General features: G+C 35.0%; 15 protein-coding genes, 3 non-coding genes and 1 pseudogene across 21 annotated transcripts in view; 7 read left to right on the top strand and 12 right to left on the bottom strand.

The window, feature by feature from the left end:
- Window positions 1–2,566: 2,566 nt before the first annotated feature.
- Window positions 2,567–27,699, bottom strand: LOC145562178 (uncharacterized). 2 transcript variants are annotated; one of them, XM_081622367.1, is made up of 36 exons: window positions 27,120–27,699; window positions 26,933–27,020; window positions 23,650–25,856; window positions 21,440–21,554; window positions 20,312–21,172; window positions 18,734–19,001; window positions 18,094–18,596; window positions 17,802–17,931; window positions 17,570–17,694; window positions 16,222–16,874; window positions 15,995–16,112; window positions 15,783–15,899; window positions 15,604–15,698; window positions 14,616–14,752; window positions 13,740–13,795; window positions 13,420–13,633; window positions 10,873–11,280; window positions 10,534–10,805; window positions 10,313–10,398; window positions 10,121–10,207; window positions 9,743–10,004; window positions 9,214–9,642; window positions 9,013–9,109; window positions 8,421–8,743; window positions 7,846–7,974; window positions 7,496–7,663; window positions 7,219–7,344; window positions 7,040–7,129; window positions 6,826–6,932; window positions 6,591–6,739; window positions 5,418–5,500; window positions 5,256–5,351; window positions 5,020–5,142; window positions 4,669–4,752; window positions 3,997–4,140; window positions 2,567–3,596 (listed from the first exon to the last, which is right to left on the bottom strand). In XM_081622367.1, exons 1-36 carry the CDS (start codon window positions 27,407–27,409, stop codon window positions 3,249–3,251), a joined length of 9,588 nt encoding a protein of 3,195 aa, XP_081478493.1. In that variant the 5' UTR covers window positions 27,410–27,699; the 3' UTR covers window positions 2,567–3,248. The 2 variants fall into 2 exon arrangements, 1 of the variants encoding a protein (XP_081478493.1); XR_014094292.1 differs by lacking the exons at window positions 2,567–3,596; window positions 3,997–4,140; window positions 4,669–4,752; ... (1 more) ...; window positions 5,256–5,351; window positions 5,418–5,500 and having other exon boundaries at window positions 6,713–6,739; window positions 7,040–7,118.
- Window positions 27,700–30,384: 2,685 nt separating this feature from the next.
- On the top strand, window positions 30,385–31,710 carry LOC145563447 (protein JINGUBANG pseudogene; annotated as a pseudogene).
- Window positions 31,711–33,880: 2,170 nt separating this feature from the next.
- Window positions 33,881–40,687, top strand: LOC145562177 (extra-large guanine nucleotide-binding protein 1-like). Its single transcript, XM_081622366.1, has 9 exons — window positions 33,881–34,064; window positions 34,205–35,730; window positions 35,828–35,965; window positions 36,049–36,153; window positions 36,238–36,420; window positions 37,592–37,769; window positions 37,952–38,196; window positions 39,222–39,382; window positions 39,826–40,687. The coding sequence occupies exons 2-9, from the start codon at window positions 34,402–34,404 to the stop codon at window positions 40,424–40,426; spliced, it is 2,940 nt and encodes a 979-aa protein (XP_081478492.1). The 5' UTR covers window positions 33,881–34,064; window positions 34,205–34,401; the 3' UTR covers window positions 40,427–40,687.
- Window positions 40,688–40,998: 311 nt separating this feature from the next.
- LOC145563446 (protein root UVB sensitive 4-like) lies at window positions 40,999–45,723 on the bottom strand. Of its 2 annotated transcripts, none has more exons than XM_081623898.1 (10): window positions 45,122–45,723; window positions 44,812–44,958; window positions 44,359–44,505; window positions 43,629–43,691; window positions 43,469–43,545; window positions 42,886–42,991; window positions 42,363–42,462; window positions 42,117–42,286; window positions 41,897–41,962; window positions 40,999–41,501 (listed from the first exon to the last, which is right to left on the bottom strand). In XM_081623898.1, the coding sequence occupies exons 1-10, from the start codon at window positions 45,590–45,592 to the stop codon at window positions 41,253–41,255; spliced, it is 1,596 nt and encodes a 531-aa protein (XP_081480024.1). In that variant the 5' UTR covers window positions 45,593–45,723; the 3' UTR covers window positions 40,999–41,252. The 2 variants fall into 2 exon arrangements, with proteins under 2 accessions (XP_081480024.1, XP_081480025.1); XM_081623899.1 differs by having other exon boundaries at window positions 42,117–42,268; window positions 45,122–45,722.
- A 3,310-nt stretch (window positions 45,724–49,033) lies between these two features.
- On the top strand, window positions 49,034–50,373 carry LOC145564748 (B3 domain-containing protein REM16-like). The gene is made up of 4 exons (XM_081624961.1): window positions 49,034–49,150; window positions 49,240–49,690; window positions 49,837–49,988; window positions 50,089–50,373. The coding sequence occupies exons 1-4, from the start codon at window positions 49,034–49,036 to the stop codon at window positions 50,371–50,373; spliced, it is 1,005 nt and encodes a 334-aa protein (XP_081481087.1).
- Window positions 50,374–51,004: 631 nt separating this feature from the next.
- On the bottom strand, window positions 51,005–54,874 carry LOC145562176 (putative membrane protein At3g27390). The gene is made up of 10 exons (XM_081622365.1): window positions 54,679–54,874; window positions 54,446–54,554; window positions 53,901–54,102; window positions 53,682–53,812; window positions 52,849–53,137; window positions 52,577–52,685; window positions 52,167–52,303; window positions 51,819–52,011; window positions 51,450–51,693; window positions 51,005–51,336 (listed from the first exon to the last, which is right to left on the bottom strand). Exons 1-10 carry the CDS (start codon window positions 54,770–54,772, stop codon window positions 51,219–51,221), a joined length of 1,626 nt encoding a protein of 541 aa, XP_081478491.1. The 5' UTR covers window positions 54,773–54,874; the 3' UTR covers window positions 51,005–51,218.
- Window positions 54,875–55,441: 567 nt separating this feature from the next.
- On the bottom strand, window positions 55,442–60,044 carry LOC145562175 (uncharacterized). The gene is made up of 3 exons (XM_081622364.1): window positions 59,779–60,044; window positions 56,833–57,102; window positions 55,442–55,688 (listed from the first exon to the last, which is right to left on the bottom strand). Exons 1-3 carry the CDS (start codon window positions 59,990–59,992, stop codon window positions 55,633–55,635), a joined length of 540 nt encoding a protein of 179 aa, XP_081478490.1. The 5' UTR covers window positions 59,993–60,044; the 3' UTR covers window positions 55,442–55,632.
- Window positions 60,045–62,431: 2,387 nt separating this feature from the next.
- Window positions 62,432–68,995, bottom strand: LOC145564747 (B3 domain-containing protein LOC_Os12g40080-like). Its single transcript, XM_081624960.1, has 8 exons — window positions 68,909–68,995; window positions 67,440–67,779; window positions 67,182–67,345; window positions 66,753–67,095; window positions 66,476–66,663; window positions 66,156–66,377; window positions 62,806–63,264; window positions 62,432–62,713 (listed from the first exon to the last, which is right to left on the bottom strand). Exons 1-8 carry the CDS (start codon window positions 68,993–68,995, stop codon window positions 62,432–62,434), a joined length of 2,085 nt encoding a protein of 694 aa, XP_081481086.1.
- Window positions 68,996–69,469: 474 nt separating this feature from the next.
- On the bottom strand, window positions 69,470–69,552 carry TRNAL-UAA (transfer RNA leucine (anticodon UAA)). Its single transcript has one exon. It is a non-coding gene; the product is annotated as a tRNA-Leu (tRNA).
- Window positions 69,553–70,441: 889 nt separating this feature from the next.
- On the top strand, window positions 70,442–71,236 carry LOC145564745 (F-box protein At5g07610-like). The gene has a single exon (XM_081624959.1). The coding sequence runs from the start codon at window positions 70,442–70,444 to the stop codon at window positions 71,234–71,236; it is 795 nt and encodes a 264-aa protein (XP_081481085.1).
- A 675-nt stretch (window positions 71,237–71,911) lies between these two features.
- Window positions 71,912–72,928, bottom strand: LOC145564744 (B3 domain-containing transcription factor VRN1-like). Its single transcript, XM_081624958.1, has 4 exons — window positions 72,622–72,928; window positions 72,335–72,510; window positions 72,134–72,226; window positions 71,912–72,079 (listed from the first exon to the last, which is right to left on the bottom strand). Exons 1-4 carry the CDS (start codon window positions 72,926–72,928, stop codon window positions 71,912–71,914), a joined length of 744 nt encoding a protein of 247 aa, XP_081481084.1.
- Window positions 72,929–77,684: 4,756 nt separating this feature from the next.
- On the bottom strand, window positions 77,685–77,767 carry TRNAL-UAA (transfer RNA leucine (anticodon UAA)). The gene has a single exon. It is a non-coding gene; the product is annotated as a tRNA-Leu (tRNA).
- Window positions 77,768–79,984: 2,217 nt separating this feature from the next.
- LOC145562174 (ras-related protein Rab11D-like) lies at window positions 79,985–82,617 on the top strand. The gene is made up of 2 exons (XM_081622363.1): window positions 79,985–80,396; window positions 81,904–82,617. The coding sequence occupies exons 1-2, from the start codon at window positions 80,173–80,175 to the stop codon at window positions 82,346–82,348; spliced, it is 669 nt and encodes a 222-aa protein (XP_081478489.1). The 5' UTR covers window positions 79,985–80,172; the 3' UTR covers window positions 82,349–82,617.
- A 1,219-nt stretch (window positions 82,618–83,836) lies between these two features.
- LOC145562172 (uncharacterized) lies at window positions 83,837–91,634 on the bottom strand. Its single transcript, XM_081622362.1, has 15 exons — window positions 91,346–91,634; window positions 91,077–91,165; window positions 89,628–89,694; window positions 89,390–89,502; window positions 89,050–89,116; window positions 88,657–88,705; window positions 88,373–88,458; window positions 88,009–88,274; window positions 87,841–87,896; window positions 86,568–86,653; window positions 86,065–86,157; window positions 85,676–85,991; window positions 84,998–85,515; window positions 84,359–84,593; window positions 83,837–84,271 (listed from the first exon to the last, which is right to left on the bottom strand). Exons 1-15 carry the CDS (start codon window positions 91,538–91,540, stop codon window positions 84,015–84,017), a joined length of 2,493 nt encoding a protein of 830 aa, XP_081478488.1. The 5' UTR covers window positions 91,541–91,634; the 3' UTR covers window positions 83,837–84,014.
- Window positions 91,635–93,435: 1,801 nt separating this feature from the next.
- On the top strand, window positions 93,436–97,164 carry LOC145563445 (peroxidase 17-like). Its single transcript, XM_081623897.1, has 4 exons — window positions 93,436–93,571; window positions 94,160–94,373; window positions 94,576–94,767; window positions 96,376–97,164. The coding sequence occupies exons 2-4, from the start codon at window positions 94,179–94,181 to the stop codon at window positions 96,985–96,987; spliced, it is 999 nt and encodes a 332-aa protein (XP_081480023.1). The 5' UTR covers window positions 93,436–93,571; window positions 94,160–94,178; the 3' UTR covers window positions 96,988–97,164.
- A 3,652-nt stretch (window positions 97,165–100,816) lies between these two features.
- On the top strand, window positions 100,817–100,889 carry TRNAE-CUC (transfer RNA glutamic acid (anticodon CUC)). The gene has a single exon. It is a non-coding gene; the product is annotated as a tRNA-Glu (tRNA).
- A 3,571-nt stretch (window positions 100,890–104,460) lies between these two features.
- LOC145563444 (serine/threonine-protein kinase SAPK2-like) lies at window positions 104,461–107,413 on the bottom strand. Of its 2 annotated transcripts, XM_081623896.1 has the most exons (10): window positions 107,291–107,413; window positions 107,034–107,173; window positions 106,768–106,842; window positions 106,278–106,379; window positions 105,959–106,012; window positions 105,727–105,819; window positions 105,553–105,645; window positions 105,318–105,422; window positions 105,105–105,203; window positions 104,461–105,006 (listed from the first exon to the last, which is right to left on the bottom strand). In XM_081623896.1, the coding sequence occupies exons 2-10, from the start codon at window positions 107,151–107,153 to the stop codon at window positions 104,707–104,709; spliced, it is 1,041 nt and encodes a 346-aa protein (XP_081480022.1). In that variant the 5' UTR covers window positions 107,154–107,173; window positions 107,291–107,413; the 3' UTR covers window positions 104,461–104,706. The 2 variants fall into 2 exon arrangements, with proteins under 2 accessions (XP_081480022.1, XP_081480021.1); XM_081623895.1 differs by having other exon boundaries at window positions 107,034–107,411.
- A 1,460-nt stretch (window positions 107,414–108,873) lies between these two features.
- LOC145564743 (uncharacterized) lies at window positions 108,874–112,676 on the bottom strand. Its single transcript, XM_081624957.1, has 4 exons — window positions 112,561–112,676; window positions 111,280–111,412; window positions 110,323–110,418; window positions 108,874–109,242 (listed from the first exon to the last, which is right to left on the bottom strand). Exons 1-4 carry the CDS (start codon window positions 112,674–112,676, stop codon window positions 108,874–108,876), a joined length of 714 nt encoding a protein of 237 aa, XP_081481083.1.
- Window positions 112,677–119,355: 6,679 nt separating this feature from the next.
- The window catches only part of LOC145563443 (lanC-like protein GCL1), a 6,879-nt gene continuing 4,919 nt past the window's right edge, over window positions 119,356–121,315 (bottom strand). Inside the window, exons 4-5 of the mRNA XM_081623894.1 lie at window positions 120,329–120,799; window positions 119,356–120,049 (exon numbers count right to left, since the gene is read on the bottom strand). Coding sequence (XP_081480020.1) covers window positions 119,705–120,049; window positions 120,329–120,799 — 816 coding nt within the window. The 3' untranslated portion in view covers window positions 119,356–119,704. The remainder of the gene's footprint in view (window positions 120,050–120,328; window positions 120,800–121,315) is intronic.

Raw genomic sequence — 121,315 nt, 5'->3', positions numbered from 1 at the left:
AACTATTGTGTATTTCACATGTTTTTCAGATAATATTTTGCTATTGAATGATGCTAGTTTTGTTAACTCAAAAAAAAAAAAATGATGCTAGTTTGCATGTTCATCAAACTTCTCAACAATCCTAAAAAGGGTAAAGGGATTTAAAGCCCAGATTTGGATATTTGTTAAGAGGGCTAAATTTGTCTTTCCACTTGCTAAAGGGCCAAGATTGGCTGCTACTTGGTGACAGCTGACTCATTGTCTTTTAGAGAAAGTGACACCATCAAGAATTCAAGATTGTTTAAAACAAGTAACATTTCTGTTGCCAATACATGTTAACATATAATAATATAGATTAAAAAGAAATAGTACATCAAAATTAGTAAGTTTTGCTCTATTTCCTGCCAAAAGGAAATCTGAGTAGAAAATTTACTATGATGAATTACACAATAGTAACTATGTACAAATTATCAGAACTACTCTGAACAATTGAATACAGAACCTCTGAAAGTTAGCACCAGCAGGCGCAGCTGAAAATGAAAATCAGGGACAAGTAAAGTTATCTCCAAGGTCAACCCACATCTGATCCTGAGTCATGGATGCAGGTGTAGTTGAACCATTCAAGCTGAGCAAGGAATGCAAAGTATTCTTCACCTTGTTCACGCATTTTCGTCGTTGGATTCGAGCAAGAATGACATCTCTGTCTAATGGTTTCGGCGATCTGAGGTAGAGTTGGGTTGATACAGGTGGTTTCTTTTCAGCTTCATTAGCCTCATCCCTCTCTTCATAAAACTTCAAGTTTTGAGTTTCTGATTCCATCAAAGGCTGCTCCTTAACAGACATCCTAAAACTCTAGCTTTGTATGTAAATTTTTCAGAGCTTTAATATTGAAGATGAGATAAAATCATACAATGTTGTAAGGGTTCTTAAGATATTTTGTTGAGGAGAAATGTATATTGTTATATATGGTAAAGTATGTAATAACAAGGTGCCTGTGGTTTTGTCTGCAACCGTGGGTGAGAGGTTATAAAAATCTGGGGGTATTTTAATGTTTGTTTAAAGATTTTGAGGCGGTTTTAGAAAGTGAAAGGTAGCTGGTTTTGCAAAAAATGAGGAAGCAAGGTGTACCATCAATCACTTGCCACAACGCCAATCTCACTTCCATCTTTTGTCAAACTTTATCCAAAAAGTGAGAAGATGATTTGCAATTGGTGAATTGGATAAGCATGAAAAGTATTTTTCCTTGTTTGGTGTGGGTTAAAATTTAAATGTCCTTTCTAACTTTTCACCTTATGTGTGTTAAATGTTAGATATTTTAAATAAAAAAAAAAAAATAAAAAAAAAAAAAAAAAAAAAAAAAAAAATTGTACAATGTAAGTGTAAATAAATTAAAAATACATATTGAGATTAATCTAACAAAAATTCAATGTAGAGTTTGTAAATTCGGTCAATAATCGATTATTATCAATTATTTTAATAGAGAGATGTAAGGACAAATAATATAGACGGGATTTGAGTGCAGGTCTTGAGTACCATTCTTAAAACTTTAACCTAGTAAGGTAGTTGATCGTCCTCAACATTAACATCATTATGAAACGAAAATATTTTTTACTGTTGACTCTTTATCTTTTTCCCATTAATACTTGCACCTCTATGAATCGTGATACTCCGTAATGGTATTGGGACAAGGGGTGAGAAGGGTTCAATCCCCATCCTAATCCCCAAACAATCTTTATCAAACAAGAGATTTATTTTGTTTTGGGATTTTTGATCCTTACAATTTTTATTGTTGGGATAAGCAATTCAAGTCCTACATGAAAAGAATAAGGAATAGAAGTCTTCCTTATATCTAACCAAAAAAAATAAAAAAATTTCTTATAAGTGATAGCACACTCTATTAGTATGAGACATTTTAGATAGGTGCTTGAAAACTAATTTGTGTGAGTTAGACTTAAAGCGGACTATAATACTAAAATGGAGTGAAGCTAGTTGATCGAGGTCCAACACTTATACTAGTATTTTTTCACATCAGATCACATATTTTTTACCCTAATATGAAATATGACACTCCATTCATTTCATATTGTTCCTCTCATTTAGAATCTAACTGTGATATGAAATTGATCTAAAATGGGATGAACAATTGGGAGTAGAACAAATGTTACTATTTTACAGAGTAATTGTTATTGAATTTGAAAATTGTATATTTTCATTATCAACATTTTATACTCCGTATTATAGTATATTATTGTAAATTTTTTTTTTTTTTTTGGAACACATTAGTAAGTTGTTTTCTTCACACAAATATTGCCATGATGTACCATGCCTAATAATTTTGAAATTATGGTACTAGAAGTCTAGAATCAAGGATCGTTTGCACTTTGCAGTTAATAAAACCTTGGGACAAATCATTCTGAAATCTGAATTCGCACAAACATAAGCCTTTGTAATAAAATTTGAGGAGTTTTTTCATTTTTTTTTTTTCCGAGGAGAAGAAAAAGGATTTTATTAATGAAAGATAGCCAAACGGCACTTATAAACAATTTCTAGGAAATCTAAAATTTCAACACAAGTACAAGTCCTTATAACTAGTTACATCGCAGATTCAAATTATTCAATCAACGATCGCTTTAATAAAAAACTTCATTCGAAGCAATACCATCTGTGAGTTAGCACTAATTCAGCTTGAAATCCACGGATGAGTAGTTGTTTGGGTAAAAAAACTCATATGACCTTCTGGAGACGATGAAACCCTAAATCTTCAATCTTTAGCACGCGAACAAACAAAAAAATAAGGCTAATTGAATAAACACCATCATAAAGATGGGATCCATTTATGAAAAGCAATTAAAAAGTTTTTTAGGGCTTACAACCGGTAAAAACACCAATGAAAGCCCCTCCAAAAATTTACAATTGAGATCAGAAGAAAAGGGATAAAAGAGAAAAACAAAAAAAAATCTAGTAATGGCGGCTAGAATAGCCCTCCCAAGGGAAAACCCTAGAGGGAACCAAAAAACCTTCTCAAGGAGAAAACCTAGAAAGAATTCCTATACTAAATTTGAGGAAAATTGAATCAGACTAGACTAAATACTGAAAAGAGAAATTTGTATGAAAATGTTAAAGGGTCAATATCCCTCTATATTATTTAATTTTTGTAATGGACTAATTCATTTACATGCTTCTCATGGGAACAAAACTGATGTACGTACATTGTACAAAATATCCTGAACCCCTGCACTATCTCCAAATGAAACTTACAAGTTTATCAATCATTTAGAGTTGTTAGTGCTATCAAGGAAACTCAATAAAAAACCACTTACGATCCTTCTTGCGACAGGATTTGGTATACAGCGACACAATCGTCCATCAATATAAGCCACCAAAGCTGATAAGACAAACTTCCCAATTCCCCATCTCCAAATAAACTTCCCCTTGGGTTCCTTAGAGGTGGCAATGTCACCAGAAGATGAGTCACTCTCTTTGCGACTATGAACCCATTTTCTCTTCAACTTAAGTTTTCCCATGGCTTGGTCTGTTTGCTTTCTCAGCATTCGGATGGCAAAACTCACAAACAGATGCTCACACAGAGTCAGAACAGTTGGCCCGATTCTCCATTCCTGCATTGGCATAATATTATTTTCGTTCAAACATTGTTCTATAATAAATTTATACTAGTATTTAAGAAGTTCCAGGAACCAATCTTGTAAAACATTTATATCAAGAATGAGTTGAGGTTTTGCACATACTCTGCTTCTCCCAACATAACCGGAAAAAAAATAAAATAAATAACAATAATATAAAAATAAAAAATAAAAAAATTCTTGAGTTAAGAGTTAATACAAAGTTGCACATGAACTGCAACTGTCCCCAGGGAATGGCAAAATTTAAGGAATCAAGGATTTCTTGGGGAAACAGGAAAAATTAATACCATAATCAGGTTTCATATGTCAATTATCATTCAACTTTTGCATCTTTCTAAGTAAGAAAACTCAAGTTAAGAGTTACAGTGACACTTACATTCTCTCCTCGAAGGTGCCTAAGAGGGCGGGACCTGGTTGAAAAGTTTCCCTTTAACAAGGACTTGCTAGCAAGGAAGTCCTTCACCCTTTCCATGATCTCATCAATTAGTGAACTGTTTGGGGGTAGATTTTTAAGAATAACCTGCCAAGAATAATGCATAGATCTCAAAATGCTATATCACCAGAAGAAACATTTAGCTGAACCAAATAACCTGCAACACCTAAATATCCTGAACTAAACTTATGAACTGTATAGGGATAGTCAAGTCCAGTTAATATTTTTAACTGATACACAATGAACAGGACATATCATACATCCATTTGTTCTATTTGCATTTTCAAGCTAAAATCACTAGGAGTGGGACTACAGAAATGACAACCAACATATAACCCAGCACGCACTCCACGAGTAGGGGGGGTGTACACCGGTCCAGATCCGGACCGGACCGGCCCTGACCTGTCTAGTCAAATGTTTCAAGATCATTGATATAGATAAATATTTCACTGAACTCAAGTATCCAGTGTTAAAGCAATTCAAGATACATAGACTTTGTATATAACACCTAGCTAATACTAGTATATACATCCCCTCAGTTGTTCCTCTCATATTATGATAAGCTGTCAAAATCCATTCAGCTATATGCCACCAAATATAACTAAACAGAAGTACCTGATCATCGATGACTCTAACCCTCAAATAGTCCTGCTTATATATTGTATCCAACATAGCCTGCAGATATCCTTCAACATATAACTGCATAACAAGAGCTAATGTCAGTGGCCTATGGAAGAAACAAGCTTTGATTTAGGAAAAATAGCATGGTCTTCATGTCCATTCCAATGCAAGCAGAACTAGAATTTAAACAAGATTCTAGATCTTCTTACACCTCATTTGATACTCTATTGATATATGATTTGGTATGGATTATGGTACAGTGGGTCACATTTACACTATAACAGGCCTGATAAAGAGGCTATGGATTATTTTTGTCATCAAAATTTTCTGCAGACTGAGATTTACCTCATCAATCCCAGGACTTCTATCAAGCTTGATTCTTCTATCAGGGCCTCCTTCCAAGAACGCTGTTCCCAATAACGATGGTTCCATGGCTAATCTCAGTATTCCATGATGAAAACCTGTCACCTATGTAAGATGAGGAAACAAATCAGGTAGTATAAGTTGGTTCTATATAGCTTAGCCAAATAAAGGATGAATTAAAGTGGCAACTGCAGTATGCAAAAGCTTAGGCTAAATACCATGCCATTAAAACCACTGCTTTCTGCACCCTTGAGTACAGAGTCTGATACTTCAGTCACTGCAGCAAAAAGTATATTGGATCCTGCATTTCTCAACTACAAAACACTGTATGATGAGAAACTGCACAGGTCATAGTGAAAGGTGGTAGACAGAAGACTTACAGTTTTGCTAAGATCACCAAAATACCGCTTTGTTCCGTAAAATCCTTTATCTTCAATGCACTTTTTGATTAACTTAAACGTCCCTGCTCAAAAACTAATAAATCAGCAAAATATCATTGGGAGGAGCCGGGGGTGTGAGGATATAAAGTTCATAATTCTTACCCTGGATGAAAATGTCAAATTCAGCATAGTACTCCATCACTCAATAAATATTATACTCATGTTTTTTTACACTTTTTTTAGTTAACTTATGAGTTTACACAAAAATTTTGGGTTAAATCATCAACATGCCCATAATTTACATCCCTCCAGTCCCATCTTAAACTCTTTTATCAGAAAAGACTGGAGTATAAAGTTAGGCTTCTTAATAAGTTAACCAAAATCACATGTAAAGTTATATGGAGTATACAGGATGGAAGGAGTCCACACACACTCTCACACACTCACACATGCCTTCTATTGAAATAAGTAAAATATAGCAAGGGGAAAATTCAGTGAAAAGACTCACAAGAGGAATGCCTTAGACTTGCAATTATGATTAGTTTGGCTTCATAAAAATAAAAAAAGGAAAACAGTACGTTGTTTTAGATACCTTAGAGGGATGATTCAAGGCAAAAGGATAGATGAAGACATTGATCATTTTTGCTATTGCATGAGCATATTTACGGTTTTGGGTGACAATAATATCATTTGAACTAAAGGAAAATACAATTTCGGTCAAAATACTAATTTACTCCAAGGATTTAGAGTCAGTCAATAAGGTAAAGTTCAGATGCAAGGCTTGTTTTGTGAATCAAATAGGAAACAGGAAAAAAAATACAGTGAAAGTCATTAGAGATGAATGTGACCATTATATACAGCAAAATATTCACCAATGTCAAAAGGAGGCAACCAGAAACTCGAGAGAAAGGATGTAAGATAAATTTGAGGGGGTTCGAGTTTTAAAGAAGTAGATAACACCTACCCCCACCCCACCTTTTTAATATATTCACTTAAGGTTATTGTGTATACTGTTCATCTAATGCTTAGTGTGTGTGCCTTGAATAATGATTGGTCCATTACATAAGAATCTAGTTAGTACCAATATACCATGTAATGGTCTCAGCAAGAGTAGCAGTACATCTACAAGTCAAAAAATTGAAGACGGGGAAAAGGTTGGCTATAATATCTTACCTACAGTGAGGCCTCGAACATTAAACAAGTTGCTGGAAGGATCAAAGAATACATCCAGAGAGGAGGATGCCAAATCATCAAAGACTGATGCGAAAGCTGGTGGGAGCAGTGGGCTTCCCTTTGCAATATAGATAGCCCGCATGCCATACCTAAAAGCCATCATTTTATACAAGAATAAGCAACTAAAAACGAGAAGAGATGCAGAAGAAGGATGCAGCAAAACAGGCACACTTACCATGAATAATGTTGTGCACATCTTAAGAGTAGCTCACGAGTTGTAACTAAAGCATGAGTAACAAAGATACCATTGAGTTCTACCTCGAGATTCTTAATGGCCGGGATCTATTTAGATCACAAAATTAGTTAATGATCATGAAAGATTAAGATAATAAATGAACAAAGTACAATAAAAGAACCAATAAGCTCGTGATGAAATCACACTCGTTTACCTTAATGACACTATGCAGCAGAGACCTCAGTGCCTCTTGTCCTGAGCTGTAATTTGAATATGAATCCTCTGGGAGAAAGCTTGCCGTGATCTCAACAACATAGAATAAGTAAGTTCCAGATTCAAATAGAAGCTATAATTAAGATCATTTATTCGGAAAGGCCAAGAGACCCTACTGACCTTTATTGGGTGGATCTCAAAATGATCAAAGTAATACTGTTGACTTTGAGTATTTGAGCTGAGAGATGTTCTCCAAAATGGAACAACTTTCATCAATGTCTCCTCGTCAAGATTTAGATCAATTGGCTGTTATTAAAGGAGTAATTAGATCTATACTCATCAGATTGCATGCATAGATAAATAAAATATAAGCAGAAGTATAATAAGGTCTACTACATGCTAACGACATTAAAGCAATAACAGAGTAGCAAGCAAAACAAAGAGTGCCTATCCTTACCTGCAGAATAATAGATGAGTATTTGACATCTCGAATACTTGAGGTAGTAGGAAATAAGACAAAGGCAACAAAGAGAATAGGGTCATCAGTGACATTGTTGGATGTCAGATGTCTTCTGAGCATGGCCGCAAATGGAGCCCCAACCCATTTTTCATCTAAATGCATTGACTGCAACAAACAGATGATAAAAATTATGTAAAACATCACTGAAAAATATAAAAGCAATCCGCAATTCATCTTTCACATACTAAAGAGTCCTAGGAGGTCAGGAATCAGCAGTTAAGGGAAAGATTGAAAGAATGAGCTATCAAGTACAGCAACATCAAAGAAGGGAGAAAATATGAACTAACCTGTACCCTTATCTGATTGTATTTCCGTTGATCAATGATGATGGAATCAAAACTAATGTTCTCTACTCTCCCGATAATAATTGGTGTGTAATTTGATAGATCATAAGGATCCACATCCTCCGGTTGGTCCTAAAATTGAATTGAAATATATATTGCAGAGATAATGAATTAGAAATTGGTATCAATCTATTAAAGAACCATCCAATAGTGCATAATTTTTGTGAGCAAACTAATATATCCACTACAAGTAACAAAATTAACCAGGGACATAATTATGTGATAGCATACAGTATGTCCACAGTTCTAAAGATCACACAAGATGACAAGACACACTGGGACTTCCACAAAAGACATTTGATAAAATGTTCTTTATATCTTTGTTTTGAGAGACCTCGTGATGATCAACAAATTGAAATTTTTTTGACTTGAATTAAAAAGTATCAGCAAAGACGATGGCAGTGTCAAAATGTTAAAAAGTGTAGATAACTATATCCTCACCTTATGAAAAACTATATCTCAGCACTAAGCATCAAAAACAAGATATTACATAAACCATGTTGCATTCTTGGACTCACCTGCTTGCAGGGTTCAAGTAAGTGTATGGCAAAATAAGAGATTCTCAACTGAATCTTCTTGCAAGACTGATACTTATTATCAGCTTTGCGTCTGCCAGGTGAGTGGGAAATTCGCAGAACACGAGTAGGACCATCAACATAAACTTCATAACCCACGTTGCCCACATCAGTACCATCCATCTGAGCAGGATTTGTTCTCCTTCTGTCAGAACTTCTGGTATCCCCAGTTAGATGAGACACCAGATCACTCTGCCTCTGAGCCCGAAAAAAGGATTTCCATGAGCGCAGTTTATCTAAGCTGATTTCACGTATCATATGAGTACCTAAGAAACCACAGGGAGCCAAGAAATATCATAAAATTTAAAATAATCCAATGCGACATTTTTAACTAAATTCCAGGGGCAGAACTTTTTACTCAAATAATTAAGAAGTAAAAGGAATGCTTCTCACATAGTACAAATAAGTTATAGCACACCAGGAAGCTATCTTATTATTTAGCAAGAGGTTCAAAATTTGCTCTGCCCCCTCCAACACTTATGCTCAAGTTCTTCCATTGCCAGTTATAATTTCAATCAAGAGGGGTGGAAATTACCATTAACTTTGACCATGAGCTTGTGTGGTTGAGTCAAGTCATCCCAGACATAACTTACACTGGCCCCAGAAGCAAGAGTTTCTGGCTGAAATGTATCCTGGACACTGACATCAATTAGAGGAGTGCACATAAGAGGTAAATGACACAAGTTTCTTTGCAAATTGTTGTACTATATACTATTTAAACTAGGTGGGAAAAAACCTTCTGATAATAAGTAATAGAAGCATCATGAAGGTTATTTTCAATTCGATAGGGCAGACCAGTATCTGGTGGTCTATAGAAATGCAAAACAAAGGTGGGACCCTCCTCAACTACATGAACAGCTGCATACTCCCAAGTAATGCCATCTTCATTTGGGACAAGATCCAACTGATGCACAGGCGATGCAGCATGTCCTCTGAATTTTAGGAAAAAACATCCAAGTGAAGCCACACAAATTGGACCTGACCATCCCCACACAGCTTCATTTGGACTAAACTGCACAAAAACTGATGTGTCGTCGTCTGAAACCTTGTGCTTTTGCAGAAGCTTGTTGAAAAAGGAGATATCCTGCTTATCACGAGATTTAACTGTGAAGAAAAATGCTGTTTTCTGCTTACTGTTGATAATTAATGTCTCCCCAAAGTCATCCTTCAATCAAAGTAAAATGAAATCAGTGATAAAAAGTTTCACCCCATAATGGAATTAGAAATTTTATATTAGAAAATCTGCAAATTAATCAAGAGTAAACCTCTAAGAAACATTGTCGGACAAAAATCTGATCATCTGATTCATTGGATATTATATATCGAGGAACAACAGAGACCATTCGTGCCGGTACATCTAATGTACTCGTTAATGGCCCCAAAGAGATCCCCAACTTGACCAAATATTTGATCCCAGATCCTTGAAGCTTGGTAAATCTTATCTCTGCAAAGCCTGAAAGGGCATCCAAATCCAAGATTGACTTGGACAATTCTTCATTCAACAATTCCATACACAGCTTACTTGATCTGACAAGCAGAAATACAAACATGTCAGAGTTCTTTTTTCTCATTATCCAAAAATTCTCTTTGAGAAGAGCGAGGGATAGAGAAAATAGACTTATCAATGATCAGGAAATTATTACTTCATGAACCAAGATCTGGGTAATTTTGGAGGCAAAAGAGTCCCAAATTGAGGAGGAGTTGTAATCGCATGCCTCTCAGCATCATCCCTGCATACAGTAAGAAATAACTTTTTCAAGTTTTACATGAAGGGAGCACAATAGAATTACAACAGCTTGGTAGCGTTTATATCATAGTTAAGATATAGTGAGCACCTAGATAATGGTTTCAGATGTGGCACAGCACAGAACAGAAGAAAATCAGTGTCATTTCTCAATGTGTACTGTGTAAAGACAATGGCCTGCATCACAAACACTTTTCATCTGTTTATCTGACCACAAATTGAGATAAACTAATACTTATTCAGCTAAACATTTATTCTATAACTTATAATCAGATTCTAACACCTGCAACAAAGTTCTTGTAGCGTCATTACCTCAAGCACGCCCCTATTCCCACGAGCCAATCTTAAACAAGCAAAGAAAGTTCCACCACAAAATTCCAGATCAATGTCTAGAAATTGAATACCATCATTCTTCTTATTCAACTTTTTGAGCCATTGACTGCAGTTCACAGGCTTACAGCTACAGCTAAACATAGCTAATGTAATGTTGAAGAATATAACAGCAGGATTGGCAAACAGATTAGCAGTAGACTGGGATTGAATAGTTGCCCGGTTAATGTTCTTTAATCCATCGATTGCAGTTTCTGCACAGGGAAGAATGGGATTAGGAAACATACATACAAAACACATTCACTCAATAAATAACTGTACCTGTCTCAGTTAGAAGTACATCAATCTCTGTCTCAAGTAAATTAGATACTCTCACTGTTGGAAGAAGAAAAATCTCCTTTTGCTCCTGCAAAGCAATTGATGATGTCTTACTTTGGCGACGACCATTAGGCTGCATAATAGCTACATTTCTGGCAATTCTCTGAACCAAGAAATGCATTTGAGCCAAATGAGTATCTCGAGATCTCACTAAACAGCTAGCAGTGCTAAAGGAATACTTCCAAGATTCAGCAGAGAAAGCTTTTCGAACTTGGTAACTTAATTTATCAATGACGCCTGATAGACGAACGGCCTTTTCTCCTTTAAGGTTTTCAGACCATTCAACTGTATAAGATTTCCATAACCCGTTTTCCTCCTTCATCTCGGGTCGAAATGAAAAGACAAAGTTACCTGCATATCACAGATGAATGTTGTAAATATTGTTACCAAAGAATGACAGCCCAAACACAGGATATAACTCGGGTCCAATTTTTTGACAGAGGTATGAACATAAGGATTGGAGATTCATCATTATTTCACATACATTACTCAAGTATTATGGCACCATTAACACGTTTTTCAATAAATAAAATGATTTCCAGAGAACAGCTGCCATCTGAATCCTTGTAAATGTTTCAGTGCCTGGCCCATATCCCTCGCCCGAAACCAGAGCTTAAAGAAAATTCTATCACACTGGCAAGTATTTTGAAACAGTAGATGATATAACAAAGTATTACATGTGTCACAATTGTAAATATTAACATTTTTAGCACCTTAATACTAAGCAGTTCTCATGTGTACTTTCTTCCAGGCTCTAAGACTGAGAAAAAAGTAACAAATATTTTCTTTCCTTTTTCACCCTTAAGTATCCTGAAACTTGACTTTCTTACAGAGCACATCAAACCTCCTGCTCCTACTGCAGCCATGATCTCCAGTTTCTATGCATTAGTATTTATTTGGAAGACAATATCCAATATTCCAATCATATGATCAATGAGATAAATTTAATTCTTACTGACATCAACAAGAGAATGTGATGCAATAAATCAAAAACTCATCAAAACTTAAACAAGTAAAAAAAAAAAAAAAAAACCAAACAAACAAACAACAAGGTGCCACAATGCCAATATCATTACTCATACAAGATAAGACTTTTAACATTTTCCAACTCAATCAAGGCAGGCAACTCTACTGTCAAAACAAAGTGATCAAGTCTCTCTATTACAAGGTGCGCTACACCGCTACATGTCTCCATTAGGAACTAGCATTTAAAATGTCATGCAAGTATCTTTGACAAAGCTATAAACTGCATCTTGACGGCCTGATGCAAATACTTCAATGTCAGACATATGCCCAAACTACTATTCTGGTTCACAAAATATCATTAAGTTCTACTTTAGTTCCAATGGCATCCTTTAAAGTTTACACATATCTCTCCAGAATTGCTAGTGTGTATCCGTGTATGATAAATGGAAAGGGAAACCGTAAAGTACATGCACAGTAAAAAGTAAAAGGGAGGACCCGCTTTATCATTTCTCATCTTAGGAAGAGAAATAACTGAAAGACACGAGCTGGTTGCAACAATTTTTGTGCACATTACAGCATTCAAGTTAACAGCCTCGCAAAATTTCTGGCACACCAAGAAGCTTATCAAGAACAAATGAAAGACAAAGCAAAGCAAAGCAGCAAAAAAAAAAAAAAAGATGAAAAAGGGGGGAGGATGCACATTTGCTGAATAAGAATCGTGAAACCATTGTCACCTAATTCACTCGTATGAGATTCTGTATAGGTTGCAACTCACTACCTAATTTGTTAACTTGGGATAAAATTTTATAATTCACTACTAGTGTACCAAAAAGAAACTGCAAAAGCCAATCGTGTTGTTTGTGAAAAACTTCGTTTAAAAGAATATGCACTAAAGTAGGGTAAACTAGAGACAACCAAGAAATTCAGTTACAAGAACAAAGGAAAACCTGTCAATTTTTTTTTTTTTTTTAAATAACAGAAATTTTGTCAATTACTCCCTCTGTCCCCTTTTGTTGCCCCATATGACTCATAAAGCTCTCACATAAAGTGGGCCCATGCCCCATGGTGCAAAGAAAGGGGGGCAGAGGGAATACTATCTAATAAACTAGTGCGAATTACTACCTAATGATCTAAATCGTGTTTACTATTACTAACTAAGTGTACTTTCCTGTGACTTTAACCTACAAATGACCCTTATAGATGTTATGCATTAAGAGATATTAAATTTAATTTCCATTTTTTATTTTTAATCAAATATCTTTGCTATCTATCTATTATAAGCTCTAAATGCGTTGACATCTATTATGACATCATTTGTATGCTAAATTCGCCAGAAAGTACACTTAGGTAGCAATAGTAAATATGATAAAGTTAATTAAGATAATAATTCGCAAAAACACAATTTAAAGGTAGTAATTTACAAGGAGGCAAGTTTGCTAGGTAGTAATTGACAAATTATTCAAGAACATAATATATCAAATTTAGGACTAGTAAGAGGCAAATTAAGACGTAGGAAAAGCATACCAACACCCAAAGACAACAGTGCCTTCTTTGGCCCACCAGATAAACTAATAGCATCAAATGCTGCCATGCAATCATCAACAGTGTCCCCCTCTTTGAGCACCACTGATGCAGATTCAGCTTCCACTGATTCAGGCCTTTGGATGCGCAACTCCACTGGAAATCCAGTATTGTTATGAATTCTTAGTAAAGGGGACACATTAAGTGATAAACCTTCCTGTAAATGGCCAACGCAGTCATATGCACGATGAGTTACAGAACTGGATATATGATTGCATTTGCAACCTCTATTTACATTTAACTGAGCCAATACAGTCTTATACCTCAGCATTCTTTGAAACATCAAAAACAATGAACGGCCCCGGACAGGTTCGTGAATCTGCGCAGATCAAAGGCAAGCATATTAAGAAATTATGAACTATACTAACATAACAAAAGGAAATAATTATGCTGGAATCATGATCGTTCATGATTACACTATAGAAGTTAGTAGACTTTTGTTAATGACAATATCATATGTTTATAGGTTTATCCATAGTTCCATCCTGATCAAAGCATGCCCCTTTATCATAATGCTTTTCCAATGGATAGATCTTGGGTCCACAACAGTGTCTTATACTAACTTAACTATGTACTAGTTGAGCCAAAAAGTGTGATGTTCTGAACATAACTGTTGGTTTTAAAGTTCTAATATTTTATAGGTAGTTAGGTCATTTGCCTGTTTGTTCTCTCATGTTCAGAGGAAGAGAATGAGAAATGTATCAGTCCAAGTTGTGGCTAAGTTTGACAATAGTCATAACACTGAATTTGTTTAGTTGGGAAAACACTTCTCTTGTGAATAGAGTCGGGAAATGCTCTGTTTTACACAAAGGTAAAACAATTTCATTTGCCATTCGACCACCAAATCAACAAGATGATGAGTGTGAATTTATTCCATATTTGAGCCTATAAAAGAAAAAAATTGCCACTTCATATCTATCTATCCCCACACCATCTTAATTCAATCAAGCCAAAAAATTGTAACTACACGAAAGTGGATTAGAAAATCGTAGTGTTGGAATTGACACTCCTGTAAAAGAAGTGTGTTTCTGTTCGACTCATTTAAGTAAAGCGGCTAGGACTCAGGCAACCTTATACATGAAGCAATTATCACATTAGCATAACAAGCCATAACTACTAGTTAAAGTCAAACAATTTACCTTGTGATGTAATACGTGTTCTCCAAGCAAAAATCTGAGTTCTGGAAAGCGGTACATGAACTGAAGTAGTTGAAGATATTCCAGGATTTTCAAGCAAAATTGTTGCATAGGATGACTCGGGAGGCTCCTCTAGGTGCCTTTAATGAAAATGAAATTCGTAAATTCATTTGCAAGACAATGCAATTTTTTTTACAGAATAAGGAAAATAATTATACACTAATAGAGGCAGAAATTTTTGTCGTTGAACGAAGCCTAGAATCACTTTCTTGCAGGAACAGACTAGCAGAATAAATCAGCAAATTCAGTCATGGATCAGAATTATTCAAGTAGGGTACCAAAAACTAACCATGATAACTCTTTTAATTTATGCACAGGTAGAAAAGTACAAGTACAGACAAAACAGGAGGACGACAAAGACCAATGAGAGTACAGAATGGATATCGAGTTAAAGAACATCAGAACGAACAAGATGCTGCATTGAAGATTGTCTGAGATGTGGAGGATGGGGCTTGAGGAATGTCCGAAGGTGGACTAGAGCCTAGAGGGAAAGACACAGACTGCCAGACAGGCTCATGGTAATATAAACTGGATTTCTCCGGAACGCATATATTCTCAAAATTTTCCTTTTAAGAATCCTTGAACAACAGAATTCAAGCTTACGCAGGAAATTTCCAAAAGTTTGGACAAGAAGTCAAGAACCATCTATACTTACACAAAAACTTTCCTACAGACTGGAAGACTGCCCCCTCTTTGTATATTGATCCAAGGAAAATACTTTCAGTGACTTGTGTCTTACTCCAAAAGCAACAACATAATATCAAAATTTTGGTAAGATGTGTATAAAATTCAATGAAATCTCCTTATTGGAAGACATTTGAGTAACAGAAATATATTCCCAAAAAAAATAAAAAGTAAAAAGTAAAACAAAACCAAACAAAAAAATCAAAAAGAATATATATAATGGGGAAAGAATCAGACACGGAGGCACCTCAAGGAAATGAAAGCTGACTGTCTCCTGCCAACTCTTGCAGATTGGTTATTGTGAAAATGGCAAAGAAGGTCCAGATCCAATTGATTTTCCACCTGCAAACATTATGCAACTAATAAAAACTTATCGACGTGCACACATATTCTCATTTCCATTCTAAGAACCTAAGTAGAGAAAACCTTGCAGCAGTTGACCAATATAGCAGAATTTCTAACAGCGAATGGGCCAGCCAAATCCAGTTTTCCAACCACGTACAGTAGCATGTCCAACAAAACCTCCGTTAATGAAAAATCCAGCTGCAATTGCAAGAGAATTGATAAATGAGATATAAACATAATGAGCTATAGACTGTGAGCACTCATTTCATCATTTGTATGTTCATCTTCCTAACCTCCTGCATTCTAAAATAAAGGCGAGAGAGCATCCCGTGATTTGATATTTCTGTAACATCTGAAGGGGTAGTTAATCGCCAGTAGATACACATTTCAATTGGCTGAACAAACTCTCTCCTGCAATTTGGGAAAATGTAAAAGGTAAGTGCTTGATTAAAGACTGAAGACAAAACCATAAGCTTCTTTCCCAAAGAATATTTTAATAGATAAATAAATAACCCCTCACCAAATGACTCTATACACATCAAAATAGTAAAGCATGGCAGTTAATGTGCTCATCACCCTAGTTTTCTGGGGAAGTATCTGAAAAACAAGTTCAGTGCCATCTATAGACCCTTGAAGAAGAGGTAATTTGTCCCTGGGATCTGACAGTTCATGCACAATGATTAAGGAGATTTTCTCAATTGTCAAACTTATGCAAGGTGCCATTCCATCTTTTTCAGAAATATCTTGGCCATCCAATAATGCAAGGCCATGTGCTTCATGTGGACAGGTTTCAGTCATCCTCAAATCAGGAACCACAGGAAGGCCATTAAAAATTTTGAACTTGAATGGATTTCCAGGCTTTTTCACAAACTCTATAGCACCATGAACAAAAGCCGCACCACAATCATTCTTCTTGTTAACAAGATAGAATGTATTTTTGCACATGTGATTTAAAGGTTCTAGGTCAGCATCATCCTCATAATTCTCATGCTTACAAGGAGCAATCTTCCAAAGTGAACATGCACTATCATCATTGCTGGAGATGTCAACAAACCCAGATGATTGCAAGTAATTTAGACGCAAAGGAACCCCTGAATCACTCTTAGCATACAGTGACGTCAATGAAAACCAAGATGTTGAAAAATTCCACATGCTTCGCTTCTGCCACTTAACCTGATTACATGAGAGAAGCGGGGGGGAAAGAAGGTCAAATTCAAGAGCTACATCTAAGAATCCAATATTAATCCAATTTTAATAATTTGAAAAAATAAAAAATAAAACAGGGTTTCATATTTTGTCCACATTCTAGTCTCCAGTATGGCCCTCTATTACTCATTTATAAGAAAGCAAAAATCTGCAAAATTTGAGCATCCAGTTCCTCTTTAGCCATTTCTTTAGTGTACTCTCCACAAGTCAAACCATCATTTTTGAGAAACTCCGAAAAGGATGAAGCCAAATACGATAATTCTCCACAAGCACTTTAGGTAGTTGTTTGCTTAGCTTCATGACAGAAAAAATAGTTTCTTTCTATCAGTGACACTTATGAATTACCTTTATATAGTTAGGCCACATGCAGATGATGTGCAACAGTCTCTAATTAATAAGAAAAGAGTACAGTGAAGGAAGTACTATATAAAACAGCCAAGTCATAGTAGCCAAAATTATACATATCTGAGATGATAAAAGAGCAGTTACAAACTTAAAATAAGATCTTTACAGCAGCTGTGTCCTACTTGTATCAGACTTCTAAAGTGACATGATAGTCCAGCAGAAGATTTAGGAATGTTCGAATCATAAAAGTTGAACAAAAAAATAAAACAAACCAGAATTCAATGACCCAAAGCAGTTCATAGTATTGACATTCTTACCCTGAAAAGAGCCCTTTTCCCAGAAAGAGAATAGTGAACTGCACCGCCTAATTTATATTTGTTTTCCATATTTTCAACAGTTATGTACAAATGCTGATGGACATCTTGGATCGCGACAATAGCACCTAAACATATTACAACAGCACGCTTAATCCAAACATCCTGAAATAGCCAGCCGATTTGTTAACCATTAAACAAGAAGTGTTACCGCTTGTATAGTTGGATTAATTACCATCAGGCAGTGCAGCTTCCAAATCTATTTCAGGTTCCTGGTAGCTTGCTGTCCAACTCCTTTCTTCCACATCAGTGGTAGCACCGTTTCCAGAAATCTCAGACAAGGACTCAACAGTAGTCAGAAGCATCTGTGCAGTTAATCAAGTCAATTGGCAGGCATATATACATTTATAATATAATTAATAAAGAAGCCAATAACAACCAAAAAGGAAGCCCAAACATAAATTATAGCAAATTACTCATTACAATCAAATTTCACAATGAAACTGGCAAAAAGATATGGATCTCACCTGTATCTCAGAGAGAGAAATCGTCAGATTTAAACCTGTAACATAACCTTTGCCAATCCATCCTTGAGTTGAACAATTTGGACCACTGTTATCCCCTGAGATAGGTTTCTCAGCTGATATAGAAGTAGCCAATCGCTCCAAGATATGATTTCCATATCTTTCACTTGATTGGACAACTTGAGATGCAGAGTCATTAGCAAAAGAGCTTTTCATAGAAGCAAGTGGACTTGAGAAACTTGTGTCTTTAGACAACAAAGATGTCTCCTCCCCATCTGGAACCGACACAGTAGAATCTTCATGATTGAACCATGATGAATCACGGCTTAGTCCAACAGAAGAAAAATGTGGCATTTGAATGTTTTTTACTGATTTCCCCACACCCTCATCAAGGATCAGAGAAAGGATACCCAAATGAGAAATATTAAACAAGAACTTCTTCTTTAGATTCTCTGACCATAGTTTCAAGTTCAAATCAACTCGTCCTATGAATTCCTTGACCACTCCTGGATGAAAACATCAAAAATCACTGCATAAATTTCTGAATTATAACTCTTTTATACCCCCACCCCCCATCCCAAAATAAAAATAAAAAAAGCACAAGGAGAAGGGAAACAAGACTATATAGGAATAAATAACATACTAGTTTCATCAGTCACTAGAAGTACAAGTGATAATTGTGACACCTTAATACTATATGCTTTCAAGAGTTCCAGCTTGACAAAAGAACTTCTTGTTTGAGCAGAGTCCTCAATATGCTCTTTACCCAAATCATTTGAGCCCCCTTCAGCTGTCTCCGAGGATTTTCTTTGCAGGTAATGCTTAATAAGATTCCTAATAAATTGAAGATATGAAGTTACACAGCGCGCAAACCCCGCCAAAACCTTAGTTTCAATGAAGATATGACCACCCTGTTAAAAACTCTTAAATGTCATTCCCATCAGAGATTCTAAATTAAAGCACAAAATAAATTAAAGACAATTGCAACAAAATTGATGAAAGAAATTTCTAAGCAATTTCATACTTTATTTCAGACAATGGAAAAAACAACTAGGCAGAAAGCCAGAAGCTGATGAAAATTACGGAATGGGTATCTTTAGAAACTTCTACATTGATTCAAGGTTACCTAGGTTGTGGTTGCTGAAATCTGCAAAGCTTCTGCATCAACATATCAAGGACGGGTAAAACAAATAATATCACTCTCTAGTTTGGAGGCATCCTCGCACATAAAGAGTCATATGATTGTCCAAACCAAAATTCCCAACCATCACATGACATTTAGAGTATTACTAAAATTGTATTGTACTTTTTGTTACTATGTTTGGCCAGTTTGATAATGGTTATGCAGGTTAAAGACTTTGATGGTGATGTGTAGCAGCCTAGCAGGAGATAAGCAACCCCTTTAAACATAGAAAATGATTTTCCCAGATCTATTATTCTGAAATAGAAGAATGTACAACAAACAAGGCACTCAGCACTAACACTATGACACTATGTTTGGATAGCAATAGTGAAGGAGGGAAGTGGAATCCATTTCCAATATGTCCATATTAGAATACAATAATAAAATAAAGACAAATCACATAAGTTCGCAATTTACTATTACACAAGTCAGAGAATATACATTTGGTATTAATTAGAAATTTAGAAATAGAATATGGGGGTATCTATGATCCTGAAATATAGTCAAGGGATCAAACTATATAACCAGTATGGGATCTATGGGTGGAAAAATTGTGGTTTAATGCTAAGGTCCTTGCAATACACCATCTTCCCCCCCCCCCCCCCCCTCTCTCTCTCTCTCTCTCTCTCATTCGTAAAAAAAACACAGAAATCAAGAAGCTAATATCTTAATTGAATCTTTTTAAAGCTACTCAATGCTGCCTCTGAGTGTGAAACTCACTAGTTAAAAAGAAGAGGCTCAGTTCTGCTTAGAATATGACAAAACCCTTAATACAGATCTCCTAACAGGAAAAAAAGAGGAGTGTGCTCCTCACTTGTGAATTCATGAAAGTAGTACCAAACAAAGTAGGAGAATAGGAAAATTAGGTCAACGGCTTTAGGACAGACCCATTTGAATGGTTTAGAAAAAGTATAAATCTAAAGCATTGTTGAACTAGAATACTAGATAGGCGAGCCATTACACTCATCATATATCAAAAAAGCATACGTCAAATAAGATGAGGAAAAAATATGTTTATTGCAATTACAAGATTCAGACCTGGATTCCAAAGACAATACTCTGAAAGTCTCCTCCAACAGATAGTGATAAATACAGCTTATCCTCCGGGTGAGCCCTAAAAATTCCATTCTTAATTGAGCATGCCGCAATGAAAACCTTTTCTACAGTGATGTTTATTACCAGCATATAACTTGGCATTGATGCTGATACATTAGACTCAGAACCTTCATCCAGAATTTGCTTCGAATTCAAATTATCAATATTCAAGAGAGAACTAAGTACGCCTTTGGGATTGCTAGTAGATGCTTCACTACCAGCTTCTCTCCGTACTCCTGAACCATTCACAGATTCCAACAACAGATTAAATGTACAACTAGAAAGGGAAACTTCATGCATGCAATCAGCAGAATGTATAACTGCATTCTTGACTTCAGATTTATTACTATTGTCAGCTTTTCCAGTCTGACTTTTGTAACTAAACATAATAGCTTGTAATTCATGGAACCTTGCATTTGCCTTAACCTTGGCTTCCCCAACAGAGGCTTCCAGACATGTCTTCTGAATGGAAAGCCAAATTCCACAATCAGACAAGTCTGCCAAGCCCAGGTTTTGAATATTGTTAGCATCAATGAGCATGGAAATGTGTCTTCTGTCAATTCCATTTCGGCAGTTATGAAGGATAATATCAAATGGGGAAAGTTCAAAACTGGCTTTAATAAAACAGCAAACACTTTCAAAGATCGAAGCTGCCTCCTTGTTATCTCCAATCTGCATTCGCTCATTTATAAGTTCTGTCTGCGGAGATTGATTTTCAAACATTAACAAATGATTTTGGACTGCATGCAAACCAGAGCAACCAAGGGAGGATGTTGATTCTGCAGAAAATAACCTTTCAACAACCTGCCAAAATTTGGGAAAATCTCTACAGATCCATAATACAGAAAACAAAATTAAAAATTTCCACTTTAGTGTCCATGTGAATAGAATACAAAACACAAATCAAGAAGTGAACAATACTAAATTACTACGTCCATAATTATCTCATCTAAGCCAAACCTGTGGTAAAAGAAGTCTACATAGATAAAGAGAATTATAACACTATCATATCCAATTGACCACTAAGGCTCTAAAACATATCTATAACCAGGCAGTAAATAAAGGGCTTACCTGCAAAATCACAGAGAGCTCATCCATATATAGAGAACCAGTCACTCCCGACATGGCACCATGTAAGGACAACGAAGATGCAATATTAGATTTCGCAAATGAGTACAGATGATCCCTGAAAAATATGCATCATACATTAGAATAACAGGAGAAAAAAGAAAAGGAAAAAAAAAAAAAAGCACAAAAACATTATATGGAAAAGTGAGACAATCATAGAGCAGAGGAGGGGAGGGGGCAGATGAAGTTACCAAGGATGTAGAGATTTCGTAAGCTAATTTACCTTCAATTTAAAAGCAACTATGCATCCAAACTCAGGTATAACAGCATTATGTTCTTAAGACTAATTAAGATCAAAATAATTATTAATGTCAACTGTGAACATGCAGAAATAGGCAAATAGCTAAGACAAGCCAAAATAAAAAAGTAAACCTCCACGTGTGTAAACTGAAACACAATACATTCTGGTTCATGAAATGGGTCAGAGAACATCTACATTATAACTTTCCTTCTGACAAAAATTAAATAAGTTCATTAAACTGTTAGAATTAAATTGCAACAAGAGGACAAGGTGACCTCATAAAGAAGCAATAACATAGTACAACTATTACTACTATAGAAATCCCTACATTGATTTTTGTTATAACTTTCCTTCTGACAAAAATTAAATAAGTTCATTAAACTGTTAGAATTAAATTGCAACAAGAGGACAAGGTGACCTCATAAAGAAGCAATAACATAGTACAACTATTACTACTATAGAAATCCCTACATTGATTTTTGTTCTTCCCAAGTGGAATCTTAGCACTATTCATAAGTAGAGAGAATCTTCTAAATTGTTTTCAATATATAAAACATAATATAGTCATTTTTGGACTTATTTGATTCGTCTCAATGAATAGTTTATTAATATTCAATAGTTATATGTTTTACTAATATGCAACTATAGTTATTTATGGTCAAAGTAATGCATTAGCAAACGTGTACAGTCAAAATGGAAAGAACACTTAGGATCGGAAGGAGTAGTTGCTAATTAGCCAGGTTCTCTTGTAAATCCGTATTGTACAGCTTTGGAAAGCCACAACCACCTTAGTCCATAAATATGCTACCAAAGTTACTTCATCCCACCACAAGTCATGGGGAGCAGCAATACCATCAAAGATGTGGCCATTCCTCTCAAAAAAATACTCCCTAGAATAGGCATCACAGCATTTCTCCAAAGCAACTTCTTCTCCCCACCAAACCTTTCAAACCAAATCTGAAGCAGATCTTTTATCTTCGAAGGACATACCCAAGCCTGCATAAATAGTCTTCTCCAAATATGACAAGCAGAATCACAGAGAAGGAAATGTACTCGTCCTTAGTTCCTTAATCTTCACCAGGAGGTATGAGAAAATGAATTCTTAACAGATTTCAGATTGCTGACTCTTAACATGAAATAATCTGAAAATCCCATCCTTTAAAAAAAATTAAAAAAAAAAAAAAAAAAAAAAAAAAAAAAAAAAAAAAACCTACTCCAAGATTAACAAATAATCATATCATTAACAAACTCTTCTATCAAAATTCTAAAATTATTACTATTCAAAACCCACATCATGTGAATTTCATAAAGTCATTATTAAATTACTTTTATGGCTTTATGCCCACAACACCAGACTACAGCTAATTACGGTCATATGATAGTAGAAAGATTAGCATAGCAAGTACAGAGTATAAAAAATCAATCCAAATTGTTGGTTAAAGAAAATAGTATTGATACGCTCGTTAACTTGCAGGAAATTATATTCTATTCTTTGCTTCTGAATACACAGAACATTGAGTAACAACATCCTAGAGGCAGTACTTAGCAGCACAAAAGAAGAAATACTAACTACAAAATCTATCATGTAATCTGCTTATCTCATCAAACCTTTCAATGTTCCCTCACAGTTTCACTTAAAGAAACCCTTCAAACCTGTATTGTTATATCAGGAAGCTACTTTTATTTCTTAAGATTGTTAGGAGTTAGGATGTGTAAAAATACAATATTTGACATGCAACATCCAAGACACAGACTTCAAAATCTAGTTTAGACGAAAGGAAGGTGATCCTTTCTTCAGCAAATAGTGACAGCATATGCTGCTTAAATATAATAGTACCACCCAGAGATAAGAAATTTATGCAGGTTAAGGCATGGAAAAATTGAAAGAATAGCAGAGATGAAAAACCCCAACCTCAATGATGATAATTTAACAGACAGTGGCTTCAATACTAGGACTTGCATCTGATGATTATCCATCAAATCCTCAAAGTATAAACTTAAACCACCGAGTCTTAATAATGAGAAGTGTGTAATCTGTCCTTTTGAAGCATACTTAATGTTGAATGATCCAGAAAACCCCTCTACCACATGTTCCTCCAACTTGAAGAATTCTGATTCAAAGTTATCTGGTCTTTGATGTTCCTCACTTGGTACAACCCCAAACTTTACAGTTGGCCAAATAGAAAATTCAATTTTGTGGACATCTATTGTTAGATTAACCCCTTTTCGAACATGTGTAGCATTTGGCTGTGAATCACTACTTGAAAGATCCTCATCTCTCATAGATAACTGGAAACAAGGACCAGCAATGACAGCTCTCACTTCTAGATGTTTGTCAGGAAGCAATTTCAGGATACCCGCATTCATTGCCTTTAAACTGTATTTCAACCCCCCAGAAGATTGATTTTCCTGTGATTCCTCAGAAATCCTCAAGGAATGCAATGGAATCACAACACTCTCAAAACCATCATCCTGATGGAAAGCATGCTGCAACTGCTTTCTGAATGTAGCAAATGATAATATTGATGCATATCCTAATGTGATATTTAGCTTCCCTGCCATCAAATTACATTTCGAGAACCCAGAATCTGGGCTTTTGCCTGGATACACCAAAAATGTGTGAATGGTGCAAAAGGCCCATGGATTTTTGTCATAATCACCCTTGCATTCTTCAAATATTAACTGCATTCTTTTCCAAATCAGCTCCATCTCCCCCGACATTTGCTCCAGAATAGGAATATCTTCGTGACCAGTCTTCCCTTCTTCTGAATGGCAACATGTTAGAGCAGGTTCTCCCCTAACAATGGTTTCTGAACCATCAAGTCTCTCTTTCAATTGCCCTCTAAAAACACCACCGGCATTTTTTGGCTTAGTTTTGTTTTCTGATTCATGGAAAACAGGTGTAGAAGTAACCTCAAGGAATCCCAGAGTGAAGGAAATATTTTGCTCAGAAATGCTCTCTTCAAAAATAAAGAGAAATCTTTTTATCAACAAAATGAACGGAGATGCCTCAGTGTAAGAAGTTACTTTCTTCAATTTTGAATTTTGATGAGCAGGAGGATAGCTAGGCTCTTCAAAAGAAACCATAGCCAATATCTTCCCAAGTCTGAGATGGAAGCAACACCTTGGATCAGCAACTACAGATCTCATACTAAGTTGACCGGTTTTGGGTGATTTCTTATGCAGACGAAAAACAGACACGATGATTCCAAGTATTTTCACCATTGAGTCCCATATGAAAGCCAGTGGCAAGATGATAATCCAGAAGCTATTGTGACGGCCAGTCATAGATGCCACAACAGTATCTTCAGCATAAGATTCTTTTAAGGCTGCTCTAAAACGAGCAACTCGCCTTGCACTAGCTATGGCCTCAGCTGGAAGTTCCTTCTCAATTATTTGTGATATTATTTTCCATTGTTGCTCAGCTAGCCGGGGAAAGCTTCCTCCATTTGGCATCTGCACCCCATGTTCAGAGTATCCAACTAATAACAGAAAATAGAGATATTCCTTGACAAGGCGTAGCCAAAGTACTGCAATTAGAACCACACTATAAAATATACATCCAGGAGGTGGCAAAGAATGACGAAATTTCCACCTGGCTATACCCCAAAGAAGTCTTCCACTTCTAACATGTTTACATTCTATGTTAAGTAAGTTGTTAAATGCACATGTCATTTGAAGTTGGGTCGGAGAAAATGAAAAGTTCAATTCTGGAACAGAAAGAACAGAGTTTACAAGACAAAGATCTTTCATTCCAATGCCAAAATAAGGATTTACACAAGAGAGGATATAGCTACTATGATCTTTCTTCTCAGCTCCTATTTCCAGCTTAGAGGCTTCTAGAGTAATAGAAGTCTCCCTCAATGGTAAAAAAAATAAACTAATAAACCCACCCAAAAGACACCCCAGATCCTTATGTAAAGATTGTGCATTAAGATCACTTGAATAGCATACCCATGAAAATGTGTCATCTGAAACAGGATATTCAACCCGAATCCGTGCATCATGAAGATGTAAACAGCAATGCATCAATAACAGATTTGTTATGGAATCCTTAAGCTTGCTTTTTGAAGAAGCAGTCATCATCATGTTCTCAATATTGTCATGCAACATGCTCCCCTGCGATTTGCCTTGGATTAGCCCAGCAAAAAGATGTAGAACTCCAACTCCATACCAATTGAGGACAAAAGAAAAAGAAGGGAAAAAGAATATCTAATAATTTAACTACTAACACTAAGAGGCAAAATATAATAAACAGTGTACCATGCTCTTAAAGTCTTAAATTAACATGGTACATTTGGCTCTTTAAGAGTCAAAACAGTTATACTTGTATATAGCTAGCACAAGTGGGTGAGGATATGAGACCCACAAGGCCACAACTACAAGAAAATATATATGGACAACTCAAGTGTGAGGTGGAGTGCTAAGATTTAAGGTGTGCATACGCGAGTTATCCTGTATGGAAAGTAATGAGAGAACATAACCAACTTGTAAGTCACTAAATCCAAGGACTAAGGGCCTGTTCTGATTCACCGAAAATAACTGAACAGATTGGAGCTGAGCTAAGCTTAAATGAATTGTTTATGAGAGAAGGAAATTAGGAATTGAACTGAATTGATTGGAACTGAATTGAACTGATTGGAGCTGAATTGAACAAGCCCTAAATCCTCCTATGGGGAGTTCTTAATAGGCTCTATGATTAAACAATAAACCTAAGCCCATTTCCAATATTCATTTAAAATTGACGATGCTGATATTCAATCTCAATCTAAATAACCAAATTCTCTTATTTGATTCATCATCACTTAAAACAGATCATGGCCACGAATACAATAGCCACATAGAATTAATATCATAACTTCCCACATTCTTGAACTTTTTTGAACACTTAACTAGCTTAACTTACTGATCATTAATTCAGTGTGTACTATCAATGCACTAATACTCTCCCAATTTCAATACTAATGCAACAACTAAAACCTCTTGAAAACTTTTGCTTAACCTTAAACAACAGTTACTATAAAATGGATGGAACAGGTTTTATGCTAATTAAATAACGTTCGCTTATCGATTCAATACATTAACCAAACCAACGAAATTCATCTCAAGAAAAGCACAACAATAATAAAACATCCGTCGCAACATCAAGCTAACCAAATGTGAAAAAATCTAAATACAGAAATTTAAAAACTTACAGTACGATCAATTTCAGCAAGAATCTTCTTCTTCCTCTCCTTTAGATAATCATCAACTGATTGTTCCACTCTTTTAATAACTCGTTTCCTTCATAAATCAAAACAACACCAAAATTCATCAATCAAAAAATACTTCGACAAATTTATCAACCATAAACAAGAAATTGAGGAGAGAGAAAGTACGTACTGGAGAAAAAGAGTGACATTAACACCACTAACTTCGACAGTGAAAGCAGGAGCAGACCAATGCGCAACACGAATGATAACCTCATTGACCGTTACACTTCTGAACAACAAGCTCAACTCTCCACCACCACCTTCAATTAGATCATTAATGGCGGAAATGTCGAAATTGAGATTCTTCGCAACAATTACAGAGCGGAAGAACCCTAATTTGACTTCTAATTCTGGTTCTTGCGCAAGCCATTGTCGAAGAAGAGAGGTCAATTCTCTTTGAATTACGCCATTAAAGAACATCTTTGAGAGGAATTTGATGAAAATTGGATGATTTTCGGTTGTTGAATTCAGGTTATGGTCTTGTTTCCGCCATTGAAGGTCGAAAAATTGAGCAGATGATGTCTGACAGCTCTATCTTTCTATTTTTGGAAGTTAGAAAAAGGAAATAATTTTGTAGTGGAAGTGTGTAGAATCCCGAGCTTCCTTGTGAGGAGCTACCTGAATCGCCACCTGGCGTGTGATTTCACCAATCTACTCTCTTTTGCCCGACATTTTCGATGAGTACGAATTGATTTTTCCGCTAAAAATTGATTTTGGCACGGCTTAGGAATGGATGAGTACGGATTATAATAAGTGCAGGTACCTTGTACTAAAGATTTTAAAATACAATAGCTTTTTTCTTTTAATTCGAAAGAGGAACAAGGCTAAAGAAAAAGAAAAACAAACTAGAAAACAACTAAGCTGCTACCGATGGATAAAGCGTGGTAAAACCACATCCTTAAAGTCCTCCTCTAAAACTTTAATTAAGATCTAACGGAACATCATTAAAGTAAATGTTAGATTATGTCAATAATATTGTATATTATTAATTTGTAATTTACTAATGTAACCCTAACCCTAGTAAACGTTGTATATATAATGATGTACAAGATTATTTGTATAATCTAAGGGTCTGTTCTCATACGCTGAACTCAGCTGAACTGAACTGAAAATAAACTGAACTGAACTTATTAATTAGTGATTTTTAACTACGGATTAGTGATCTTTGATTATTTATTATCATACATATGTGTATATACAAATATACATATTAAAATATTTAAGAAAAATATACTATATAATTATAATATTTATGGAAAATATATTAAAAACATAAAACCCCAAAACATTTTAAAAACATATACTATTTAATTAAAAAATAAAAAATTATTATGACAAAAGAACACAAAAACACTTTGTAAAAAATTAACAATTAAAAAAAAAAAAGTAAAAGCTGGAACGAAATTAAACACAGCCAACCCCCCAACTGTATACCACTCTCATTATTATTCTAATTAATACATGTATCTAACCCCAAACAAATAACTGATCAGATATGGGAGTCAGTTTAGAGAAATACCGAGGTAATGGAGCAACTTGGTGGACAAGAAGAAGACGAAGAACTAACCGATTATGAAAATTAGTTAAGTTGTGTAGTACTCTCATTTTGTCAATGAGTGTAACTGTAGAAATGTGTATCAAAAAATATAACCATGTGAACAATGAATTGTATCAATATTATTATTATTATTATTATATATTGATTATTGTTATTATTATTATAAAGATTAATTTATTATTATTATTATTATTATTGTCGTTGTAATAAGAGCTTAAAAGAATGAAATTTGGCTTTATATCATTAGCAATATTATTAGACATAAACTGAACTGAACTGAACTGAAATTCAACGTATGAGAACAGGCCATAAAACTAATAAAATATAAGATTATTTACATAATCTAAGGGTCTGTTCTCATACGTTTATTTTCAATTCAGTTCAGCTCAACTCCTAATTTCCTTCTCTTATAAAATATTCAGTTCAGTTCAGTTCAGCTGATTTCAGTCTATTAGAACAGGCCCTAACAGTAATAATCTAACAGTAAACTAGTTGAGGGTATTGAACAACTCCACAGTTTGTCAACCAATCTGCCGCACGATTCTCTAATTAATAGACATGATCCACTCTAGCTTCCCAATTCGAAGCATTAAACAATTGTCTGCTATACTTAATCATGCACGTTCTTGCCACGAGGAATTTCCATCCTTTGTAATGCTTGCACACACCCGAGGTTATCCATCTGCACTTCCATCTTAGTGATTTGCAGATTTTTGGCTAGTTCTAACCCTCTTGTTAAGGCTAGATGTTTATTAAATTGATAGCTGTTTGGTTGATTTTTAAATGTGACTTATGAAACATTTTATAAAAAGAGAAATGAGCAAGTTTTACGACCATATTGTTAGCGCTTAGCAAATATAAGAATTGTGGTAATCAAGGAGGAAGGAAATGAGGGAGCTAATAGATTCCAAACCTGATAGATGAGGAAAAGATCATGTTGTTATCACATAAGAAAGACACAAGTTCTCCAAAAAGAAAGGTGTACATTAATTTAGTGTAAGAGGTTATAGTTTTCTTAAAAGTATTTAAAGTTACCATTTATACTACAAAAGTTATTATTTATTTAACAATAAATTTTATCTTACAAAAAAACTTATAATGTATTACATTAACCATATTAGCTTTTAAAGTATGTCATCATGAATGTATAAGAAATTACACAATAATGGATCTTCTCACAAATTTTCCATATTAAAAGGTTCAATTAAAATTTATTTTTCTAATATTGCATAACAATACGAACTATAACGCAACAATGTACTAAGTTTTTTTGTCGTAATTGGAAAAATAATTAATAAAAATAGCTTATTAGATGGGTAATTTAAGTCATTGTGCGTTTTAATTTGTGTGGTTGATCTTGTTTTGAGGCTATATTAACGATATTGCGTCTTTTCTTGTATTCTAAAAATATTAAGGGTGAGAAAAGTTATAGGTTAATAGAATTAAAAATTATTTTGGTTACTAACTTCCTCTCTACACTAATATAAGTGCCAATCAATTGTGATGTTTTCCGGAAAACTTTGCATTAATCACGTAAGTTTTAATTGGTGCTAGTTAGCTTTTGTAATCTTCTACCTCTTACAAAGTTACGATATTTATTAACAAAACCTTAATCCTTCTGATTTTTTTAACTTCTCTTGTAATTGTTCATCTATAACATAATACACCACAAGACAAGTAACAAGGTGTCAACAAAACAACTTCTTATATACAAGCATCTTATCAAATTTTATTACTAACTTTTCTATTCTTCCATAATATGATCCGTATAAATTAAACCATCTCAGCTCTTTATATTAACTAGATAAATTTCAATTATTTTTGAATTTTGCTTACAATGTTTGGAAGGTCGGGAAGTTTACAACAACAACCACAACTTTATAGTGATAACAGTTTCGAGCATCATCAATATGAACATCGTTCGAGCACTATAGATTCTACAAACTCGTCACCATCGGAGAACACCGGTTGCGCCTCACCGTGTTCTAAATCCCCATGGTCAGCCCATATGGCGCTGCCAGCCTCCATGCTCGAAGGCAGTTTATCGAATAATGGTGGTTATTACAATTGTCTAATGGGGTCATTGATACGAGAAGAAGGGCACATTTATTCTCTAGCAACATCAGGGGACTTACTATATACAGGAACCGATAGTAAGAACATTCGTGTTTGGAGAAATCAAAGAGAATACTCTGGTTTTAAATCAAACAGCGGTCTTGTTAAGTCAATTGTAATATCCGAAGATAAAATATTTACCGGACATCAAGATGGAAAAATTCGAGTTTGGAAAATGTGTGCTAAAAACCCGAGTGTACATAAGAGGGTTGGGACTTTACCTACATTTAAGTCATTCATGAAAAAGTCTATTAGACCAAAAAATTATATAGAGATTGGGAGGCATCGTAATGCGTTGTGGATACGACATTACGATGCAATCTCATCGCTAAGCTTGAGCGAAGATCGTAACTACTTATACTCGGCGTCATGGGACAAGACCGTGAAAGTATGGCGTACATCAAATTTTAAGTGTTTAGAGTCAATACCTGCACATGATGATGCTGTTAATGCTGTTGTTGCTGGGTTTGATGGCCTTGTTTTTACAGGGTCTGCGGATGGTACGATTAAAGTTTGGCGTCGTGAGGTACAAGGGAAAGGTACTAAACATTTCTTTTCGCAATCGCTGTTAAAGCAAGATTGTGCCGTGACAGCATTAGCAATTGACCCAACGGCCACATTCTTGTACTGCGGCTCGTCGAATGGCCAAGTTAATTTCTGGGAGAAACAGAATTTTGCTTATCCATGTGGTACTTTAAATGGGCATAAGCTTGCGGTGTTGTGCTTAGCTACTGCGGGAAGCCTGGTATTTAGTGGATCAGCGGATATGAATATTTGTGTGTGGAAAAGGGTTACTAATGAGGATAGTAATATTGATGATCATATTTGCTTATCGATATTGACGGGGCATAATGGTCCTGTCAAGTGCTTAGCAGTCGTGCCGAGTGGGGAAACGTCGTCGTTTGATTCAAGGTATGTTTTGTATAGCGGAAGTTTGGATAAGTCGATTAAGATTTGGAGAGTATCAGAAGAGGTACCTGATTCAGTTGTTGCCTTTACTAGGAATAATACCAGGCAACATGGTAGTCTATCATTTGCTTTTCGATGACGGTGATAACTATATGGTAGTCCACTAACATGGTATTGGAGCCAACGTGACACAAAGGTCACGGGTTCAAATCTCATTCACCTTCACTTTCAAGTGGAATATTAAACGCTAAACTGATGATTGAGATGGTTCACTAACAGTCATTTTGAACATATCTACTTTAAAATGTATGTATATACTTTGAATTTATCTCTTAATTTGATGAGCTTTTTCTCTCCTTTTGTAATGGTCTTTGTACTAGATTAGCATTTGGTGTATGATAAGCTGGCTTAGTATCATAATGACAAAATTTTGCGAGAGTTTAATTTTCCTCAAATACTTTATACTTTAAGTCTTTAAGAATAATATTCATTTTCAATTTCATTGGTGCCATTGCGATATTCAATATTACATTATTTTTCTAGTTTTATAAAAGTATTTTATCGCACATATAATACACATTTGTTAGCTTTAGTATATGCAAAAAATTCTTCATAATCATATCTTCATTATATTTTCACTTAAAATATCTATTAATGACTTCCATTTACTACCTTTCAATTGGCTGTTATATTTTCCTCATGCATGACGAGATAAACCTAGAATGGATACTAATCCTAATGCAACAAGATGTTTGAAGACATTATTGTATATTTTGGCAATAAGATAAGCTACATTGAGGATATTTTTGTAAGTTATACGTAGTATTAAAGAGTACTTGTATGAAATAGGTTAAGGTTTCTTGTCATTTCCTATATGTAAACATCTATTGTATTAATTATGATTTATCTTGGGTGCATTCAATGTTATCGACATAATATTCAATGACACTTCTGAAAAATTGATTTTCGGTGAAAATTGACAATTTTTATTAAGATTTGCCTTTTTATTTTGGTAGTATTATTTTTGGTTTATAGTTAAAAAACAATCATACAGCCTCTCTATTCAATGGAATTTATTGGAGCTTGGTGGTTGCATCTTTTATCATCTCAATTAGTTGTCTTTCCCTTTTGTCATGCCATATTATTATAAAAATTAAAAAAAAAAAAACTAAAACTATACAGAAAAAATGAAAAAAAAATAATAAAAAAAAAAGGTATGAAGATATGTCATAAGCTAGTTCACTCCAGTTGTGGTCTAGCATAATTGGTCTAGTCTCTAATTCTTGAATCATGTTAAGAGATAAGTCAATAATGGATGCCCACTCCACTTGATTGGATTAGTCCTTACATACATTCGTACAAAATCATTTGACTAACCTATGTACAAATATAGAAGCAAATTATTGTAATACAAAGTATTAGTTTGCTTATGGCTACGTATATGGGACGTGAAATTTCTCTCAAATAAAAAAAAAAAAAAATGGGACGTGAAATTTCAATTCATCAAATGTCTTTACTACTACTTCGGATAATAACAAATCTCTCTCTTTCTCTTATATTTCTCAACAGCTTATGGAATTTCAAATTTTAAATTTGTTTGATCCAATCTTATTTTGGACCGACAAACATCTTAGCTTATTCAAAGTATACCACAATTCTCCTACACAATATAGGGCATGTTCTCTTACGTTGAAATTCAGTTCAGTTCAGTTCAGTTCAGTTCAGTTCAGTTCAGTTCAGCTGAGTTCAGTTCAGTTCAGTTCAGTTCAGCTCAATTCAGTTCAGTTCAGTTCAGTTCAGCTCCTAATTTCCTTCTCTTATAAAATATTCATTTCAGTTCAGTTCAGTTCAGTTCAGTTCAGCTGAGTTCAGTTCAGTTCAGTCCAGTTCAGTTCACTTCAGCTGAGTTCAGTCAATGAGAACAGACCCGTACTTTGGTTACAACTTAGTGAACTTACAAGGGATCCATTGGTTCAAAAAACACAATTCCATGACAAAGGCCCAACAACAATACAAGAGACAAAAATTAAATAAAATTAACACCACTTTCAATTCACATGCTAGACACGTCATCTTCTTCCCCATCATCTTCAACCCTGCAAACCTCCAAATTTTCAAAAACAGGACAACAAACAAAAAAGTGAAGATGAAAGATTCCATCTTTTAACTGCGAAAGGAACCCAATTTTATTTTCTTTTTATAAAAATAATAAAAAGAAAAAGAGGGTGAAAAAAAGAAAAAATTAAAAAAAAAAAAAAAAAAAAATCCCATCTTCTCTTCATCCTAGTTTCCCAATATTCCCTCTTTTTGCTGTCCAAAAAATTAAAAAAAATGCTGTCTTTTTCATCTTTTTTGGGTTTCCCACATTTTCCCAAACACATTTTCCCTCTTCTTCACCCCCACACAACCCTACACCATCACCAACTCCACTCTTCAGACACCCTCTTTGGGTTCTTCAATCTTTGTCTTTCTTTCTCTCTCCTCTTCTAGCAGGTACCCATTTTCTCTCTCTTAATCTTTGTTTGTTTAATTTAATTGTGATTTTTATGTAAAAGTTTTAATCTTTTTTCCCTTTTCTTTGTGATTTTTTTGAGATTTATTTTGTATGTTTTTGCCTACCCTTTAATTTTCAGGTTAAGCTGTTTGTTTTTTATACAGTATAGTGGTGTTACTTTTTTTGAAGTAATTGTGATGAGGGTTTGTTTCCTGGGTGATTTAATTGTGGAATTGTGAGATGGGTATGGAAGAAAAGTAGAAAATTAGGGTTTAGTAAATGTAAGCTGTAATTGAGCTTAATTTTGGAAATTGAGGGTTTGTAGATTTAGGGAAAATGTCGCCAGATATGGGTTTTAGTCCTGTTGTAGAGGATGATAGTGTGGAGGAGTATGCATTTGCCATGGAGTATAATGGCCCTCCTTTGAGCTTTGATATTCCTCGGGCGGTTCCGATTAATGTTGAGAGTATACCTCTTGCTTCTGTTGTTACTCAAATCCCGTACCCGGAGAAGATTGCGTTGCCTATCATAAATCCTGTCCTTGCTCCTGATGGTCTGAACAAGAACTTTTCTAGAGAGCTTAACAAAGTAGGGTCTGGTAATACGAATGTGTCTCCAACCTCGGTGATAGATTTTGAGAGGATTTCGAGTGTGTGTGAGCATGAGAGAGATGTCGAATTGGCCTCAGAAGCGACCCTTTCGCCAACTTCAGTTGACGTGTTTGAAAAAAGAGAGAAGAGTGGTCAGGAATGTATAGAAATGGGTGATGTATGTAGCTCAGGCACATTAGAGGATTTGAATTGTCGTGGTGAATCTGGGGATTGGTCAGGTTTGATAAATAGCTCAGCAGAGTTGGCTTCTTCTTCGATTAGCCATGAGCATTCACGTGATTTGGTAGGTAGAGGTGGAAGTTCATGCCCATCAGAATATTGTGAGAGCTTTGAGAAATTGCGAGAACTCTCAGCAGTTTCAGAAGCCTCCATGGCTTCTGGTCCTTCACAAGATAATTTAGATCCTGATGATTTGAATGGTCGTGAATGGAGCTCAACAAAGTCAGTCTTGAGCATGGAGTATTTGTCTTCCTCACTGTCCTCTTTTAGGACCGGAGAGTGCAAAAGCATGCCTCATAATGATGTTAAAAGGCCCGCTGTGACATTTCGTGACTCTGATTCATATGATGATGTTGATGAGGAGTTGGTTTATCGTGAGGTTGAAAGACTCAGGCCAAAGAAGGAAGCTCTGCCTAGGTCCAAGAAGGGGGTCTGCTATCGTTGCCTTAAAGGACATCGTTTCACTGAAAAGGAGGCTTGTATTGTCTGCAATGCAAAGTATTGTAGCAATTGTGTTCTCAAGGCCATGGGGTCGATGCCTGAAGGAAGAAAATGTGTTGCATGCATTGGATATTCCATTGATGAGTCCAAGCGAGAGAATTTGGGAAAGTGCTCCAAGATACTCAAGAGACTGTTGAATGATTTGGAGATTAGGCAAATACTGAAAGCTGAGAAGCTTTGTGACGTTAATCAGCTGCCGCCAGAGTACATCTGCGTAAATGGAAAGCCTCTATGTCATGAGGAGCTGCTGTTGTTACAGACCTGTCTGAACCCGCCTAAGAACATCAAACCAGGAAACTATTGGTATGACAAAGTATCTGGACTTTGGGGAAAGGTGAATATTTTCTTTTGTTTTATGGAGTTATGGTTAATTTTTTTTCGACTTTCACATATTTTGCTTATCTGTGAGTTCTACACTATGCAATTTGCAGGAAGGAGATAAACCTTCACAGATTATCAGTCCGCATCTGAATGTTGGGGATCCCATTAAACCTGATGCTAGTAACGGAAATACCCGCGTTTATATAAATGGTCGTGAGATTACGAAATCGGAGCTGCGGATGCTGCAGGTTAGTATTAAATAAATTTTAAGATCTACTCGCATCCAGTTAACATAGATACATTTAGTAAGTGATTTTGTGGAATATTACAGTTGGCTGGAGTCCAGTGTGCTGGTAATCCACACTTTTGGGTAAATGACGATGGTTCATACCAAGAAGAAGGACAAAAGAACACCAAAGGCTACATCTGGGGCAAGGTATGAGTACATCTTTTGAATGTTATCTGCTTTGTTTTTGCATTTTTATCTTTTGTACTTCTATTAATGTTCTGCTCTCTCTAGGCGGGAATGAAATTGGTTTGTGCTTTCTTGTCGCTGCCTGTCCCCTCAAGATCTAAGAACCTTTGCACAGAAGAAGTGAGATATGATGTTGAAAGACCTATTCCTGATTATATGGAGAGATCACTCCAGAAGCTTCTTTTGGTAGGAAATAATGGTTCGGGGACAAGTACATTATTCAAGCAGGTAAGGTATTCTCCACCAATTATGCTTCTATCTTGCTTATAAATCTATGTATAAATGTTCAGTTTCTAGCTGAGGAGTTTGATGCTCGGTATGCACGTGTAATGTAATGTATTGCATAATCTTTAAATCCTGTGCAGCCTGGTTTAATTTCGTTAAATAAATGCTACAGATCTAAGTATTATTGATATGAAGTGCAGAAGTTCAGAAACACATGTAAATGCTGACTGTTTGGGCTGACACGTAACAAACATGAAAAAATTCAGTTCAGTTATGCATAAACTCAAACCTCTCATATGGAAAGAAGTGTGCTTAGAGTTTAAATTTATGGAAATGTGGTTTCTGTTACTGTCACTTCTCCAAAGTTGTCATCTAGGCTTTACTTTCATATATTAGAATCTTTTCTCAGATGTTTCCCCTTCAGAAACTAAGTGAAACTTAATTATAGGGAAGGAGTATAACCACTGATTGATCTTCTGTATCCTCCTTTGATTCTATGTCATTATGTTTTCTAGCTAAATGTGCATGAACTTTAATGCAACTGCTTAATAATTGGACAAAAATGTTTCCTTAGAATCTGCGTAATCTAACAGAAAATTGAACTCCTGTTCATGGTCATTATATTCAATGGTTTTGACTATTGACTTTGACAATATCAATCATAATACTGCTGCTGCATGCATGGTTAGCAATCTCAACATTCTAGTTATTTGTCATCTTGATTTCATGAGTGATCTGACGATGCTAATCGATACTATTACACGTAGAAGAGCTTGGACTGCAGTATTAATGAAAAAGTTTGATAAATTCCTGACTTTTATAATGCTTCGTACATTCATGTTGGGCTGTGTATTTTATAATACTTCATACATTCATGTCAGGCTGTGAATTTTATAATACTTCGTATATACATGTTGGGCTGTACAATAATATGGACCGAGTTATTTGATGAGATGAGTGTTAAAAACTTATCTAACAAGGACCCTTCTTTCTGAATTTGTTAAAGAGAGGATAAATACTTTTACATTTTGATCCTTTATCTGTTTAACTTTCTTAGTACCATATTATGGTGTTTTCTGTCAGATATTACTTTCCTGCTAAATTATGATTCTGTTTTAAGAGTTTTTTTTTTTAAAAAAAATTCTTGCTAACTGTTTCTAGATAATTGTTTCAGGCCAAAATTCTTTATAAAACTTCACCTTTTTCCAAAGATGAGAGAGAGAAAATCAAGTTGATGATCCAGGGCAATGTTTATGGTTACCTTGGGATGCTCCTGGAAGGCCGGGAGCGCTTTGAAGAAGAAAGTTTGATGAGCCTTCCTGAGCAGTCTTCTGATTCAGTTTGCCAGCAAGGTATTGTTCTGTTTGCATGACTGTGTTGGACCACATAATCCTCCATCCTGTTTGTTTTCTGGTCTTGTTGAGGGAGGCTGAATCAGGGATCTGTGGGATCTAATGTCATTTAATTATCATTGGCAAAAAGTTATTTTTACACCCTTGGAATTACGTGCTGAACATTAAATTCTGATTTTCAGAGAGGAGTACTAAAGGGAATGATGAGATGACTATCTATTCCATTTGCCCAAGGCTGAAAGAATTCTCTGATTGGCTTCTTAAAACAATGGCATCTGGCAACTTGGAAGCTATTTTTCCAGCTGCAACTCGTGAATATGCCCCATTGGTTGAGGAGTTGTGGAACACTTCAGCCATTCAAGTCACATATAATCGAAGAAGTGAACTTGAAATGCTACCTAGTGTTGCTAGTTATTTTTTGGAGCGGGTAAGTTCATGTAGTGCCTTGACCTTATTCAGTGTGATTTAAACAAAGCATGCAAGGCTATATATATAATTGTCTCTTGCTTGAACCTGCTGTTGTGGATGAAATTAAATAGGCTATCACTGTTACCAACTTGCCTCCATGACTTTTGAACATTGCTGTAAGACCATCAGCGAAATTAATGGTTGACTAGCCTCCTTGTTGATTATCCTTTTCATTTTCTTTTCTTCTGAGGAGGTTGCTGGTAGAAAGAGTACTAAAGATGTGCAGTTCTACAAAAGCATATGATATGATTATATGAAAGAAAACTTTCTTCTTTGTTTGGTTCTTTTGTGGAATTGTGGTCTTTTTGGTGTAGGTGCTGGTTACGTTGTATATTTTCCAATTAATAGCTGTTAATTAGGTAAACACCAGAATATGAATTGCAGCCAATTGTCTATTTTCTGAGAGCTGGACTATTTATATTCTGCTGTTGGTAGCATTAGTCTTATCTCAAACAAGTCCTTGTTTCCCCAGCTGGTCTTGGGCCTCTTGGCCATGAGGGAAATGGGGTTCTTGGTTTGTTGAAAAGCAAACAGAATATGAAAATGGTATGAGAATTACGGTTGAATCTTGTGTTGATGTGTAACTTTGAATGAGGGCTTAAAAGTTCAGTGTTAATTGCTGGTTTTGTTGCTGTGTTGGATTAGCTGTTGCAATAAATTAGCTGAGTAAAATAAGGCAAGAAAATCTTGGGACAATAAGTGCTGTTACTTTTTTTAGCCTATCATTACCTCAATAAGTGCAATAAACTGAGTAAAGAAAGGCAAGAAAATCTTAGGACATTAGCAATTGTTAAGTGCTGTTGCTTTTTTTAGCCTATCATCGTTAAGCATGTACACGTTAGCTGTAAGAGGTTTTTCCATGCTTCTACAGTTTACAAAGCTGGCCACTCTTTTCTCCCAGTAATTATGATGAATATGTTTTAGTCAGTTTGTATATTTTGTTAGTTTTCTTAGACTTACTAATGTGATTGTCTCTTTATCTAGGTTGTTGATATTCTGCAACCAGATTATGAGCCATCAGATTTGGATATCCTTTATGCTGAAGGAGTGACCTCATCAAATGGCCTAGCCTGTGTGGAGTTCTCATTTCTGCAATCAGCTGATGATGACATTGACTCTACTGATCAACATGGTTCTTTGCCTAGGTAGGTCTCCCTTATATGTACTTTAATGTTTGAGGTAGCGGTTACTAGTAATTAATGAACTGTAGCTAGTTTTGTGTTGGGCCAGTTGGCGGTTGCTAAGCTCATCTTCCAGTTGAATTTTCTTATTAAAGAGCTTTAAGATTATGTTGTGTTGGGCTATTTGGCTGTATAAATCTTTTCCATTCTCCACCACTTCACAACAATATTAGTTTGGCTCCAAAAAGGACGGGGTCAACTACACAAACCAAGATGTCTTAATCAGTTTACATTAATTAAGAGTGGCTGCCAGTCTACTACGTTTGTCAACTGAATAATTTTATCGTATCTATTTGGTCTTTCTATCATCTCCTTTGTTTACCAGATTTGTAACTGAATTCTTTTGTGCCATCTTTGTGTGTTTTAGCAGTGTTTGATGTTGCTCTTAATTTTGATTGTGAAAATAGGTACCAGCTGATCAGAGTACATGCAAAAGGCTTTGCAGAAAACTGCAAATGGTTAGATATGTTGGAAGATGCGAGACTCGTGATATTTTGTGTAGCACTGACAGACTACGACCAGTTCTCATATGATAGTGAGGGGACTCCAGTGAACAATATGTTGCTGAGCAAAAAACTCTTTGAAAGCATTGTTACTCATCCGACCTTTGAGCAGATGGACTTCCATTTGATTCTGAACAAATTTGATCTTTTTGATGAAAAGATTGAACAAAATCCACTTTCTGAATGCGAGTGGTTTGAGGATTTCCAACCTGTGATAAGCCAAAACAGCAAGAACTTCAGCAGCAGCAGGAGCAGGAGTATCAATCATAATCCTTCGCTTGGGCAGTTGGGTTTTCACTATATTGCCGTAAAGTTCAAGAAGCTTTACTTTGAACTAACTGGCCGGAAGTTATTTGTGTCATCAGTGAAGGGCCTGGAGCCTGACAGTGTTGATGCTGCCTTAAAGTATGCAAGAGAGATTGTGAAGTGGGAGGATGAAAGAATTAATTTTAGCTTGAGCGAGTATGTGATTTACAGTACAGAGGCCAGCTTTTCATCTCACTAAATCTTACTTAGTTGACAAAGAATTTCTTGTAAAGAATTTTATATTCTTATTCCCATTTGATAGTGATCAGCTGATGTAAATATGCGGCGTGGAAATTACATAGAAGAATTTAATAGGTTGTATGAACTGACAATGTCCACATATTTTTACTACTAATTTCTGTAAAATGTAAACAGAAAGAACCAGCGGTTCTTGTGTAACTTCTTTGGTTCCTGAAAAACAGTCCATTTGTTGAAATCTTTTCAACAGCTACTGTGTCAATTGATAGGCATTATTCGATTTTTGTTGACAAGTTTAACAAACTTTGACAATGATCTACAGGTAAAGTAATTGTTGAAACCTTTTCAACAATGTCTCAATGGTCTACAAGTTTTTAACTTTGTCAATAATCTACAACAAACTTTAGGCAAAACTTAAGATAATTAGATGTGAACAGAATTAATAAAGGGTTTGTATTGTAGAATACACAAAGTAAACAGATTATAAATCTTAATCACAAGTCATATATGCGCAGTACTTTAGTATAGGAGTATCACATTTTTGCTGTGCTAATAAAACAAAAAGATAACATATCAGCAGGGCAAAATGGCAACCCATAGAATATCTTTATTTACATGTATTGATGTTATATGATGTCTGAACATGTGACATTCAGTTACAAAGTATATGATGTCTGAACATGTGACATTCAGTTACAAACAGGTGATTTGTGCTCACCTACTTTTACAAATTTGTACTACTATTTATCAAAATTTTGTGGCAAAGCCAATTCAAAACAACTACTTCGTACATTGTGAGCTACGTGAGCCAAGGAAAAAAAAAACAATTAAAACTCATATTTATCATCAAAAACGTATCGAGCTTGCTCATGTGTGCCTAGCAAAATATTCTTGGTAACCCAACTCAAATCTAACATTTGTTTATGGAGTGTGTTAAGGTTTGACTGCGCAAAACTCTTACTATCTTGAGACAACTCCAACCACTTCATGATATGTGAATTTGAGATATGGAAATCTTCTATGACGTTCTTCCACTTGCTGGTGCATGAAAGAAGTGTCTGACGAATGCAGCATGCCTGCAAGATATAAGAACCATTACTAGTTTTCTGGTGAATCTGATCAAGTTCAACGGCCTGCGGCTTAGGCTATCCCAAAAGCTAAGCACACAGGCTGAGCATGAGCCGGGCTGTGTCTCCCCATTTACCACCATAAGCAATTTTCATTATTTATAGATTGACCAAGCCAACTCAAAGGCTGCCATACTGTTCTTTGCAAGGTGCGGTCAAGACACAACCTATCGGGAAGGTTTTTTTTGTGTGTGTGTGTGTGTGGGGGGGGGGGGGGGGGGGGGGCGGGGAGGCTTGTTCTGTGCCGTGCCAGACCATTTGCTTGCATGGCCCACAGGTCACAGCCACCTTTAGAACAGGACAGGATGGGGTGGGGGAAAGGAAAAAAGCTGAGAAAATTCTACCTGCAACAAACCCATAATGACATCCTCTGTTCTTGCACCTTCTCTTAGAGAAAGAAGAATTCCTTGCTAAAATGCATCACAGAAAAAAGAGGTTAGACAGGTCATAATATACAGGATACTACAACAACAAAGCCTTAGTCCCAAAATGATTTGGGGTCATAATATACAGGATGATGCCATAAAAAAACAAAGGAATTTTTTTTTTGTCAAATGCACTCACTTTTCCAGATCTTAGTCCATAGCAGGTTTCTAAGCAGATGAAATAGAAATCCTCATTGCTCAGAGAGTTCATTGTCAACATGGTCAGTCCAGGTATCAGTCTCTTAGGATCCAAGCAACCAATTCTAATTGGCCAATCTCCTTTCTTTCTTCCTGTTTCAACCTCATGACCTTAAGATAATTAAAGCTACATTTTGTGTCTTTCAGCTACACTTTAACCAATGATGCTAATAAGAATCAAACTCACCAGCCTCCAGAAGGTTAATTCCTTCCAGCTTGCTTACTTCAGCTGGTGATGGGACATATCCACACTGAATCCATTTGTCGAGAATCAGCTCAAGCCTATCCTGAAAATGAATCTCAAGTTAGATACTTTCTTTATATCCTATGAAAGATGAGCAAAGTCCTTTATCTGATAACACAACAGTCTTGCATAGGGTGGAATGGTGGGTGCTAACATTGTCCTAAGGAACAATTGCACGGTACAACACAGATTCTCTAGATTCACATTATCACTTATCTCTACCATTCCTCCTCAACTCTCTGGCCCCTCAAGTAAAATTCAAGGCAAGTGACATAAGCACTTACCTATAACACTATCCCAGATTCCCCCGTGCCTCAATATAACGAAAAAATGAGTGACGACATAATGATGCCTAGTACTTAAAAAAAGATCTACTAATTATGAAAGCCTAACTTCGTGCATACAAGAAAATGAATAACTTTTGGGGGAGGGGAGGGGAGGGGGGTAGAAAGAGCCATAGGCCAACCTTGGTTAAAGTCTGCAGATGCACATGCTTCAGCGATTGGTAAATTCCACACAGGTCAATTGCTGAGAATATGGGGTATACCACAAACGGCAAACCTGCTTGCAATCTTAAGTAGCATTACTTAAATTGGTTAGTGCTATACATTATAGATAATATAAAAAAGAAGAGGACCAGAAGATAATGAGCTTTATACTCGATGGACAAAGTTAATGCAACAGGAATCTAGTGACAAACATGAAAATCACAAGTCCTAAAACATGCAGAACAGAGGAGATAGAAAATCTCATCTTTTGTGAGGGATTTACATATGGAAATTTAGTATTCACATGTTTTGAGAGGAATCTAAGTGATGTTTTGAGAGAAATCTAAGTGATGTATAAAGACATAGATACAGATCAAATTTAAATTTAGTCATCCGGGGAGACATAGTGTGGAAGGAGAGAAGGGCTAATGCCTTAAACAACAACTTCTTTTTTGAACTTCACTAGATTAGAGAACCATTTGAACTTGGCCAACTTTATAACTTCAAGTACAAAATTCTACAAAGAACAGAATACGACAGCATTATGATGGAGGGTCAAACCTTTCATTATTCTTGAGCATAACATTTAATAATGCAGCCAATAGAAGACCCAAGTTATCAAAGCAAACTGTTTGGATCTGAAACCCATAAAAAAAAAAACATCAGCATATATATTAGGAAGTGTATAGAATAAAAGGCATCATCTCACATCACAACAAACCTGGGCTTTAGCAGAAACCTCACCCAAGTTATCAGCTAATGCGAAACTCCGATGTACGGCTGTCTGGCAATGCATTGAACAAAGTTATATTTCGACATGATGAACTAGAATAACATTGATATGTCTAGGAAAAAAGCCAGCACTTAGGTACTTATTATTGCTAAAGCAGACTTGTAAGAAGAGAGATGCAAATGAAATTGCTAAAAGAGAATCTGAAGTAGAGTGAGACTACAGTCTCAAGAGCATATAGAGTACAAAGTGTAAAGAAAGCAATTCTCAATTCACTCAGTTAGATGAGCTTTTATAGGCAGAACCATAATATAACCTTGAGACAACACCTAATCAGTAATCACATTGAACGCCATAATATCATTTACCTACGGCACAAAACTTTCAAAGCACATCAGACAATGCTATACCAGTCTTTAAGTTGAAAGTCTCAAGGGAACTTTTAGAGTTAAATTTGTTCATCCCCTGTATTATGATCTTAAAATCAAAAGGTATTCTTTGAAGCCATAAATAAAAATTTCTCAAAAAGTTAATACAGACCAATTAGTGAAGAAACATACTGAATGAGAAATAAACCTTCTAATTGCAAGACTAAGTATACAAAACCTAAATTTTTATAAAAAGTTTATCAAGCTCATAAGTCATAAGTAGTTCTATTCCAGCAGCAATAGTAATCCAACAAAATACAGAATTGAAGCATATGTTGAGGGCAGAACCTTACACCAGTTGCCAGGTAGCATGCCAAGCTTATCTGTTTAGCAATGTTGGCCACGGAAGCAAGCAGCAAGAAGCAATTTGGAAAAGCAGGGGTCATCAACTCAACTCCAATGCTTAAGCTGAACATAACTGAAGTCGCGAACCTTACTCTCTTCAACAATTCAGAAAAGATCAATATAAGTGATCTGCATATGAAAGTGAAAGAGAATACTCTTCATTCACTTAACTGTTTTCAACTTTAGATTTCAAAAGCACAATACAAATCACACACAAACTTCAGTACCATAAACTAATTCCGCATTCATCCTTTCCCCCTTACAAAAGATAAATAAATCCGCACTAATAATATTTAATTTATATAACCATAAGCTTCTGATGATTACAGATGAAATGAAAACAAACATAGTGCTCAAGGCCTCAAACAACAAATAGAAGAACATTAACAAACTCCGCATACCTTCAAATTCGTATCGAAAGCTGAACCTACACAAGCTGTATAAATGCACCTACTCAATCTACCTAGTCCATCCTTCAACACCCAGTTCATAGCCGCAGCCGACGGAAGAGACTGAGCATACCCTACTCCAATTGCTCGAAACATCGCCTAATTTCATCAAATTACAAGCAGCTCAGCAAAATACAACTAATAAATTCAATTCAATGATAACTTCTATATAAACAACACCATCCCAATTCACTTGATTGAAGAATTACACCAAAATAATGAAAATTAAAATAAACTTCACCAAAATCCCAACAAAATATACCTGTGTTGCAAGAACTTGAAGGGAAGAACTAAAAACACGATGCAAAAACTTCCATTTGACATACTCAATATAATTCTCAGTAACTTGCTTTGGTATGAAAAAATCCCTCAAAATCTTTACAAAATTTCTTATACCCACTTCAAAACTTTGAACAAAAGTTAGTGGGTCCCCATCATCAACACAAACAAGCTCCAACAAACCCTCATCCCAAAAATACTTATAATTTCTCCCATTTTTTCTAATTATAACAGGGAGGTCAATTTTGGACAAAAATTGTTGCTTTTTGATAAAGGGTTGTTGAGAATCTGAATTTGGGATGGTGGTTTTGATGGTGGAGGAGAGAGAAAATGTTTTGAAAGGGGTGGTGGGATTGGAATTGAGGAATTGGGGATAGACATTTCTGGGAAAAGAAGGGTTCCATGAAAATTGAAGAGATTGTAAATTTAAAGGGATTTTTGTGGATGATAGCATAAGAATTGAAGATTGGTTTTAATGGGGATTTTGAGGGTGAAAGATTCTGTGATTGTTCAGGCAGAAAAATCTGTTCTTTCTTCTTGGTTGCAGAGGTTTTAGGGTTTAAGCGTTGTGTGCTTGAGTCAAGAATTTCAGATAACAAAGTTAACGGGAGTGATTTCTACAAATTGCTACTCGTAAAAAATAATTAAATTCCATAATTATGTCACATTTTATCAATATTTTGGATATACCATTCATATCAACACAAATGATTTTTTTTCCCAGTTTACACTAAAATAGCTGATTGAGAATTAGCGGTTTTGTATAAGCGGTTTTACTCTTAATCAATTAAGGCTTGTTTGACATCATTTTTGGGTTTCAGTTTCCTGTTTTTTTGAAAACCAAAAACCAAAAATAGGAAACAAGAAAAAGGTGTTTCCACTTTTCAGTTGTCAGTTTTCAAAATTATCATGATTTTAATAAGTTTTAATAATTTTTGATTCATTATGGGGCATATATCATATACTTTTAAAAAACAAATAACAAAAAAACAGAAAACCACAGCAATGCCAAACAAACAGCGTTTTATTAAGAGTAAGAATAAAAAACCAAAATTTGGTATATGTGTATTTATAAAACTGCTAATCGATGTGAACAACATGCATGAAATTTTAGTAAAATGTAGTGTACTCGAGGAATTTAGCTATTGTTGAGCATTTTCTATGAAAGTCACTCGTCAATCCTCATCATTTTTTTTTTGAAATGTTTTTTCATAGTTAAAAAAGCAATTACTAAGTTTTAGGACACATTTTCATCCAAATTACAACAAATAAGACCTATATGACTTCTATTTTGCCCATTTTTCTACATTTTTTTTATCAAATGAACTCATTCTTTCTGATAACATGTCAATATTAAATATTTTTAGGTGACTAAAACTTGAAATTACATGAAAAGAGCAATTTATTAAGTTTTAGGAAGAATTTTCATCCAAATTCCACCAAATAAGGCCCATGTCATATGCTAGCAATAATAGATGAATGCTTACAAAAGTTACTTGATTCTTATTCTCGCGGCTTTTACTAATTGAGATTTACATTTAACAGTAAAACGTGACTCTATTGATGCATTGTTGTATTTGATATAGTCCTCCATATTTGCTGGATCTTTAATGATTTAATCATTAAAATGGGTTTAACTAATTGAAAGTTATATTCTTCGATTTGCAACAAGTAGTTATGATGATTTATAGCTAAATAAAAATATAGTCATGTAAGATATTGATAGATTTGTCTCAACTTATCCTTTCATAATATATTTTTTAAAAACATTAATGATTAAAGATTTTAGTGATTGATGCATTGATAGTCATAAAAATGTGAAATAAGACGTGTATAACTAAGCCGTGCATGAAGAGGTGTGAAATTGAGCATAGCACTTGGTAGATGGTGCATGTAGAGGGTGTGGAGTTGAAGATGAGCAGGGAGTGGTCATTATGGATATCATAGAATGGGTGTCATACTTCACCCTCAAATGTAGAAGGTGTAACAAACAAGAGTAACATAGGCTGTTTTGGCTGTACACATATTTCTGTTAGGAGTATTGATGCTGTGGCTAAGTCGGTTATAAATTTATACTTTTTCCGTTTTTTTGTTGCATCACTTTTATAATTACGGAATTTTAGACAATTTTTGGAGTAGAGAGATATAAATCTATAATCTATCTATAATAATTAATGCTAAAATAACAACCGCTGACATCATCCCTTTTTTCAAATTATACACGTGTCAGCTTTTCCTTTAATTTTTTTCCCGCCTAAACTTTTTTTTTTTCCTCTTCCAATTTTCATTACTTTTTTAATTTTTATTTATTTTTTTTTAATTTTGAAAAGTTAATATTAACTACAACATACTTTTATACAATACATTATTTTAAGTTATATTCGCTCCAAAAAAAAATTGTTACATATAGATAATCTTAAAGAGAGCAAATATTAACCATGTATTTATTTGGTTACTCTTTCTAATTACAAAGTCCACTAAATTTTGTTGTACACATAAATTTTCTTTTGAATATATTATTTTAATTTTTGTAGTTTTGTTTATTTTAATACAAAGATTTTACATATTTTGAGTGATAATTTGACTTAAAAATGTACACAATTATAAATTATTTTTATAATATCCGTGCATCACACGGGAGCTAATCTAGTTGAAAAAATAAAGAAGACCCATAGGGAGAGAAAGAGAAATCATTAACTAAAAGAAAAAGTGATTCATTTAAATTGAAACTATTTCGTATTACTTTTAAAAAGTGATGCCTCTTGTAAAAAACGGAGGAATTAATATTTTGTTATAAAAAGAGAGGCAACCCTCATTTCTCCAGTTCTCTTGATAAAAGAGAGATGTCAATATAGTGGCTAATAGTTGTAAATAAGTTGAAAATACTATGTAAAAAGGGAAAAGTTTAAATTTTTTTTGGCAAAAACAAGTTCATGTTCTTCAATGAAAGTATGAAATCATCTCCTCTTCCTCTTCAATGAAACCCATCAGCCATCAGCCATCAGCCATCACATCCATCAGCCATCAGCCATCACATCCACCACGGCAGAACCACAATGATTCAATGAAAGTATGAAATCATTTTCTCTTCCTCTTCTTAGAGAAGGTACGTACGTACTTTAATGGAGAACATGATTCTAAGAAAAACCCTAACAAAAGAGAGAAAAACAAAGGGAATTGTTAATCCTATAGGTTGTGAGTTCTCTCCCCTTTATTGAATTCACCATTGATGCTTGCGCTTTCATGAATCCATGGAGAAATTACTGTACCATTGACAACTTTGATTATTTTACAAGAAGTTTAAGGCTCTATCGATCCTGTTTCTGTAGCAAGTGTGTAGGAGGGCAACACTTATCACTTAAATTGTTGAAAACTCGGACTGTGCATGTTTTTCGTGTAAAATTGTGGCGCATCAAAGGTATGCACATTTCTATTTGGCGCTTGTGTATATATGACTGAATGCCATAAGTAGTTAAGTACTGTTTATTGCCATGAACAAATTTGAAGCATGTTCATATTTGCTAGTTAATGTTTTAGCAAGGTTTTAGACAGTAAAAGTACTAATGTAGTAATGATTACTTTTACAAGGAAGTCAATTATGAACCCAATTCATCCATAATTCTCCATTATACCTTTTAAGTGAGCATCAGGCCATCAGTTACATCATTAGTTTCTAGCAGGTTACTTTTCTCTGAGGCTAACTAGAGTTTATTCAGCTAACGAGGAGTACATGAACTCTTTGCAGGTGTAACCGTGTAAACTAACTTGATCTTAGTACAGAGTAAGTGATACATGCATTGTACTTTTCTTTACTCGTGACTTCTCTTTGTTGGTAGTTTCATTTCATCTGTTGTACTTACTGACTTCCTAACTATTTTAGGTGTTTGTTACAGAAATGACAGATGTTTGTGCACAATGCAAGACATGGAGAAAAAAGCAATACTGGAATGCATTTCCTGATAACAAACACCATTTTTTCAAGATTATGCTAGGAGACTTTGAGAACTATCTGGTAAAGTAAACTAATCCTCTTTACATGAAAATGAAAAATGTAATTTTCATTTTAATAGCAAACGTTTTCTAAGTCCAATGTTCCCACAGAGAATTCCGAGGAAATTCAAAGACGAGTACAAGGAGAAACTATCACAAAGGGTGACTCTTAGAGGCCCGAGTGGAGACTCCTGGACAGCAGCGCTTGCACAAAGAGGAGAGGACATTGAGCTGAGAAATGGGTGGCGAGATTTTGTCAAGGACCACAGCCTAGAAGAAGGGGATTTTCTAGTCTTCCAGCATGTTGAAAATTCAGTATTTAATGTGCTGATATTTGATAAAACTGGGTGTGAGAGAGAGGACTCTCACTTTGTTATACAAAGCAAGGACATACACGCTGAGAACTGTTGCTACATGCGCAACAATAAGATTCAACAAACAGATAGACCTTCAGTGTTTGCTTATGATCAGCAAAGATTTGAGGAGGACGAGGTGGTGGATGACAAGGAGGATGATGATGAAGAGGAGGACGAGGATGAAGAAATCCAACAAGAAACTATAGGTAATAAATTGAGAAAAGTTAAGGGAAAAAAAACAGTATGAATTAAAATGGTTATTAAGCTCCCGTTTTTTCCCTTCTTTTTCTCACTTTCTTCTGCAATACAAGCCATGAACTGCAGCTAATTTTTACTTTTTACCTCGTTCAAGGAAAAGGAACAAAATCACGGACTGGGAAAGGGAAGTGCTATGAATCGAACAGAAGACCGTTAACAAAAAAGGATAAGGAGAGAGCTTTTCGTTTGGCTTCCAAGCATTCAACGACACGACCTTCTTGCAAGATCAGGATGAAGCAGAGCCATGTTCACCATTTATTTATACTGGCATGTATTTATACCCAAATTCTGGATTTCTACGTAACTTAATTATTGACAGCTAATAATTAGACATTTTATGATGCAGACAATCCCAAGGGAGTTTGCAGATAACTGCCTTCCTATGGAGTCTCAAGAAATTAAGCTGAGGGTCGGTTCCAAGATCTGGCGAGTTGGCCTTAACCGCAGGAATGTTCAATGCACACTGAATAAAGGGTGGGCACATTTTGTGCTTGACAATAACTTGGAAACAGAAGACTATTGTGTTCTAGAACTGGCAGATACAGGGACAAGCCAACAGCCACTTACCCTGGATGTTCACATATATCGAGCTGTGGAAAAAATAGTTCCTTTGAAAGTAATTTTGCCTTGACCATTTATGTTATCTGCAAAAAGATATAGTCAAAAGGTTTCTTAGCCTTTTCAGCAACTAATTGTATTCTCTTAAAGGTAATAATTAGGCCACTCATGGAGATTTCTAGCAATGCAATTTGAACTGTCAAAAATTTGTAATCAGAATTCCTTGCATGTATAATCATAAGCATAAATGTACAAGCAACCGGTCTTTTTAATCCGTTAGAGTTGATAAATCATACCTGGCAAGATGCTTCCGATGCAGTCAATGGGGCTGAAAGATACATTCGTTGAATATTAGGAAAGTGAATACCGTCTAAGACTAGATATGCCATTGCATGATTCAGAAGACTGCCATCCCTCTACAGAATTATGATACTTCAAAGATTAGGCCATGCAACTTCTCAATGTGGATGGTGTGTATCATTCACTGCTGGACAAGCGAGATAAAAAAGATCCTCCAGATTTATGGAGCATATAGGAAAAATACAGGAGATCACATTTACAACATACTCATCAGGAGTCAGGACATCAGCATTGACAAAAGTACCGAGGTAGCCTGTATGACCTTATAGGCAGATTTCCAGAAATGCTGACAAGTAAATAAAATAAATTTGACGGGGATCATAGATGTCATGAGTAAGATGAATGATAAAAATAATAGTAAGAGGTTACTGAATAGCACAGTAGTAAAATAATGGGAGAGCAAACTGATACAAAATTCCATCAACTGATCAGGTAATTTGTCTGTGTAAAGTCAAAGGCAAGATCTAAATAAACAACAAATTGGAAAGATATACAATCATTATGACAGAAGTATCAACATCTTGAAGTGTGCAGTCTTAGGCTCTTAGCTAGGCTGACTTATACCTCAATATCGTTGCTGGGCTTTGTTACTTCTTGTTCTATTTTGTTAACAACTTTATAGAATCGGCGTCTTGATGTAGGCAGCCTTGATAATGTCAAGCAAAGTCCTTGCAATCTGAAACAATTTGCAAATGGAAGTATACATATAAGAAACAGCATGGGCAGCACAGAAGAAAAATATTAGTACGAGAGTGAGAATAGCTAGAAATATTTCCCCTTTACACCTACCTTCTACTTATACCCTCCAGTTGAGCCTTCTTGATCTCATCAGAGGGAGGAATGCCTCCATTCTGCCAGGCCTCAATTTTCTCAATATCACCGGCATATAGACAGTGTTTGTAGAAATACAATTCTTCTGCTTCTGTCAAATTCATATGCCTAACTTGCTCTTTCATGACACACATAGGTTCATAAAGCCAATCAAAGATTCTTCCCTCCGGTCTGTTCACTCCCGTTATTTCAACATTATCGCCTATTAAAGAAGAAAAGCAACACAGAAGAAATGTAGTCAGAATTATGGAGATGCACAGAATCAGTAAAGAGGAACCACAATAACAGAAAAATGGAAAGTATAGAAGTCAAGCAAGTTTCTCTTACGGATGATAAAGCCAGCAGAACCACTCTTGATGGATCTGAGGAAGCACTCAAGGAAGACATATGCTGGTATACCAATGTTCACAATCTTATTTTTTGAGTGCTTCCAACTTTCCAGATCCTGCAGTCCAATGGCTCTAGCTCGAAAAAGTTCCACTCCTATGTCCTCATAAGCTTTAAAAAGGTTGTCCCATATCTAAAAAGCATCATAATGCAATGCATAACAATTAATTAATCTATGGTGGGAGATAAAGACAGTTTAATAGTTTACGAGTCAGAAAACTGAAACAGACATGCCATAATTAATATTACATACTGATCAAGTGCTCCAGATATTTACAAAGTTCTTACCACTTTCGCCTGAAGTGGGTTTGCTTCATCAGAAAGTTGTGTAATCAAAGGTTCTTCTGCATCAGGCTGTTTACGGAGTTCCTTCAATGGCATCGGATCTGGACCAGGGTCAACAAGATCACGATATCTAGGTCTGGCTGCCCAAGTACAGAGAGGCTTTCATATGGTTTCCAGCATGACTACATGAGTTTATCAAGTACGCAACTATGCAAGTAAAGTTTCAAATAGTTCAATACTTCAAATGTTCCATATATTATATACTCATAAACCACACACCTTTATGCATCAAGAGTAAGTTGAAGTTTTGATTCCACTTTTCATTATTTTCTCTACAATGTTGTTTCAAAACAAGGAGGGGGGATGACAGCTATGAGAAAAACCAATGAAATTCAAAACATATCAATATATACTCCTAGGATAGCAGGAACCTTCTCGCAGGTATAGTAAGTCGTTTGTGTACTCATCATATATGGATGGAGAAGCAATTACATATAGTATTCCTCTTTTTGTTAAATTCTCCTACAATTCACAGAAGAGAAAATAATGCGGGAGTCAGTCAGTCAGAGATGTTATAGTATCAGAATTGAGTAAAATGAAAGCAAGTACAGAACACACAGTAAAAAGAAAAAAAACAAATGGAAAATGCTACTCTATATTTAATCACTAGGTTTATATGAACTACCTCATATGCAACAACAGCAGCATAACATCCAAAACCTAAACTCGAAAGGATACCAAGCAGCATGGCAAAGAATGCCACGACCGGCCACAAGAGAATCCAAAGGCCAGCGAAAGGAACACAAACTGTTTCCAGGAATGGCCCTTCCCTTCCTATGAGATCTTGTATCAAACGTTGCCAACCTTTGAATAAAAGTATTGGAGTTTTATAGATAGTTATTAATGTAATGATTGGGATATCAACAACTATCCCAAGTATGGCTGATAGGAGACATCCTGGTAACACAGTGACCCTGCAAGGTAATATAAGAGTCATAAATTCATAATGAAAACAAGATTAAATCCTGGTGGGTAATCAGAACATCAATATAAAAATAAAATGAACAACATCACATTATTCAAATAGCACTAAGTCATGAGATCATATATGAACATATATACATATACAAGGTGATGCACTAAAATACGCAATGGCCTCTCTCTTTTATAAATACAACGTAGTAGATAAGATGACTTGGTCCATATTAAAACAACAGAAAAGTGTTGGAAGACTATTATCTATGTGGTTCAGTCAAGTTTCTATAAGGGATAATTATCTATCAAAAGAAAACTCATTATGCCATTAGCGGAATGAGGATCCAAAATTAAAGAAAAAGGTAGAAACAAACTATCAACTTTTGTTTTGAAAGACAAATACACTAAGGATCAAGATTTATGCGACCTTTTGGCTTTTGCCCTACTAAGCAAGACAAGAAGACGCAACTGCTAATGACTCAAACAAAAAGAAAAATGAATAATGTAGCCAATAAGCCAAATAAGAATTATGATGGATCATACTTAAGTTCAATAGGTTCCTCTCCCCTAGCGTCAAGCAGCTCATCCATGACAGAAAAGTAAGAATGGAATGAAAAATCAGCAAAATCCCGAACAATGGTGCAAGCACCCCAAATATTGTTCCATGTTCCATCCTACACAATTTCAATCCAAATTAACAGCCATTCATCAAAGACTTGATTATAGAAGCAAACAGGCAATGAACAAATTCCCAAACATTACCGTGAAGACCCAAACCAACTTCATAGCAAGAGATTCCCCTTCTTTGCTGATGGCCTTAAATGTTTCCATTACCGGCCACACATAGCCATACCCGATTCCCATGATCGCACTCCCTATTACTCCCACCACTGTCCAGATAGCTATTGGTATAGGAACCAACAATATCAATAGGCATTTCATAAATGGTCCAAATTTCCTTGTTCTGTAACACCCCAAAAAAATATAAAAATACACATTATTTAATATTTACACACAAGTATTAAGCCTAATATAAAGTTATCTACTTCTTCAGCTCAAAAACAGTAGCAATAGTTATCTTTTCATCGTCCCTGCACTAATTTGACCATTAATTTATAGCTACAACTAACAATTACTATCATTAGACTATAACGTTAAATTTAGAGCTCCGTAAGAAGGAAGAAGATGTATAATTAAGTAATTAATCAAATTTAAAACCAGTGTATAATCATACTAAAATATTTACAACTTTCAATTAAAATTATTAATCTAAAAAAATAAGTAAGCAAAGATGTGTGATTAATTACTTGATCAAGCAGTAGATACTCCAGAAAAGATGAAGAGGCCATAGACCAATGACAACCCCAGTATCACCAAATGCAATTATAAGAAATACAAAAGGACTAATTATAGCACCTGCAACAATAATTCAGAACAAGGGTATTTTAGGAACATGAAAGTTAACTCACTCCAAAAAAAAAAAAAAAAAAAAAAAAAAAAAAAAAAAAAAAAAAAAAAAAAAAAACAGGAAAGGTATTACCTTTGGCAAATCCAAGCAAGAAAAGGAAGATGAAAACAGGGATAAAGAGGATGAAATAAGCGATCATAAACCATATATTTTTGGGGATTTGCATTTTTTTTTTTTTATGTTTCTAAGTTTAATGGAAGATTTTAACTGTAATTAACTGAAAATTGATTGATGATGGTCTGAGATTTTGGGTCAACTGATAGAAGTTTTGTGTACTAAAATGGTAGGTGCACATTTTTGGGAAGATGACAGTTCCGCGTGCAGCATGAGGTGAAATTTCTTTTTCATTCATTTACTCGAGGTGCAAAAAGTCTTTTTCCTTTTGTTATACTTGTAGGAAAAAAAAAAATAAAGCTGACTCCTTTAATTAATAGGCATGAACACATTTGTTATTCCGTACTTTGTATGAGTATTTCAACACTAAGGCGTAAAAAACCGAACTGACCTGAATAAATCCAACCTAATCCGATTTATATTTCGACTTATATGGACATATTAATTTAGCATGATTCAAAACTAGACCCAATTTGACTAGACTTATTCAACGGATATGGTGACCCATATTTACATTCTAACTTTTGTATATACGAAAATTATCTAAGGTGACACGAAAGTATGAAACTAAAAAGGAAATTGAGGGCGAACATGTAAGGGATGAAATACCCGTCAAAAGTGATGATGAACTTCGAAGGTGCAGGTATATCGGTTTGCATAAGTAATGCCCATAGTATGCAATGAACTGTTTATCCAATGTCAATGACAAGGGAAAAATAAAAACCAAATCAAAAAATTTCAAGGAAAAACGAGCAGCCTCTAATAAGTCTTGCTGCTTGTAAAACAGATCTAAAAGTGTATAAGATGATAGTCATCAATGCACTCGCTAGCTTCAGTCAGCCAAAGTATAAATTGTATCCATTAAAGTATTTATATAGAAACTTTACAAATTACAAGTAGCTCATATTGGCATCATGAGCACATAGCCTTCTCCAGCGTTTCTTGCAGCTCCCCACTTTTGAGTGCTTCTGTAAAGGAAACATGATTCAGAAAAGATATTCAAAGAACTATATTACGCGTAAGAAATTAATTAATGCATGCATTTTCTTCCCCCATAATAATACTAAGAAATTTTACAAGCAAGCTCAAAGCAACTATAACACAAATTACTTAGAGGTCAAAGAGCTTCAGGAAGCACTAACAAGATCACCCTTAGTTTAGATTGGAGAGCTGGAATTAAAATCTACCTACACTAATCTTAATAGTTCTAAGTTATGTCCAAAGCCTGCGTGGCTAACAGCAATGTAGACCCAACTTTCCACAGCGTACAGGTATTTTATGAGGGAAATACTCGCACAATACTTCCTAAACAGTACTGTACTTAAAAAATATGTGAATAGAAATCAATGATGAAGTTACAACTTTACATTGTAGTCCTTGATACCTTCAGCAGAGTGGAACCATTTCAAAATCTTCCCAGTTAGGATTGATTTATTTGTGAAAGAGGCCTAAGAGTTATGACGAGGACCAAAGTGTTTTGTTGGCGGTGCAAAGTAAATCTGATGAAAGATTACAAAAAAAGAAGGGGGAGGGGTGGATGATTACTCGGCCTTCAAGAAAGAGAAACCAAATGAAATGTTTTCTATGCACTACGGATGAAATTCGCAGCTTTTACATAAGTTTATCAGCTGTCAGAATTCATCTAACCTCTCATTTTTCCACCAAACTAAGGAAATAAACAATTCTTCACATAACACTCTAAAAACTGTAGTCAAATCAAAGACAGAAGTTACAGTTAAAAAAATTCCCATAGTTCTATTAACTCTTAATCCACCAGAAGCAGAATTGGGTCTAGTTTTGTTTTGACTACATCAAAGGAGAGAGGATTATAAATTTATAACACTATAACAGTACAGCCTGTAGTCAAATCATGACATGAGTTTCAGTAAACAATGCAAGGTTCCCATTGATCCTATAACTCTTCTTTCATTTTGAAGCAGAGTTGGGTATAGTTATGTTTTAACTATGACAAAGATCAGAATACTTCATTTGTCAATGACCTTATGCTATAATGACAAATTGACAACCAACATGTCAAAAAAGACGATTCAAATATATAACCTCTTAAAGGAAAGCAAGTCACTGTAACCTAATAAATTCTGAAGAACTTACCGACTACGATGTCACAACCACCAAAGAACTCCCCATCAATATAAAGCTGCGGAAAGGTCGGCCAGCTTGAGTATTCCTTCAAACCTTGACGCAGAAACTCGTTTTCAAGAATGTTAATAGTTTCAAAAGGCACATTCAGAGACTTCAATACCTGTACAACAGTATTTGAGAATCCACATTGAGGGAAATCCCTGGTTCCCTTCATAAACAGAATCACTTTGTTCGAACTCACTACTTTATCGATAGTAGTCTTCAACTCAGGAGTAAGAGCTGCATAAATAATACAAGAGGGTGTTACTAACTTATAGTATACTCATAATTGCCAGGTCATTACTTATTACACAAGCACATAATTAGGAGACCACCTTTCCTCTATTATTTTCTATAGTAATTAAGCACAAAGTACACATTATGAGGGTTAGCTTTCTATATGTACTCTAAATGGGAAACATCCTTTTGCCTCAGGATTGCACTCTTCCTTTCTTCTGTTCTTCATAAGAAGTATTATGCAAGCAACCAAAAAATGAACTCTTCATTATTCTCAGAAATCTGCTAAAAATGATTCAAATGTGTTGGGCCTCCAATGAGCTTTCACATAGCAAAAGGTTTAAGAAATGAGGAAGATTAATCCTTGTGTGCCCAACAAATGCTATGACAGCAAAGAATTCTTTATAGCACCAAGGTTGGGAGAATCCCAGGTGTAAGGGGTGTACATATCATGGTATCTGATATATCAGACAGCCAAGCATTTGATGCTCAAATAATGTTTAAGAAAAAACCAGAGATGGAAATTAAGTGTTCCTAGCAATATGAAACTTAAGTATACACTCAGATTGAAGGAATACATTTACAGCTTTACTAAAAAGAAGTACAAATTTAGATTAATTAATACCTATGATTTTCTTTGTCCCCAATCAAAAGTCTCATTTAACCCAAAAATCTTGTCCCTTAAAAAGTCATTGGTATTGATCCAGTACCTTTATTATGACTATTTTTCACCTTTAAACAATCAAAACCCACTATCTTATTTCTTCTTCACTTTAATCAACAAAGCCCCCATTTCCATCCTTTTCTTTCAACTTTAAACAACACACCCCAACTTACCTTCCTAAAACATGTGCAAAAGGCAATGAGACTTTATTTGGGGGCACAACAAATACATAATTGCTTGTGTTGATTAAATTATTAAAAATGCTATCAATTATGACCCTCGGGTTATTTTCACGGTTGGTCTGTCAAACCTCAAACTTGGGAACAAAATAGATGGATATGTAATTACTTGGTTTTGATGTAGGAATGACCAAGGGTTACTTTGACTTTGCTCTTCGAATTTGTACATCGTTTTGGTATATACTTTGTATACAAGTGAGATTAAGTATGATGAAATTGGGATGATAGCCTTTTCTTTTTATATTCCTCATGGACGCAACTATTATGATGTACTTCACTACTTGGACTTGTTTACAGTGGGTCATAGTGAACTGCTGAACCATTATCTTGATAGCCTACAAGCTATTTATGCCATTGAACTGGGTTTTAAGAGTGAAGAGGCTATTCTCTTTCTATATGATACAGAATGTTTGCATATGTTAGTTGAAAATTTAAATGAGCTGAGAGTAAAGCTGTAAACACTATTTATATTTTACACCCCTTATTTGGCATTGGTTTACTAATCTTGATACATGATCCTAGTGACTTTGTCTGTACTTTTGTAAGGAAACCTATTCTTTGTTGTTGAATGGAACATAAAGCAGTATATGTTAAGGGAAAGGATGGAAAGTGTAGGACCAATGTATAGTGGCTTCCTAAATCCTGATACTTCATAGGATAATAGTTGTAACTTGTAACACAAATTCACCAAATACCCATGTGCAAGTAGCAAAGGGAAAGTATTTATTGCAAAGAAAACGATGTTGGCACTTCCAAATTCTAGGAGGCTTTACATAATCAAGATTCAAGAAAAACGAAAAGGCACACCATTGAAGTGCCTTTTCCAGATTGGAATTATATTGTCATTGAAATCTTTTGTAGTCTTAGAATCTCGTGGAAAGATTGATCTATAAATGATGATGGAAAATATCATTAGAAGGGAATGAAAGACCCTCTGTCTTTAGGATTTGGCAGGGCAAAAGCCTTCATAATTAGACTTCTAATTGTGCCATAGACCAAAGCTGTGAAGGGGTGTGAAAGAGAAGAGGGTACTTCCCTTGATTTTGAAACCATAGACTTCCCAAGTGTTAATTAAGGTTGAAATCCTATACTCATATAGTCATTCCTCTCCATGGAAATGCACTCTTTTTTAAAAGTGCAATTTATCAGCTCAAAATTCATCGCCTTCTCCTTTGAAAAGACCCTACAAAATTAGATCGAGTAGCCACGATCACCCTTAATCAAACTCTTCAACCTGATTGATTGGTGGCTTATTATTCTAAAATTTAATCTTAACATTACTTCCACCATAACCTATCTCATTATCTCCAATAGTCAGGAAACTAGCAAGCAATTTCCAAGGAAATTTAGCTAAACACAGTTTGGTTCCTCGCGATCATAATCACCATAGAGCCACCCTAACTACCGGAAAGTTAAAGTTCATAACTCAAAATCAGCAAACTTCCAATCAAATTGTTTTGAATTTTGCACAAATTAATTACTCTTTAAAAACCATAATGTTAAGCTTAATCAACACAGAACAAGAATGATACCAATTTTATCAATAATTACATTAATTAGGCATCGCAATATCTAAATTGAAACCGAAACTCGCAAATTAGGTCAAATAAATCCAGAATTAACAGATTAAACAAAAAAAAAAAAAAAAAAAAAAAAATCAGCATAAAAATCAAGTAATAATCAGAAAAAAGAAGCAAAATTGATGCAAAATTACAAGGTATAAATATAAATTAAGCGAATTCCGATAGAAAAGAAGAATGATAAAAAGAATCTTACCAGCGAAACAACGAAAGGAAGAAGATGAACGTCGGCGGAAGATGGCGTCGGTATTTAGGGTGGAAGGGCGACGGAAGGAGAGAGAAGAGAGAGAAAAACAGCGTCGGGAAAATGAAAAAGAAGCGCCGGAATTTCTTACGACAACCGTCGGTGTTTTCTCCGGCGAGCAAATAGCCGGCGATATTGCAAGAGTATTCCCAACCACTGAAGCCATTTTTACAGACCGCTTCTTCGCTCAACTCTACGCCTTCCGCACTGATAAATCGACGAACTCTATCCTCTTAAAATCTAAGGGGCATTTTTGTACTTTCATATATTTCTCAAGAAAGAAATTTGCTCTACAATTTTATTTATTTATTTATTTATTTTTGACAAGATGATTGTTTGTTGTGTTGGGGTTGGGTTAAGTGTAGATTAGATCAGATCAAATGAGTCTTTTGGTTGAGCCAAGTTTTAACTTTAATTGTGTAGTACTTCGGTTCATGTCACTCGAGTTAGTTTTAGAATGGATAAGAAGTTCAAATTTGGGTTTAATTCAAACTAGACGAGTCTTGAATTTTGGATCAAAATAGAATTAGGCATGACTTGAGTTTCAATCTAAATTAGGTTGGGCTAGAATGAGATGCAAGTCAACTCTAAAAAATTGTCATTATGCCCTTGTGATGCAAAAATAATTGCCTAAATGTTAGCCGTTTGAAATGCCGCAGTATTTTGTTGCTATCATTTCAGCTAGATTAATGTGCAGGAGTTGAACAAGTCAATCTAGAGAAAGATCATAGTCCAAGTGAGGTTTCCCGTATGCACTACTATGTTCTTTCAAAAAAAAAAATGCATGGAATATTAGCCAATAACTAAGGTCAATTACCTTCCGATCCATAGATTTGTAACCTTTTTTTTTTCTTGAAAGAAGATATGTAACCTTAAGTCTATACGACAAAAATGAAATATGTACATCGACTCATCGATAGGGATAGCAATATCATCCAAATACCCGATAGATAACCATCCACCCGATCCAACATATGGATGAAAACCCAAACTTAAGCGGATGACGGATGGTGGATGGATGGGTGGGGTGACGGATCGGGTCAGATTCAGATGATGATACATCCAACCCATCACTCGACCCATCCATCCACCCGTTAAATTTATATATAAAAAAATAAAAATAAATACTTTTTTTGATAATTTAATGTCTATTTGTAATGTTAGGAATTGACATGTATTTTTAATTTAGTTGAAAGGAACAAGTATTAGAAGGATGAATTGAAGTTTCTATAAATTGATCACTTTTTTTTTTTCAAATCTTTATTTTAAATATGAAAGTGCAAAGTTGTATTTATATATTTATTTCACCCAAATTATCACCCGATTCATCCATGGATGTTGGATGGATCGGATGTGGATGAAGGAAAATTAGGTGATGGATGGATCGGATGACAGTTAGATTGTTAATGCGTGGATGGAGGCGGATGAAGCGTCATCCGACCCACCTCCGATCCATTGCCATCTCTACTCATCGAGTACTTCATATACTAGAAAGCGAAGACAATATCTGTCACATTTAAACATGATAAAAAAAAAATGTTTGTGATGTAATTAATGTTCTTCTTAGTTCTTACAATACTTGTACTTGATCTTTCTTTCCAATGTGTATATATATATATATATATATATATATATATATATATATATATATATATATATATATATATATATATATATATATATATATATATATAAACTGTCAATGACCTAAGGGACACAATACAAGTTATATGCCTAAATCACTGCCATGAGTTTCATAAGGTTATGAGATACTCTTTAATTACTCAAATAAAAATAGCTCATTTTCAGTTATATTTTTTTTATAAAAAAAAATAAAAAAAAAAATAAAAAAAAAACTTTGTTCAGTTAGTGTAATTACTAGTTTTGATAAACATTACTATGTATAGAATTGTGAGTAGTAAATTCTTAAATTCTGATAGGGTTTGTTGTTTCATTATAACAGAAAACTTGAATACGGAGTACAAAAGAGATCTGCAGATTGATTTTGTGTACTCGTAGTAAGAATGATTTAATGCACTTCAATATATGCAATATGCATGCAGTACAGCAGTACTCAACATTAAATCTTTTCTTGGTTCTCCTCGGCTTTGGAGTTGTCTGATCATTATTGATGACTTCATTTATTTCAATTAAAGATTTTATGTGTGTTTGTCTGTTAGTTTGATCTGAACAAGCCATCCGGAACATTACGAATTACAATACGGAGTACAACATTATAAGGAATTTCAATCCGTGTTTTGTTCGTATGCATGCCCTTAATTAGTTATTTTAATACGGAATATATTGTTTTTTATTAATTTGTCCGTGTTATGTATGAAGTTATATAATGATGCAAGGAATAAAGCTTATTGATTTAATACGAGACGATTATAAACCAACCCAATAACTAAGTAACTAAGGGTAAAATAAAACCAATATGCATAAAATCTAACGAACTAATTACTTTCAATAGAGTTGCAAATTACATTAACATAAAATAAGACGATTAAAAAGCTAGATTAAAAACCTTTAAAAAAAAAAAAAAAAAAAAAAAAAGACAACAATCCTAATTAATTAAATATAACTCAAATAATACATACATAACCTAAGATTGAAATACAAGTACATCATTCTTACGAAAAATTGTAACTTTCAAAGTATCAGGCACATTTTTCACAAGCTCGAGCACACAAATATCTCCAAGTTGGACGTAATTATCTTGGAAAAATGCCGATAATCCCTTTGATAGCTTACAATTAGAGCCGGACGATGGACGATAGATGGTCATCTTCACCGTCCATGTTTTCCTGGGCGACGGCCCTTGTAGCTTGATTTCTCGCACATCACCTCCCTCCATATGGGCATTCACCCACTGCACTGGTATATTCTACAAAACATTTAAAAAATAAAGTAATATGTTTATTCTGCGTATATTCTCTATCAATATTTAAAGTAAAATAAAATAAAGTATATACGTACCACCAAGTTGTGGGTGAGGTAGCTAGTAGTGATTTTGACCATGAAAGAAGGAATATCGGAGTGAGCACTCCGATAAGCCTCGGCCACCCTAACTAATTCCTCGTCGGGGTCATACGAAGGTGGTCGACCTGCCCCCGGTCTCCTAGTCTGTTTGCCTCTTTTGTACATGAGTTCAATCTCGGCAGGTGCTTCTCCTTCTTGGACAGTCTCCTTAAGGCAGCCGTGTGTGCCGTAGAGTTTGACACTAAAGTTGGAGTTTCCTAGGTATGTAAATACCATAAACTCTCCAACTTTTAAGTCATTTTCTCTCACGAACTCTTTCCAACCCATTCTGAAGTAGAATTCTTCTTCTTCCTCTTCCAAACCCACTTTCCATTCTTGGTTTGTTCCCGGCCTGAAGATTGTGGCCTTTCTTTTTATGGCTGTTTGGAGGTGGGTCTTGAAATCGGAACAAATGTGCTGGTCATATAAGAGAGGGAAAATAATTAGCTTGACAGGTGATGAGAATCAATCTCAAAATCTATTAAAATCGAGAAGGGAGCTTTAACCACTTGAGCTATTCCTCACTCTCAAAATAATTAATAGTAATATACTTGAACTTGATAAGAAAGTGTACATAACTACATAAAGAAAATGATCGGGATTAATTACCAATTGGTTTGAGCAATCCTTCGGGAGAAACACTTTGAAGAATTTAGGGCATTCGTCGTCAAAATGTGTTGATGAACTGGCCATTTTTCACTCGATCTATCGAAAAAAAGCATTATGAGACAAAATGGACCTTTACCGTTCTAACTTTGATTCTATATTTTAAATTGGTTTAAGTAATAAACTTGTACATGATTTAAAATCTAAATTACTCGTATATATTTATAAGACATGTAGCAACCTAGCCTACCATTTTTGATAGATTTAGAGAACTAGAGTTATTTGGACAACACTTAATTTTGTAAGACAGACAGTTAAAAAAGAGTTCAGTGACGTACAACAACTAAATAATATGTAATTCAATCCATTAATCAACAAGGGCAACAACTACAAATTAAACAATAATTATCAAGTATCCAACATTACCAAAAAAGAAAAACAGCAACTTCAACATCGTAGAACAATATAGTAACTCTAATTAATTTTAAAAATTAACTTTGTTAAACTTTGAAGTTCCCTGGAAATGCAGGGGTGCTTGTAAAGCCTTTATTGGTTAGGGGCGGTAGGAAGCTATCTAGGTAAGAATTTCTTAAAAATTAACTTGTACAGTCTAATAAATTTGTATTGCAAAAATCAGGGGGTAATTTTACCTATGAAATTGGGGCAACTTTGTATTTTTGGAACCAGAAACCACTTGTTTTTCCACGCACTCCCGCCTATAGCACTTTAGAATGCCGCCGGGAATGAAAGTCTTCTCCTTAGGGGGTTGATATGGCCCTAATTTACACTATTTTAAACACTAGAAGGGTGTCTTTTTGTTGAGGAAGGCTTTTGTGGGTTTGATCGGCGGAAGGAAGAGAGATGGTGGTGGTTGTGATGGGTTTCGGGTGGTGGTGGATGTGATGGTGGTGCTGCCGGTGGGAGTACTGGATAAGATGGTATAGAAAAGTGAATTGATATGATGGAATGAAGTAGCTTAGCATGCAGGTTATATAGTAGGAGTAATTAAGTTGCACTGTTGCATTGCATGCGATTGACGTACATATGTAAAACAGTAAACCCTTTTTTATTTAGTGTTTATTCAATGATACTAAACTTGCATTGTTTTCGAATTTTCATTGGAGAAATTCAATATAAAGCTCATCTCATGATGTACCAAGTATATGTAAACTACTTCTAGGAATTAATTTTGTACCTCGTTTTTTTTTTTTTGAAGACATGTCATAGGTTAGTTGGCTTATTATTAATTTCATTTCAAGGAACACTTTATTTCAATTTCTTAGTATAGCAAAATGGATGTTTTGCCTAATGGTTAAGGTCTTTAATCAGAAGACAAAATCCTTTATTACCAATATATAAGTATACAATGCTATATTCATTATTTTTGTTTATTTGTACAACAACTATAGAAGCAAACCGGATAGATAGCTCTATTAACACTCGTATCAAAACTCGGATTTAAGTTACTTAGACTTGTTATTTTTAAACTAGTCCAAAACATTAGATTATACTCCTTATTAGAGAATGAAAATTAACAAATCTGATAAATTTTGAACTGAATGTGGACTAATATAAATCATTCAAGTACGTACTCGTAGTAGATAGGGTAGCATGCTAGGAATTAATTTCGTGCTGAGCACTGTATATGATGTCATATATAGTTTTTAGCTGATTTTTATTTCATGTTGTAAAATTGATTGTTTTGGTTAAGTGCCAAAGAGCCTTTCTTTTCGAGAATCAGATTACAGAACCTTTTCTCATCTTTTATTTATGCTTCGTATAAGTAGATAGTTCTATTAAGTGGCATAAATACTTGGTCAGTTTGGACAGAACTTGTACTTATTACACTCTAGGCTCTCTAGCTAGACTTTGTCATTATCTTTACATTGGACTGAAGAGTACGGAAACCATTAAAAATTTGGATTAAATCGATTAGAGATTAAAAATTTGTAAGTCCAGCCCAAATAATATTGGACCTTGCACCGAATTTGGATTTGGTAAGGTCTAATTAATCCAAGCCATTCGTCTAATGTTCTCGTTCTTTGAATGTCTAAAATAGAAATGTGATCGATCAATCCTACGGAAGTATGGAGTATATATATTTGCTCCAAGACACCATTCAAACAATGTACGGTATGGAATTACAAGACAACTGAACTAGCTCTCTAGGAAAAGAAGTACACGGACAACTCAACATGATTTATCATACATGCACGGTATATTTGACCACTTCATTAATCATTATGACAGCTCAATACTTGATCCGACCTCACAAGATAGGATATTAACCTTAAAATGCTGAGTTTACAATTAGGTAATTTTCAGAGTATTACATACCGTATTTATGTTAAGGCAAAATCTAACGAATGCCTAGGGGCGTTAGATAAGCTAGCCAAAAGTACAAGGATTAAATTTAAAATTGACATTAATTACACCGATCGACGCGTGATTTTATCATGCTTTTCCAAATTAATACTATTTTAGGTAATATTTTAAATGCTTATCCAACGTCCAGGGAGCGTTCGTTAGCAAAATCCTTATGTTAATGGTAGATCAAAATGGATGAAAATGAAATTCCCAAAACAAAGAGCAACCTTAGCATACATGTACGCTATATCCTTAACCATTTGTACTCAAAATTCACTTTTGACTGCTGGATCTTCGTGATTTCCCTTAGCATTAGCGACTCGTATTATGCTAACCTTAAACTCTTGTTGGTTGATCAACTCAAAGATGCAAGTATCATCCACACACAACTTGTTATCTAATGCAAAAGATTTCCATCCCATTTTCAACTTCGCATGTGTATCGTTAGCAACAATTGTAACCGGCCAAGTTTTGCCACTATCAGTTCCAAGGTTGAACTTGTGACAAAAATGTTGTTCCTTGACCAAGTATCTCTTTCTAAATTCTTTCGGTACACCCTGCAAAATTAAAAAAAATAAAAATAAAAAAATACCGGTTACATTTAAAACACCTTAATACTTATGGAATGCCAAGATTTAGCAACTAAACTACGTACACCCACCACAAAACATTTGCTCCCCACAAAGGATGGTTGCATCTTCGTCACAAATATTGGATGCTTACATTGATGAGCATAAGCGCGAATTCTCTTGTATTCCTCAGGAGTGAGCTTACAAGTTTTGTTGTGAGCTATTATAAACTTGTCATCCATACTTGTTTGCATCCCTTCGGAAGAAGTACATACTATACACAAATAATATTATCACGTTATATCTTATAAAGTGAACACAAATTACATTAAATTAAAATTAAAGATATTTGATTTCTGGTACCTTTCACTGAAGAGCTAGGATAAGTATGTTCATTAATTTTCCTCTTCTTAAAGGGCGGCCTTTCCTTGCTAGATCGTGGAGTTTCAACATTTTTCTCATCACTAACACGAATTATACGAACTTGAAACTTGTGTTTGTTGATCAACTCAAAGATACATATATCACCCACTTTTAACTTGTTTTCTAATGCAAAATCTTTCCACCCTTTTCTGAACTTTACATGTGTATAATCACCCTCAACTAACACTGGCCAAGTTTTGCTAGCATCAATTTGGAGGTTGATTGTGACATTCAAAGGCCGTTTCTTGTCCAAGTATCTATTTGAAAATTCTTTCGGTACACCCTAATTAATCAATGCACCAAAAATAACCTCAATATAATCATACATTCCTTGTAGCATTGGAAAACCAAAAAAAATAGTTCACTCACCATATTAAAGTTCCTCATAACAAAGGATGGTTGTATCCTGATTACGAATAAGGGTTGCTTACGTTGCTGAGCATAAGCGCGAACTTTCTTATCTTCCTCAGGAGTAAGACTGTTATATCTAGCTATTATGAGCTTAGCATCCACATTTGTTCGCACTGCTTTGACTAGCATGGATAATGTACACACACAAAAAAAGTATATCAAATTTGTTCAAAGGAAAAAACAATTAAAAGAGACATGCAAATAACACTAATGTACCTTTCTCTAAGGAACTAGGTTTATTAGTGAGACCAATAGTTTTCTTCATTATTGGGGGGATTTCTCTACATGCTTCAGAATGGATCGGGTACTTGATCTCACAAGCGCTCATGTCGAAAATGATTAAATCGAAATGAGAATTGCCTCTATATTTGAACGTTAAGAAATGACCATGGGACAATGAATAGAATTGTACAAATTCTTGCCAACCATTTTGCAAGAAAGTCTTGCCATTTTCTCTTACCAAGTTGAATTTCCATACTTTACCACTTGGAATTTTAAGGTATATGAAATTAGAGAGATCATTTCCACGAGTTTTCATAAATTCCTTGGGAATTTCCTGAGAAATAGTAGTAAAATTAGAACATACAACCATGTATGTTGTCAAAAAACAATGTTACATTATAAGTAATTTGAAGCCAATTAACATCTAATAGTTTTTTCTACAAGAAAGTTGTACTTTGAAGTATTAATTTAAGGTGTAATTTAATAGCTAATTAGCTACTATGCCGGCCAACAAATTGATTCCCAAATCCTAAAATTCACTCTAATATGTTTCAGAAATCTCAACTATAGGTTATTCCAAAATGAAAATAAATAAAGTTTTTTGCAATTAATCATAGATGAATAGCTTAACAAATATACGGACCAACAAGGGCAACAACTAATTTGCTAATTTTTATTTGTTTAATTACTCAATATAAATAAATAAGTAGCTAATTGCTTTTAGCTACTAGCCTACTACTCTTATCAATGTTAGCGATTAATTACCAACACCCCCACACCCACATCCACAGCTGAGCTTATGTGGTGTGAACATAAATGAGCTTAGTTGAATTGGTTAAAGTTTTGAAGGGTAATGTCTGAGATAGGATCAAAATCATCAAATCTTGCCATCATAGCTCATTTATACCAAAAAAAATTAATAAATAATAATAATATTACTAAAAAATGAAAGAAAGAAATACTATTACTCGTATTAAAAAAATAAAAAACACTGTAGACATCAATCCACACCATAATGAACATTAAATAGTCTGAGAGACTTTTTTTTCTTCTTCTCTTGAGCTCATTCTAGCAAATCTACAAATTATTCCAAAAATAAAAAATAGAAATACAGCAAACCATTTTTAAATAAACGACAAACACCATCTACTAGACCTTCTACCTATTCCCTATCAAAAACTTTCTCTAATAAATTTAGAGTAACATTTATCTACATACAAAACGATATTAAATATCAACATAATAATTCCACCAAAAAAAAATATAAAAATAAAAATAAAAATCATATAAATAAGAATATTTAACAAAAGTTAGACGATGCAACTACTTGTAATGTGGAAAAGTGCCATTGCATGTATGTGTAAATGACTAAACATAACCTTAACCATGTTACCAAAAGATGTTGATGGAAAATGAAAGAAAATCAACAAACAAATTAAAGGGATTAATTAATTAGAGTTTACCAAAGTTTGGAGATCAAATCGAGGCTCAAGTATTATCTTGTAAAAGCAAGCTTTAGGCCACTCACTAACCCCATCACCTTCTTCCATGTTGAAGAACTCAAGGTTGAAATTGCAAAATCAGAAAATAATATCGCCAAATGACAATTATTAACTAACCACCTATCCACTTTCTAATAAGCTCTTAAACTTCTCCTTTTAAAGTGGAGTACTACATAGTAAATGGACTATAAATACTTCAAATTTTAAAGATATCTCTTCGTTTTCTTGCTGTTTTACCTACTTGATATCCGTAGAATCTCCAATTACGATGCATTAATAATTAATAAAAGGATCTTGTTAACGAACGAACGCCCCCGAGGCGTTAGATAAGCATTTAAAATCTTACCTAAAGTAATATTAATTTGGGAAAGCATGACAAAATCACACGTCGATCAGTGTAATTAATGTTAGTTTTAATTTAATCCTTTTATTTTTAACTAGCTTATCCAACGCCCCCGGAGCATTCGTTAGCATTTTCATTATTGTTAAGGAGAAAAATAAAAATGTTTTGGTAAATAAAAATGCTGGCTGTGGGGTTCGAACCCACGCGCACTTATGTGCAGCAGATCTTAAGTCTGCCCCCTTAACCACTCGGGCAAACCAGCCTTGATGAACCTTTTTGCTTGCAGTTACTAACTAACCTGTTTTAAAAATCTGACACAAATTAATGCGAAGTACTTTGCCGTTTTTAATTCCTCTGTGGGTTTGTTACTTTGCTCTCTAGTTCTTTCCTCATTCCTCATATTTAATTCTCCAGTATTTAAAAATAATTGATCATAAGAAGATTATCATAATCAAATTGTCAAAAGATAACACACACTAAATCTAAATCTAACGTAATATGTAATCAACTTTATGAAATTCTGTGATCTAGAGCGTGGTGCAACAATGTAACAAATGTTTACTATAGAAATCATCACAAGGTTTGACACTACCACATATTTGATTACACATGTGGTGTTGCGTTGACTTGTTTAATTAAATGTGCTGATGAAAATCCTTGACATTAGCAAACTTTTTACATATGTGATTCATAACATATTGTTGACTTGTTGTGCTATAAAAAAATATTTGTTAGCCTAGCCTAGTTAATTAATACCATAAATAATTGGTTATATATTCATGAGTGAGTTGAGTCGTGTCATAGTGACCCGTTTAGTAAAAAGATAGTAAACTAACCTAGCTTGACAGTTGACACTAACCATTTTATTTTCGTGACATGTCTATGAACATGTCATTTTTTGGCACATTTATAGAATCCCTTTAATATAAATCAAACTATATTTATATGGTAATATTTACATTTCTATAATATGGAGTTATAATTTATTTAATTGCTTTAAGAATTAAAATCAGATTTGATATTATGTATTTATGTGTAGTAGGTTGCAGAAAATCAAGGTTTCTTTTATTTTCTACCATAAAGAATTGGATAGTTTTTAGAAAAAAAAAAAAACAGAGGACAGTATAAATATTAAGACAAATCTAAGAAACATGGAAAACCTATCATCAACCACAATCATTGAAGATCTTGCTGATGAGTTATTGATCGAAATATTTATTCGACTTCCGTGTTGTGAAACTGTAATCACAGCAAAAATTATATCGAAACGTTGGTTAACTTTACTATCGAACCCTAAATTTGCAATAGAGATCCATAATCATAAGAAAAATCTCCCTTTTCCGTCGAAGAAACCTCCATGGACGTTTTTGTCAGTGCAACTCACCAAAAACATTGAAGGAATGATTCGGACAAACTCCCCGTTTCACAAGGTATTCAACTCTCCGAAGTTCTCCCTTACTTTTCTTCCTTTTCAAGTAAAACTTGTTGCGACGTTTAAGGACTTAATCTTATGCACTGATCATTCGAGTAGTAATGATGGTCGACAGTACTACATTTGTAATCCATTAACAAAGCAATGGGTTGCTCTTCCTTTGATTCCAACTCGGGGGTCAACATCATGGGTTGGTTTAGTGTGTGAGGATCCTTATTATAAGTTCAGAGTTATTGTAATTAGGCACTTGAAGTGGATAGATACTGATCCTTATTACTTGAGTTTGAATCTGATTGTTTTTTGCTCGGAGATTTGTAGCTGGAAAGATATTGTTCTTAGGGTTAGGCGAACCCCTAACAGCATACACCCTGCTAAACCTTTTAAGGGTGTGGTTTGTAAGGGAATGGTTTGTGTTCGTTATGGAATGTTTGATCCATTCGATGTAACTCCTAGTTCAAGCCGAGTTATTGAGGCCAGGACTCTACCCGTGTTTATCATAAGGGCTCTTATGTAGATGTAAAGGGTGACTGTATTCGAATGAAGTATAGTGTACTCGATCTCAATGAATTCATCGGGAATAATAGTAATAACGAGGTACGTTGGAAGACCTACAAAAAAGTGAGTTTTAACCAGGTCAAATCACCTTCAACTCGTCAAAGTGAAGCACGTATTATTTATATACACCCGACTAATAGTCAGATGATATATGTCTTAACTAATGACTATAAGGTGTATTTATGTAATATAGGAGGGTCAGCTTGTTTGAACAAATTGGGTGAAATTCTTCCAGGACTTCCAGGACATCATCAAGAGTTCTATTGCTCTAGTAGACTTGAGCTCCAGTATTGGCCTACGCCAGTTCCTTTGATAAATCAAAATACTTCGTATGTTGTTGATTTCACTACTATTCCGTACTTTGTACGTACATGGTTGCTCATTTAAAAAGAATATTTCCAAAAAGATATTTATATATTTTTTCGCTTTAATTTAGTTGTCACATTACTAGTTCAAATTACATTATCAACATGACTATAAATTCCGGACATAAGATCATATAAACTATAGCACCCATTTGCAAAACTATTAAATCAAAGTATTTTGACTAAACTTCCCAACAACCAAAAGCAATACATAATGAACAAAATATCTTAGCAGTTAGCACACACACCCACATTCCTTCAACCTTGTTTTAGTCTGATTCAACTTCGATTATTGTTGGTATGGTTTCGAGTTTTTCCTTAGCATAAGGAAGACGAATTATGTGAACTTTGAACTCTTGTTTCTTGATCAACTCAAAGATGCAGATATCGCCAACTTTCAAGTTGTTATCTAATACAAATTTTCTCCATCCTGCACCCTGCAACTTGATAGTAGTCTAACCATAGTTACCAACTGAGGCACAACTCCTCACCGGCCAAGCTTTCCCGGTATCTGTTTGGAGGTTGAATGTGCCAGGGCAAGGCTCATTGTGCAAGAATTTGTGTGCAAATGTTTTTGGTATACCCTGCTTAATTCATCATAATAAACTTCACTAATTACATGATTTAAGAGCAATTATGATCAGATGTGTAAATCATGACAAAAACAGAGAATTTTCAAACTTATTACTTACCATAGCAAACTTGGAACCTACAAAGGATGGATACATATTCGTAGCAAATGAGGGATGCTTACAGTGATCAGAATAATAAGCGCGAACTCTCTTCTTTTTCTCAGGGCCGAAAGCACTATACCTTCTGTTGTAGGATATTATGAGCTTATCAAATGTAACACTTTGCATACTTTGAGCTGAAAAAGTTTGTAAATTACATAAGAAAATCATAGCAAGTTTGTAAGTAATTTGTGTTTCAACACTTAGTACATTTTTTTTATGTTAATGACTTTAGAAGTTGAAAGTACCTGTCTGTGAAGAATTATTAGTTTTCCTGTTTTGTAAAGGGTTGTTTTCCCTACATGGTTCAGGATCAAACGGATACTCGATCTCAGAAGCACTCGTGTCGAAAATGATGACATCGAAATGAGAATTCCCTTTGTATTTGAACATCAAGCAATGTTTATCATTCAATGAGTAGAACTGGACAAATTCTGGCCAACCCTTTTGCAAGAAAGCCTTGTCATTTTCTCTGACCAAGTTAAATTGCCATACTTTACCAGTTGGAATGTTTAAGTATATGACATTTGAGAGATCCTTTCCCTGTTTACTCATGAATTTCCTTGGAAATTCCTAAGAAAAAAATCATCAGATGAAGTTATGAATGAACAGATTTATTTCTTTTCATTGAACAGCCAGGCTAGGCTACCACATTTTTCAAACATAGTATCTTTTTTCGTCTGACAGGAAAGAATAATAATACGAGTAATTTCATCAATAATCAATAATAAGTTATACGACATCTACAATTAATTAGAGCTACAAAACGTAGTCTTTTCATATATGATTTCTTACAGTTCAACCCGTATGTCTTCTTAACAGATTAAGACTATAAGAGAGCAACTCAGCTTGATCATTAGTCAACAAGTTGATTTAGTATCATTATATCATCAATTTTTCTTTAACTAGAACTTTATTAAATGATCAAATAATTTAGGTAGTGACTACAAGAAATAGGTCATTTTGCGACGGAAACCTTGCAACGGACTACAATTCCGTCGCAAAAAGGGTTAATTTGCGAGGGAATAAATTCCGTCGCAACTTTGCGACGGAAACAAACTTTTGCGACGGAAATTCCGTCGCAAAGTTTGCGACGGAATTTATTCCCTCGCAAAAGTTTGTTTGCGACGGAAATAATCGTCGCAAAACAATATTAAAAAAAAAATAAAAAAAACATTTTGCGACGGATTCTGCGACGGAAATTCCGTCGCAAAAAGTTTTTAAATTTTTTTAAAAAAAACTGAAGTTTCGCTGAAGGAGAGAGAAAAAGAAAACGAAGAACAGAAAGAGGAAAGCGTAGAGAGAGATAGAGGAAAGCGTAGAGAGAGAAAGAAAATCCGGCCACTTCACCGCCGCTGTCGCCACCGGAACGACCGGAATCCGGCCACTCACACCTACTAACGCCCACCCCCTCCGTTCACTCCCACTCACGCGCACTCACGCCCACCCACGCCACCCCCTCCGTTCAAGCCCACTCACGCCCCTCCGTTCGCCGGCGGTGTGCAGCCACCACACCACCCTCCTTCCGGCAGCCGGATTTCCGCCACAACACCCTCAAATCCCGGTGAGTATTCCACTATCCCCCTTTGTTTTTGTTTTCAATTTAATTTTAATGTAAACCCTAACTTTTTCTAATTATGTTTTTTAATTTAATTTGTAACTAAATTTTATTATTTAATTACTTGTGTTTAGTGTAGTGTAGTTTAATTTATATTGCAATGTTAGAATTAGTTTAATTTTTAAGATATATTGCAATGTTAGAATTAGTTTAATGTATGTTAGTTTAGTTTAAAATATATGTTAGATTAGTTTATAATGTATGTTATTTTAGTTTAAAATATATGTTAGTTAGTTTATAATGTATGTTAGTTTAGTTTAAAATATATGTTAGATTAGTTTAAAATATATGTTAGATTAGTTTAAAATATATGTTAATTTAAAAATACATGTTAGTGTATGTATGTTTATTTGAATGTGGGTAATTGTGTGTTAATTATATGTGTTTCATCACTTGCTTTAAACTTGTTTAAATTAAACAATTATGGTATGTATGTTAATTATATATGTTCACTAAGATTTGAAAGCATTTGCATCTTCTTATTCCTAGATACCCGTTCAAGACATACACATTAGGAGTATGTCTTGAATAGTCCCCGGTTGGGACTGTCCTTTGACGTTAGAAATGTGAGAAATAGGCAAGTTAGAACCAAAAACGCCCCATTTTCACCCAATTTTCCTAGTTTTAGGACCTAGTGAACCTATATTGCCACTTATGAACTATTTCAAGCCTCGAACTCAAGTAACTATGTTATTTAGGTGTATTATGGTCAAAAATAAGCTCATTTGATAACAAATGTGAGAAATAGGCAAGTTAGAACCAAAAACGCCCCATTTTCGCCCATTTTTTCTAGTTTTAGGACCTAGTGAACCTATATTGCCACTTATAAACAATTTCAAGCCTCAAACTCAAGTAACTATGTTAGTTAGGTGTATTAAGGTCAAAAATAGGTTCATTAGATAACAAATGTGAGAAATAGACAAGTTAGAACCAAAAACGCCCCATTTTCACCCAATTTTCCTAGTTTTAGGACCTAGTGAACCTATATTGCCACTTATGAACTATATCAAGCCTCAAACTATTGGTTCTCATTCTTTATTTTTATTTCTGCATTGTATATCCTTTGTTTGTTACAGGAGGCGTACCAACACAGACAGGAGGAATCAAGAACCCAGGGTTCCCAACTGTCTGAAAATGAAATTTTCTTTGAGGCGGCTGGTGGTCGTAATAAGAAGGGTCGTGTTAGAGGTCTTGGTGTTGGTGCTGACTTGTACTACGGCACATCTAGGGGACGAGGATCGGGTTCTTCCAGCCAATACGTACCGTCGGTCATAACTCAAATGCAGGAAAACTTCCACAAGGAGTTGAATGAGAGGGTGGAAGCAATTGAGAGCCAGATCGATAGCCGTGTGGCGGAACAGCTCGATGCTCGAGTGGAGGCTCGAGTGGCAGAACGGATGGCTGAAATCGAGAGGAAGAACAAGGAGTTCTTAGAGGAGTTAGCCAGTAGATTTACAGGATTGACCACTCCTTTCACTTGTTCTACGATTCAGCCTCAGATTCGAGACCCCAGGAACGACCCGGGTGGTGGTGGTGGTGGTGGTGCAGGCCAAGGACAGCCAGCTTGTGTTTAGTTAGGTGTCATTTTTCGATTTTTGTATATGGATGACATTGTAGTTTAAAAAATTATATCATGTACCGTACTTGGTAGTTACGGCTACGTGTTGTATATATTTGAATTATGTTAGGGCGTGGACTTTTTGACTGAAATTATTTTAAATGCACGTATTTTATTAAACAGGATTGCATGAATACAGGTTCCAGGAAAACAAAACAAAATACAAAAAAATTAAACAGGATTGCAGGAATACAGGTTCCAGGAAAAAAAAACAAAATACAAAAAAAAAAAAAATTAAAATTACAATAACTTTGCGACGGAATGTAATTCCGTCGCAAAATGGAGTATTTTGCGACGGAAAAACTTCATTTTGCGACGGAATTACATTCCGTCGCAAAATTTGTGACGGACTATTCCGTCGCAAAAGAATCCATTTTGCGACGGAAATACATTCCGTCGCAAAATTTGTGACGGAATATTCCGTCGCAAAATGATTCCTCTTGCTACGGAATTTTCGTCGCAAATGTTGTTTTCAGCTACAACTACCTTTCCGTCGCAAAATCCGTCGCAATTCGTTTTGCGACGGATATTCCGTCACAAAAGGACTGTTTGCTACGAAAGTTCGAGCGACGCCATGCCTGTGACGGAAATCCGTCGCAAAGTCACTTTGCGACGGAATTTTGCCAGTTTGCGACGAATTATTTCCGTCGCAAAACGGCCCTTTTCTTGTTGTGTGCAGATTACACTTTTATTGTATAGGACTAAAGGGTACATTTAACATTTTCCAATGTTTATGCTTTGACTAGTAAAATATGCTTTAAAGTTCAAACCAATAACTAACTTCAAATTTAATTTAATAGTCGCATTGATAGTATAATTCAAAATGATACTCCAACAAATTCAAGCACGAAGTATGTACAAATATGACAATCCAAACTAGACAAAGAAATTACGAATATATACTCGGTTCGAATATGAGAGAACAACACATTCAAGCACGAAATATGTACAAATAGACTACAAAATCAAAACAAGCAAAAAGTTGCACTAGATCAAATATACAGAGAAGTTAAAGGAACAAAAAAAAAAAAAAAAAAAAAAAAAAAAAAAACCAGTTTATGGAGATCATGTCGAAGTTCAAGTATGAACTTGAAGAAACAAGCAACATTACACTCAGAATTCTCGTCACCTGCCATGATGATTGATGAAGGTTCAGGAGGATTTGACAATTCTTGCCAAAAATAGGTGAAATTGAAATTTCTGAAATCAGAAAATCTCACCAAAAATAATAAGCTACTCCCTAAAAGTGTAGTAGAGGTAGTAAGACATAAATGAAGCTTATTTAAGATATGTACAACTACTACAACCTAACTACCACTTCTCACAGTAAGAGCAGTAAATATCCATTTATGTTCGCTTTAGTACTCCGTATAGACTAGTGCTTGTAGGGATATCAGTGCACTTATTTATGGTCAAACTTTTAACACGTAGACAAAACATTTTCAATAATATACACAAAAGAGAAAATATATTCATGTCATATGTTGTTAGTTTCGTGTATGTCTTGAAAACCATGCAAAATAAAGCACTATATTTTGAGACAAATGCATGATTCATACTCAATTAGTCACTGTTTTTTTTTGTTGTTGTTGTTTTTTTTTTTTTTTTTGGTGAGGGGATTATAGAGCGGGCTCATAATAAATCAATCCTTGCAAGACTAGTTAATTTTTGCGGAAATAAGCCAATACAAACACGTTCAAAATTATTACTACTCGTATGTTATACAATAATTACAAGTTTAAAAAATTTCCCTATCACATATTCCCATAACTTGTACTCCGTATTAATTTTTGTATGTACAAATTATTTGTATTCTTTGACTTTTTTTTATAATTATGAATGTTATCATGAAAATATTGTAATATTGTTGTAAAATTTTGTAATCCTAATATGTAATACAATTATACAAGTATTTTTTTTTAAAATATAAATTTAATGGTTTAAAAATTTAAAAATGAACAGGCACAATGGATTATGCCAGCAAAGTCTTAACCCAAAAAAAAAAAAAAAAAAAAAAAAAAAAAAAAAAAAAAAAAAAAAAAATTAAAATGGGAAGATTTTTATCAAAAATTAATTGCTGGCTGTGGGGTTCGAACCCACGCGCACTTATGTGCAGCAGATCTTAAGTCTGCCCCCTTAACCACTCGGGCAAACCAGCTGATTGTTAAATTTGCAATGTAATTTCATTTTATATAAAATTTTAATTATATAATTAAATAAAAATGATCAATAAATAGTTGGTGGTTAACGCTTCTCTAGGTGTTTATTCAATTTTACAACTAATGACCAGGTCCTTTTATCATTCTATATTCTCTGGTTTTGTGATCTTGGGAAATACTTTCTCCATTTTTATAGTTGTCTTGTTCGTTACTCCACAGCATATAACTTTGATGATTAATGTGAGTAAATGATATATGTAATCTTAATGGCTACTCCCTCCGTTCTTTATTTACATTCCTATTTCTAAAATTATATGGGAATTAAGGAACTTTGGGTGACCTTAAAACCCATGATTAGAATGTACAATGGGAATTACAAGATATTTATTATTGTCTTTGAATAAAACAAAGATAGAATGATGTTAAATGAAGCACATGTCATCAATCATTTGAAAAGAAAAAGGACCAATCTCATTTTTTGGTGGAAAATAAAAGGACCAATCGTATTTAATTATAATGCTGCACATGGATTCAGAATGTTCCAAAGGGAGAATGAAAATTTTAGAATCCCGCCATTTATATTTCAAGGAACCTGAATATGAGTGAGAAAATTATGGTTTCTGTGCAACCATTAATTGCAAAACAGAAAAATTAATGTCACATCACAACTATTTAGGGATATTTGGTAAAAATTCACTTACTAAAAAGGAAAAGTAGGAATATAATTTTAAAGCACCCAAAAAGAAAAACAGAAATGTAAATAAGGGACAAAGGGAGCATATATAAGCACTATAGATGGTAAATAATTTATGTAGCCTTAAAGGCTGAAGTATAAGCAATTACATGATTAATACGAGTAAATGATATATGTATCCCTAGTATTCTCTAACTTTAATGAGAGATAACAAGAGAAAGAGATTTACGTATGAATAGTTTGGACTTGGGAGTTTGGAGTGAGTCGAGAGGAGAAATACGGAGTACAATACTTTGCAGAAAAAATGAGAGTTGATAAGCTTTTGTTTTCTTGCAAAGTATTATACTCCATCACTTTGGCGGAGCTTAATTTAAACTTCTTATATTCTTTTTTTGCCCCATTAAACGGGTCAAATTTTAAATTTTTTGACTATAAAGTCTCATTAATTAATAAAATAAGAGATCATATTATAATAATGTGAGGTTTTGTTAGATTCGTCTCATTGTATTTTATTAATATTAAGTTTTTATAATTTTTACACGGATGAAGATAAAGTTATATAATTCCTACATTAAAATGAAAATTCAAACGAGGCAAAACTAAAACTTCTTTTATAAAAAAGAAAATGCCTAGTCTAACCTAAGCCCAAATCAACCCCCAAAAAGAAAAAAAAAATATCAAATCTACAATAAACAATAACTATTCAACCTACACTCCAATAAACAAAAGGGAAATTATCATTGGTACACCCCAAGTTTGGGCTTTTATCAATGATACACCTGCTTAAGTTTTAATTATTAGTGGTACACTTATATTTTCAACAAATTATCTACAATAAGTATTCTTTTAACTAAACATTAGTATTATAGGTTGATGACGTGCAATTTTGACCAATTTTAACTCTTTTTTTTTCCACCTTAATTTCCCTCCTATATTTAAAGTAACCCACCCATCCACCTCTGTCATTATATAAACGGAGAAGAAAAAGAAGATCGAAGCTGCATAAATCAGAACAAATGAGGTGACTTCGTTTATATAATGACAGATGTGGGTGGGTTACTTTACATAAGAAGAGGGAAATTAAGGAGGGGAAAAAAAGGAGGGAGCTAAAATTGGTCAAAATTGCAGTCATAGTTAACGGAATGCTTACTATACCTAATTAGTTGAAAGTACAGGTGTACCGCTGATAGTTAAAACTTAAATATGTGTATCATTGATAAAAGCCCAAACCTGGAGTGTATCGATAATAATTTCCCTAAAATTAGGTGATTATATCTTCAATTTGAAATACAAACTTGTGTTTTCCAAGAATATAGTGCAAAATATAAATTCATCAATATACAACCAATGAAAAGCTGTGTCCCACATTAATTATCTATTCTACTTGAAAATTGATTATCCCTCTAATTTACTCAAAACCCATTAACTTTTCCATTTTCAAAAAATTACAGTATATTCTTTTTCACCAAATAAAACGTTATTATAAAATCCCAAGAAAAACATTCACTTTCATTCTTCTCTTCCTTTTTCACACCCCTCCAAATTCTCCCCAAATCAATTCACACTTTCTCCCTCAAAACCCCTTTTCAACAAAATTCAAAACTATATTTTCCCTTTTATCCCAAGATCTACCCTCAATTTTTCTGGGTTTTCAACAACCAGTAGTAGCAGAATCAGCAGCTTAATCTCAAGCTTTTTCGAGGAGCAGCAATGGCGGGTTATGGAGATGCGAGCCAAAAGGTAGACTATGTGTTCAAAGTGGTTCTAATAGGTGATTCAGCAGTGGGTAAGTCTCAGATATTGGCTAGATTTGCAAGAGATGAATTTAGCTTGGATTCAAAAGCAACAATTGGTGTTGAGTTTCAGACTCGAACCCTCGTCATTCAGCATAAGAGTGTTAAAGCCCAGATCTGGGATACTGCTGGCCAAGAACGGTATTTTCCTACTTCCTTTTTCTCTCTCCTACTATTTGTATTAATTTGATTTTTAATTTTTTTTTTACTGTTTCTGAAGGGTATTTGATTAATTAATTAATTAGTGGTGTGATTAGTTCAAGGTTTTAGGTGTTAATTTAAATATTAGTGTTGTGATTAGTTCAAGGTTTTAGGAGTTTGATTAATATATTAATGATGTGATTAGTTGATCTGGCATGGTATTGGCCTTTCGCTTGCTAGTAAGGTGATTTGTTGTTTGTTAAATTGATTAATGTTATTGATAGTGATTTTACATAGTTGGATTGGTGTTTTGAAGTATAGGAGAGAGAATTTAAGATGATTTTGAGTTCAATTGCTGGGAAATTTGAGTTTTGAGCTCGTATTATTTTACTCTATTAGAAAAATACTTCTAATTAAATGTTGTTCTGTTTATGTAGCAGATCTAAATGTACGTGATGTGTGTTTTAAATTTCTAAAATCATATACTATAACTTTGAAAAGAGTATGTGTATGTGAGTTCCGAAATTTTAGGTGGATAACTGCTAATGAGTAGGCTTATATAATAAGTATGGAGTAGAGAATAATTAGAGATTAATTGGGATCGGTTAGGAATTGGTTTAAGGCCAAAATGGGCATTAGTGTGTGTCAGCATTGCTTCGACAATCTATATCAATTAAATCATCCACCTACATGATTAGCTTTATTATCTGATCATGTTATGCTAGTAGATGATCTACTGGGTGGCCATTGGTAGAGGGTAGTATAGCTTCTTCTTTCATATGACTTGTGTGATCTTTGATGACTTTAGAGCTTTACATGTCGACAATACCATGATTTCGTGTTAGATCTTCTATATAGCAAATCTACCTTGTATTCAACCTTCTAGCAATGCGGACGCTCCATGTGAGTTTGTGACCCTGTAACCAGACATTGATCCATAAATAGCTTTGTGTGAGTTTACAACCATGTAGTTATGCATTGAGTCATGAACCTCACACAAGGTTCATTAGTTAGTGAGTATGGATCTGTGACGCTCTTGGAACCTCACACAAGGTTCGCTAATTAGTGGGTATGGATCTGTGATGCTCTTGGAGTTGGAGTAGGATGGAGTAATTTCCTTTCTAATCACCAAAATGTCTCCATCGCTTGCTCTGCTGTTCCCACAAGTTAGAAAGGACTGATAACGCCTACTTGATGTCCACATTATCTAGTATTTTTTTTTTCCTGAATTAGCTATACCTTTTGAACTTGGAATCTAAATAAACAACAATTTCTTTTGCCACTTTGCAAATAAATATTGGGAACAATTTGGCTGGAACTTTTAAGGTATAGTAGGACCGCTATAGAACCACACGGGATTGACCTTATCTGAATGAGCTAGATCTTCCCACATTATTGAAAAGAGTTTTACTCCTTATCATTTATGCCAGGAAAGTATTTTTGCTGCAATTAAAATATGGTATAATTTGATTAATTCCTGCCTGACACAACTTTGAAATGGCAACAGGTACAGAGCTGTTACAAGTGCATATTATAGGGGAGCAGTCGGTGCATTATTAGTTTATGATATTACGAAGCGCCAAACCTTTGAGCACATACCAAGGTGGCTGGAAGAGCTTCGTGGCCATGCTGACAAGAACATAGTCATCATGCTTGTTGGAAACAAAATCGATCTTGAGGAGCAGCGTGCTGTTGCAACTGAAGATGCCAAAGAGTTTGCAGAGAAAGAAGGGCTTTTCTTCCTAGAGACCTCAGCTTTAGAATCAACAAATGTGGAAACAGCTTTTAATACTGTCTTAAACGAGATATTCAGCATTGTAAACAAGAAGACTTTGGCTGCCAGTGATGAACAAACTAACGGGAACCCTGCACCAGCAGCTGGGAAGTCGATCTTAGTTCCCGGTCCTGGTCAAGTAATCCCTGAAAAGAAAGGAATGTGCTGTAGTTCGTGAAGTCGTTTGAAATTTTGGTCATATGTTGGTCACTCTATCATTATTGGTTTTCTCTTAAACATTGTACTGTATTTGAGGATAGAAATTGGAGATGATGAGATTGGGGAGGGGTTTTTGGTTGCTGAATTTGGTTTGTAAAAATCTGTCGGTTAGCTTGTTCGGAAGGAAGTACAGCTAGTTGATCTAATGCGTGATATAGTATGGCGCCCTAAATGTTACACATTTTTTATCCTTGTGTTTAACTATATCAATAGATTTGATTATTTGAAGGTTGGTTAAGTTTGTCATGTTACAATTACTACGTATTTGTTTTCTCGAAACCGCCCTTTAGCTTTTACAGAACGATGTCTTAGCTTTTTGAGCACATTCGTTGTTAGTTTACATAAATCAATTCGAGTAATCCAAGTTTAAAAGATTATTGTGTCATTGTTCATACCAAGTATTGAAGTATGTATAATTTATATCTGGCTTTCAAAATTTGAAAGTAGCCGACAACGATACCTAATGGACCCTTGATAGTATTTTCTCTGGAAAAAAATTTAAGGTTACAGAAGTGTTTATAATAATAGCTAAATTTGAGATTCATACCAGTGTTCATGAGTAATTATTATTTGTCTTATTTTCATTAAAAGAGAAGGAAATATGGCTCCACATTTTGATATCTCCATCAAAAGACAATCCCCATTCCCCACTCAATAAGAAGTAATAATAGCAATTTGAAAATTTGGTTAAAATTATTAATTATTTGATAATATTAAAATGTGCTAATAGGAAAGAAGGTGACTCTAACAAGCAAACTCATGATCATTCTGTTAATGCTTAAAAATCAAACAATAATGAGCTGTATTTTCTGAATAGCAACACAGTAATATAACCTGTATAATTCTTGTAATTACATGTATAAATTTCACTTTTACCTTTATTAATTCTTATTACTACCCTTGAACAACGTTCAGCATTTTCCTTACTCTCCCTATCTATCACTTGAACCTATCTTATTAAGTGCTTCAATACAATTAATAGTAAACCCTTATCATACTTAGACAAAAAATCCGATATAAGATTAAAAATGACATCACTATTATTTCATCATTATTATATTATATACGGAGTAAGATACAAAGCACAAGATTCGAATGGTCAAAAGGCTTATATTAGCCACAAAAATGCAAAACAAGGCCGTCAATTATGAGCAAAGTAAGTACTCAGATTGACAGACTTGATTATTGAACACCGACTGTTAGTCACAGGACCACATGGAGGTGAAGATCTAGCACGCAATTATGCATCTGTCCCTTTCTGGGTTTAGCTTCACAAATCGGGGCCTACGATTCAAGCAAACACAGCAGCCATGCACAGCTAGATCCAACACGAATGCAGCCGAGACAATCAACAGGGAATCCATTTCAAGATAGAACCTATCTTCCACCTTATCTCAATTTAGGACTAAGTTTAAAACAGTGAAACCTCTTGCATGTACATGGTATATAAAGATAAGCGGAAAAGACTCTTTGGATTGCAAAACTAGATTGTTTGAATGTAGTACAAGAAGATAGGATACAACATCACAAAAATGTAATTCCTCTCTACTGTTTGAAGGAAAGAATACGGCAGATGAAGAAAAGAGAATACCGTTAATCTATAACCCTACCATGTTAACAGTTTCTTAATCCTTCATGTCAACGTCATTCTTGCTTTCTTCCTTCATGTCAGTGTCTTTTGGGTTAGAATCTCCATTCACCCCACCGTTTTGGGGTTCGGCTATCTCAGCATTACCAGTTTCCATGCGCTTCTCAAGTCTTTCAAGCAGATCTTTACAGTCGAGTCCTGTCACCATCACATTTAAGTTGGACCTCCCCCTCCAGCAACCAATTGCTATTGTCGATGATTTGACTTGGATAGGAAATGATGACAACTGGTCAGCTGCAAGGAATAACATGAAAAAAATATGAGTGGTTTTATAAGCAACGGTTGATTTAATTGTCCATGATGAGAGTAGTATTGACAAACCTTCTTTCAAAACTACAACACAACATCCCAGTTCTAGTTTTGATGCTGCCTCAACCAGTTCAGCATCAACCAAATCACCAAATTTGATGGATTTGTATTGTAAGAGGTGCTTGAAATCAACAATGGGTGCGAGGAGTATTTGCTTGGTTATGTAAGGGAGCAACACGGGCAATCCTTCAGATGATATACGATATCTACATTCTGTGGCGTTTCCATCCTTAGAAGTCTGCCGCTCCTGTAATTCATACCAATTCATACCAGACAATACAAAGAAGACTAAGATTATACAATTCTTAAAATTAGTAGATGTCTCTCTAAATATCACCAAGGAAATCACGCAGATAATAAATGTCTCTCTTGATTAAATTAGCATACATAATTGAAATATTAGATAAAATGATTAGTGATGATTCTGATGAAGTATATGACACTCCCACAACCCTTCTCTAGTCAGCCCTTCATACACAGAAGATGAAAATATTGCTTGTATATGAATACACACACTTTTATATGGCTTACAGCAATTTCAACGAAAGTACAATAAAATCACTCATGATTCCAGGAATAAAACAATTGATCTCATGACTTTGAGCAATAATGACAGAACTGTGAGCAAGAAAACAGATAAGAGGTACTTACAAACATCTTCAAGCCAACGGAAGCAATCTTGAGTTGCTGCCCAACAAGAAGATTCAATTCCAAAACCTCCTTAACTGATTTAGATATGTAGTAGATTCTTTTCACACTGTCAGTATCATTATTTCTTGTGACAACATGACCATTGAGAGGGAAAGAGTTATCTATTCCATAAAAAGCTTTGATACTGTTGATTACAGTTTCATCTTTAAATAATATCACAGGGTCAACACCTTTCCATTTGCCTTGTGTTTGTAGCTTCCTCTTTTTCCCGACATTCTTTGGACTAGTTTCTTCTTTATCAAGGTCTTGTTGATCCTCAGCTACTTCCTCTTCCAATTTTGGGCTGGGCACATCGGCCAAAGAACCTGCATCCGTCTCTGCGTTACCTACAGAAGTTGCTTCACATAGTTTTGCTTCCAAAACATCATTCAAATTGCTTGCTGTTTCTCCAGCTCCTTCAGCAGATTCTTCACTTTTATGAAGCAACTGGACATTTTCACCATTTTTCTCTTGAATAACTGCAATAATTTCAAAAGCTTAACATTAATCGATACACAAGTTCTTTGGCCTTCAATTATCATGCAACTAAAATTCAACAGCTGTACAGTGGATAGTGAAACTATCTCACAGCAATGCAGCATTCAGAATGAGGAGAATGTCAGTCGGATGTCGCGTTACCTGGAAAGGGAGAATGCTTATGAAAGACTGCAATAAAGAAGGCGCCACAATTCTGGTCATGAGGCACAATTCTCATGCAACGTTCCAGAGGAAGACTAGAAATTTCATCATCATTAACTTCAGAAAGTGGTGCAGTGTTTGGCTGCACAATCTCATTTTTATCATCTTCCTTAGCTTCTGCTACTCCATGATCACCACTATCCTCAGATGAATCAACTATATTTCTTCCTGATGGAAACATGCTGGAAAGTACACTAGGTCTGCGATATTTGGGAACATCCTTGTATGATGATAGCCAAAGGCCTTTGTCTCGGACCTGTAAGTCAATGCTACCATGTCTTTACTTGAACATGAAAATCATCACAAAAGATGGGTATTCACTTGCTTACCTTCCATTTCTTAAGACCAGGACGACGAACTAACAGAGGAAGTTCATTGGAGACATCAAGGAGCTCAAGTGAGTCTCCACACCTCCGCAGGATCTGAACAAGAGATATCAAGAAATAGAAGTACAGATGGGTTAATTATACAGCCATTACAGCAAAGAAACCCACAGCAAATATAAACCAAGAAAATAGCCACCCAATACATAACATAGAAAATCCTTTGGCTTCCAGTGCAAGACCATGTCGCATGTCCCTTCATATAAAACTACTCAAATATCTATTTCCAATTTTCCATATATAGTTGCTTCTTTATGTTTTCCTTACAGAGAATTTGATTAATCCACACTCCATTGTTATACTAAAGACCCTTGGCTGGAATTTCTCCAGTGCATGCAAAGAAATTGTTCATACCTCCCCCCCCCCCCCCCCCCCCCCCCCCAAACGTCAATCAAAGAGGCAACCCAACCAAAGTTTAAAGTGTTGAGTATTTGAGGAGTGAGATTTACCTCTGCTACCACAGCCTCATTTTCCACTGGATTCATAGAGCAAGTAGAGTAAACCATTCTTCCTCCAACCTTAAGCAGAGATATGCCTGAAAAAATAATAGATAACCACTTCACACAGTCAAAGACCGGCCATCAATAGCAGCGAATATGTGTTCATTAATTCATTTATATACAGCCAAGCAAAGGAATTGGCGGGCAAATATTTCTTAGGGTGACACATGTTATCTACTCAGCATGTATATGTATCTACTACATTGTTGACATTCCAAAACACTAAGATGCCAATTTCAAGTACCATTACTTGCATCTATTTCTGTAAAGGCAATCAGGTTCGAAATCTTCAAATAGACCCAACTAATTGAGGGATTGAAAAAACTACCATTCTAACCCCATTTTAAAATGTGAAACATATACCCAAGGTAAAATAAAATAAATAACGTATACACATCAAATACAAAATTACGACAAACATAATCAATTATAGCCATAACAAAACAAAGTTCTCATAATAACATCACTACTATTAGACATAGTGATTTTGGACCCAGGTTTCATGGTCTCACTCAAAATTTACCGGGTTCCGACATAATCACGTTCCAGCCAATCAGCCATTCCAGGTCACAAATCTTACATCAAGAACTACTGTTTTTCGGTGATCACAGGTCAGGTCTTTTTTTTTTCAGTGTACTTGCATCCTTCCATAAAGTTCTATTTGTGAATTGTAACTCCATTAACAGAAAACTACACCGGTTCAAGTACCAGATAGGATTATTTGAGTTGCTAGAATCAGCAACTTCCACCAATAGCCCTAATCAAAGCTGGGTAGTCAGACTGCCATATCATGTCGCATACCAACTACCCTTCCTGTTTTTCTTTCTTATTCTTTTTTAGTCTTCCTCTTTTTGAATTTTTTGGTTGCTTGGTATGATTTGGAAATTTTGAATTACTGAATGAACCTCCAATCTAGATCAACCAAGGATGCAAGATGAACATACACAGCAGCAAATCAACAAAAATAAACCCAGCTGATCAATAAATATGTATAAAAAAAGGCCAAAAATTTTCAAGGATCAACAGGCAAATCATGTTTGAGATTGGCAACAAATTTGCTAAGACGAAGACTGATATTATGCTCAATGTGTTTGTGGTCCGTTAACTTTCAAAGTAACATAATTTAGCCCTTTCATGTTTTCCATGATTGAAGAATTATCAAATCTGAATTATAAGATCAAGACAAAATATAATCTCAACTGAATGTATCTCAGAAAGCTACCTCGCATAGCAATCTTAAGCTGTAGGCAATGGAGACCATTGCCCATACCGACATTCCTGCAAATGATGTGCACAAGGTATAACGGAAATGAAGTTAATCAAACAGAACAGCAGTATGGAGCAACTTGTAAGATATGAAAGAGACAAAGGAAAATGAAATCATAAGTACCATTTCCTCCAGATGTCAGGGGCTTTCCGAAGAGTACCATCACCGCTGCAAGGTACATCACATAAGACACGATCAAAGTCAAGCTGATTTATACTCAATCCTTTTTCAGATTGAATATCAGAAGAATTATGGTGAAATTTGCTGAGCCGACAGCCAGGGAAATCCTGTGCTTCATGATTGGTAACTATCAAATTGGCAGTGCACATCCTCTTTGTTTGATGGATCAGAAGATTGCTTCGTTGAATATCGACATCATTTGCAACAACCTACACAGAAAACAGCCGCAATCAGATAGAAATTAGCAGTTGTATTGGCAAACATTTCATGATATTAATGCAAAACCAAATGAATGTACAGTAGTTACCATTCCGGTTGGTAAGGATCCAGGTTCGTTTGCACGATGAATAATCTCAAGTAACTGGAAAGTTTTTGATCCTGGGGCTGCACACACTGAGAAGAAGGAATGACATCCATCATAAAACCGCAAAAGAGGGGAAACTTAAAAGCAGTTTAATAACAATAAACAGAAGGCTAGCTCCTCCACAAATTAAGATTAGGTAATTTAGGCACAATATGATGATAAAGATTATAAAACGCTGCCAAAAGGATGCAAAGATACTTTGAAACATCATCATGTCTTATACTTACTGTCGAGTACAAAATGGTTTGGATGCACATCCAAGAAAAGAGGAGGTACCTGTTTAGGAGTGACCATAAAATCAGTATAAATTGTTTGATAAATGTACTCCCTCTGTTTCAATATGAAACACACCTATATAGCTATATATTTCAAAGTCAAACTTTGATTGACAATTCTTTCAAAATACACTGATAACAATTGTAAGATCTATACCTTTGCACTAATATCAAAAAGAACATTTCTGATTTTTATTTCACAATTTTCGCAATTATCTTTGAAAATACTAGCAGTAAAAGTTCCAACAGAAAAGTGTGGGTGCTTTCTATTACTCATATTAATTAAAAAAAAAAAAAAAAAAAAAAAAGAGCAAATAGTACTGTCAAGCATGCAATTTAACTCACCATGCTGACAGCCTCCTGTCTTGTTATGTTTCCTATTTCATGAGCTAGCTTGAGGAACTCGTGGAACCTGGAAACGTAGTGACGAGATAGTCAATCTGATGGGTATTTTACATATCAATATTGATATTACTTCAATTCCTTGAAAGAGGCTCACATGTGTGTGTGTGTGTGTGTGTGTGTGTGTGTGAAGCAAACTAATTAAGGGACACTTTGAAGATATGATCAAGAAACATCAAAACAAATCAGTTACTAACACATGCCCATGGTAAATGGACAGGCTTTGAGACATCCTATGGAGAAAAACTCAAATCATTATATTGTAGAGATTATATAGGCTTACCTCTCTAGGGTCTGGGTTTTCCTCAGCTGTTTGCGTGAAAATTCCGAATGCCAGGCTAAAGTCTCTGGATACCAAGGCAATGGCCTTAAAGCTTCTGCTTCATCACCAGTGAACTAAATAGGAGGAAAAACCATGGAATTCAAGATACTGTAGCCATATTGAGTTATTATACATGAACAATGATACATTACAGTAGAATCAATAAATAAACTAAAATAAAAGCATGGGACCGAATAACCTCAGACTGAAGTGATTTGACAAAATCATCCTCCAATTGTGAGCGAATGTCCAAACAAAACTGGCTACTGCAAAATTCATCAATGAGGATATTGTTGTGGGTCAGTAAAAGAGGTCAATGAGAAATGATTAAAGAGCCCAAAAATACTAGGTTTCTTATCAAAATAATCAGTAACCAATGAATGAAAGGTAGGAGGAGCACAGCTAATTTGATTGATATGATGAAAATGGACTCCTGGTACCCCTAAGAGTAGATTGGGATTGGGTTAATAGGAGCTACTTCCTCCGTTTTTATTTACTTGCAACACACTATTTTAGCACGTGCTTTAAGGAAGATATTAGACTAGGTAAACAGACAAATTTATTAACATAAATTAACCACCGATAAGAAGAAAGCGATAATTTGCAACGATTTAAATTTTATAGCCTAATTCGTCCATTTACCTAATCTAATCAATTCCTCAAATAGAGTGCCAAAAAGGTGTGTGGTAAGTATAAAATAACAAAGGAAGTACATTATTTTACACACACAAATCTAAGCCACTAAATTAAATCAATTTATTTAATTGTAACATGTTTACTAATAAAATAACCTTCCGTCCTTCCCCAGTTTGTTCCCCACCAATTCTGGTCTTGTAATATCACCTCCACAAACATTCACTTCCTCATACTCACCTACATCACCAACCAGCACCTCCCAAGATAACCGCCATAGCCCATCCTATCAGCTAATCAGCTATTACCCATTCTCCTCGCACTCGTTTTTTGAGGAATCCTTCTTATTGGTTTTCCACACTTACAGCTCCTCCGCAGCAGGAATAAAAAAATCCAGAGTCCTCTATTTTCATTCAATTGTTTAGTAATGGCAGCCTATCACTCTACAGGCAGGTTGTACAAAAGAAGCAAAAAGGCATTTGACAAGCTTCAGACAGCATTGTCCGCTCACAATGCTTCTGTATCCATGAGTCTGCCTCGTCAATGAGATAACCAGATGGTGCACAACTTATAGTCTTATACTGATAAAGAATCTAGCTAGAGTAGCTTCAACGGCAGATAAATCCACATCCTAACGAAGATCACTTCAATATCTAATCTTCGCTAAGTACAACATTGTGTAATTCACCCGTATCTCAATCAGTCTATATCTCCATTGATAATATGACAATCTTGTGTCGCCCTCACTCAAACTCCGCAATAATAAACGGATTATCAATTCAATAACGATCACCACTTCGAAAAGCTCAACAAAGGTGTAAAGGTGTTCATCAAGCTGCCTAAACACATTCCATCTACTTCTAACACACAACAATATCCACGAAATATACAACAAAAGAAGAATCTAAATAACATCGATTCTTTCAAATGCAAACATTAAGCAGCTGCAAAACCTCCACTAAATCCTAAACCAGACAAAACTTTACAAAAACAAAAATAGATCAAATGAAAGCACCTGGAATTGATTCGAAAAGCAGCCGGTAGCGGCTTTCGCAAACATTCCATGAAATCATCCCATTCTTCCGGCGCCACAATCCCTTGCTCCTGCCAAATTCAAAAAATCAACAACCAATTGAATTAACAATCAAACTATTTCATAAAAAATATAGTAGAATCTGTTGAATATACAATCATAAAAGACAAATTCATATTCATTTTCAAATTAATCAAATAATTATTCAATTTAATAGAAATCGAGCCAGAAAAAAAGAGCAGAAACAAAACCTTATAATAATCTTCAAAAAAAGCGTTCTGAGTCTTCAATGGCTCCCAGTTTTCCCTGGTTTTTCTTTCAGCGTCGCCGGAGTTGTTCTCACCGTCGGCGGCGGCGGCGTCGGATTTGGAGCCATTTTTCCAGACGTTATCTCTGCTCTGCTTGAAGTGTTTCCGTTGAGTGCGGCTCCTTCCTCTGCCTCCCATGGTTGTTTCTGGTGAGAAGGAGGAGAGAGAAAGTGAAGCAGGAAAATGGAGTAGAGAGGTTTTGCAGTTGATGCAGCGTAAAATGGAAATGGAGGAAGTTGGGAGAAGTGAGGGGATTTAAGTTAATGGGCTGGGCTGGTGTAGATCATATGGGCTTTAAATTTTGTGGATAGGAATTGCTGGCCCATTAGAATTTATTATATATACTCGGGTGTACCATACACCCAAGTAACTCAAGGTTAGTGTTTGCTCTTCATTTGATGATTAAATAAAAAAAACAATCATCAAAATGAGAGGCATAAAGTAATAGCTCAAATTAGTAACAAATTGTTTGATCACAAATTGTTACTTTTGATTAAAAAAATAAAAATACAAATAATTGATACGGAGTAATAGATTAATAGTTATTTGATTAAAAAAAATTGTAGTCTCTAAATTTTTTCATTCAAAAATAATATTTATTAAACAGTATTATTTAGTCATTAAGTGTAAATAACTACTTGTATAATGATCTTATATAGTAAGATCATCTTATACAAGTATTTTACAATTTGCATTTCAAATTACTCCCTATTTCTCATTTCATTGTTTACCATTTTAGGGCATACTAATTACTTACTCTTGTTCTTTTGTAGATATTTTTTTTCTCTCTCACTTATTTTTAGTTTTCCATTTGAGCTGGATTTCACATTCTTCTACTTAATTTTCTTTCTATATTTTTTCAATTACATAAAATCTTGGTGCTAATGAGAATGAAACAAGTAAGTTGAGATAATCAGTCGAATGTTGACAATTAAAAGTGACGAGAGATGAATAAATTAGAACCCACCATTCAACAAACCAAGTGGGCCATTCGTCACCCACAAATGCATCTCATGCAAGAGTACTAAGAAATTAGAACATCTCAAAACAAAATATATCTAAGCTATGCACAATTGTTTGCCAATCAAGTAGAATTGCTCCCCTGTTTCACAACAACAACAAAGTAGTAGTAGATCATTTTTCTTCTTCTATTATATACCCATCATTAATGTTACCCTGTAGTAAGCATGACATCAATTATTGCCACTTTTTTCTAGTTTCAAACCATGTAAAATACAAGTACATACAAATGTAGATGTAACATACTAACCCTAGTATTTACAATTTACAAATATATACGAGTATTTTATTAGGTACAAGTGTTTATAAGTGAATGTTATCCCACATTAAACATTAGGAAGAAAATATTAAGTTTATAATTTAAGATTTCACATGAGCAAAAATTATCATTATTGTCATTTATTCATTCTAAGAATTTCCGCTTCTCATAAAATCTAAATGATATCCTCCCTCTCACCCAATTCTTCGTTTAGTAAAATTTCCTGTGGAAACTTTCTCTCATTGCTGACTTTTCTGATTAATCATGTTTAGGAAATTCCTAAAAAATCAAGTAAGGAATCTTATTCCCAGAAATCCTTTTCTCTCTAATCCTTCTAGACTAATTTGAACAATTCATTATCATTTGTTTGAACAATCTATCATATTTGATATTTCATCAACTGAATACTGCTTAACAAGAGTGAGCAACACGTGTTAGCTTTTCAAAAATCTCTAAATCGAAATTGAAAGTTGTTGCAACCAATTCCTCAAAATCGGAACTGAATTTGGAGTTTGCTGAAAGCTTTCAAGAACCACCGGATTCCAGTGCCAATTCGGGGTACCCTATTAATTTATAAATTTGATTAAAGTGACTACACAGTACACACAATAATACAATTATTAATCGCTATATACTCCATAGTTTGTTTGTATCTATTTTTAAATTTATTTATTCTTAATATTATTTTATTCCTAATTTTAGGACCAAAAAGATCTTAGCTTCCTCCTAACATTAAAACCCCAACAACTCACCAAAAAGATCTTAGCTTTCCTCCAAACATTCTACTCCCAGTCTCCCACCTCTCCACTTTAGCTCCCTCAATTCCAACAATCACAAATTACCAAATTACCCTTCTCTCCTACCCAAATATCTCTATTTTACCTTCTCTGGTATCTTCTGTACCCTTTCTCTTTCTCTTAATCACTTTATTATTTCATGCTTTTATCTTAATTTGCTTAATTTATGACTGATCTAGCTGTACTCTTTTAATTTCTTAATTTTGAATTAATCTGTAAACTAAACATTCTTTACTGGGTTTGGATTTTACAAAAATTTTAATTATTATGTCATTTTTCATTTTTGTGGTATCATATCAAACAAAATAAGATTATATACTTAATGATCATATTTTATTAAGCTGACATACCTCCTTTTTTTTTTTTTTTTTTTTTTTTTTTACGAAAAAACAATGGTTGTTTAATTATTGTCTATTATTTAAACTTATTAGCTCATGTATATACGAAGTATGTTTTATTATAAATAATAGTGGTCCTTTTTACTTGTAAACCCATTGCTATTTCCTTAATGTAAAATAGGATGATTGCTTATATTTTAAGGAAAAACACTTCCATAGCTTTCTCTCTCTAAACTTCTCTAAATCTGGATTTCCAGATTTCTCAATACTAAAAGGGAGTTTTTTTTTTTTTTTTTTTTTTTTTTTTTTTTTTTTTTTGACTATTTTCATATTCATTCAACAGGTTTTGAACTGTCCAAAAAATGATCATCCCTATTTTCTCTCTCCTTTTTCTCTACTTAATCACCGGAGAGGCTCAACTTGTGCCTGGATTCTACGCCAGCACTTGCCCGAAAGCCGAATCCACGGTTCGAGAGATCCTACATAAGGCCATGATCAATGAAACCCGAAGCGCGGCTTCAGTCATGAGGTTGCAGTTTCATGATTGTTTTGTTAATGTAAGTCCTTTCATGTAACCTCGTGTCTTATTTTATGTCTCATCTTATGTTTTGTCGTATGATTTATTATTTTTAATCTCAATAGATCATACTATGTCACATTAAAAAAATTCGGTGTCTTATGTTACTATCTGTACATTGTAAATAATTTTGGTACGTGGTATGTCTTATAATAGAAATTATTTTTGGAAAATAATTACAGGGATGCGATGGGTCGTTGTTGTTGGATGACACACCAACAATGCTAGGGGAGAAATTGGCCCTTTCAAACATAAACTCGCTGAGGTCATTTGAAGTAATTGATGAAATCAAAACAGCTGTGGAAAGTATCTGTCCCGGAGTTGTTTCTTGTGCTGATATCGTTGTCATGGCTGCTAGAGATGCCGTTGCTTTGGTAAAATTACTTTCCTCATTTACTTGTTACTGTTACATTGGTTTCAATTTATTACTCCTAATTAAGTAAAAACAACTAGGTAAGTTAATTTGATCAACATTGATATATAATGCTAATATAAGACGGAGGTAGCATATTGCTAGGAAATTGTTACACAATTGAAAATGTTATACTCGTACTATATAGACGACTAAAGTCTATTTAACATAAAAATAAAAATTAGAAGTGTTACATGACTTACATACATTCACATTGAAAGCCTTGTTTAATAACCCGCAATAGGCCGGAGTTTAAGCCAACTAGAAGACCATTCACCGCATATGTTTATTTCGTTTGTGTGATCGTATTAACGCGTCTAAGCCAAGTAAAAACGCTAATGTAAGAAGAAGAACCAAGTGAGAGCTCAATGGTAGAACCCTTTAGTCTAAGCCAAGTAAAAACGGTAATGTAAGAAGAAGAATCAAGTGGGAGCTCAATGGTAGAACCCTTTAGTCTAAGGCAAGTGAAAACGGTAATGTAAGAAGAAGAATTAAGTGGGAGCTCAATGGTAGAACCCTTTTAGTCCCACCTTTTAACTATGAGGTCAGGGTTCAATTCTCAATATAAGCCTAATGACGGTTAGTTACAGTGTGATTGTTTCTTAGCCGTTAGCTTTAATGTCTAATCATCTAGCTAAACGGCGAGGATCCCTTCCTAAGGATTGTACTTTAAGGGGTCAATAGATTTCAGAAGAAAAAAAAAACACACTTGCGTAATTGTATGTCTCTCTAGTGTTGGAACAGAGCAGTACTAGATGTTATTCATGTGAAAGAGTCAAAAGTTGTACTAATACATCTACCTTATTGATTGATTACTATGAAAAGGACCACTATGAAAGAAAAGTGACTTTGATGGCCATTTAGTAGATTATTAATAGTTATCTTGTACTGTTGTTTTTTTTCGAACTTTCTTATAAAGTACATACTACTACAAATTGATGTTGTGATGCTCGAATAAAGAAGTGGTAGATGAGAATATAACGTATGAAACAAGGTGCGATTATAATTCATTCACAAAGCATCTTACTAAATAAAAAACACTGATTACTTTTGGAAAGTTTTTGTTAATCATCCACCATTCATTTATGTATTCAAAATTGTCATGTTAACAAAACAGTATGATTATTCTAATTTAGTGTATAATGATATATAAAACATGTGCCATTACATCTAGCTTGTTTCCACAAAAATGTTAAGCTAGGAGCTTAAGAAATAAAAGGTTTTATTAGATTTCTAAGCTAATTTAACTACTATACTGTAAGATCGTGTAGAGCTTGTAAAGAGTACATACTCGATTTAATTCATATTTGGAGAAGTCTAAGTCATGCAAATATGGACTCTTTCTTCTTAAAATGACTCAATCTAGTTGTAATGCATATGAATGAATAACAAAAACATAGTCCCTGAACGCGTTCAAGAGTCCGTTGACAGGGCATGACTAGTATGGCTGTACATTACCATCTCCCATTCTGTTCTTGCATTTGAGAATTTGTGTTGTGAGTGTGAAATACTTTATACTTGTATGTATGAAAATTGGCATGCAACTGAGCTTTGTCATTGATTTACACAGAGTGGAGGGCCAGATTGGGAGGTGAGATTAGGAAGAAAGGACAGTTTAACTGCAAGCCAAGAGGACTCAGACGCGATTATGCCAAGTCCAAGAGCCAATGCCAGTGCCTTAATAGACCTCTTTGCAAAGTTCAACCTCTCAACCGAGGACCTTGTGGCCCTCTCAGGGTCTCACTCCATTGGCAAAGGTCGATGCTTCTCAATCACCTTCCGCCTTTACAATCAATCAGGGACTGGAAAGCCTGATCCTGCAATCGATCCTCTTTACAGGATGGAGTTGGATAAGTTGTGTCCTATTGGTGGAGATGAGAATGTGACTGGTAACTTGGATGCTACTCCTACACTCTTTGATAACCAGTACTTTAAGGACTTAGTTGCAGGAAAAGGATTCCTGAATTCAGATGAAACACTTTATACATTCGAGGAAACAAGGAAATGGGTGGTGAAGTATAGTGAAGATCAGGATGCATTTTTTGATGCCTTTGTGAAGGGTATGTTAAAGATGGGTGATCTACAATCGGGCCGGCCTGGTGAGGTTCGGACGAATTGTAGGGTGGTCAATGGTCCTAAGACTCCTATGGAGTTGGTCAGTGATCCTTGGCTGGCATTTTGATTTTGTATAACTATTGACACCAGATATACAGAGTAAACAGTCTAGTAGTATAGTTTAAGAGAATATGGATTCTGAAATAATGGATATAGGTGTAACCTTGTTAGGTGTTCCATAATAAAATGACATATTAAGCATGTTGTTAATGTGAGGCAGCAATTGATCTAGTATTACATTGTTATAGAAGTGACTCAATTCTATATATTTCTATGATTTTTTTTGAATTTGGCCCAAATTTATTGCCCCGTTGTTTTGGTGGAGTATTTGTGCACTGTCTAGAAGCTTTTAGAAAAATCAACAAGGTTAATTAGTACTTGCTCATGATTTTTCTAGAAGTATCTACTTGAGCGTTCTAGAGAATTCTTCCCATATGGTTCGTGAACATCTTAGAATATTATGGCTACAAGAATGATAGAAAGAAATCCAAATCTTTCGGCCATTTCTCTTTAACTATAAATATAGGCCATGGGTATTAATTCATGAAATACACGCATAAGATAAATCACTTATTACTAGCCTTTCTACATACTACACCTCTTTGTTCTATCCATCTTATCTCTATAAATCCACTATTCCTTTTTATACTACTCCTTTGCAGTACTATTTTAGGTACTTTATACTATCCTATTTTCATAGAGTATTATTTGGCATTCGTCGTGTATGATTTTTTTTTTAACCTTTATTAAAAAAAAATCTACGTTAAATTATTAATATTGTGTCCTTCTTTACCATTTGCCTTGCCTTTATTTATTATTCCCATTGTTAGACGAGAAAGAGCATAAAATATAAAGTGTTTCTTTACAAATGCCTTCAAAGGCTGTAATATAGAGTTAAGGTAATAATTAGGGATTAAACTTTTTTACTTTTCACCTTTTTAGACCTGAACTTTTTTCTTTCACCACTTGGGACTTATGGTAAATTCTCAAGTAATTTAACCCATCTAAAAAGCTTACTAACCAACCTATGCATTAATTGTAGTTTACAAAAAATATCAGTAATTCCAAAGCAAAAAAATAAAAAAATAAAAAAAAATTTATCATTTATATCGATTAAACCAAATTTTGCATCATAACAAGTCAGTGGAGTTACATATTACAAAATTCATTGACTATCAATTACATGAACTATATGTTCTGTTCAATTTAGATCGATACAACTAATTTTGCTAGAATTAAGTAGTTCGTTTGATCATTTGAACTATATCATCAAAATTCCACAATAAAGTAGTTTATTTGATCATTAAACTATATAATTAAATTATGAGAATTGAACCTTTCCTTTCATCCTTAGTGATAAACTCGCTGCCGAACTTTATACTTGGTAATACTACTAGTATTGTATCATCTAGCAAAATGATAATTGCAGAGCATAATTGATTGGCCTATAGTTACCGTCAAGTAACTGAATTGTCGAAAGATAAAGGATGTGGAAATGGGTGGATAAGGTTTACTTTCGAGTGCAATTTACACCGGCTCGGAAACAATAGTATAAACAAAATAATTCTCAGTTGACCCCATATTGAAATTTGAAATTCTAAATACAAGAACAAACAAATAAATTCAACACTATAACAACATTAAGCATCAATTTCAGGATCATAATTCATGAATATCTATAATTTTTATTATTTTTTTTTAAGGGAGAATAGATAGAGAAGATTGAAGATGAAGACTAAAAAGTAGGAGTTGAAAATGCACTACAATTTTTTTTTTTGGTAAAAACGGCTAACTAAATAATTTTGTTTTTAATTTTTTTTTTTTTGGAAAAAATCAACAAAAATCCTATTTTGCAAATAAACTATAACCTAAAATAATTAGTGGGCCCCAACACTTAACCATAGTTAATTTTTTCAACAAAATTCTTTCTTATGTCCGAAATGGTGAAAGAAAAAAGTTCAAGTCCCAATAGGTGAAAAATAAAAAAGTTTAGTCCCTAATTGTTAACTTAACTCCTGTAATATATATTGATAATAAACTAAATTATGCAAAATCACAACTGAAATTAATAAGAACTATACTTTATTATATAAAACTTTTTTTTATAAGAAATACAAGTATAATTAGTGATTTTAAATGTGTACAAGATATTAAAAGTGGGTGACAAAATTGAAAATTTAAAAGAACCTCTTACATTATTTGATTGGGTCCGAGACTTGCCTAACTAGCTAGTTATGTTAGTTGGGCCTATGATAAGCCTACCTAATGGTTTATGTTGAAACTTTGCTCAAAATAGTAATTTCTTTTATAGATTCTATTACTTCTTAATTTTAACTTCTACATATATGTATAGCCTATAAGATCTAAATCTAATTCACACCAGTTTTTAATAATAATAATAAATCTATTATAAAAAATTGATGTGAATTAAAAGACATATGAAAGTATCATTAACTAACCCTTTTATACTTGAGAGAAATTAAGAATGAGATGTGAGATTGAGAGATGAGGAGGAGAGAGAAAGAGAAAGGTTGGAAAAGACGACAAAACAATTAAAGTAAGGGCAAAGATGCAAAGGGCAATGTGGTAAAATCACTGTTTTGCAGGTAAATTGGGAAGAACACTGTTCGAGATTTTTTATGAAAGGAACTGATATTGCTCCAATTTGGCCTTTACGAATTATAGATTTAAATACCAATTTTTAATCTTTCAAAATTTTTGTTCTATATTTTTTTTTTTCCTCTATGAAGTGTTTTTATTAATTTATCTTCCTTTAATTCGTTTAAAAATGTTTGAATTAGACAAGGATGAGATCAACTTAAGTTACATTAGTTTGAGTAAGCTTGTTTTAACTTAAACATTCAAAATCGTTTCAATAATATAATCTAAGGTCAATAACTAATGCAAGTAAATAGGTAATGATCCATAGTTACCAAAATTTCTATGCCTCGCTCTTCTATGATTAACTAATGCTCTATGAATACTTCTTTAATTTAGTCGCGACAAAACACAACATAATACCTTCTTAAACTATTCATTTAACAGAACTTACAACAAATTGGATATAGTTGGCAATCACTTAAACCATAAAATAGATGAGGTAGGCCATCCATAAACCTCCCTTGTCACCACCCTCACGTTATGGGTCAATCCAACCATCACAATCAACCACTATGTTTATGTACCATTACTCAAATCACATTGACTTACCAAAAAAAACATGATTAAAATAGTATATCAAAACATGCTAAACCATTACATTAATATGCCACAAACAAGGTCAAAAGCATTATTTCCCTTAACAAGAACAAGTTGCATAATTCAAACACTATAAACCAATCAGTCAATTACACAAGAACCATCAGTCCACCACACCTTATATACAAGCAATACAATTTTTTAACGTGATTCTAGTCAATTCTCTCATTTTACAAAACTTATCCTCGTACTTGTTATTTTCAATAGCCTAATAAAAAAGAAATGCTACATTAAACTAGTGAAGATTTTGACAAATTGCTTCGTATAAAACTAATTACTCCGTATATATTGAAAGAAAAACGTCCTATAAAGAACACCATACGACAACGGTCAATCGATGACATTAACAGAGATTTGCAAAATCAACACCAATAATATTGAAACAAAATCACCACTTCACACAGTACAAACCACTCAGTTGCACAAAATGCATTCCAAATTTTTAATCACAATTTTTACATACAGAAGATAAATCCTACAAAGTCAACGTCCAAACACCCAAAATATCTGTAAGCATAACAAAAAGAAAAAAAGAAAAATTTGTACTTACAATTATGAGAATTTTTGGAATATATATATATATATATATATATATATATATATATTAAATTTAAAATAATAAATTTATTTAACAATAATCCGTTGTAGTCTAGTTGGTCAGGATACTCGGCTCTCACCCGAGAGACCCAGGTTCAAGTCCCGGCAACGGAATTTTATTTTTTCTATTTTTGTTTGCACAAGAACCAAATCTCCAAGTAATAAATTTTATTTTTCATCCCATTTACACTTATCTTAATATCACGTAAACTTGATTCTTAATCGTTGGTTTTGTGGAATCCAATTTTATCATGTAAATTAAATAGGTTGTTTTTTTGAACTTTTAATTTGTGCTAAAGGCTTGAAGTCCCCATTAAGACATCAAAATATCTATCCACAATCTCAAAACTCACTTTTTTTCTGTCTCGAATTTTGTCAATTCATGATTTTTCTTATGAATACACTGTTGTTGCTGTTTTCTTAAAAATGTAAAACTTGTCTGACCGATGTTTCCTTAGCTTGAATTTCACTATTTAAAAACACAAATTATCATTTTTCATGGAGTAACTAAGAGGGGTGGATAAATTAGATAGATAGTAATAAGTACTCGTAGAGTCGTAGTGAGTGAAATGGTGAAATCTTCTCTATCCTTGCCTAAAGAAAGTGTCGTTCGATCTCATCAAGAAATCAAAGTAAGTAACCTAGCTAGGCTTGTTTGACATTGTTTTTTGTTTTCAGTTTTTTGAAAACCAAGAACAGAAAATAAGAAAAAGGTATTTTCACTTTTCTATTGTCAGATTTCAAAATTATCATGATTTTAATAAATTTGACTATTTTTTAATTAATTATATGTCATTTATCATATGATTTTATAAAAAAAAAATAAATAAATAAACAGAAAACCACAACAATGTCAAACGAACCCCTAACTTTTATGTGCAAAGGCAAAAAGTTTAATGGTAATTTTAAGCTCATAGTCTCAAGCCTTATAAAAAATTGATATGATTAGACGTGGAAAAATGCTTTTGACACAATAGATCTATTGGTACGAACGACTTTCATTGTTACAATGTTACTCACTTTGAGAGGCGACCTTATCAATTTCCTCGTGCTTGTCCTTGTCTTTTCTGATCAAACACCCAATTATCACCTTACTTAGAAACTTATTCTACTTCGACAAGTTTTGTCTATATAGATACAAAAACAAGAGCCGATTATCACCTTCAATTCCCAAATGATACATCAAGACACATTAATTATAATTTAGCAAAGACGAGTATTAATTATGTTAACAACTGCATAGACTATAATATATCACGTACCATCTTTTCAATCAACAAATTCATTATTTGTCCATACTATTAGTATAAATGTTTTGATGTCATGCGATATGACAAGTTCTAATATAGTAATTTCATCACTACAAAAAACCTCATTGAGGCATGTATTTAGCCAATAAGAGAAACATATTCGATACAAAATCCAAGTATGAGAGTCCAAGCTAAGACATGACCACTAATCATAATTAACTTGATTAATTAAGAAGATGAGGATTAACTAACACAACTTAATTAAATTGTTATTCTAAAGTGACGCAACAAATTAGAAACGTCCAATGATATATGACAAAATAAGAAAGAGTGACGATTGATCATTAATTTATGTGGAATTCCAACATTATCCACCTTCAAATTCAAAGAATTTTTAGGTGACGGTTGAGATTTGAGAACTTTTTAGACTTTAATGACAAAGGTAAAGGTTTTAAATAAGTCAAGTTGCAACTTTATAAATGTATATTTTATGAAATACAAGTTGGTTGCTATATTAATCTAGTGGAGTTCCAACTCGATCTCATTATCTAATTGGCTCCACAACTTATCAAGGTACTCGTTTATATTATAATGATCTTTTAATACTACGTTTTTAATAAAATACGGAATAGTGTTTGCATGAGAAAAAACGGCTACAATTAGGGTTCTCTACCTAATTTGAAAGGTCACTTATACAATGGTAAATTGAGCTACAACTACAATTTAAAGTTACGTAACATTCATCTCATTTTATTTCCCAAAAAAAAAAAAAAAAAAAAAAAACATTCATCTTATTTTCACTTGTTTTCTATTGAATAAATTCGGATAAGATATATGCTAACGAGTTTAAATAAGATAAGGTAAGGTTATAATAAATTTGGATAAGATACTATAAGAATAGGCAAAATTCAGCTAAGTGAATACTATCTACCCCATGTATCTTGTTGGTCACCTTTTGGATGTTTTTCTAATTTACGTGGTAATCACTCTTTCCACAAATTTCCGTATGAGTTGCAGATCAATTTTTTTAAAAAAAAGGATTTACAAAAATACAATTAGCTTAAAAATTACTTCTATAACAAATTTTGTTTTTTTGAAAAGTTTGTAGTCAACGTTAACTAATATTGTTTGTCAATATTAAAAACAAAGTGTAATTTAGAGATTAGGACAAATGTGTATTTACATCCACATAAATTTAACCTACGTATATAAGAAAAATCTACCATACATAACTCGACACAACTTAAATTGGGTTTAGTGATTGATAATGATTTTTGAACCAAACTTATTAATAGTCTTATCTTAATAAGATGTATTGATTATCTATTGGTCACGGGCTCACTGCATATATTGTTAGAGGACCCAATAACGTTAAAAATATACATTGTATTGTTGAAATGAAGATGATGATCGGATCGACGTTGAAAGATAAAGACCACGTACAAATTAATTTTCAATAGTATAATGCAATGTTAATTATTAGGATTATTAAACATTAAGACTCAAGAGTAGCCGTTGACAGACTTAGGGTCTGTTCTCATTGACTGAACTGAACTGAACTTATTTAGAACTGAACTCAACTGAACTGAACTGAATTTATTAGAGCTGAACTGAACTGAAATGAAATGAATATTTTATAAGAGAAGGAAATTAAGAGCTGAACTGAACTGCACTTATTAGAGCTGAACTGAACTTATTAGAGCTGAACTGAACTGAAAATAATCGTATGAGAACATGCCCTTAATGGATATATACATCACATCAACTCATCAAGTAGTACTTGTTTTAGTTTTAGTGATGGTTTTTTACTTGAAATTAGTTGAAACCTTAATCCTTCAATCAAATTGCTTCCACCCCTAGTTTTAAGTTTTGGCTGGTTTGACCAATATATATATATATATATATATATATATATATATATATATATATATATATATATATATATATACACACACACACATGCGCGTCAGCGTTTTTTTTGGTGTGATTAGCCAGACCATGCGGCAAACTAATACACATCAAAATACTGACAAGGTAATCCCTAAGATCGATCGAGTAATCTCCAATCGACTAAGTAACCGGCTCTGATCGAGTAACCCTTGACCGATTGAATTACCCCAATCACATCGTGAACCCACATATAAAAAATTGTGTATATTTATCATAATTCTTATAATCAACCATGAAATATTGATATAAACAAAGACGTATTTCTTTGGAGTTTTGTATGATTGTCTCATAATATTAATTTGACGTCGGTAGGGAGAGGAAGGAGTACCAAATTGCATAGCAAATCCATCAAAAGGGAACCTTCATACAAATTCTTTGCAAGTTGTTGTTTTAACATTTTCTTGGTCATGCTCATGCTTATACACAACCCATTTATTCTCCCACTTCAACCAAATTTAATTCATATGATTATCATCCGACAAAAGCATACATTTTTTTTTTTTTTTTTTAAAATATCAATTGTACCAAATTTTAGTGGTTACAGCCTCACCAACTGATGAAGGTACAACATCAAGGCATTTACAAAAGCAAAGCATACACACTTGCATAATTAATTAATTAACTGCTAATTATTGCTAACATTAGTTTGAATTCCCATCAAACTTATCAAAGGAATTACTTGATTAACAAACCATATTAATTAGTATATGATCATATATACTTTGTATATATCATAGAGCACATACAAAATCTTCACAGCTCATTTCCAAATCATCAAGGTCAGCATCAAGCTCGCTGTCGTCGAAATCTAAGCTGCCGCCTAAGAGCAGACCTTCACCAAAGAGGTTGGACCCTTGTACTGCTCCAGGCTTCCTTGCTTCCTGAATTATGGCTAATATTTCCTCTTCATCTTGGGATGTTACGTCTGTTTCCGTCGTATTGAATGTGTCATCTAGCCCACCATCCTTGTACTCCGCAGGCAAATTTTTTACAAACCACGGGTGTTTCTTTATTTCTTCCATCGTTATCCTCTACATAAATAATATCAGTACCATAAATATCAGGAAATCTAATCATAAACCATTACTATTATCATATCAAGAAAATGTACAAAATTATGTTACCATACCTTTTCAGGGTTGGCTACGAATATTCGAGATAGAAGATGGTTACAATCACTGGAGACGCGAACATAATCAGGGATGGAGTAATGTACACTCAGAATCCTCTGCCACAACACAACACCCATAAGAAATCAGATACTATTAATTACTAGAAATATCAATCAAACACATATATTCTACAAACACCAAAGTAATTAAATTAAGAATTAAATACATACTGCAATAGTAGTTTTGAAATTTCTAGGATCATCAGCATCTTCAAAGGGATAGGCACCAACTAGCATGACATATAGAGTGACTCCACAAGACCAAACATCTGCAATCTGTAATTCTTAATGAATTACATACATATCACATTAAAATATGAATGGACCAATAAAATTTAGGCTAAAAATTAAAAGCATATAATATTTTTATGTAGTATGTATCTACATTCACTAGTTGTTACACTACCTTTCCATCATATTCCTTTCGAGAAAGGACTTCTGGGGCGATATAGGCCGGTGTTCCTACCGTCGATTTTGGTTGAGAATGTAGCACTGCAGACTGTTATAACTAACAAAAATTAGTCATCATTGATGACGATTGATTATACACAAAATGATATATTCAGAGGAGTTTCCCTGCCTTAGAGTAGCCAAAGTCACAGATTTTGAGACGCGATTCTGAACTGCCATCCAAGAGAGTGTTTTCCAGCTTAAGATCTCTATGACAAATTTGCTGCATTAAAAAACAAACCTGCATTATTATCCTTGTTTATGTGTATATAAAATTAAGCTTTAATAACAGGACAAAATTTTAATATCAGAGAATAAATATAATGAAATGTACTCCATATATAATTAATTAGCATATATACCATGGAGTGGCAGTAATTGACTCCTGATACTAGTTGTTGGAAATAATACCTTGCCTGAAAACATCAAAGAAAACTCCCAAAGCTCAGATTAACAGACCTTGCCTGTTCAAAAACCACCTTGATTAAAAAAAATTTACGACTTCATTTACTCCTTCAGTCTAGAATTAATTGTCACATTGAAATATACTGTTACATATATACTTGAACCATTATTGTACTCCGTATAACATAACAACTAAATCTAAACCGGAGATAGATAAAACCCGAACAATTAGTTGCGTTTTCTGTAAGAACAGCATAGCATAAAAAAGATACAAACCTCATCTTCACTGAATCTTCCAGCAGTACAAATTCTTTCAAACAGCTCTCCTCCAGCAGCATATTCCATTACTATTGCCAAATGCGTAGGAGTAAGGAACACCTGCTCGAATAATGTACTGCGTAAATACTCTGTAATTTCCTTGATCATGATATGATTCCATAATTAAAAATTCACTAATCACGTACCAAACTTCTACTTTATGTTAGCTTTTCCTACACATTATGGCTAATTGAAAAAATAAAACAGCTTATTACACATTAATTAATACTTAAGGATCAAACGTTGGCCTAATTCTATACATGTAATTACGTTTTGAGTTCACGTGTGCAAACTGTTTAACAATTAAACTCTCCATTTTTAAAGTGTTTTTTCTTACAAAAATGCATGTGAAGAACATGGATAAACATAGAACATAAAGTATTATAGCGCGATTATTAGCTAAAATCATTAAAAAGTACAGAAATATAAAGTGTTTTAGGTTTCTTACCTCTTTGAATCTAATAATGTTAGGATGTTTCACCGATCTATGGTTCATGATCTCCCTTTGAACATGCTCATCAATCTAACAAGATACACAACCAAAATAAATAAAAGATAAAAAAATTGTTTTATCAATAATTGTTAATTCAACTTTTTGAAGTCGAATTTAGCAGGTTATTATTAATGCAAATTAAGTTCCGCCAAATGTATAGTATGTAAAGATTGAAATCAAAGACAAAATAAGGAGAAAAAAGACAAAAGATAATAAGGGACCTTTTGTCCTCTCTCAATATATTTGACAGCAAAGAGCTCTCCAGTCCATTTATCTTTGACAAGCTTAGCAACTCCAAAATTTCCAGACCCAATATTTTTCATATTCTCGTACCTCTCCATTATTAATCCAAAAATAATCACTACAAAAAGAAAAAAACACGAGTTTTTATCGATTACACCTTAAAAAGTATAAGGTGCCTCGATATGTTTTGACCAAAACTAAAACAATAATAATACAGGAAAGAAAGAAGATATACAGTAAGAGGAAGATGATAATGGTTGAACCGTTGAAATTTTTATATTTATTTGAAATGATCAAACTTCAAATAATGAACACCAAACGAAGTTTATAGTAAAGTCTTTATACGATATATCTAAATATTGTTGAGCTGTCTCCTTAACATAACATTATACAAGTAGTATATTTTCAACAGGGGTAGTTTTGGAAAATTGAGAAAAAAAAAGGTGATGAAAGAAAGGAGAAAGAATGTTTATAGAATAGTATGACACGTGGCGGAAAGAGAGAGGAGAGGTGAAGGTGACAAAGTGTGTTGCCGCCCATCTTACGCACCAAAGTGTAGAGGTGGCGTGTACTCGCGGTTGTGTAAAATCAAGCTAAAAACAGTTATTTGGTATGATTGAAGGGTGTAGTTGATTGACTAGTAGGTGACAAGTTGCTAATCTTGCTACGCTTTTGTGTTTCTTGTTGATTGTGACTTCTCGTCCTTGTATACCGGTTGTGGATTGCACATTTTTTCTTGATTCTCGTGCCTCGATTATTATACTTCCTTCCAGTCTCAATTTAACTGTCACACCTCTTTTTTTAAACAGGAGATAGATAGGAAAGAGGGGTGTATATAAGGAAAATACATGAGTTTTTTCTGGATTAGAAGTGTTGAAACTAATGTGAGAAAAATGAAAAAGAAGGATATAATGTTGGACAATGGACATGAGTAATGAAGACGTTAATCGTTACTCTCTTGAATTCATTGCGAACAAACATCCCAAAAGCAACTAAATACGGGTACTTGGCAATATAAAGTACCTAGATCCTTCAATGACAAGAGAAAATACTGGAAAAGAAAGAGAGGGAAAGAAGAGAAGATACGTTAATCTTTGCTACTAATGAGGCAAAGAAATTACGATGTATAAATTATCAAACCACATAATTGTTAACTTCCGTCCACATTAATAACAATCAATTTTAAGCTAAAGTATTAATCCAAATCACAAGGATACCTTACAAAAAATTCGACATTGTGCCAAAATTCAAAGTTATTTTGGGAATTAAGCCTAATATAAATTTAAATTCTTCACCACTAATTGGTGTTAGAATGAGAGTGTAACTAAGTATAGAGACTAAAGTACATTCAGTACAACACTAATGACATTCATTGGGTGTACAGACCAAGTAGGTAGATAAAAATATAAAATGAAGATTTATGAGTTAATTCATGCAAAGCACTTCCATAATTTTCCTTCCTCTTTGATTAATACTGGTAGTTAACAAAGAGAAACTAAAGCAATCTTTTGTAGATGGTCATTAAAAAAAAAAAAAAAAAAAAAACCTTTTAAGTGTCTAAGCTAGAATATGGATACACTTGTATGCACTTGTACATCACTTTACTTTGCATATGCAATTTGCCATTCTTTATATGTTTTACTACCATTTTTTTTTTTAATGCTAAGTCGGGGGCAGGAAAATATATTAAAACAAGTTCAAAATAACATAAGAGTTAAGGAGGTTTATCCTCCAATAATACATCACGAATATAGTCTGGAGGTTCAGCTAAGATTACAATCAAAATGCCCCTGTCCGAGGACTTTCTACAGACTTTGGCTAGTGGTCAGCTACCCTGTTAGAGCTCCTGCCTTCATGGAAAAGTTTTGCTGTTTGTAGTCTGTCAAGCCGGTCCTTGCAAGATTTTAGAATACTTAAATTAGCATCCTTCGCCACCATTGCACCATGTATAAGATCCACCACCTGCTTTGAGTCCGAGGACACTTCCAGCCTACTCCAACCTTTCTCAATTGCAATTTTCAAACCTGTTGAAATAGCTAGCAACTCTCCCATGATAACAGATTTAACTCGACATTTCTGCTGAAATCCCAGCAACCATGAACCTGAAAAGTCACGAAATACACTTGCTATACCAGCCCAATCACCATCTGAGGTGAAAGAAGCATCACAATTTAGCTTGAGGTTGGGCTGAAAGGGAGGGGAACAGCTAGGAGCAGAGGGAATGGAGGTGTTAATGCCCGAGGAGATCCTCAAAGAGGTGTGAAATTCCCAAGCTAAAGCTTGGGCTTCTCTAAGGGACTGTTCTCGGGATTGGTTAGATTGGTTAAAGATGTAATCATTTCAGTTGAGCCAAAGTTTCCAGAGTATGAAAGAGCAATAGGTTTGCTAGGGGAGAAGGATATCAGAAGAATTAGGGGGGTTATGTGCCAGATTTGTAAAGAGCCATTCCTGGAGGTGGAGGGAAAAGAAAGAGGGTGGCATATGGAGCATCTCCCAAACTCCTTTTACTTGAACACAATCCCTAAGAATATGGAGTGAATTCTCAGATATATAATAACAGTGAACACAAGTATCCGAGGTGGTGATATTCCTCTTAAAAAGAGTTATCTTATGAGGTAATCTATCTAAGAAGCAAAACCAAATGAAAAATTTGATTTTAGGGACTGATTTAAGGCCCTAAATCCAATCCATTTTCCTGTTTTCCCTATTTTCCTTTTGAAAGAGATTCACAGTTTTTTTAAAATCAAACTTTCCTTTTCAAGTTAGAGTAGAAAAGATGAAATTTTGGCATTCATTGTCTGAATCAAGGATAGGAACACTCATACAATTATTAACAATATCATTCGGAAGAACAAAGGAAATATTAGAGAAGTCCCATTGGCCATTAGAAATGCAATCGTCAAGCATAGTATCCTCTTCCTCTCTTTGAAGGGGGGCCTGGATAAGACTCCTAAGAGAACCCAGCCCCACCCAATTATCAGACCAAGCAAAAATTTCCATCCCATTTCCCACACCCCATTGGATACAGGACTTAAAAATTTCCCAAACTTTCCCCATACTCCTCTAAAGATGAGACCCAGCAGAAAAGGCACGAAATTGGTGGTTTGGTTTGGAGTATTTGTCTTTTAAGATTTGCACAGCAAGATTCCTCTCCTGATTCAGCATCCTCCACCAAAGTTTTAGCAAATGGGCTTTATTCAAGGCTTTGAAGCATATAATACCCAGCCCCCCAACCTCTCTAGGGATAACTATGTTGTCCCAGCCTACCAGGTGTAACCCTTTAGAATTTTCACCTTTCCCCCACAAGAACTTAGCCAAGGAGCTATTAAGATGGTTCAACACAGATATGGGAAGCAGCATACACTGCATATAATAGTTAGGGAGAGTATTCAAAGTGGTAGAAACTAAGCATAACCTACCAGCCTTAAAAAGCATAGAAGATTTCCAGAAATCAAGTTTCTTAAGGATTTCTTCAGAGATGAACTTAACTTTATTCTTGAAGGGTCTATTGCTAGAGATAGGGAAGCCTAGGTAGGGGCTTAAATCATCAGTCTCTCTAAAGCTCCATCACAAAAAAGATCTTTGTCACTCCGAGAAGTGTTTCTAGAAAACAAGACTCTACTCTTTTGAACACTAATAGATTGACCAGAGAAAGCACAGAAAGTTTCAAGGGTGTTTTTGAGAAAAAGAATATTTTCAAGAGAGGTTTTCCCAAAAAGAAGAATATCGTCTGCAAATAGGAGATTGGAGATGGGGACCTGTTTTCTGCCCATACAAAAAGGAGACCAAGTCTTTCTATCCACCTCCCTATGAATCAACTAAGAAAGGATTTCCATACAGATGATGAACTAGTAATGTGAGAGTAGGTCACCCTGTCGAATGCCTTTGGAAGGATTAAAATCCTCAGTAGGAATCCCATTCACAAGGACAGAAGAAGTGACTGAAGAAACACAAGACATAATGAGCTCAGTGGAGGAGGGTCCAAACCAAAGAAAACTAAGGCATTTCTCAAAAAAACCCACTCAATCTTGTCATAAGCTTTCTCCAAATCTAATTTGAGAATAAACCAACCCTTACTTCCCCTCCTCTTTTTCATAGAGTGCAAGATCTCATTCACAACAATCACATTAGTCTCAGTCCCCCTCTCCGGAAGAAAGCTATTTTTTTAGGAGAAATTCTAGAAGGAAGGAAACCACGGAGCCGATTAGCTATGATCTTGATCACAATCTTGTACACCGTGTTGCAAAGACTAATCGGTCTAAACTGGGTAATAGAGGAAGGATCAGAGACCTTGGGAATAATGGCTATCAAGGTTATATTGATATTTTCGGGAATAGTTTTATCCTCAAGAATTTTCCTAATGAAGGATGTAAGTTCAAGACTAATAGTATCTCAAAACTTCTTGTAGAAAAAAGGATGATAGCCATCCAGACCCGGGGCCTTGAAGGACCCCATCTTGGAAATAATCCCCCATATCTCATGGTGGTCAGGGAGATAGGTAACCGAGATCATGGGACTAGACTCCGAAAAAGGAAGAGAGAAAGCATTTAAATCAAGAGGATTAACAAAAGAAGAGGAGAGCAAATTTGAGAAATAACTCTTAATATGATTCCTGAGAAGAGTAGGCTCTGAGATTTGATCACCAACTTCCGAACACAAAAAGATAATCTTATTTCTATTTCTCCTAAACAGGACTGACTTATGGAAAAAAGAAGTATTCCTATCCCCTTCAAAAATCCAATTATCCCTGGACTTCATCATTCAAAACAACTCTTCTTGTTGAAGAATCTCCAAGAGTTCTTCTTGAAAACTCTGCTCCAAGTAAAAAAGATAGTTTGAAAACCCATTTGAGCGTTGGGATTTTTAAATACCCTCCAATCTCTCTCTGGGGCGAGCCTTTTTCTTAAAAAGATTACCAAACATATTTTTAATTCCAAATATCACAAACAAGGGAGAAGTTATTCAATTTGTCAAATTTTTTTTTATTGCTTTTACACCACTCAGAGGGAACAAGGGAGATGAAGAAGGGCTCCAAACACCACATTGGTTCAAAACAAAAAGGTTTTGGGGCTTGGAAACCAATTCTTTCAGAAAAGCATAAAAGAATGGGGCAATGGTCAGAGGTAAGACGAGGCAGAGTTTTTAAATGGCCAAAAGAAAAAGAGAGATTCACTCCACATTAGACCACGCCCTATCAAGTCTTTTAAAAATAGGCCCAATTTTCCTCTTATTAGTCCAAGTAAATTTCTGATCACAGAAACCCAAGTCAAGCAAATTACAAGAACGTATACAATTAAACAAGGCATTAGCTCTATACAATTTAATCAGTGTACCACCAAATTTTTCATGAGAGAAGCACACTTCATTGAAATCACCCAAAATTACCCACAGCAAATCCATAAAAGAACTAAGCATTTCAAATTCAGAACATAGCAATTTTCGCACACGAAATTTAGGATTGGCATAAATACTCGAAAGGAAGAATTTTTTGGGGGGAGAAAGTACCTAAAGAATGCCATGAATCCTCTGGCTTGATGTTCTGGTGGGTTCAAACGAAACATGGCTTGACCTCCACAGAACAACAATCCCTCTAGAAAACCCACGGTTCCACCATCAGCCATTCATCATAAGGGAGCTTTCGCACAGTTTTATCTGTGTCAGTCGTACTCACACGGATCTCTGAAATAACAATCAGATGAGGTTGATGCTGCTGAATCAAGAGGCGAATATTTCTTAATAAGGAGAGCCTTGCAATCCCTCTGTTAAGCCTATTTAGTGTACTTGGGCCGAAGATACGAGCCCTTATCTAGTTAGGTTGTATATATACTTGTGAATACCTTAATACGATAGACAGAAAATCTATTCACTCTAATTTGACATGGTATCGGAGCCTCTATACTCTAAACCCTAAAAAAAAAATTCTCTAATCACTGATTTCTAATCACTACTCTGCTCTAATCTCTATTACTCTATCGATCAATTATCAATGGGAGACGAAGGGAAACTTGATCCTTCTTCACCTTTTTACCTTGGTGCCGGGGATCAGCCTGGTAATTTGATTACCCATGTGGTGTTGAAGGGCAAAAATTATCTTGCGTGGTCAAGGGCCATGACTCTATCCTTGAAATCTAGGAGGAAGTATGGGTTTGTTGATGGAACCATTACCAAACCGACAGAGAAGAAGAAGTTGCTGGACTGGGACACGGTTAATTCTATGCTTGTTTCGTGGTTTTTGAGAGCTGTTGACCCGAAACTTGCGGCATCAATTCCTTACTTTGAAGAGGCGAAAAAATTATGGGATTATTTGGAATCTCGATTTTGTGTGGCTGATGGGATGCGCTTACAGCAATTAAGGGCTTCCATCACAAGCTGCAAACAGGGGAAGAACGTCTCTGTTGAAGAATACTATACCCATTTGATGGGTTACTTTGATAATTTGGCCCGTCTCAAGCCTCCACATGGCTGTACGTGTGGAAATTGCTCCTGTAATGTGACTGCCTTGTACGAACTTGATAAGGAGGAAGAAAAATTGCATCAATTTCTTGTTGGAATTGATGATGATTTATATGCCATGGTGAGAACGAATTTGCTCTCTCAACAACCTCCTGCTACCTTAGATCGCGTGTATCAAGCGTTTCTTCAAGAGGAACGTTCGCGTGCAATTGCTCGTAGCCATCAAACCTCTGCCGAAAGGGTGGATGCGCATGTGTTTGCTCTTCCTAGTGATCGAAAGCCCTTTCAATCGACTACTTGTGTGGATAAGTCGAAGCTCTTTTGCACTCATTGTAATCGTTCGGGACATGAGAATTCGGGGTGTTTTATGCTCCATGGTTACCCCAAGTGGTGGGTCGAGAAATTTGGGAAGAAGGGGGCTGCACCTACGGGGCAGCAGTCTTGGAAGACCTCTGTCGCACCTCCTGCTTCATCCTCGAAGCCTGCTGCTGCCGTTGATCACCACAAGCCCACGGCTCGTGCCAATGCCGTGGGCAGCCCTCTTGCTGCCTCTGTTCTGCCTTCACAGGACACCCTTTCTGCTTTGTCTAAGCTCCAACCCGAGCATGTTCGGATGCTATTGAATATGGTAAATAATCACCAACAAGACAAGATGACCGGTGAGTCTTTTTCTTTGTCTTGGATTGTGGATACCGGAGCTTCACATCATGTTACTGGTGATGAATCTTGTTTGATGGACGTACATTCTATTTCTCCTTGACCTGTGGGTCTCCCGGATGGTGCCCATGCTATGGCTATGAAGGAGGGGCGAGTTTATTTGGCGGATGGAATTATTCTTGAGAATGTTTTATTTGTTCAAAATTAAATTGCAATTTAATTTCGGTGTCTAAAATGATTGATGATTCACATTGTTTTGTCCGATTCACTGACTCTTTATGTGCTATACAGGACCAACACTCGGGGAGCCTGATTGGAGCCGGTGAACGGATAGATGGACTATATTATTTCCGGCGAATTCCTAAGGCATGTGCGGTGACAAATCCAGCGGTTTCTACATTTGAATTATGGCATCGTCGTATGGGACATCCGTTGGACAATATAGTCAAGTTAGTGCCTGCTCTTAGTGGTAGTTCTAGTAGTATTTTTTTGAATAAAGCTTGTACTATTTGCCCGCAAGCGAAACAATCACGGGATAGTTTTCCTATTAGTGATAGTAGAGCTAGTCGTATTTTTGAATTAATTCATTGTGATTTATGGGGATCATATAAGACACCGTTTACTTGTGGTGCGCACTATTTTTTTACTATTGTGGATGATTTTTCGAGAGGTGTTTGGGTTTATTTATTGAATGACAAAACTGAAGTCTATTCTACCTTTTGCTCCTTCTTTGCTATGATTAAATGTCAATTTGATGTCTCTGTAAAATGTGTGCGGAGTGATAATGGTACGGAATTTAAAACCATGCTTCCTTATTTTGATGCAAATGGTATCCTGTTTCAAACCTCGTGTGTTGGCACACCTCAACAAAATGGGAGGGTAGAGCGAAAACACCAACATATCCTTAATGTGAGTCGAGCTTTAATGTTTCAAGGCAACTTGCTGATAGCTTTTTGGGGAGAGTGTGTACTTGGGGCGGTTTATTTGATTAATCGTACTCCATCTCGTTTGTTAGCCAATAAAACCCCATATGAACTTCTTTTGGCAAGCTACCTAATTTTGATGTGATAAGGGTGTTTGGGTGTCTTTGTTTTGCTCATAATAAAAAAGCCAAGGGTGACAAATTCGCTCCTAGGAGTAGAAAATGTGTATTCTTGGGATATCCTCATGGGAAGAAAGGTTGGAAGGTGTATGACTTAGAGACGGGTGATATTTTTGTTTCACGAGATGTTAAGTTTCATGAAAATGAATTTCCTTTTATGCTTGATGATCACTCAAATGGTTCCTCTACTAATGCACCCAAAAGAGTGGAAAATGGCATTGATGTTGATTTTTCGGATGACCTTGAGCACGTCTTAGAAATTGGTGATGCCTCCGTTGAACATGCCTCACATCCCAGCAGCCCCGCCAATTCTGTCAGGGGGTCTGCTGCTGCCAGCTCGGGGTCTACTGCCTCGGATATGGCTGCTGGCAGCAGCACGGGGGACGCTATCACCTTGGGGGAACCTGCTGCCCCGGGGATTGCTGGGAGCGGGACAGTCCGCAGCTCACCCGTGGCTGCCCAGGCAGATCCCACCCCTGCTGCCGCTGCTATTACGGACACTCCCTCTCATGATTTAGGACGTGGACAACGTCCTAGGAACCCTCCGAATTGGCACAAGGATTATGTCGCTCATGCTATTACTAGTCCATCTATCTCCTCCAGTTCATCGCCTTCTTCATGCTCCTCAGGTACTCCCTATCCTTTAGCACATTTTGTGAATTGTGATAAATTTTCTGTGCGACATCGTGTATTTATTGCAGCTGTGGATACTGTGGTAGAGCCACGAAATTTCAAAGAGGCCATGAAAGATGCAGGGTGGAGAGAGGCAATGCAGAAAGAAATATCTGCATTAGAAAATAATCAAACATGGGTAATGGAAAAATTACCTCCAGGGAAGAAAGCTCTTGGTTGCAGATGGGTTTACAAAGTTAAGCTTAATTCTGACGGCACTATTGAGAGGTTGAAGGCCCGTCTCGTTATTTTTGGTAATCATCAGGTTGAGGGTATTGATTATAACGAGACATTTGCTCCCGTTGCTAAATGGTCACTGTTCGTGCATTTCTGGCTGTTGCTGCTGCGAAAAATTGAGAATTGCACCAGATGGACGTTCACAATGCATTTCTTCATGGTGATCTTGATGAGGAGGTTTATATGACACCCCCGCCTGGTTTTCATGGCACTCAACCAGGTTTGGTGTGTCGCCTTCTTAAGTCCTTGTATGGTCTCCGGCAAGCGCCTCGGTGTTGGTTCTCTAAGTTGGCTACTTCTCTGAAAAGGTACGGTTTTATACAATCGTACTCTGATTATTCTCTATTTACTCTGCAATCGGGTACTATCCAACTTAGTGTTCTGGTGTATGTTGATGATTTAATCATCTCTGGTAATGATTCTTCTGCTATTTCACAATTCAAATCATACTTAAGTGCATGTTTTCATATGAAAGATTTGGGTGTGTTGAAGTATTTTCTTGGCATTGAGGTAGCACGTAGTCCGGAGGGCATATTTTTGTGTCAACGGAAATATTCTCTTGATATTATTGCAGAGTCTGGTTTACTTGGTGCACGTCCGACAGGTACTCCTATTGAGCAAAATCATACTCTGGCAAAATCAGAGACTCCTCATTTTGCAGAGCCCGAAATGTATCGACGTCTTGTGGGTCGTCTGATTTACTTGTCTTTTACTAGACCAGATTTGGCATATACTGTTCATATTTTGTCACAATTTATGCAGCAACCTCGTCAGGATCATTGGGAAGCAGCTCTGCGTACAGTTCGCTACTTGAAGGGTTGCCCGGGTCAAGGGATACTATTGAGCTCTGCTTGTAATTTACATTTGACAGGTTGGTGTGATTCCGATTGGGCTAGTTGTCCTTTGACAAGACGTTCGATCACTGGTTGGTTTGTATCTCTGGGTGATTCACCTATTTCTTGGAAAACCAAGAAACAGGACACGGTTGTTAAGTCGTCATCAGAAGCGGAATATCGTTCAATGTCTAAGGCCACCGATGAGTTAAAATGGTTGAAGGCCTTGTAGTGTACTTGGGCCGAAGATACGAGCCCTTATCTAGTTAGGTTGTATATATACTTGTGAATACCTTAATACGATAGACAGAAAATCTATTCACTCTAATTTGACACCCTCTCACATTCCAGTAAAGAATTGACATATCATGTATTGGGGGGGGGGGGGGGAGAGGAAGGGATCTACTTCCCCCGCTTGGTAGATCTCTCAAATACTCTCGACCTTGCCCGGTAGTCGGATCGAATAAAATGTAATGCCTCTTATTAGTCCAAGTAAATTAATGTTTACTAGCTACATAGTAAGTATTATTTTACTTGCTTTTATTCATTGTTTAATTATTTTTGGTAATTATGGGATAACGATCATGTGAGTGTTTGTTATCAAACCATTTATTCATGTGATTAGAATTGCAAATTGGAGAGTTGCTGAAAATAAAGTTTGATGTCTAAAATTCATGTACAAAAAAGACGAGGATAATGGAAGGTGGCCACCAAAACCAAATTCTCTATGTCACATTCTAGCAAGTAGGTGTACGGTGCGGCTACAATATAATGTTGACGAATTTGTGGCAAGTGGGTGTTTCATTCACAATGTTAGCATGTTGACCCTTTTTTTGGAACGGTCGAATATAAGGGACCCACACTAGCTAGCCAAGGCTATGCCAAGGACCCATGAGTACCGAGTACGAACGTCACAGGTATACAACTAGCCGGCCCAAGCCGCCCAACCGCTGAAGGAGCCTCGCAATACTCGTGGGCTTAAGAGCCTAGTATGTAGTCCTATAGTCGCGCTCAAGGAGCAAAGCGAAGCACCCGGATTAGATTTGGGGTCTCACTTTGTAAAAAGTGGGCTAATGTCATATTAGATTTTTCTTTTTAATTACTCCGTAATAAGGAAGATTTTAATCAAACTTTAACCATTACGGTTTTTTGGTTCAGTATTTATAGGACAAACTCTTGAGAGTAGAAAGAGGAGTAAGGGAATCCTTACCCTTAAACGTCCTTACTTGGTAGAATGCGAACCCCAGACTTTTAGAATTTGAGATAATGTAACTTATCAGGTGAGCCGACGCTTTGTTAGTTAATGCCATATTACATTGGGTGTCTAGTTTTGTGGAAGGCTGGCAAATGCTGTTTAGCTACAGATCTTTAGCTTAGCCTGTTGACTTTGTGACGTAGCTTTTGTAGATATGCTACTTGAAATGAAATTTAATTAGTTTTATAGGTTTGGTATGGAGCACATGTATTTCTCAATGTTCACATGAAATTATTCTTAATTAGATGTAGTTTGGTTGAAATGGTAGCTATTAGTCTAGTAGTTTGGCGGCTCAAATTTAAACAGTTAAATGAAGAAATTTTGCTAGATACCATATAATAACGTGTCTATATATTTAAAATAGGTCATAAGATAGCCTATGGTTAGGCACTGTATTTGAGTATTTCAATACTATCACAAGAAATCATGAGTAAATTGATAATAATATGAGAATCAAGGTTAACATAGTTGGATGGAGGCTCTCTTTTCACCCCTGTGAGAAGGGTTCGATTCTCACTCCAAACAAGTAGGATCCTTATTTTCCCCCCTACTTGCAAGGGAATTCTCTTTACCTACCAAAAAAAAAATATATTGATAATAATATACTTTGTATTCCGTATATTCCAATATGATCCGTAACTATTTTGCTTTTGAGCAAAAAATTATAAAAGTTGCTCATTCCCTACTAAACGATTTAATGATTTATTATTTGTTTGGTTCATGTATAACATGAGATTTTGGTTCGTGTAAAAAATGAGATTAGAAGTAGAAATTCTTGGGAACTCGAAGACTAAGGAGTGTTTAAACTGTAATGGGCTGGTTACAAATAGAGCTAATCAAAACTAGCCCAGCCCGATTTTGGGCAGCAATTTCAACCCGAATTTTTTATTTTTTGGGCGGGCTTGGCAATGCATTTTTACGTTATTTTAGTTCATTTTATAGCCCAGCCTGAAAAACCTGGACGGCAGCACTGCCTGGCCATTTTAGGCGAATTTGGACATGAAAATTTTGGCCCAAAGCTAGGCCCGGCCCAAAAAATTGGCAGATTGTTTATGCCTCGACCTGCCCATTGATCAGGTCTAGTTACAAACATCGAAGATTGCACCTCCTAAAAATTATGAGTTATGATCATCATATTTTTGTACATATTTTTGTACATGTAATCACATTACAGAAAGAAAATTTACCTCTTTGCCGGAATATGGAGTATTATAACATCTCTTACCAATTCGAATCCTTTCCTACTCAGAACTTTCGGCGAAACTGAGGTTCGAATATTCCTTGAAAACATACTAAACCCAACATACACAGATACTCATACTTCCCTATTATGTCTTGTCTTTGTCTTCGGGCGAATTCAGAGCAATGCACGGCTTTACTCAGGTGCTAATACTCAAATACAACACTTATATTCTACTACTAAAAGCATATCTTACAATTTCAAAGTTCATAGCCTGGGAACTTTGATTTTTCTGGATGAAGAAGATCAAAAAAGAAACAAGCAGCTCCTGCAAGTCCTAGGAAAAGAGAATAAGCATGATCCGTCCCACCAGAATTATTCTCTGCATTTACCAGCTGACTTCCTTTATGATACAAGAAGCTTCCAAACGCCTTTGCTCGCTCTGCATATATGGCTTCTCCTGTCAACTTATAGAGGGAGAGGAAAGCATATGCATTTCCAGCCACCCCATCATCAAGTCCCACCTTCTTCACAAGACCGCTCTTCCAGACCACTCCCCCTGCTTCTATGGCTCCATCACGGAATTCTCTTTCATTGGGGAAAACCTGTATGCAGTAACCAAAACCAATGTTCATCATACAAACATCCTAGAACACACAGGCCTGCTAATACACGTGTTTAAAATGTACGGTAAGGATGGTAACCAGGAGACTGTGTTTAGATCTACATGTCCTAATTACCAATAAAAACTAGGGTAGGATGAGAAATCTAAAACCCATCATGGGGATGCAAGGAGAAGCACACGCCAAAGCTATCACCCACGACTAGCCTCATGATGTACAAAGCTTGGATGACAAAACTAAAAAAATGCTAAAGCTACAAACCTGTGAGGCCTTGCACAAAGTGATAACCATGCTGGTTGCACCATGAGACCACTGGACCAAGTTATCCCTAGGGTTCCCATCACTTGATGGGTAGTTTCCACTCATTGGGAATCTTTTACTCATAATATACCTCAGCGTCTTCTTGACATCCTCAGCATCATCTCCTGAGAGGGGGAAGTGAAGCAAAACATGCAAAATCCCTGCAAGGCCATGAGCGGCACCAAAGTATCTCGTCCCATGCCATCTGTACATCAAAGGACACAATGGATTATCAGAGGCTCCTGCTCTACCCCCTGCTAAAATAGCTGCAACAACAGGCATCAGCAGATCATTTGGCAATGCTTCTTCACCAAGGTGCATTTTTATGAACAAAGCTGCCCATAAAAATCCTGCTCTTCCACATAGAAGGTCATATGACATTCCAAAACCCCCTTCTTCAGGTCCAACCGGAAGTGCTTTTTCTTGTGCTACCTGAAAGTCATAATATGGCATAAGTTTTATGTATCATTACTTAACTAACAAGGAGAAAACAGACGCAATCAACAATCATAGTCAGAACATAATCTATAATAGACCGATCAAGCAGCTAAGAAGGACTACATACTGAAAAGCCCTACCATGACCTATTAGGCTGTTATTTCTTTCAAAATATTTCTTGCCACTTCTACAAAGACGTGTAATAATTGTACTTTAAAAAATATCGTATTTTATATTTTAATCAAAAATCAGAAGTGATATAAGCATTTAAGGACAATTTGGTTAATACAAAGTATGAAGTAATATCTTACATTAGGGGCATAGTGCTTTCAACTTGAAATTTAGGCTATCAAGTTAGAAATTATGCATAATCATCAACTACGGTGTATCTTTTTTTTTTTTTTTTTTTTTTTTTTTTTTTTTTTTTGAGGAACTACTATGGTGTATCTAGATGAGGAAGCAAGTACACAATATTTGCAGCTTTTTCATTTGACTTCTTCCCCATTAGTA

The sequence above is a fragment of the Chenopodium album genome, chromosome 10 (assembly GCF_948465745.1).
Source record: "Chenopodium album chromosome 10, dcCheAlbu1.1, whole genome shotgun sequence".
Lineage (NCBI taxonomy): Eukaryota > Viridiplantae > Streptophyta > Magnoliopsida > Caryophyllales > Amaranthaceae > Chenopodium > Chenopodium album.
Note: the sequence above shows the minus strand (reverse complement) of the source record. Positions and strands in the feature narration are given on the sequence as shown.

Coding starts and splice junctions, on each gene's coding strand:
- LOC145562178 (XM_081622367.1), bottom strand. CDS start 27,409: ATGTTCTTTAATGGCGTAATTCAAAGAGAATTGACCTCTCTTCTTCGA. Junction 13,634..13,739: donor ATGTTTCAAAGAATGCTGAG/GTATAAGACTGT, acceptor GGCCATTTACAG/GAAGGTTTATCACTTAATGT. Junction 5,143..5,255: donor GCAGTGGTTTTAATGGCATG/GTATTTAGCCTA, acceptor CATCTTACATAG/GTGACAGGTTTTCATCATGG.
- LOC145562177 (XM_081622366.1), top strand. CDS start 34,402: ATGTCGCCAGATATGGGTTTTAGTCCTGTTGTAGAGGATGATAGTGTG. Junction 36,154..36,237: donor AAGGCTACATCTGGGGCAAG/GTATGAGTACAT, acceptor TGCTCTCTCTAG/GCGGGAATGAAATTGGTTTG. Junction 39,383..39,825: donor CAACATGGTTCTTTGCCTAG/GTAGGTCTCCCT, acceptor TTGTGAAAATAG/GTACCAGCTGATCAGAGTAC.
- LOC145563446 (XM_081623898.1), bottom strand. CDS start 45,592: ATGCTATCATCCACAAAAATCCCTTTAAATTTACAATCTCTTCAATTT. Junction 44,959..45,121: donor TTCAAGTTCTTGCAACACAG/GTATATTTTGTT, acceptor TGATGAAATTAG/GCGATGTTTCGAGCAATTGG. Junction 42,463..42,885: donor ATCTGCAGACTTTAACCAAG/GTTGGCCTATGG, acceptor ATTCATTTTCAG/GATAGGCTTGAGCTGATTCT.
- LOC145564748 (XM_081624961.1), top strand. CDS start 49,034: ATGACAGATGTTTGTGCACAATGCAAGACATGGAGAAAAAAGCAATAC. Junction 49,691..49,836: donor AATCCAACAAGAAACTATAG/GTAATAAATTGA, acceptor ACCTCGTTCAAG/GAAAAGGAACAAAATCACGG. Junction 49,989..50,088: donor TCAGGATGAAGCAGAGCCAT/GTTCACCATTTA, acceptor TTTATGATGCAG/ACAATCCCAAGGGAGTTTGC.
- LOC145562176 (XM_081622365.1), bottom strand. CDS start 54,772: ATGCAAATCCCCAAAAATATATGGTTTATGATCGCTTATTTCATCCTC. Junction 51,694..51,818: donor TTCTGCTGGCTTTATCATCC/GTAAGAGAAACT, acceptor CTTCTTTAATAG/GCGATAATGTTGAAATAACG. Junction 51,337..51,449: donor CTGGAGGGTATAAGTAGAAG/GTAGGTGTAAAG, acceptor AAATTGTTTCAG/ATTGCAAGGACTTTGCTTGA.
- LOC145562175 (XM_081622364.1), bottom strand. CDS start 59,992: ATGGCTTCAGTGGTTGGGAATACTCTTGCAATATCGCCGGCTATTTGC. Junction 57,103..59,778: donor TTCCTTTCGTTGTTTCGCTG/GTAAGATTCTTT, acceptor TTATTTATGCAG/CTCTTACTCCTGAGTTGAAG. Junction 55,689..56,832: donor TGGTTGTGACATCGTAGTCG/GTAAGTTCTTCA, acceptor TTTCCTTTACAG/AAGCACTCAAAAGTGGGGAG.
- LOC145564747 (XM_081624960.1), bottom strand. CDS start 68,995: ATGGAAGAAGGTGATGGGGTTAGTGAGTGGCCTAAAGCTTGCTTTTAC. Junction 66,664..66,752: donor TCCTAGCTCTTCAGTGAAAG/GTACCAGAAATC, acceptor ATTTGTGTATAG/TATGTACTTCTTCCGAAGGG. Junction 66,378..66,475: donor GCAAATGTTTTGTGGTGGGT/GTACGTAGTTTA, acceptor TTAATTTTGCAG/GGTGTACCGAAAGAATTTAG.
- LOC145564745 (XM_081624959.1), top strand. CDS start 70,442: ATGGAAAACCTATCATCAACCACAATCATTGAAGATCTTGCTGATGAG.
- LOC145564744 (XM_081624958.1), bottom strand. CDS start 72,928: ATGAGTAAACAGGGAAAGGATCTCTCAAATGTCATATACTTAAACATT. Junction 72,227..72,334: donor TAGGTTCCAAGTTTGCTATG/GTAAGTAATAAG, acceptor TGAATTAAGCAG/GGTATACCAAAAACATTTGC. Junction 72,080..72,133: donor ATACCGGGAAAGCTTGGCCG/GTGAGGAGTTGT, acceptor ATCAAGTTGCAG/GGTGCAGGATGGAGAAAATT.
- LOC145562174 (XM_081622363.1), top strand. CDS start 80,173: ATGGCGGGTTATGGAGATGCGAGCCAAAAGGTAGACTATGTGTTCAAA. Junction 80,397..81,903: donor GATACTGCTGGCCAAGAACG/GTATTTTCCTAC, acceptor AAATGGCAACAG/GTACAGAGCTGTTACAAGTG.
- LOC145562172 (XM_081622362.1), bottom strand. CDS start 91,540: ATGGGAGGCAGAGGAAGGAGCCGCACTCAACGGAAACACTTCAAGCAG. Junction 88,459..88,656: donor AAACCATTTTGTACTCGACA/GTAAGTATAAGA, acceptor CCTTCTTCTCAG/TGTGTGCAGCCCCAGGATCA. Junction 84,594..84,997: donor CCGTTGGCTTGAAGATGTTT/GTAAGTACCTCT, acceptor TATGAATTACAG/GAGCGGCAGACTTCTAAGGA.
- LOC145563445 (XM_081623897.1), top strand. CDS start 94,179: ATGATCATCCCTATTTTCTCTCTCCTTTTTCTCTACTTAATCACCGGA. Junction 94,374..94,575: donor TTCATGATTGTTTTGTTAAT/GTAAGTCCTTTC, acceptor AAATAATTACAG/GGATGCGATGGGTCGTTGTT. Junction 94,768..96,375: donor CTAGAGATGCCGTTGCTTTG/GTAAAATTACTT, acceptor TGATTTACACAG/AGTGGAGGGCCAGATTGGGA.
- LOC145563444 (XM_081623896.1), bottom strand. CDS start 107,153: ATGGAGAGGTACGAGAATATGAAAAATATTGGGTCTGGAAATTTTGGA. Junction 105,646..105,726: donor GTGACTTTGGCTACTCTAAG/GCAGGGAAACTC, acceptor TAGTTATAACAG/TCTGCAGTGCTACATTCTCA. Junction 105,204..105,317: donor ATTTCAAAACTACTATTGCA/GTATGTATTTAA, acceptor GTGTTGTGGCAG/AGGATTCTGAGTGTACATTA.
- LOC145564743 (XM_081624957.1), bottom strand. CDS start 112,676: ATGGCTGATGGTGGAACCGTGGGTTTTCTAGAGGGATTGTTGTTCTGT. Junction 111,413..112,560: donor GGATTCATGGCATTCTTTAG/GTACTTTCTCCC, acceptor ATCCTTCATTAG/GAAAATTCTTGAGGATAAAA. Junction 109,243..110,322: donor ATTCTAAAGGGTTACACCTG/GTAGGCTGGGAC, acceptor CCTCCCTTTCAG/CCCAACCTCAAGCTAAATTG.